The sequence below is a fragment of the Cavia porcellus genome, unplaced genomic scaffold (assembly GCF_034190915.1).
Source record: "Cavia porcellus strain 051 isolate PalLab524CR breed Dunkin Hartley unplaced genomic scaffold, mCavPor4.1 scaffold_3, whole genome shotgun sequence".
Classification (NCBI taxonomy): Eukaryota; Metazoa; Chordata; class Mammalia; order Rodentia; family Caviidae; genus Cavia; species Cavia porcellus.
In genome coordinates, this window is record NW_026947486.1 from 93,178,387 (window position 1) to 93,315,892 (window position 137,506).

General features: G+C 36.4%; 1 protein-coding gene across 8 annotated transcripts; it reads right to left on the reverse strand.

Annotated features, from left to right (window-relative positions):
• Positions 1 to 3,274: 3,274 nt before the first annotated feature.
• On the reverse strand, positions 3,275 to 79,287 carry Znf280c (zinc finger protein 280C). Of its 8 annotated transcripts, none has more exons than XM_063246410.1 (19): positions 79,085 to 79,287; positions 70,575 to 70,616; positions 65,473 to 65,634; positions 62,219 to 62,290; positions 61,979 to 62,115; positions 61,077 to 61,191; positions 58,405 to 58,572; positions 58,109 to 58,218; positions 52,841 to 53,061; positions 50,102 to 50,259; positions 49,362 to 49,462; positions 48,196 to 48,342; positions 40,084 to 40,215; positions 28,916 to 29,223; positions 28,350 to 28,490; positions 20,286 to 20,348; positions 17,220 to 17,338; positions 17,038 to 17,076; positions 3,275 to 16,411 (listed from the first exon to the last, which is right to left on the reverse strand). In XM_063246410.1, the coding sequence occupies exons 2-19, from the start codon at positions 70,600 to 70,602 to the stop codon at positions 16,305 to 16,307; spliced, it is 2,328 nt and encodes a 775-aa protein (XP_063102480.1). In that variant the 5' UTR covers positions 70,603 to 70,616; positions 79,085 to 79,287; the 3' UTR covers positions 3,275 to 16,304. The 8 variants fall into 8 exon arrangements, with proteins under 8 accessions (XP_063102480.1, XP_063102479.1, XP_063102483.1 ...); XM_063246409.1 differs by having other exon boundaries at positions 65,473 to 65,637; XM_063246413.1 differs by having other exon boundaries at positions 3,275 to 16,915; positions 65,473 to 65,637.
• Positions 79,288 to 137,506: the final 58,219 nt, after the last annotated feature.

The following is a 137,506-nucleotide window of genomic DNA, read 5'->3' on the forward strand; positions in this document are numbered from 1 at the left end:
CCTGGTACCAGTAAAAAGGAAAAAGACAAAAAAAAAAAAAAAAAAGAAAGAAATCTGCTTTTGGCTGGGAATATAGCTTAGCAGCACAGCCCCTGTCTCGCAAGTGCAAGGTCCTGAGTTTGATTCCCAGTACCAAATAAAGAAATGAATGAATAAAATAAGAAAGAAAAAAAAAAGAAAACATTTAATTAAGCCTTACCCACCAATCCCAGTGGATATTCTTGCTTCACATAGAAGGAAGCTACCCCTATGTGTTGCTGTCTTTCTAGGGAAACCAGTGAATGTCTAAGATGTTATCAGACTGCAGGGGAGAGATGTCTACCCTTCTTAGTTCTCACATGGGCTCTCTGGCTGGATCTAGGACTAGTTAAAATAAGAGCTGAATAACAAGAGAAAAGTGTAGGAGTTTGATTAATTTTACATGTACAGAAGCTATTCACAAGAGGCTAAAATCTGAAGAAATGACCAAAGCATAATGCTTTTATTTTTTTTAGGCAAATGACAATAAATATTGTGAAGGAATAGCAGGACAAATGGCTATCTAGTAGGGCAGTAAATTCTAGGAGTGTCACTAAGAGATATGAGGTATGGTATGAAAGCTTCTTGAAGAGTTACATCAAAGAGTTTGTTTATTCAGGTTTGCTGCAGCCCTAATGACCAGTTGGTGCCTGGCGACCAAGGCTAGGTGTTTTCCAACAATGGTATGTGAAGGATATCCCTTCCCAAATAATCTTTATGGCCTATTGCACATAAGAAAACACAGGCCAAATAGCCCTTTCTGAAGTTATAGTACCTCAAGTGATTTCAGCTTAAAATAATCAATAGTTTGGCACATTTTGAGATGGCACTTCTTCAGGATGACGCCTAGATTTTTTATGTCTCTAACTGAAATAATGACAAGTTATTAGTGGCAGCTAACATTCACTGTCTATTATGCACTAAGTACTCTCATGGGCTTAACATGGGCTGTCATACTTAAACTTCGGACTTCACAATAGCCTGAGGCATAAAATGATACAAGCATCTTGCCCAGTGCCACGTGGCTGCAAAGTGTTAGAGCAGGGTAGAAGCAGCTCTAACTGCACAGCCTGAACCACAATGCTAGTTTCTATTTCTCTCAATATTTTTTTCATCTTTTTCTTTTTTATCGGTACCGGGAATCGAACTCACAACCACATACTTGTAAGGCAGGCACTTATGCCTGCTGAGCTAAATCCCCAGCCCCTTCTCTCAATATTGAGAGGAGGATGTGTTTCTGGGCCCAATGCTAATGGCCTACCTCTGCTTTACTGAGGATAAACAGTGGAATAGATAACAGTTGTTGCTCCTGGCAGATGCCAGGACTTCCTCTGGTGTAATCACTGTCAGGTCAGGCTTAGGCCCACAATTTTGTGGGTGGGGAGCTGAGTAGACACCTGAGGTTCAAACTCTTTCAAGGAGAAGGGACAGAAAGGGGATGTGAAGTCTAGGAACTAGTTGTCTCTTAACAATTGAAACTTTTTTTGTCTTTTTGAGACAGGGTCTCCCTATGCAGTTCAGGCTGATCTTGAGCTCACTTTGTAGCTCAGGGTGGTCTCAAACTTGCAAGGATCCTCCTGAATACTGGGATTCCAGGCGTGTACCACCACACCCAGATGTAACAATTAAAACTTTTAAAAAGTGTTCTGCTTTGATTAAAATTAGGGCTGGAAAAATGATGCTTTTGTAACCTGAACAAGTCATTATTTCTTGATACCACTTATTTTCAGAATTACCAGGTACCTTATTGTTGTTGTCTGTAAAGTAAGATTGAAAATAATTTTATAGGATTTTTGGGGAAGACTTAAATAAGCGAAATGTAGTTTATGGGTAACATTTGTAGTTTTTATTAAATTCCCCTGATATAAAGGGTATTAGGAACACATAAAAATCGAAGGTCATTTAGGCTGTCCCCATTTATTTAGTTTTTAGAACAATGTGTTCCTCAATACATATTTCTGTTAAACTATTAAGAATTGGGATAAATTAACCATAGAGCCATTTGCAAGTTACTAAGAGAACAAAATAAACTTTTAAAGCTACTTCAACAACTGGGGATTTAGCTCAGTGGCATAAGCACCTGTCTATTAAGCGTGAGGCCATAAGTTTGATCCCCAGTTAAAAAAAAAAAAAACCTACTTCAAATTTTGACCTTTAAGACATTTGATATAATTAATAAGCTGCTTAACTGATTAGCTTAGTTTTCTGAGCTTGAGGTATCTAAAGATTTACCAAGAATTCTTGTATGTTCTGAGGCTCTAAAGATTTGCCAAGTAGACATATCTCATTCTTTTTATTTGTCTGTTTGAGACAAGATCGGACTATGTAGTTCAGTCTGGTTTTGAACTCACTATATAGCCCAGGTTGGCCTCAAGCTCACAGAGATCCTCCTGCCTTGGCCTCCCAAGTTCTGAGATTACAGGCATGTGCCACTATGCCTGGCTTATTATACCTATTTCCAACATTTTATCAGAAATAAAGGACTTTGCACAACTTAAAGTTTCATCTAGTCTTTAATACAATGTATCTATTTAGGTAGATATACTGGGGACAGAGAGACAATGAAAATTAAAGAGAAGAGAATAATTTAATTGACTGACAGGGAGCCAGGGACTTAGCACAGTGGTGTAAACACCTACCTGGCGAGGCCATGAGTTCAATCCCTAGTACCAAATAAATAAATAAAAATACTAAGTGACAATATTGCTAAACTGTGAGAAAGCAAAGTATTTTTAATAGTTTCAAAGTCTCACAAAAGGTCACTTTACTATTGTTATTATATGCTTTCATTAAATTAATAGTATTGGATAACTAGTCAAGATTTCTAGAAGTGAATTCCTGATAATAATGAACAAAAAAGTTTCTTTTAAAGAAGAAATTCTCTAAGCACAAAAGGAACATTTTCCTCCACAGAAGACAGGATCCTACACTGATGTTCAAGCCAGTGTCATTTCATAGTTATAAGACAAGAAAAGCAGAGCCATACTAATTTCCAACATTACAAAATCATACTGCATGTAATTGAAGCACTGTGACAAAATCTCTTTCACGTAGCAGTTTGAAGGGATATAGTCCAAGACCTTGGAACTATAATCCAAAATTATGAATAATGACAGTGCTGACAGACTGCCACTAAAACCATCAATGAGAAGATGCCAGTGATGTACAGTGTCGAGGGTCTCTTCTCAGTAGTAGTGATAGTAGTAACAGCAGCAATAGAAATAAAAATAGTAACACAGCTGGAGCAGCTCCAAGAGTAACAGTAACAGCGGCATCATTTATTGTCAACTTTTTGTCGTGCCAGTGTCAAATTTATATACACACACATACATTCCTTATCGCCAACTTGCAAGGGAATTACCAAGAATGATAACTTCACTGATGAGAAAGCTAATAGTAGACAAGTCCAGATAATTTTCAAGGTGGCACAGTTAGTTAGACACAGGACCAAGATTTAAACCTAGGACTTTCATTTGAAGACTATATTCTCTTTACAATACCATATATCACAGTGGTGTACATAAACCATTATCTTTCAGTGTGAATTAAAAACAGCAAGAGAGATACATAATAGCCTCTTCGAGTTTGTTGATGGCACGAAACTCTTCTAGGTGGTCAAAATGACAAGAACTTAAATATTCAAAGGAATCTTAAGATCAAAGATGTATGGGCTGGGGATTTAGTTCAGTGACATAAGCACTTTCCTGGAAAGTGCAAGGTCATGCGTTCAATCTCTGGCACACACACAAAAAGAAAGATCAAAGAAGTATGAATATGAGGTAAAACATGGGAATAGTTAAATATAACGCTATATAATTTAGGGAAATACCCAACACTATTTACAAAAGGTATGACTAAAATTTACATAGGTGCAATAGACATTCTCTAAAACTACAAGTCTAAGTTGGGTTTGATGATGCATATCTATATTCTCAGAACTCAAGAGGCTGAGGATAGAGGATTGTGAGTTTGAGGCCAATCTGGACTACATAGCAAGATTCTGTTTAAAAAATCAAAAATGACAGCAACCAAGTCTAGTGACCTTGAAACATCAAAAATCTAATGGCAATTGAACAGATACTTCTCTTATAAATAACCAATAAGTACACATATGAAAACATGGTCAACATCTTTAGCTGTTAGGGAAATGCAAATCAAAACTACATTGAAATTGCATCTCAGTCCAGTCACAATGGCTATCTTCAAGAATACACACACAAGAAAACAAATGAACAAACAAGAACAAGTCCTAGCACTTGGGAGGCTGAGGCAGGAGGATTACTGTGAATTCTAGGCCAGGCTGGCTACATAGCAAGACCTTGCCTTAAAAAAATGCTGTTGAAGATTTAAAGGAAAATGTACCCTTCTACATTGCTGGAGGGAATGTAAATTAGTATAGCCCACACAGAGATTTCTCAAAAAACTCAAAACAGAACTACCATTTCATCCAGCTATACTACTCCTTAGTATATACCCAAAGAAATTAAACTCAGCATAGTATACAGATACTCGCATACCCATGTTTATTGTGGTACAATTCACAACAATAAAGGAAACCAGTCTAAGACCTGTCAACAGACAAATGAAAAAATATATATAAACAACAAAGTATTAGTCATCTATTGAGAGAACAAAATTTGTTATTTGCAGGAAAATGGGCAGATCTGGAGATCACTATTGTTGAGCAAAATAAGCCAGACACAAAAAGACAAATATTGCATGCTCTAATGTGTGGAATCTAAAAAGATGCCAAGAAAGTAGAATGGAGACTATTAATAAACAATAGGAAGGGGAATAAAGGGCAAGTGGAAGAGGCATAAGGGTAGGTAAGAGGGGAGTGGAGATGACCAAGATATACTGACATGGACATCCAAAAAATATGAAACCAAGGGGAAAGGTAGGACAAAGGGGTAGTGAGGGTTGAACATGATCAAAGTATGCATAATTCTGGCAGATGAAATCCATTAATCTGGGGCTGGAGATTTAGTTCAGCGGCATAAGCGCCTGCCTTGCAAGCAGGCAGTTGTGAGTTTGATCCCTGGTACCGATAAAAAGGAAAAAGACAAAAAAAAAAAAAAAAAGAAATCCATTAATCTATAAAGCTAACGTGCCTTAATAAAAAAAGATGTGAAACAAAAAGCAATAGAAAAGACATTCAACAAAAAAGATACCTAAAACGAAAAAGGCATCTGATGGCATGCCTACATTTATTGCTATGTGCTTCAATGATGACCCATGCTAATCACTGTTCTACGTGGTATATACTTATAGTATCTTGCCTAATTCCCTAACATTGTGTGTAGATACTGTTACTTGCATTTCTCACGTAAACCCAGACTCACAAGCAAGTCACTCATAGGGGAGGAATTTCGACCTAACAACTTGTGTTCTTTGTTTTTTATGAGACAGGGTCTTGCTATGTTGTTCAGGCTGGTCTTGAGCTCACTACATAGTCTGAAGTGGCCTGAAAATTGTGGTGATCCTTCTGCCTTAGCCCTTGAGTATTATAACAGGTGTGTGCCACCACACATGGCTGAGCCTGAACTCTTAAACAATGTACTGCACTGTCCCTTTAAGGTGGGAATATGCACCTGCCTGGTAAGCGCAAGGTCCCAAGTTCAATTCCCGATACCAAGCGGGGGGGGGGGGGCACAGAAAGGTTCTACTCAATAGTCAGGTATTGCATCTTGGAATCCTAGTTCCAAAGGTATTTCAAAGCTGTTTGAATAGGAAGTAAAACTTTACAGAATAAAAAATTCTACAAAATATGTCAAAAAGTTAATAGTTCTGAGAAAATTACTTAAGTGGATACATTAATAGGCTAAGCTTAACGACTTATAGAAGCAGTGAGACCTAAGAGTCTGAAGCTCGGGGCTGGGGATTTAGCTCAGCAGTATAAGCACCTGCCTTGCAAGCAGGCAGTTGTGAGTTCGATCCCCGGTACCAGGAAAAAGACAAAAAAAAAAAAAAAAAGAGTCGGAAGCTCTTTTTTATACATGTGATACTGGGGAATGAATCCAAAGCTTTGCACATATTGCAAACACACACACTACCACTGAGCTATACTCCAGCCTAGTCTGAAGCTTCTTGAGTTTCAAATCATGTAAAGTGACTATGCCCTTTAGGACAAATGTTTTAGTTTCTCTCAGTCATGTATTTTTTAGATCTTTACAAACAATAATGGACATATTTTCCTGATAGAACTTGTAAAAATATGAAAATGCAGCCATGTGGGACAGGAAAAAGGAACAAGTCAATTCACCCTTCCTGTGAGCCAGGGGCAACCATGGGAGGGAAGAGGAAGAGAAAGCCAATTTATCCTTCACATGAGCCAGCAGCAGCCATGCAGGGATGGGAAGAGACACAAGATGCCAACTTGCCCTTCCCATGAGCCGGCCAGCACACAGGCTAGGAGACAAGAGCCCTCAACCCAAGCAATCGGCTGATTCGGAGTTATCATAGGTTGAGTTGATAGCAACTGAAGTACAAAACCATCTCAATTCTTGTATTGTTTAATTGACTTTGTAGGCCTAAAGCCAGTAGTCCCAGCATTTATTTAGAGGATAAGAGTATGCAGTATAGCGCCTGTGGGAGATTTCCTTCTGTCTTGTTTTTGAATCCAATATTGTTGTTTGTTTTCTTTAATGATCTGTTTTTTAAAAATTTTATTATGTCTGATGGTATAGTCAGCAATTTTGAAGATAACAAGAGACATTATGGTAACCACTGTTGATTTCCTACTATCCTGTTTTGAAGTTCTGTATCATTTTCACTGTTTTGTTTTGATGGGCTTTATTGTTTTGATTTGGTTTCATTCTCTTTACAAGAAAACATTTAAAAATATGACAATTTATATTGTTATCCTCCAGTTACATATTTCAGATTGATGAGTGTGAATGTAATATCTAGAAAGCCATCTTAACACACCACCTACTTACTTTCAAATTCAGAAAATATGATTAGAATGATTATTATAAATCAATATTCTCTATGGGTTAATGTTGCAATTGGAGAGGATCTTCCCTAAGTCTCTGAATTTCTCTTAAAGAATCATAGACTGAATATAGCATAAAAATACATTATACTAAATAATTACTTTACTTAGCTTCAGTTTAGCATTCCCTAAATTTATTTGACCATGGGGGCCTGTCTTTTCAGTCTTTTTTTTTGTACTGGGAATGGGAATTGAACACAAAGCCTTCTGAATACTAAGCACACACTACTGCTCTATGTTCCCTATTTACAAATTGTGGGTATTAGTTCAAGACCTAGATACTTCCTATTACAGAAACAAAATAGTATCATTATTATAAGACTGCATGCAGTCTTATAACTGTGTCTGGGAGCAATCGGGATATTCCATTTTCTCAGTGTTGAGTCTGTTTCTGCTACTGAAATCTTTTTTTTTTTTGGTCTGTTTTGTTTTTATCAGTACCAGGGATCAAACTCAGGACCGCATACTTGCAAGGAAGGCACTTATGCCGCTGAGCTAAATCCCCCGCCCCTGCTACTGAAATCTTAAATGGCACGGTTTTCTTCCAACTCTACTGAGGAATAATTAACAAATAAATATTATAAATTTAAAGTGTACAGTGCATTTTGACATATACATAAATGCACATATGTATACACTAGAAATCATTACCATTCTGAATTTTCTCCTAAGAAAATTTGTAAGTGATATTTAGGTATAGCCAAGAAAATCAGGAAATGTCAGAACTCTCGAACAAGTCAGCATCCACCTTTTTTTACAAATAGGGTACCTGAAGTTTCAAGGCCACAGCTACTCCCTTAGTCTTCCAGGAGACTGCCACTTCTCAGTCTCCACTGCTGAGTTCTTGTTTTATCAGCCTCTTACATCTGAATATCCCAGAACTCAAGTGTCTGAACGTCATCCTTTCTCTCTTAGTGATCTCATAGTCTTATGACATAAAAAATAAATTTTGACAGCTTGTAGCGCTTCCTTCAGTTCTTATGTATCTGAATGGTTATGATATTCCTATCTGGTTACTGAATGGACATCTCAAACATGTCCCAAATCCAAAGTCTTCATCTCCTCCCAAACTATTTTTTAGTCTTCTCCATCTCAGTATCAACACCACCTTTCCAGTTCTCAGACTAGTGACCATGCTATCATTTAACATTTTCTCACACTTTACATTGAAACAATCGTTCTATTGGCTCAACCTCCAATACACAGCCCAAATTGAGCCTCTTATCCTTTATACTCTCACTATCCTAAACTAACCCATCAACTCTTGTCTGAAATTACTTTTCTGATCAATGAGACAAAATACTCAACACCTAAAGTTAAAGGAAGAAAGGTTTATGTTGGCTCAGTTTGTAGAGGTTTCAGTCCATAATCGGGTGGCTGCAAGGCAGGGTGGCATGGCAGAGGGGCATCACAGGAGAAACAGTCCATAGCAAAGGAGGACAGGTAGAAGGCAGCCAGTAATGAAGCAGCAAGTGAAGGCAGCAGCCTTCTGTCCCTTATAGTCTATCCAGGCTATGTGCCTTTAGGGCGGGCAGCACCCACATCCAGGGTAGGCCTTCCCATTATCCATACTCAGAACTATGCCGAACCAATCAGTGAACTAATTTAGTAATGATACATCCTGCTTCTCCCCACTTCTGAAAAGCCTCATCTATGACTGCATGAGGCTTTGGGGAGTACACCGAGGCACAAACCATAACAATCTCCCATCTGCATTATTACAAAGCTTGTGATATCTTGATTTTGCTCTAGGTTGCTTGTTTCAAGACAGCAGGTGGAATAATCCTGAATTTATTAAATTATAAATTAACTCTATTCAAAATCTATTAATGCCAGGTGTGGTGGTGCATGTCTGTAATCCCAGCATTCACAAGCTGAGGCAAGAGGAACACCATGAGTTCAAAATCAGTCCTGGCTACGTAAGCAAGTTCAAAGTCAGCCTGTACTACATAGTGAAACTCTGTCTCAAACAAACAAACAAATCTATAATGACTTTTTATTCCAGAATAAAACCCAGGGGCTGGGGATTTAGCTCAACGGCATAAGTGCCTCCCTTGCAAGCGTGTGGTCATGAGTTCAATCCCTGTTACCGGTAAAAAAAACAAAACAAAACAGAATAAAACCCAAATCATTACCATTGTCCATAAGCCTGTACACTACAGTCCACATGACTTCCCAGACCCAATCTCCTGTCAGCTTCTACACCCCAACTCTACTACAAGCCCTATCAGTTTTGTTTCTTAAGCCATGAGCCTCTTTTTCTTACGTTAGCTGTAGATTTTCATTAGAATAAGGATGTTTCCTTCATATCACTAGTTTAAATTTTTAAAAAGTGATGAGATTCACATAAAATTAATCATCTTAAACAATTTAATGGTAGTACATTTACAATATTGTGCAACCATCTGTAACTAGTTCCAAAGCAGTTTTTTGCTTTAGAATAAAATCCCATACCCATTTGGAATGCATCCCATTCCCTCTCCTCACAGCTACTAGAAACAACTCATTTGCCTTTTCTCTGAGAATCAGCCTATTCTGGATCTTTCATATAAATGGGATCATATATCTTTTTGTGACTTTTACTTTCACTCAGCATGTTTAAGAACTCCACAAATGTTGTATGTAGTATTATCAGTATTCCATTCCTTTTTATGGCTAAGCAATATTCCACCAGGCATACCATAACTTACTCAAAGCTTTATCTGTGAATAACATTTGAGCTGTTGCTATCTTTTGGCAATTTTGAATAGTGCTTCTATAAGCATGTACAAGTATGGGTCTCTGCTTTGAACTCTTTTGGATACACGCCCAGGAGTGAATTATAATGTCACGTGGTAATTCTTTACATAACGTTTTGAATAACTGCCAAACTTTATGATGGTTGAAATATTTTACATTTACACCAGCAGTGTATGAGGGTTCAGATTTCCACTGTGGAGGCTTCTTATTTGTTGTCTTTTTCTGGAATGCCCCTGTGATAATGGATCACTTTCTTACCTCCTTCAGGTCTTTACTCAAGTGACGTCTTCTAAGGGAGGCCTACCTTTGACTAAGTGAGGTCAAAAAGGTGTTCTGTCAAGTACACAGGGCAAGAAAAATCTAAACCTCTGTAGTTTAGTGGTTGTTTTTCTAATAATGATGATGGACTGGAACTGAGTCAATCATACCTTCTTTCAGCTAAAGCAAAAGGCACAAGTATTTAGGAGTTGGCTATTTCTGAATCATATGAAAGAACTACTTACAAGAGCCTGAAGGTAGAGGGATCAGTGACAAGCTAAAACTACTCAAATAATTTGCCTATAATAACAAAGCCTAGAGGGTCTGAACATAGCGGCTTGATAGGTAGCAGGGTAGAGAGCCTCTCTGAGAAAAACAATTCAAGATGCTAGAATTTAACACCATGGAGAAGACCAGAAGAAAGGAGAGGGATTCTCATAATCCAGGAAGAAACTGAGGAAAAAGAAATAAAAAAAGGAAGGAAAACATGGATGAAAGGCTGGAACCAGACGCTCACTGGGGCTGGTCCCACGCTGTGCTGGGTGCACCTTGGAGTTGGATGATTCATGGTCATGCTGAAGTCACAGCCACTGAAATTGTGGGTTGGTGAGCCCAGGGCTCTTGGCGGGAGGATGCAGTGCAATGGAGAGCAGAACCAATGTGGAGAGTTGCATTAATCTGTGGTGCTAGGAATTTGGTCCCATGGAAGGGATGACCAGCTGGATGACATATTGGAGTTGGGCAGGATGGGCCTGAACCAGGAACCTCAGTGGACTCAAGAGGACTTGTGGGACCTGCTTGGACTGGGTCACACCTCTAGTTGGGCTGGGTCATGTCCCAGCCAGGGACGAAACTGTCCCGAACCTGTGACATCCACATGGCACAGACTAACATTCGCTGGTTGACTAGCTCATAGAGGGGCCAGCCCACATCGTCCCTGCATGCACCTCAGATAACAGTAAATTGGAGAGGGCAACAATCCTCTAGCCAGCATGCTTCAGAAAAACCTTGGAAATATGGAAAGGGCCTGAGACCTTCACCATACACCTGTCTAAAAGAAACCAGAAACATGGCAAGAGAAAGAAATAAGAAAAAGCCTCCAGCTGCTGACCCAGGGAAAATAAGTCCAGGGGAAGTAAATACAGAAGAGATCGAGGGCAGTAATCATGCAATATCAGCTATAGCATCAGCAGAATAAAGAAATATTTTCGTGACCTCATAGATGAACTTAAAACTGAACTTCTAATTCAAATGAGACAAGATTCCATTGAAAGCTGTCAAAATTCCTTGAAACTAGACTTTAAAAACTTGAAGATAGATTTGCAATGTGTGATTGTGAAACAAAAGATCTCTTAAAAACAGGGAACCAAGAAGTAACAATGCAAAGGCTAGAAGATGACAAGAGAATCTATAACTTAATAATAAAAAATGTGAGCAAAAAAGCAGGAGTAACCACAAATGAATTACAAAGGCTAAAAGGAAAACTTCCCAAGCATAAGATATCCAGATAAATGAGGCATACAGAATTCCAGACAGCTACAACCAAATCAGATCTACACCAGACATATAATAATCAAGATCCCAGAAATTCATCACTAGAATAGAATATTAAAAGTGGTCAGAGAAAAGAGACAGATCATCAATAAAGGAAAACTCATCAAAATCACGACAAACTTCTTGACACAAACTATCAATTCAAGAAGAGCTTGGAATGAAGTATTCCAAACCCCGAAAGAAAACAACTTCCAACCCAGATTGACGTACCCTGAAAAACTCTCAAAATTAATTGAGAAAAAAAGATGTTTCCAAGACAAGGAGGAACTGTGGGAGTTCATGGCCACCATCCCAACCCTAAAAAAAATACTGAAGGACATTCTAGAGAGAGAGAAAAAAATACCAGGATTCCAGCAACAGTGGCAGAGAGGCCTCAATGAATGGGGCAGACAGTGGAATGAAGGAGAAAAGTGGATAAATAATAGAAAAATAAAATAGCAGAGATGAGGCAGAGAAAGTTGGCTATAATTTCTAACATAGATGGCCTTGATACACTAACAAATAGAAACACAAGCAGAGCAGATCAGGAGATAGGGTCCATCGAAATGCTCTGAATAGGAAATATAATCAACCTGAAAAATGATTAATAAACCAAAAGTCAAAGATGAGAAAACGATGCTCTATGGAACCAGAGAGAAATAGGGACAGCTCGTCCAGCAGCTGCAGATAGGTTAGAAAGTCACGACACTTTTGTGCAATGGAGAACTACTCAGCTATAAAGAAGGAAAACTGAGGTTTTAGTAGGTAAAGGAATACAGCTCAAGATCACACTCAGGGGTAAAAAGGTTCAGTACCACTTAGGTAGATAGCGGGTTTCCCCCCAATCTAAAAACTAAAGGAGTTAGTGGGACCCCAAATGTACAAAGTACCTGAGAAAGGGAAAGTGGAGGAATTGTCTTAAAAAAAGAAGGCAGAGGACATTAGCAATAGTGTATCAGTATTTAAAAGCCACATTAGTCTTATCACTGTTTAGTTTGATTTTATTCTGTTCCAGTTTGTCTACTTGTATTAGATTTGAGGGCAGACAGCTCTCCCAAAAATAGCAGGATATAACTATCCTTAATTCCCTATTAACTTAAACTGAAGCCCTGTATTACTTACATTGTCTTACTATGAATGATCTAATTTGAATCTGGTTAGACTGCTATTTTGTCTTGACTGATTTTATTTGAATTTGGTATGCTTGATAGTATCAATTCTAAGAGTAGAGGCAACTACTACTCTGAAGATGACAAGATGCAATATGATACTCATTCTGGTTTGATTAACTGATTTTGAAGTCCTACAATGTCTCCAATGTTGTGTTTTTATTAATATTGCTATGTAGTGCTATGTTCAATTATATTATGCCTGATGATAGACAACTGTATTGAAAATAACGAGAAAGCATATCATCTAGTATTGTGGTTTTGTTTTTTCACTTCATGTTTTTCTAGGAATTTGTTTTGTTGTCTTGTTTTTATCTGCTTTTCTCCCTATAATACAGAAAGGATAGGTATACATGTAGAAATTCAAGCATGGGTAGAACTTCTAGACAGTTTATGGGTACAGATTATATAATGCATGATGTAAGGAACAGATACTTTGAAGAAAAAGACACACTAAGGTACCGAGTGCAATTCTGTAGCATCATGATATAAAACCTAGCAATACTATTATTCTGTTTAAAGTGCTATTAGTCTATTTTCTTTTAATTTCAACATATTTAAAGATATGGACAGCTATTTCAAAGAGAACGAGAGACACTATGGCAGCCATTGTTGACACCTGTATTGTCTGGTCTTGAAGACCTAAAATACCTTCATCATCCTGTTCTGATCAGTTGAGTACTATATTTTTCAGTATGTATTCACTGTGTGTGAAGATATGGACAACTATTTGGAAGAAAACAAGACACAATATGATAAGTGAAGAGCTCTGGTGGTCTTGCTTTGAAATTTGTGCTTCTTAAAAAAAAATTAAAAAAATAACACAGCCTAATACTGACTACCTGAAATGTTTTAAACACTGTAAAACAAAAATGACACCACAGTACAAAGAACAGTGACGGTAAACCTTCTGGAGCTTTCTATGATAAACAGCTGGTTGTGGCATGCATGCCACAGGCTCAGCATCACTGATAGAACTTTTAGTGTAGCATAGTCATAGAAAAATAATCCAATACATGCTGAGCATGGTGGCACATGCCTGTAATCCCAGCACTCTGGAGGGTAAGGCAGGAGGGATTACCATGAGATCGAGACCAGCCTGGGCTATGTAGTGAGTTCAAGGCTAGCCTGGGTTACATAGTAGATTTTGTCTAAAAAAAAAAAAAAAAACCCATCAAACAAACAAAACCCCGATACATACTGTAGAAATACAATCCTATGAAAGAACATAAAACTGCAGCCTTACCTAAAATACTAATATAACAAGAATGTGTTTTTCTCTTTTAATTTGTGATTGAACCCAGGGCTTTCACATTAAGCTATAATCCTAGCCCTTTTTTTGCGATATTGTCTCACTATGCAGTTCAAACTGGCCTAAAACTTGCCAAAATCTTTCTGTTTTAGCCTTCTGTGTGCTGGAGTTATATCCATGCATCACCATACCCAGTCTTTTGCTAAATTCTCCAGACTAGGCTTGAACTCACAATCCTCCTGCCTCAATTGCTGGAGTACTAGGATTATAGGTTTGTATGATCTTTCACTATATTGCCCAGGATAATCTCAAAGTCACAATCTTGCCTCAGCCTTGTGTGATATGTGCCACCACATTCAGCTCTTGTTTATCATTTCTGAACAACGAGAGAGGCAGTGAAAACATCATAAATAAAAATAAAATCTATGTTTAAAATGCAAAAAAGCAGCTGGGTATGGTGGCAGACTCCTATAATCGCAGCGCTTGCAAGGCTGAGGCAGGAAGATTGCTGTGAGTTGGAGCCCAGCCTGGGCTACATGGCTACTGTCTCAAAAAACAGAAATGTGAAGAATGCAAAGATACTATTTATGGGGAAAACAAATGAACAAACAAAATGAAGCCATTAATGTTAAGTTATACACTTGAAAATGGGTAAAATGGCAAATTTTATGTTATATTTTATAACAATAAAAGTTTAAATATTGAGTGGAAAGATGACAACAAAACATCTTAAGAGACAAATATGAGAATAAACATTAGAGTACCACCAACTCCATTACCATAAAACAAGCCACTTTTTAGGTATTCTGGAAAATCATTTATTGCAGAAATCAGTCTGGAAAATTCAAACTAGTGGATTTAACTGTTGATTCTAAAGTAAAGAAGTATATTATAGAACAAGTGAGCACTGAAGCTGGTTTTCAATGCTCAAAGTACATTTGTGAAGTTCTGATTTGATTAATTGATTTTGATTTTTTTTTGAGTCAGGGTCTCACTATATAGCTCAGGAAGAACTTAAACTCACTACGTAGGCCAGAATGGCCTCGAACTTACGGTGATCCTACTGCATTAGCTTCCCAAGAACTGAGATTACAAGCTGGCACCACTACATTCAGCTAAACTTTGAATTTAGAGTAAAAAGGAAAAAGTACAAGATACATTCAATAGATAAAAGTTCTCAGGGCGCAGGCCAATCAATCAGGCTTCCAAGTGAAAAGCAAAGTAATGCTTTGAGTTGTATGATAAAATTATAGCTTTTATGCGAAGTTATTTATTAGAAATAATTCACAAGGCCTTTAACAATACAAATTTTATTAAAAAAATAAGTAACATCAAAAACTGTTCGGTAAATCTATATTCAGTGTAACCAAAATAAACAAACGCCAAATTAAAAAAAATATACATCTATATATATGGGCAAGAAACAAGTGCATTTTTTGGTCCCAATATTTTTGAATATATTATCTTTATCCAAAGGAATTACATTAATGGCTAAGAAGATATTATTTACTAGGTGAACAAAAAGGTAACTTTAAGACTTATGTTAAGGTCTTTAAAAACATTTTTTTGCCAATTCTTTAATGTCAATCAAACCACAATCCCTAAGATGTTAATGAAGTTCCAATAGAGACAGAATAAGTAATGATTAATAATCTGAACAAGTACTAAATTAAGAAGCTACCTGTAGGTAGCTACATGAAGTTTGTGTAGAATTTTAAAGAAATTTCTTATAGTTCTCAACAAAAACAAAAGAAACAAAAGCTTTAAAGAGAACAGTACAAAAATAGACAACAAAATGGACATTTGTAAATCTGATGAAAAACAGCATAAGCTCAAGCCACCAGAATTTAATGACATTTTTTCAAAATTAAAAATTTTATTATTAGTATTACTGAAAACTCCTAGAATTAATACTGAATAAAACTTTAAATGACAGTACAAATAACTGTTACTTTGGAACTGTAATTTTATAAAGTTTGTTTTTCCAAGAACATGAAAGTAATCTTGGTATCCTACATACCCAGAATTTTTATACTTCTTAGACTGCATGCATACTAGAGGAAGATTAAAGGGCAGCAGCCAAAATGATTGGGCTTCAAAACTCAGGTGTTGAAGCACTGATCTATCTGATGGGCTTTTCTTGGTAAGAATCAACCCATAAGCTTAAGATCAAGAACCAAAAGACCCCAGAAAGAATTTGTGCTCAATTTAGTGGGCCTTGAGGTCATTTCTGGCCAAATCAGCATTAGCCTTAAGGGAGGCCAGTCAGATAGGAAGAGACTCTTCCCACGATCTGATTTCTTAAGGCCACAAACTATAAGAGGTTTCACAGTCAAATAATTCACATTCCTTGGAAAGAGAGAACAGGCATCAGTTGTGTCCATCGAAGGGGGACACTGTCCAGGAGTACACTGGACATTTTTTGAAATTTCTGTGTTGCTTCTGCATCTGAAAAATATGAAAAATAGAACAATGACAGACAAGGAATGAGGGGAAAAACAGATACCTGACCTAAAAATATAAGACTCATAAGAAATTAAGAAAACAGACAGTAACAGACGAACAGCCATGTCATTTGGAATGTAATATTCTGAAGGCAAGTACAGCAGAGAAAAATTATTTTAAGCAAAGCAAGAAAAGACCATAGCAACAAAAGGTAATTTTGGAGAGAGCTAACTGGAGAAAAAAAAACATGTTAAGATATGTTATCCTGACACAAAGATAAGGTGGAATAAGATTCTCGTGCCATCTGAAAGCTGAAAGAGCTGAGTAAGACCTAGTATCATGAACTTTGTTAACCGCCTTCATGTGAGAAAACACTCCAGAACTTTGAACTTAGGAAACTGCCTTTGTGTAAGAAAACACTTCAGAACTTTGAACTTAGGAAATTCCAACTTGTCTTGCACCAGGTTGCACGAGCTCCATAGAGCAGGAATCTATTTCAACAAGCAGCTTTAAAAACAAAAACAAAAACAAAATACTTTAATATTTTTCATTTCTATTAAAGATACAATAAAAATTGTAACAGTGCTAAAATCCACCAAAGTAAAATGCACTGAATGAAAAAAACTTACTCTGAGAAGTGGGTTCAGAAGTTGAGGTACTTTCAGAAACTGTAATAACAAGAAGGGTTTTTACATTTAAAACAGAATACGTGAAGAGTGAGACTACTGACTTAATGCATAATCCCCTATACTGTAGCTGATCAAAAATACTGGAATATCAAATTCAAAGTAGCATAAGTATATACACATACCATTCTCTATTACAACTTGGCAAGTATGAGTTTTACGTTGACTTAAATGTTTAGCCATGAGGTCTAAGCCAGAAGAATCAGTTAGGAAATCACAGTTAAGGCACACTAGAGTAATGCCCCTGTGAAGAAAAGAAGATAGTGAGAAGGACCTTATATTATGTGGCAATCCCTATACAAATTCAGTAATTATTATTTATGTAATAACTTGATTTTATGTGCCACAACTATCACTTTTGTTCTAGAAACCTGATGCATCTCAAATGATTCTCTAGAAAATGTCAGAGTCAAGTCTAGATCATGCTAACATTCAGTGCCTTTTAGTTCCTTTCAATTCGTTGCTAAAAGTTTGGCATTGAGAGACTTAAAGCACAGCCTTGGCTCAACTAACAACTTGAATAACTTGTTCAAATTCCAATATTTCCATTTCTTTGCCTATTTGTAATGCAAGGATCTATCATTCATTCAAATATAGAAATGTAATTTCACTGAGGATTTTCTTTACATACACTATACTACTATGTATTGTGGGTACAATAGCAAACAAAAAAGATACATGTAGGCTATAGTCTAAATCTTATTTAAGTCAGGACAAAATTAAGATCCTTCTGAAGTTCATGAGAGAAGGGTCTGAAACTGCAATACCTCACCTGTACAGGAATAAAGATCTGTAGTACACCTTTGATTGACTTCTCTTCTGTAGCTCTAGGCTTACAGCCTGTTTTATATTTATACCAAGCTGTTAGTCATCACATCAAAACACCTTTAGAAAACCAAAACTGGGTGTTTTCTTCTCAAAAAAATCATGCCTCCTGTCTGATCTCTTTCTCTCCTTTCTTTTTTGAGACATTCTCGCCATGTAGTTCAAGCTGGCCTTAAACTCACTATATAGCCTATGCTAGCCTCAAATTCGTGGTGATTCTTCAGTCTCCCGAGTGCTGGGATTGCAGGTGTGCACTATCATGCCTAACCAGCCTAAGGGTTTTAGACATGTATCATTTGATCTAAATCTAACATCCAAAGTAGGTACTATAATTATCACTTTTCTGTAGAGGATCAAATTTAGTAATCTACCAAGGACAGCAATGGGTTTGAAACTGAACCTCTGATTCCAAAGCCAAGTTCTGAAACATGATCTGATGTGACTTGACTACCTTAACCAAGGTCATTCTTAATTATTTTTATTTATTTTATTTTAAAGAGGAAAAAACAAGAGACAAGAGACAAGTAAATGATAAAAAACTTCCAAACAGTAACAATATAGGCTTTCAAAACAAGGTGGTAGGAACCTAACAAAGGTTTTAATTTTGCATAGTTATTTTCAAGAATTACTCAGATTCCCAGATAATCTGAGTTACTAATTACCAGTTAATTAGTCTTAATACTACAATAGTCTTGAACAGTCTGTGCCTCATGTAGCTTACTTTATATACTCCTCCAAATGGATTTTTTGTTTGAGATAGTCTCACATGTAGATCAGGCTTGCCTCAAACTCATGGTGATACTCCTGCCTCAGCCTCTTGAGTGCTGGGATTATATGTGTGTGCCACCATGCTTAGCTTTCATCTTTTTAATTTTTTGTTGGTCATATTGGTATTACAGATTGAACTCAAGGTATTTGTAGTGAGCTACATCCCTACCCCCTTTTTGAGAGTCTTGCTAACTTGCCCAGGTTGGGTTCCAAGTTTTGATCCTCTTCCCTCAGCCTCCCAGAGTACTGGGGTCACAGGTGTGCACCATCATACTTGGCTCCTAATCCCATCTATGGTATCCTTGATTCTATGCAAAACATCAGTAGTTTCCCCAAAGTCTTCCAAATTAAAAGTAAGTCTAAACTTCCTGGAATTGTTATAAATGACTCAAAAAATGTAAGCGAAGAACTATTATCCCAGATTTTGATCTTTTATCTTTTTTTTTAACTTTTTAAAATTTTTTATCAGTACTGGGGATTGAACTCACAACCACCTGCTTGCAAGGCAGGTGCTTATGCCATTGAGCTAAATCCCCAGCCCCAGATTTTGATCTTATATGGACTTTGTGTTGATCCTAAGTATATTAGTGGTTATTCACTATGACTCAGAAAAACCTGTTGCTTTTTCCTTTCTGTGCCTTCATGCATATTACTTTCAACTAGAATGCCTCTGTGTCTCTAACATCTAGAAACTTCTCTTCCCTTTGAAATTAGCAAATCTCATTTTACTTGTTACAAATCTCTATGTATACTGCAGTTACTAATGTTCACATTATTATCTTGCCAACAAACTGTATATTTCTTGAAGACTGGCACCAAGCTTTCCTCTGCATCACTGTGAGCTGTAAAAGACCTGACATGACAACTGTACAATAAATAGCTAAAGAATGGACATTTCATTTAAATAAAATAGCAATTACAAAAATACCATTCTACAGGAGTATAAATATGCTAGGTTCTACCTGTAAGAAATTCATCAATTTTCTTTTTAATTTGAGACTCACCCAAACTGAGGAACATCTGAAATCTTTAAAATCATATAATTAATTTAAAAAAGCAAAGACACAATTGAGCTTGACAAGTAAAAATCAAATAAAAATCTTAAGAATTTAAAATTTCTTCAGTAAACACTTAATATAGATTTGTTTCGAAATCTTAAAATTCAGTAATGTTTAAAAAATTCAGTAATGTTTTAAAAAATAGAATCAAACTTTCCTCCACTTATAAGCAGTTGGTCTAATATCATACTCATGTTGTTTTCAATATACATATTAACTTACTCAAATACTTACTGAGTGCCTCTTATGTATATGCCAGGCACTATTCAACGCCTGGGAAATGTTCATAATATAAGCAAAATAATTAAACCAAAGAAGACGCAATCAAAAGGAACCAGAAGAATGTAAAATAATCCATAATGTATAGCAGATTGTGAATTAGATGTGTGGTGTAATGAAAGTTAATTTTCAATGTCATTAGAAATATTAACAATTTTTGGGAACAGTAAGTTATATACTTCATTTCATACCCTAGTAGCAACGTTTTAAAAGTTACTATAATTTTTCAGTACAAAAAGTAGAACAAGATCAACTGGTTACCTGGAAGTTCCTGATTGCTTCTTAAAAATATAAAACTTTTTATTTGGGTGGGTGGTATGAGAGCTGGAGAAATAAAAGAAAAGATTTTAGTATACATAAAGTCAGACTGATTTCATGACTACACATCAACTCCATGTTTAACCTTAGTTTTGAATAAAAGATTGTGAATCTTTCTTAATAAACACAATGTCCCCCCACAAATTCATATGGTAAAATCCTAACCTCAAGGTGATGGCATTAGAAGGTACAACCTTTTGGGTTTTTGTGGAGTAATTATGTCATGAGGGTAAAACTTTCATGAATGGTGTTAGTGCCCTTATAAAAGAGACCCCATAGAGCTAGATTTCCCTTCCACCAGGTGGAGATACAGTGAAAAGGGGTTGGCTGTCAGGAATTGTCTCTCACCAGAGACCTGTATCTGCTGGCACCTTGACCTTGGCCTTCTCAGCTTCTAGAACTGTGAGAAATAAATTTCTGTTGTTTAACAGCCACTCAAGTTTATGATATTTTACTATAGCAGCTTACATGGACTAAGCCATTTCAGTTATATTTTACATTATTTTACATTCCATTTTACCTGCTGTAAAATGAGTATTTCCCTGAGAACACTGTTACATGTTCAGTAGTTCACCACTATAAGAGAATACTCAAAGAGTTAAAAATGCAAAGAGCAAATTAAACTTTCAATCATTAAAAGTAAAATGTAAGATATTTGCTAATGTGGTTTGCTATAACAGAAATTCCTATGAAGAATTATTAATTATTTTCTAATGTCAACAGACTTGGGAAGAGCAGATAAACAGTCATCCTGGAAGTAACTGTTTTTTGATCTATATACCATTGTTTAACATCAAATAAAGCAAAGCATTGAAAGAGTCTTTTGCAATTGCTAGAACTTTTAAAGAAAGTAAATTAAAAAGAGCAGAGTTCATGAGATCCAATAATACTTCTCCCATACAAAGAACCAAAAACAAACCAAACTTTCCAGTCAGTGGTGACAGTTTTCACACTCCCTTTTAAACTGACAAGGAAATCTCTCCTGTGTTAGAAAGCCAGACAGGATTAGCCCAGCATGATATCACTAACACTGTGGTTCATGGACCAGCAGCATTAGTGTTATCTTAGAATTTATTAGAAATATAGCTCTCAGGCTTCACTGCAAATTTACTGAATAAATCTCTGGCAGTAAAGTCTAAAAATCTGTTTCAGTAAACTTTTTTTAGCAACTCTTACACAAGATAAAGCTTGAGAAGTACAAGTCATTTTTTTTGATACAAAGTCTCACTGTGTAGTTCAGACTGACTTCAAATTTGTGGCAATCCTCCTGCTTTCAGCTTCTGCAGTACTGGGATTACGGGCATGTGCTACCACACCCAGCAAAAGTTGTCTTACCTTGTGCTAAAAGACCCAAACAGGCCAACACACAAACCAGGTCAATAGGTATTCTTGGACACAAGGTAATCATCACCAGCATATTATATGTTTTGGTTTATATCTAGATGTCTTGCCAAAGCCTCATGCAGTCATATGTGGGGCTTTTGGGAAGTGGCTGGATCATGGGTGTGTGATACTTGATCAGTTCACTGATGGGTTTACAGCTAGGTGTGAAGTTGGGAGGTTAAACCTGGTAGGAAGTGGAAGGTAACTGTGGGTGTGGCCTGGAAAAATATATGTATGTATATGTACGTGTACACACACACACACACACACACACACACACACACACACCCTTCCTTCCCTCCTCATAGTGCTTTCCTTCCTGCTTGCCATGGGGCATGCTGGTTATGAACCGAAACTTCTACAAACTGAACCAAAAATAAATCTCTCCTTTAAATTGTGGGTATTGAACATTGTGTCTCAGCAGTGAGAAAGCAATTAAGATAGATTTTGGTATCAGAGAAGTAGAATCACATGCTATAATTAATGTTACCAGATCATGTGGTTCAGAAGCTTTTGGAAGTGGTTTGTATAAAGAATTTGGAATGGTTTGGAAATGCAGGCTGAAGAAACAGCCCCAGAATGCTGTAAAGTGAGCTTGATGGGAGATTCTGGTCAGAGCTCAGAAGCCCAGAATTCTAAGAGTAGAGCCACCAGTAAAGACGAGGCTCGGGGGTTTCTGTTGGGAAGGACTCCATTGGCAAATGGACGTTGGGCCATGTGCATTTTGCTCCAGTTAAAAATTTGCGTGCATTTTGCCCATGCCCAGAGACATTTCTGGAGACGCTAAGATTAAAGGCAATAGCGTGTAGAAGAAATTTCAAGGCAGTCTAATATTCAGGCAGTGACATGGCTACTATTGGGAGCGTTTAGCCAGATCTACTTTGAGAAATAAGAACAAATGACTCAGCAGAATGATTTAAACAGTTTTGAGTTTGGCCAGAAAGGAAGCTCTAGTAATGATGTGACCTGCAAAGATGGAGCAAAAAACTGGGGTTCTGAAAAGATTAGCATTAAAAACCTAAGTACTTCAGAATAACACAATAGAAAAGAGGGTCAGAAGCCCTTTGCAGCCTCAAAATTGTAAAGACTATCTTTTGAGGAGAGCCTCGGGCACTATGATCCATAATGGTGGAGGCCTAGGGAATTTATTCCCCTGGATTGGGTTCACGTTCCATAGCACTCAGCAATCCAGGAACTTGACCCTATATCCCTACAACAAAGACAGAAGGAAGCCTGGTTAACGCTCCAGCTGGCAGTAAAACACAGCCACATCCACTTGGTGCTATTTTTAGGCAAATGCAGAATACAAGAGTTGTAAGGCAATGGAGGCTTCCATCCAGATTCCGCCAGAAAGCCCGGGAGGCCAGGCAGTGGTCCCCAGAGGGCAGTGTGTGAAGTTAGTGAATTTGAAAGTGGCTACCCCAGAAGGTTGGAAAAGCCAGAACATATGATCATCTGAGAAAAGCTGCAAGGAGTCAGCAAAGCTGGCCTAAGAAAAAGGCCATGAGGGCCACTAGCCATGTTACAGGGGTGGGCCACCCAAGTTCTTTGGTGTTCACATCTTGTCAAAGATTGTCCTGATGCTGGACCTGGAACTGTATGGGGATTTAATGGTTACCATTCTGGATTTTGACTTTGCTTTGGTACGTTTCCCCCCATTGACTCTTTTTCTTTGTGGGGGGGACCAGGAATCAAACTCACGATCTCACATTTCCCAGGCAGGTGCTTGTGCCACTGAGCTAAATCCCCAGCCCCCCCATTATATCTTTTGGAACTGGAATATTTATCTTGTGCCATTGTATGTTGGAAGTATTTAACTTTCTTTCCACTTTTACAGAGGTTCACAGCTAAGAGGCTGCTTTATATTTCAGAGGAGAATTTGAACTTGGACTTTTTGGCGATGCTGCAACTGTTAGGACTTTGGCAACTCTTACAGATGAATTAAATGCCCTTTGCTTTATGGAATGTGCATCCATCTTTTGGGAGCCAGGGGTGGAATGATATGGCTTATATCTAGATATCCCCAAAGGCTCAAGCCATCATAGGTGGGGTTTTGAGAGCTAATTGCATCATAGGTATGTGATACTGGATTAGTCCATTGATGAACTTACAGCTGAGTGTGATGTTGGGAGGTGAAGCCTAGTAGGAAGAGGTGGGTCACTGTGGGCATGGCTTGAGAGGGTATAGATATGAAGCCTTTCTTCTCCTTTGATGCTGCTCTGCTTCCTGCCTACCATGAACTATTTCTCCTCTGCCACCCCACTCCCTTTGGAACTAGTTGATTATGGACTGAAATGTCTACAAACTGAGTCAAAATAAACCTTTCGTCCTTTAAATTGTGGGTACTGGCTGTTATATTTCCACAACGAGAAAGCAACTAAAACAGTATATATACATAGTAAAAGGAAAGATTTTGGCTAGCTATAATCCCAAGAAAGTATCCTCAGAATAGGTGCCATGGTAAATGCAAAGAACTTTGCTCTAAAGGAGATAATACAGACTTACATAAGGCAGAATAACTGGGTGTTACATAACTCAAAGAGATAATCCCAAGAATTGCTGTGATGAGTAGATATTTCAAGGAAAGTCAACCTAGAATAAAGGAGGGGGCATTCTAGGGAGTAATCAAGAATAAGGAAGCTGGGCATGGTGATACTCACCAATAATCCCAGCATTTGTGAGGTACTTTTAGGAGGACTACAGTTAAGTTCCAAGCCAGCCTAGGCTACATAGTATACTCAAAGGCAGCCTAAACTACAAATAGAACAAGACCTTATCTCAAAAACAAATAACAACAAAAAAAAACAAAACAAAAAAAATACCCAACGACAAAACAACAACAAAAGAAAGCCACCTTAGATACTCAATACTGAGAAGCTATCATTTGAAAATTAATCATTTTGGGGGCATATATTCTAGCAACAGAGTCTATATAGGCTGAGAATAAAGGTTATCAACCTCACAGAAAATGAAGCTTTTATACATACCGAGTTCAAGTCTATGAGAAAAAGCTCCCACTGGGAGGAGAGGTAGGAGTGAAGTGAACCATTCAGTGGAGTTATTGCTTGAGTGAATAAGGGAAACATGGTACTACTGAAGTAGAGGAAAAACAAAGGGACCCAACAAAGCTTTTAGAGAGAAGTATGTGTTTTCAATTTTTTATGAGGTTCATAATGAGTAAGAGCTCAATGCACAGGATAAAACTGGAGGTTTGGAACTCATAAGAAAGCCTGGAGTATATTGAGAATGCCTAAGGACAGAATAGCATCAGAGGCTCTAACAAGACATTTGGGGAGTCTATGAAAAATGGGATAGTGAAGGACAGATAATGCATGGAGTTATGCTGTATGTGTAAGTGTGTAAGATAGATGACCGTATTACTAAATTTCTGTTAGATCACTGAACAGAATGGTTTGCACTATCAATGTTTGAGTGTGCAGCCACTTTTTATGCTTTGATTTTGTAACTTTAACAAGTATTTTTAAGATAATATGTAATATATCAACTAGTGATTTTATGATGTTATTATTTTTGAATTCTGTATTATTCTACCTTTTTTCTTTTTTTCTTCCTTTAAATTAAAAAAAGAGATGGTTTTATGGTTTGGATTTTAAATGTCTCCTAAAGTTCATGTGCTAAAGGCTTGGTTGCTATCTTGTGGTACAACTGGGAGGCGGTAGAACCTTTAAGAGGTAGGTTCTAGGGCAAGGAAGTTAGGTCACTGGGGAAATATCCTTTAATGGGATATTGGGAACTCAACTCCTTTCTCTCTTTGCATTCCAGCAGCCATGAGACAACCAGTTTTGTTTCACTACCATGCCACGTGCCATGATCTGCTGTCCTGCCACAGGCCCAAAATGCTATGGAGCCAGCCAATCATCGACTGAAATCTCTAAAAACAAATTTTTCTTCCTTGTAAATTGTTTACCTCAGGTGTTTCTTCACAGTGATGACAATCTGAGTAGCACAAATAAATTTAAAAAATGCCTAAAATATTTTCCAATTTAGTCCTCTATAAACTAGGGGTAGAATTAAGGCCCCATTAGGGTAGTCATGTGTTTAGCACAGAATAAGACATTGTTTCCAGAAGAATACTGAGGAAAAGGTTGGCTGAGGTATGGTTTAAAGCAAAATGAGTAGAATACTACAGAAGGTAGAATCCTAGGAAACCAGGATGTATGGTGGCATTTCAAGAGAACTCTGTGAGCTTTAGAAACGTAGGGCAGTGAATTATTTCATGCCAGTGCTCTACATTTATGTAAGTAATACTTTGAGATAGACTGAGCTTAATGAATATCAGGGTAAAAGTGTTCTGAATCCTAAACAATGTTTAACTTCTTTTATAGATGCAAAGTAGGTCAAAAGTGAAAATATCAAATAGTTAGAAATGAAGAAATGGATCTTAGGAAAAGTCAGCCTTGAAATTAGAGGATTTACAGTGAAAAAGTAAAAATATGAGGTTCTGAAAATAGATAAGGTACTAAGAAACTGAGTAAAAATCAATAAGAATGGTTAAAGAAAAAAAAAGTAATGATTTAGAGGAGCAGCAAAAAGGAAAGAAAATGGGCAGTAACAAGGTTAACATAAGTTGAAGAGAATATTTTCAAAAGTGAGTGAGCATAGCTCAGTGATAGGGTGCTTGCTTAGTATGCTCAAGGTAAGCATATTAGTGATTAGGACATTAATGAGTAACTTCACAGGAGCAGCTTTAGCAGTAGGTGGGGATGGTATTTGAATTATAATGGGTAAACAAAAGAATATTTTTTCTTATAAATATTGATGGTATAAAAGGAAGGCAAACAAAAAAAATATAAAGATAAATTTCTTTATCCTAAAAAATACCTGAAAATATTTGTAGGCAGAGGCAATGTGGTAGAGAGAGAAATGAAATTAAGGCCCATAATGCCTAAATAATGTTAAACAGGAAATGCAAAAGTAGAAGAATAGAATTAACTTTATAAAAATTGAACATATCTATTTTCTGATGTTAATGTCTTGATGAAGGAGAAAAAAAACTGTAGGTAGAAAAAACACTTAAGAAAAACAAAAACAATGGCCTCTAAGTGACACGTAGGCAACATTACCAATGACAGACTACCATAAAAACTTGAAGGTCATAAAAGACATGTTGAAAGGGATGTATTTTTTTAAAGGACCAAATTAAAGTTAAAGATTATGAATTCAGAGCTGACTGAATCAAGCAGTTTGCTACTCTAGAATTGACCAGAGAGAGATCAAAAATGATGAGATTCAAAGACATCAAGGTTAAGCATTATTGATGATGTAATGAATTCTAGGACAAAAACACAGCAGCATTCAAAACAGACGACACCGAGGCAGGATGAAGCTGAATGAACAGTGCTGCTGGAATGAAAAGAGGATCATGACTCTGAAAGACATACGAAATGTGAATTCAAAATAAGGATTGCATGTGATAGGTAAAATGGGATAGTGCTAAGATGGGGAATACCTTAACTAAGAGGTAGATGAAAAGTGCTAGCACCAAAAATGCCAAAGTACCATGAGGTCAGGCTGATCATTAAGGGGTAAACACCCTCTTAAGGGTCAGGTCCAGAAATCATCAAAAAGTATGGGCAAATCCTTCACAATGGTGACATACTATGACAAGAAAGTAACACAGAGGTCTTGTTATGATGTTCAAGAAAATTACTTTTACTCCTTATATCTTAATGCTAACTGAAAGTAAGTACATTTATCTTAAACAATCAACTCATTAAATTTACACTAAATACTTTTTGGCTATTTAAAAAAATCCAAATTGAAGGACTAAACCTCTTCTAATGAAGTCCCAATGAATGTTATACAGGTTTTATTTCTTTGGGTTTTTGAGACAGGGTCTTGCTATGTAGTTCAGGCTGACTCTGAACTATGTAGCCCAGGGTGGCCTCACAGAGATCCTCTTGCTTCAGCCTCTAGAGTGCTGGGATGACAGGCATGTGCCACTGAGCCTGGCTACAATACAGGTTCTGAAATCTTTTTTTAGCACAGAATAATATAAGCTGAATCAATGTATCAAAAAATTTCCAACAGCAGCATATGACTAGAATATCCCTATAGTCTCTCATTTTACATTTCATTGAATGAACAGAAAGATAGATGGATAGCTGAGAAAAGAATGTAGAGACGGGGAGAGAGAGGAAGAGGAAAAGAAGAAGGGGAGGAAAAATAATGTTCTTAGCATCATGACAATACCTGAAGCCTCTTAAAGTGATCATTTTGCAGAGAACTCATGGTCATATGTATTAATTTGGTAAATATATTGAAAACATTAAAAATTTCATATTTGAACTTTAAAAATAGAACACATTTCCTTAATAAGCCTATTCTAATTTCATTAGTCTAACAATTCTAATTTTTGCCCCCTTATTTACACTAAAAAACAGTACAAGGAATAACCTAGAAGATCCATTTTATTAGATTTTAGCTCTTTGATGAAGTAAAGTCACTTCTAATAAGATACATATGCTTTCAAAAATTTAACTTGCAGAATGATATTTGCGGGGAAGTGCTAGAGAGTAAACCTAAGATCTTGCACATGCCAAGCAGTACTCTATCACTGATTTGAATGGCAATTTTGACTGGCATTTCACATATTTAACTTACCTGACCATATGATTTACAAAGGCTTTGTTACAGTTAGTGTTGTATTTGCAAAAATTACAGTTGATAAATATAGCAAAGTGGTTTGCAAAATCTTTGATTTTGGTACGACACTCAATGCACTTGTAAATTCCCCGATGACATCTTATGGAGACAAAAAATTGATAAAATATACTGTTAGGACAAAAATATTAATGATTTATGAACCGAAGACAAGATATTTTAAATCAATAACCTTTAATAGACACTTATAATTTTGAAAATTGCTTTGAAACAATATGCTAGAACAAATGTAAAAAATTTAATACCAGTTAGTATTTCTTCGGAATAAAAATGACCAAATCAGCCAATTCAACTATCACAAGATAAAAGCACAAAATACAATATTCAGTGTATAAGGTTCAAGTTCTATTAAGCAGGTACAAAAGGTTACCTTTTAATCATTTGGCTTTTATGCCACATAAGTAATTATCATGTAAACGTACCAGTGGGTTCTATGGTATGGTATATTATATGAAAATAAAATCTTAAGATTAAGTTAGTATTGTATATCAGGAATAAAAACGTACCTTAAGTTCTTCAAAGCTATGCTGAGTTTATTTTTCCTGTTGCGCTGTCTCTTTTGCTTGTAAGAGAGTTTTTTGCATTTAGCTGCACCTCCACTCGGTTTACTTGTGTTGGGTTTATTAGCAGTGGACACAGTTGCCTGAAGCTTAGTTGTCTTAGCTTTGTTTGCGTAAGATTTTGTGAGATTTTTGGCAGTTGTATTTTCGGGTTCTGGAGGTAAGACTTGAAGAGAAGAAGAGCTTGCAGCAGAACTGGAAGGTGTACTTGGTGGTTTTGACTGAGGTGGTCCAATTGATGCTCGAATAGTAACCTATTAAAAAAAGCAACACATACATTTTAAAGATTGATTATCAGTGGTCAGACATGGTGGCACATGCCTGTAATCCCTGCATTCAGGAGGCTGAGGGCAGAGGATTGCCATGAGTTCAAGGCCAACCTGGGTACATACTGAGTTCATCATTCTGAAATGCATAGTGAAACCCTTTGTAAAAAAGACAGTAACAATAAAAGACAAAGAAAACTGATTATTTCATTCACATTAAAAATACCACCTGCAAGCCCTCACATCTATGATTAACTGTTTTTTGACAAGGATGCCAAAACAATTTGTTGGGGAAAAAGAATAGTATTATAAACAAATAATGTTAGAAAAACTGATATTCAGAACCAAAAGAATTAATTCAAACTTCTATATCATATGTACTTACTAATTTTTTTGAAACAGGGTTATATAGCCCAGGCTGCCCTTGAACTTGCAGTAATCCTCTTGCCTCAGCTTCCTGAGTGCTGGGATTACAGATGTGCACCACTGTGCCTGGCCCTACTTCATATTTAGCTATAAAAATTAACTCAAAATGTATAGAAGACCAAATTTTAGAAATTAAAACTGTAAAATTTAGAATATAAAAGTGATCTTCATGACCACAAGTTAGGCAATGCTTTCTTAAATAGGTTACTAAAAGCTCAAGTAAACAAAAAAAGGACATGCATTTCTTTAAATATAATATACATAATAAACATGATCCAGCAATTCTATTCCTAGGTATGTCCCAAGAAAAATGAAAACACAGGTCTACACAAAAACTTGTACATGAATTTTTAATAGAAGTATTATTCATAATAGTCAAAATTCAAATGTCCACTAGCTGATAAACGGATAAAATATGAAATATCCATATAATGAAATACTATTCAGCCATACAAGGACACAGAAACATGTTACAATGTGGATGAACCTAGAAAAATGTTGCGTGAAAGAAACTAGTCCCTAAAGATCATATATTATATCATTTTACTTACACAAAATTACCAGAATAGGAAATTCATAGTGACCAAAGTTTAATTAAAGTTTGCATAGAATGATGTAGGGGAAATAGAGAGTGGACTGCTAATGAGTATAAGGTTTTTCTTAGGGAAAAATGTTCTAAAATTTATTATGATGTTTGTACAACTCTGTGAGTAGGCTAAGATACAACTACTGAACCACACACTTCAAGCAGATGGTTATGAATTACATTTTCAAGCTGTTATAAAAAGTAATTACAAGCTGGGAAAGGCGGTGCACACTTGTAATACTAGCACTAGGGAGGCTGAGGCAGGAGGACTGTTGCCAATTTGAGATCAGCCTGGGCTGCAAATTGAGCCTGAACTGCCTAGGAAGACCCTGTCTCAAAAATTAGCATAGTTGAGCAGCTCTAAGAATTTCATGCTTCCAAATGTACTAGTTCAAAAGCAGTTTATAAAACACTAAAATAATCTATTGATTCAGCCTATAGTCAATCTAGCCATGTTCTCTACAAAGGAATATCACTTTGGCAAAGTACATGTCAACTCAAAAAGAAACAAAGGTTACAGTCAGGTATGGCGGTGCCTGCCAGTAATCCCCACACTCTGGGACGCTGAGGGAAAGAGAATCATGAGTCCAATATACACTGAAGTAAGACTATGTCTCAAACATAAAAAGGAAGAAGGCTGGGTGTGGTGATGTACACCTATAATCACAACACTGTTGTTCAGTTCGAGGCCAGCCAGGGCTACAAAGTGAGTTCAGGCCCAGCCCCAACAGTACAGTGAAACCCCAACTTTAAAAAGACATTAAATAAAAAAAGTAGGAGATTATGAGGAAGATTATGACCTGGAATATACTGAATATAGTAATTCTGAGCCAAAAGTGGATTTGGAAAATCAGTATTATAATTCAAAAGGGTTAAAAATGATGACCCAAAAGTAGCTTTAAGCAGCTTCCAAAAGGGTTTGGAACTTGAAGGCAAAAAAGGAGAATGGAGGGGGCGGGGGATTTAGCTCAATGGCATAAGCACCTGCCTGGCAAGTGTGAGGACATGAGTTTGAGTTCTGTTACCAAAAAAAAAAAAAATTTATAAGAAGAACGGAGATTTAAAGCTGAAACAAATGACTGAGACTAATTTCAAGATAATAGGCAAGAAATGCCTGTAATACCAGCACTCTGGAAGCTGAAGCAGTAGGATCACTGTGGTGAGTTCGAGACTAGCCCAGGCTACATACTGAGTTTAAAGCAAACCTGGACTGTTGAAAAATGCTAAGAATGATAGGTTTTGGTTTAAGACAAACAGAAGACTTGGAAAATTATATTCAGAATCACAGGAATAAAGAAAGCTTCAAAAATTTTACGTCAGTTATATTAGTACTATCAGACTGATGATGGAGAAAAAAAAAGGTAGAGTTATTAGAAAATATGCCTTGGAGGATGGTGCAGGAGTAAGCAGCAGAGAAAGCACTTTTCTGAGAGTTGCCATTCAGACACTGGAATACAGCAATGTGAGGAAGACAAATAGGAGGGAACTGGATGCCCTAGACCCAGGAAGGATCTGAAGAGGAATTAAAGCCTACAGGGAGAGTGAGTGAAGAGAAAAACTTCAACAGAGGAGAAGGAGGAAGCTGGTGAAGCCCTCTTCCTGAGTCAGGACTCACTGTATGGGAGGAGTGGTCTGGGTCTATGGACATACAGTAACTACTAGTGGTGCTGGAGGTCTCCACGGAGAGATGCAGCAGTCGAGGGGAGATAGCAAATAGAGGACTGTGCTGGCTCAGGGGGGTTGGTCATCCCATGGGAGAGTGTCAGTAGAAGGAACCATCTTGAAGAGGGCTGAGCTCAGGACTCAGAACAACTGCTGGATCCATTTAGTGGATCCATTTAGCTGAGTTCAGGCTCTCATAAGGGACACTGACTGCTCCAGGCTAAATGAGTCTGGTCTTGGCCCTCACAGCCAGAATACAGCCTGAACTCCAGGCGAAATAAAGGTGTAGGCTCACTGGGATTATCTAGTACTCTGCCACACAGCTACTGCTGGCTTGCTGGGATAAATCAACACAGATCTTGATTGTTTCCACATATTGTGTACCAGCAACAGCAGAGAGAGACCTGGAAGTAATTTTTTGTTTCTCCTTCAATGTTTTATCTTATGTTTATATGACTCTCAACATAGTCTCTTTGTGGTTATTGTTCTGTTTTTCTTTTATTTCTTTGTTCTCTCTTTCCGTTTGGTCTACTGCACTAGTTTTACAAAGTAAGTGTGATACTTAGTCCTCTAACCTTACATCTAATCTCTTCCTCCTCTTCTACTTCTCTATTTTTTCTTAATCTCTTTTAAATTTTAACCCTTGAGGGTAAAATTGATATTTTAAGGATTTGTACACTGTGTATAATTTTCTAGTTTGTTTTAGCTTTTGTTATATAACCACACAGCTGGTTCATGTGGTTAAAGGTGGTAAAATATTGGTTACCTCACTTTGACAATTTCTAGGCTGTGTTTGATGCTATTGTTGTTGGTGGTGGTGCTACTTTATAGCCAGGAATAGCATAATTGTTCTACCTGGCTGTTTTCCCTGGCGTTCTAAGACAAAGACTGCCAAAAGGTCTTGGAAGGGACTGTGGGCCAGTGTCAAAGAACCACGGGCTAAGTCAAGCAGGCAGCAACTTCTCATTTCCAACAGATTGAAGAGGTAGGATCTTGCAACAGACTCAAACTAGCTACTTCTGGACAACATCTCTGAGAAGTATTCATTTTCTAAGAGTTTTAAATACAAATCATAAAGCAACTCTCCATAGGCAATTTACGAGCATTGACCAAGGAATTAAGCCACCTACCTCACCTCTCTGAAGAGGAAACAACAAAGCAATTCAATGAAGCTTTAGAAAAAAGCAAATCAGAAATAATTCTTCTGATAAGTACAGAAATGGTATCTACAATGAAAACTATGCTCAGTGACTCTAGAGGAGATACAGATTAAAAAAATATAGGAGCTTAAGAAAATGATGAAAAGCCATGATTGCCCAAACAGGAAAGAAATGGAATCCATAAGACAGATTCAGGAAGATATGCAAGAGAAGAAGATTTCCATTGAAAGTATCTACAGCAGAATGAGCCAATGCGTGGACATAATCTCAGATTTTGAAGACAGGCTTGTGGTTAGTGACCATGAAAAGAAAGATTTAATGAAAATAGAAAGGGCCCATGAGAAATCAATCTAAGCTGCTATATTATCTAGCAACTGCTAGATAATATAAAGAAGAATAACCTAAGATTGACTAAAGTCAATGAAAAAGTAGGAGTCAGCACACATATAAAAACAAAAACTGTTCAAAGACATCATGACAGAAAACTTCCCTGGTAGAAAAAAAGCATTTGACATGCAGAAAATTGAGGCATATAAAACTCATGATAAAAAAAACCTACAGCCAGGCATATTATAATCCAGAAATTCAACACAAGAACAGAATATTAAAAGTTGTTAGGGAAAAGAAACAAATCACCTATAAAGGCAAGCCCATCAGAATCACAGATGATTTTTTCATCTCAAATTCTCAAGTCAAAGAGATTGGAGGGCAGTTTTTCAAGCTCTAAAAAAACACAACCTCCAACTGAGATTAATGTACCCCAGAAAACTATCCTTTAAAACTGATGGAGAAGTAAGATACTTCCATGACAAAGAACTACCGTGGAAATTTATGACCAGCAAACCAGAACCCCAAAAAGTTTTGAAGGACATTCTAGAAAGAGATAAGAGGATGCACAATTCTGTGAAACCCAATAGAAGAAATTTGCCAGGCAAGGCCAAAACAGGAAAATAACATGACAATAAGTCAATGCAAATCAGTTATAACAATCAATGTTAATGATCTCTTTTTTTTTTAACTTTTTTTTTTTTTTATCGGTACCAGGGATCGAACTCACGACTGCCTGCTTGCAAGGCAGGTGCTTATGCTGCTGAGCTAAGTCCCCAGCCCAATGCTAATGGTCTCAACCAATCAAAAGACACAGACTGGCACAGTGGATCCAGAAGCAAGATCCAACAATATGTTGCATACAAGAAGCACATTTAATTCAAAAAGAAATTCATAGACGGAAAGTCAAAGGATTGAAAATAATACTCCATATGACAGGAACACAGAAAAAAAGCAAGGGAAGCTATTCTGTTTGCAGACAAAGTGAATTTCAAGCCAAGATTAAGACAGACACAATAAGGTCGCTACATCCTTGTAAAGGGAAAAATCCAAGAGGAAGAGATAACAATTATAAATGTACATGCACCAAAAATCAGTACACTCGACTATGTAAAACAAGTATTAATGGATATGAAAAATAAAATAAGCATTAATACAATTGTATTGGTGTATCTCAATACTCCACTGTCATGAGAAAACAGACTGACTGGAAAAAAAAATCAACCATGAAATATTAGAACTGAACCAAACTTTTGAACAAATGGACTTACATATCTATAGAACACTCCACCCAACATTAGAATATGCATTCTTCTCAGCTGCACACAAGGCGGTCTCCAAAACAGACCATGTACTAGCTCATAGAACTTGCTTAAGTAAAATGTAGAACTGAAATTAGCCCATGCATATTATTAGACCATAGGGTAGTGAAATTAGAAATCAATAGTAAAAGAAACAAGAACTTCAGAAACACATGGAAATTAAATAATGCCATCCTGAACAACCAATGGGTTACAGATGAAATAAAAGAAGAAATTAGTTTCTATAATTAAGTGATAATGACAATACAATGTACCAGAACTTATGGGACACAATGAAGCAGTTTTAAGAGGAAAATTTACAGCAGTGAGCACTGGAGCAGTAAAGCAGACCAAATACAAATAAATAAACCTTAAAACTTTTAGAAAATGGACAGGCCAAGCCTAAAGCTAGTAGGAGGGAGGAAATTATAAAGATCAGAGTCGAAATTAATGCATTGGAGACTAAGAAAACAATACAAAGAATTAATGAATTGAAAAGTTGGTTCTTCCAAAATTTACATAAAATTGACAAATTCTTAGCCAACCTTACTACAAAAGGGAAAGACTCAAATTTATGCAATTAGGAATAAAAAGGGTAAAATCACAACAGACTTTGCAGAAATCCAGATCTCCTATATCTACTTTGAGAACTTCGATTCTAGTAAGACAGAAAATGCTAAAGAAATGGACAGATTCCTAGACATATGAATTACCAAAGCTGAATCAAGATGATATAAAAATCCTAAATAAATCAGTATCAATCAATGAAATAGAAGATGCAATTAAAATCTTACCAACAAAGAAAATCCCAGGCCCTAATGGATTCATTGCTAAATTCTACAAGAAATTTAGAGAAGATCTAATACCACTACTTTTTAAACTCTTCAATGAAATTGAAAGGGAAGCAATACTCCCAAATGCACTCTTAGAAGCAAGCATTACCATGATACCAAAACCAGAGGATTCAACTAAAAGAACTATAGACCAATCTCTCGAATGAATAATAGATGGAAAAATCCTCAATAAGACACTAGCAAACAGAATTCAGCAAATCATTAAGATCATACACCACGACCAAGATGGATTCATCCCAGAAATTCAGGAATGTTTCAACATATGTAAATCAATGAATATACCATTTTAATAGGATCAAGGACAAAAACCATATGATCAGGTCTATAAATGCAGGAAAAGCTTCTGACAGAGTCCAGCACCCATTCATGATGAAACCCCTACAGAAAATTGGAATAAACGATCTCTATCTAAATCTGATAAAGGCTACCTATGACAAACCAACAGCCAGTATTATACTAAATGGACAAAAACCTGAAAGCTATCACTTTAAATCAGGAACAAGACAAGGATGTTCACTGTCTTCACTTTTATTCAACATAATAAACCTTAGCTAGAGCAACTAGACAAGAGAAAGAAATACATGGAATAAAGACAGGAAAGAAAGAAGATAAATTATTATTTGCAGAAGACCTAATACTCTACATGGAAGACCCTCCAAAACTCCACTAAAAGACTGTTAGATTTGCCGGGGGTTTAGCTCAGCAGAGTAAGTGCCTACTTGGAAAACATCAGGTTGTGAGTTCAATCCCTGGTACCCACCCAAAAAAAGACTGCTAGATTTAATAAGCATATTCAGTAGTATAGCTGGATACAGAATAAACACTCAAAAATCAATAGCTTTCTTGTACATGAATAAAAAACAGAGAGAAATTAGGGAAACAACACCTTTCAAAATAGCACCCCAAAAATCAAATACCTAGGATTTAATCTAAAAAAAGGATGCAAAAGACCTCTACATTGAAAACTATAGTACTCTGAAAAAGGAGATTGAAGAAGATATCAGAAAATGGAAAGATATCCCTTGCTCTTGGGCAGGAAGAAAAATTCAGTAAAAATTGATGTACTTCCAAAACTATTATACAGATTCAATACAATTCTGATCAAAATTTTAACAGCATATTTCACAGAATTAGAGTCAATAATCCTTAAATTCATTTAAAATCAAAAGAGATCTAGAATAGCAGAGAAAATTCTGGGTAACAAAGGGAAGGCAGCGTGTATTACAATTCCAGACTTAAATTATACTATAAAGTTACTGTGATAAAAACAGCATGGTACTGGGGGAAAAAACAGACATGAGGATCAAAGGAACAGATTAAAAGATGCAGAAACAATCCAGACATACTCAGTTACCTTATCTTTGACAAAGGGGCCAAACATATTCACTGGAAGGATGATCTTTTTAATAAATGGTGCTGGAAAAAAATTGCTTTGCATTGCTGCAGATTAAAATTGGACCTATATCTTTCACTTTGCACTAAATTAAATTTGAAATGGATTACATATTTAAAGATTAAAACAGAAACATTAAATCTGCTGAAAGACAGAATTGGTAAAACTCTTGAAGACACTGGCATAGGCAGAGACTATAAATAAAATCCTGATCACACAGGAACCATCATAAAGAATCAACAACTAGGATTTCATCTTATTAAAAAGTTTTGCACAGCAAGAGAAACCACCAACATAGTCAGGAGACAAAGTACAACCTGGGAAAAAATACTTGCCAGTGTCCCACAGACAAAGGATTACTAACTAGTACATATAAGAACTTAATTCAGCCCTCCCAAATTTAGAGATCTAATGCAAAAATGGGCATCAGAGATGAATACACACTTCTCAAATGAAGAAATACAAACAGTAAACAAATACATGAAGCTATGTTCACTATCACTGGCCACTGAGAAATGCAAATTAAAACAACACTGAGATTCTACCTTATCCCAGAAAAATGGGTCTTATAAAGAAATCAACTAGCAACAAATGCTGGAGGGGCTGTGGGGAAAAAGGAACAGTTCTCCACTGCTGGTGGAAGTGTAGACTGATGCAACCACTGTGGAAATCAGTGTGGAGGTTTCTCAAAAACTTAGGATTAGCTGGGGATGTAGCTCAGTGGCATGGCACCTGCCTGGCAAGCACGAGGTCATGGAGTTTGATTCCCAGTACAAAAAAGAAAGAAAAAAGAAAAAGAAAAATTAGGATTAGAGGTCCAATTTACCCAGCTCCTCCTCTTTTGGGTATTTTCCTAGAAAAATTAAAAACATCATATCACAGTGATATATGTGCATTCATGTTTACAGCAGCACGATTTGTAACAGCAAAATTTTGGAAACACAAATGCCCATCAACCAAGGAATGGATTAAAAAAGCTGTTTTTTTAAATACAACGGAGTTCACCAACAAAAAAGGAAAAATTGAAGACTCTTATCAGTAAATGCATGGAAGTTTAGCCCATACTTATAAGTGAAATAAATCAGTTATATGTGCAAGCATTGCATTGTCTCTTTAGTGTGAGAAGCTGAAAGAGTACATATTAGAAATGTACATTAATTCTGGAAACATTTTAGCCTTCACAAGTTTTTCTTCCTTTTCCAAATTGTGTTAATGACTTAAAGTCTTTTGTATTTTCATAGAAAATTGTTATCTTGGGGGCTGGGGATTTAGCTCAGTGGCATAAGCACCTGCCTTGCAAGCGATCCCCGGTACCGATAAAAATGAAAAATACAAAAAAAAAAAAAAAAAGAGAATTGTTATCTTGAAGTGTTTCACCTTAAAATGTATCTTGAAATTTTGAATTTTTCTGTAATGTTTTCTAGTTTTCTGTATATAGGTCTTGTAAAGTTTGTCGTGAGACTTATCACTATTTTATATTTTAATTCTTTCGTTACAGATGTGTTTTGTTTCCGTTTGTTACCATTAAGTGGAAGAATAGTTGCTTTTCAATAATTATGTTAAAAAAGAGAAAAATACGCCTTGAAATTAAAATGTACTCAGCACAAAACAAACAGTAGAGCTCAGAAATTATAGTTTGGTTCTTGCTGTGTTTGTTTATATTTGAGGTTGTTTTGTTTTTTAGTATCTTAGCAATTTCAAATTATTTTATCTTCAGTTAATGATTAAAAGGCTTGTAATTAAATAATCTGTTTTCAAGATTTGTTTAAAGTAGTCTTTATTGATAAAGAAGAACTACTTTCTATCAAAACGCTTAAGACAGTGATGCTTTAAAGGAAAAAGAATTTTTAAGAATGATATTCTTTTTAAAAAGAATAATGTCACTATAAACAAATATGCTAGAATATAGACAGCCAAATGAGTGTTACCCTGCAAAGTGATCATGCTGGAAGGTTGTTTACTAATGCCAGCAAACTATCATCACCCAAAAACTCACGGGTTTCCTCTTCTGGAATTGCATTCAAAGTTAATTTAAGAATATATTGTTTTATAAAAAGCAGCAATGCCAATATTTGGCACCAAGAGAGAGTTCTCAAAAATTAAGTCTAATTTGAGCTAATACAGAAAGTACACACCTGGCTTTGAGGGCAATCCCAAAGGAAGTTGAAAGATGTTTTGTGCAGTGGCAGTGGCAGTGTAGCTAAGAGACTGAACTGTAGCCTTCCAAGTTGACTTACCTTCAGGAACTCAACTCACTTGAATGCACTGAGTTTTGGATGTATTTGTTTCATTTTTAAAAAGGGTCCACATTTTATACTGTCAAAGAAGATTAGCAAGATTTCTTTGGTTTTTCTATTGCTTGTTATACAAAAAGTGAGTGGCAGTTCAAAAGGAAGATTGCTGTACCTAAAGAGTAACAACCAGGTTTCTGATCATTAAATCAGATTTTATAAACTGTGGAAGGAGCATGGAATTAAAACGAAACATGCTTATTTGGTTTTGTCAAATTGTTATGAAAATATGTGATACATATTTATACTAAAACTATATAATCCTTAGATTTAGGAAAGTAATCAATTTAGGTGTTTAGTAGATTTAAGCAGTATTAAATACAGGTATAAGTTGGAAATTACAGAAAATGGAAAGACAATGAAAGACTAAATTAATGTCTATGGTAGGGTGAATTAGAATTTTTTTAAAAGAGGAAACAAAAGAGAGAAAAAGTAAAAAATAAAATTGAGGATATAGCTCAGTGTAAAGGCCCTGGGGTTAATCTTCAGCGTTATACAATAAACATAAACACATAAACAGACAAACACAACAATGGTTAAAAGTTTTTCTTTCTTTCTTTTTTTCAAATGGCACTCTTCCACTATAGTGGAGGAAGCTTTTTGTTTTCTTTTATTTTTTGGCGGTGCTGGAGATTGATTGGACTCTGGGCCTTGTGCATGCAAGGCAGAGTTCTACCATTGAGCCACACCCCCAGCCCCAGAAGTTTTTCTTTCCATGAATAAGAATAATAAAACCTAAAATTAAAATGTTAATCAAAAGTCACTTTTTCATATTACATTCATTAAATGAAATGAGGCAGTTTATTTGTATTATAAAAATATTAAAATAGAACATAGTTAATACTTACTTTTGTTCCAGAAGGCAATCCTTCTAGTTCTTTAGGCTTCACAAAGGTACGATGTTGTGTTTTGTGATCTGTTTTCTCTTTGCAGGTCAAAAATTGCAATCTGCATTTTGAACAACGATGAATTCCCTTTTTCTGTTTATAGAAAATATTAGAAGTAATAACTTTAACCACCATAAATCCTGGGACCTGAAATTCCTCTTAGTTCTAATATCTAAGTAATTTAAAAACTAGTATTTTAAGCATTTCTTATCATAAATAATGCTAAAATATACTTTTTATGCTGGGGATTGAACAAGAGCCTTATGCTACCAATAGGCTAAACCTCCAGTCATAATTTTATTTTTTGCTATACTGGGAATTGAACTCAGGACCTCTTGTATGCCAAGTAAGCACTCCACCACTGAACTACATCTCCAGCTCTCTCACCTCTCTTACTCTCCCTTTTTTAAACAACCTCAACTGAGGTAGGCTCTTGTTAAGTTGCCCAGGCTAGCCTAGAATTTGTGATCTTGCCTAAGCCTCCTGAGGAACTGAGATAACAGGTATGTGCCAATACACCCAGATATTATTTTACATTTTAAAAGCACTCGCTGCATTAGTATTTGTGTCTTAAAAGTATTTGTTACCCTTTAAGCATTCAACATAAAAATTATTATCAATTAGGACCTAGTGGGAAAAAGTCCTGTCTAGTTGTATAAAAGTTCTTTTAATTATAAATTTAAAGTAATAAACTACTGAAATACATTATACAGTGAAAATGAATTATATTAAGCTTTTAACCTTAGAAAAAGTAAATTATTTATAGCTTTTGCTATTTCAGTTTGACTCACAAGTTGGTAAAATAAATAGAAAAACTGTCATTATAGTAAGGCATTTCTATCAGATAGGATGTTCTACAGTGACAGTATTCTATAGCCACATTGTCTATTATGATGTTTACCAGCCATATGTAGTGACTGAGTACTTCAAATGTGAGGAGTACAATTAAAAGGGTGATTGTCCGATTTATTTAGTTTAAGGAGACACACATGGGTTAGAAGGGTACAATACTGTGTAGCATGAATAAGGAAGTATAAAGTTTCTGATCTACTGTTTGAGAATTCCTTGATTTAATTCATCCTCAAGTGTAGGCCTATTATATTTTACCAAGAAAAATTTATCACTACTCATAGCATACTTTTTACTTGTAATTAATTGGAATCTTTACATGTAAGCTTGCATTACTTAAAATATTTTAAAGAAAAACATGAAAAAATATTTTATATTTATATGTAAATTTAAAACATGTATTTTTTGAGACAGGGTCTCACTATGTAATTCAGGCTGGTCTTGAATTCAAGATAATCCTCCTGCCTCAGCCTTCTGAGTGCTGGGATTACAGACATGCACCACCATGCCCAGCTTAAAACATGTTTTCTCTAAAGCTGTGTCTCTATAAGAAAATCACTTATTTGTAAAATCAAAATAAGGTGACATGTAAGAAAGTACTGGGCGGAGTTACTAGAGCAGTTATCATGTGATGAATAAATTCTCTATAAAGTTTAAAACAATATGTAAATAAAATTTGTTTCACTGTTTTAGTTTCATTTTCAGACTACTTTAGAAGTGTGGTACATTGGATTGTATCACAGGTACAGGCAACATAACACATACTCGAAAGAGAAGGGAATAAAAAGAGAAAACTCAGGCAAGATCAGACTACATGGCATCAATACAGAAAAGTTCCTGGAGTATGGTTCCCAGAAATCTTTGCTCCACCTATCACTATGTTACCCAGTTTCATGGCTTTCAATAGTAGCCATATAAATGTCTACTTGACATCTCTACTTGTTCATTAGGCATTTCAAATTAACATGGACAAAACTGAATTCCAGAATTCCTCCCATACACAGTGTGTGTGTGTGTGTGTGTGTGTAAGGGTAAAAAATTCTGTTCCTTCTTCAGTTTTCTAGTATCTCAGTATACAGGAATCTTCATTCTTTTTTCTTTTTTATTTTTTATATCGGGGATCGAACTCACAATCTCGCACTTGCCAGGCACGTGCTTACATCACTGAGCTAAATCCCCAGCCCTGGAATCTTCAGTCTTATAGCTGCTTGGGACAAAAAAATCTTGGTTACTCTGAAATCTTGTCTTTCTCTCAATCAGCCATTAATAAAACTTTATCAGTGATACCTTTGCAACACACTTGTACCCACTTATCATCTCCAACCATTGCAACCATCCATTCTAGTCTAAGGCCACTCACGTGGATTCTTGAAACAGTCTGCTGTCTTCCCTCTTACTACCGTTTATTCCTACTACAGTCAATTATCGCCATGGCTGGTAGAATGATCTTAGAAATACTGAAGAGCTTTCTCATGCTTAAATTCTCCAGTGGCTTTTCATAACTTAACTCCAGAATCCTCACTGACTTACACGATCTAGTTTGCTTTCTATCACTACAACCTCATCTACTTGTTTTCCTGGTATACTGTCTTCCAAACACAATGACCTTGGTATTCTCTGAACACCCTGAGTATGAATATATGTTCATCTCACTCCCTATTCTTCCCTCTGCCTCTTTTTCTCCCCCACAGCCACATGACTTCCTTTCTTACCACGTTTAGAGAGGGCTTCTTGGATTTCCTTATATAAAAAAAAAGTCATCACCTCTTCAACTAAGTTTAGTTCTCTATCCACCTGTATTTTCTTCCAGCTGTATTTACTACCAGCAGCCACCCATATATATTCAGATATTAGTTGGTCTCTCCCCCTATTACCAAAACTCAAATTGCTTGTCTCACTTCTGTATCTCCAATACCTGTAAGTCTGGCATATATTAGGCTTAACAAGTATTTGTTAAATAAATAATAAGGCCGACAATAAGAAACTGATGGGCACAGCAGGCATAATTTAACCAATTCAAAATGTGTGCCATTCCATTCAAGGAGCATTTGTCCAATGCTCTGAGATAAAGAGACATTGATCTACCATTCCTTAAATTAGACTCAAATCTTATACATCTCTTTTATATATATGTGTTTGCAATGTGCTAAGAATGTTGATAATACAGTACACTGTTAAGATAACATATTTTTAACCAAAGAAACAGTGGATTTGTTACAAAGTTGAAGAAAAGTTTGTCTGTACTTTTTGATAAGCATACTGTATCATTTGGGTGATTTGAGGATTTTCACAGGTAATGCTGACCTACATGTGATTTCTCCCTTGAGACCTAGTGTAGAATGTGAATCTGTGGTAAAATCTTTGAGCCTAAATCAATTTTTGGCTGTACCATTTATTAAAGAATGTGATGGTATGAAAGTTACTCTCTGTAAAGCTTTGTTTTCACATCTATGAAATGGAAACAGTTACATTACCTACTTCACAGGTGGCTGTAAAGATTAAAAAATGTGTATAAAAGTACTAGGGTCTATCATATGGCAACTAAATATTATCACTCATGAAGATATTTAATACATCTGAAGTCTTCCATCTTTTCTTAAAAGAATAAAAGCTAGATTATTAGCTTTAAAATTATTCATATGAGAATATTTTTTCAGGAAAAAAGTCTTTAAAGAAAAGACAAAGATAAATTATGGTCTAAATAAAATTGCACTAATAAGGTCATTTCTGTTATAAGATTATGATCCTACTCAGCTGTGGTTTTGAGTCTGTTGTGAATAATTATGCAAATTGCAAAGACCGTGACAGATGATGTCTGATAACCCTTCCTTGTGTGTTACTTTTTTCTTTTTCTTTTCTTTTTTTGGTATGTGTGATACTACAGATTGAAGGCAGGACCTATATGCTAACCTCTTTTTTCAAGCCCATTTTATTTCAAAGAGAAAAAAAATAAAATTTCAAAACATGTCAATCAGGGGGCAACTACAGTACACACATTGCACATTGTCATCCACCCAGAGCACAACACATCTGCATTAAACAGAACAATACCAGCAAAAATCTTTCTCTCCAGTAAACTCAGAGAAATCAGTAGTATTACTATGTTAACCATTTTTAAATATACATATATAAATACACATACATGTTGTTTCTTCCAGTTTCTCACACTGAGACAATACTTACATGTCTTATTTATTTCACTTATGACTATGGCCTCAAATTGCATTTATTATCTATAAAAGTCTCCAGTTTATCCTCCTTTATGGCTAAGTAGCACTCCATTGTATAAAAATACTACATCTTTACATTTAGGTTGTTTCCATGATCTAGTTATTACAAATTTGCACTGACCTTTTAAAATGGGTCAAGTTGCATGTGATCCTCCTATCTCAGCTTCTCAGAGTGCCGATCACAGGAATGTGTCACCATACTTGGCAATTCTTATCAGTTTTTTTTCTTTATTGATGACTGCCTGCCTAGCTCTGAGTTACTCTAAATTTACCAAAAAATCTGAATGTCAACAAAATACTTAATGTTTATGTCTAATCCAGATTCATGTGTCATAATGTTAACCTTCGATAGTATTGGGAGGTGGGGTTACTGGAAGATAGTTAGGTCATAAAAATAGAGCCCTCATAAATGGGATCAGTATCCTTTTAAAGGAACTGAGCATTCCTGCCCCATCTTCCATGGGAGGACACAGTGGGAAGACAGATGTTTATGAATCAGGAGGCAGGCCCTCACTAAACACCAAATCTGCCAATGCCTTTATCCTGGACTTCCCAGCCTCCATAGAAACATAAATACATATTTGTGTTTCAACCACACTGTCTGTAGTGGTATGTTACAGTTGCCAAAACAGAGGAAGAGTACCATGGGTACTCAGACCAATGTACCATGGGTGCACCCCAAGACTACTCACTCCCAGGTTTGATGATTCAGTACAAGGATTGACAGGAATCAGCAGCTGATATCCTCACAGCTAGGTTTATAACACTGAAAGGATACAGAGCAGGAGGATTAAATAAAGACAGGGTACACTGGATAGATTTTGGACAATACCAGGCACCAGCTTCAGAGAACTCTCTCACACACAGGGCACAATCAATCCTATCATAACTAACTGCTACGACATATGTAAAGTGTTTTTTGATGGGAACATACTCTTGGGCCTTAAAGCCCAGGGTTTTTGTGGGTAAGTCTTCAGACTTCCCAGAAGAAAATCCAATGGTCACCATATTTTAATCTTTCCACTACTGGCAATAGAACCCAGAGCTACTACTTGCTGAGCAATATACTCAGCCCTTTAGATTTTTCTTGAAAAGGGTCTCAAGTAACCCAGCCTAGCATCAAACTTGAAATCCTACTGTCCGGGCTTCCCAAGTAGCTGGTATTATTGGTGCATGTCAACATGCCCAGCTACGTAAGTGTATTTTTACGTAAATTATCTAGGCAAACTGGTACAGTACGTCAAGTATCCAGGCATACAAAATGATTTTAATCTATTAAAATAGTTTAAGAACTCAATTTCCAAGAGCTATATAAGCAAGCTCTTTGGAAAATACACCAGATTTGAGCAACTCAGATCTGCTGCAATAATATACATGACAAGTTAAGACATACAAGTTAGGATATGAACAACGACTAGAGACACTGCCTGAATAGTGTAGCCACGTATCTCTTTTTACCTAAGTATGTATCATTCTGTCCATATCTAGGATCCATAACCCTGTGGAGCTTAATAATGCATAGAGGAGGGGGCTGGGGATTTAGCTCAGCAGCATAAGTGCCTGCCTTGCAAGCAGGCAGTCGTGAGTTCGATCCCTGGTACCGATAAAAATGAAAAAGACAAAAAAAAAATAATGCATAGAGGAAAGAATTATGCTAAAAGTCTCATAATGACACTTTATATTTCATTCTTTCATACTTTATATTTCATTCTTTTTTGTGGTAGTATAGATTGAACCTTGATAATGAGCTATATCTTCAGCCCCTTTTTAACTCTGAGACAGTCTCCCTGAGCCACTAATTTGCCTAGGCTGATCCTGAACTCCAGCTTCAGCCTCTTTTAGTGTAGGATTACAGGGATGTACTGCTGTGTCCTGTCTTATTTTATTCTTTTAAAAATCAAAGGCCAGAACTGGGGATATAGCTCAGCGGTACAGTACCTGCCTAGCAGGGTTGTTGCTATGATTCCTGGTATCAAAAACAAACAAACAAACAAATAACACAACAAAAAAATCAAAGACGAAAAGATGAAATAGCCTAAAGAACAGTGTTTCCAAAACTATATTTCTCAAGAAGTGTTTATAGATATTGTATAAATAAAAGGTTTGGTATGTCTTAAATAAGACTGAGGAACACAATATGCTGTATCTTCTGCTTAGAGATTGATAGCATTTATAAGATACTACAAGTCTAAAAGAGCTCTATTTTTTAAAATAAGGAAGAATGTCCCATAAAGTCTCTATATCCAAACATCAGATTTCTTTCATCAGGAACAATTTGAGGGAATGCCTATTAATATCTGGTGGAATGCCTAACATCTGTTGGGGAAACCTTGGAATACGAAGATTTTGCCAGTTTCTTAAGGTGAGGTAGTCCACCTTTAATAAAGAAAAATAAGTGTATTTTCTTATATATATAAAAAATAAAGAAAAATAAGTATATTTAATAAAGAAAAATAAGTATATGAGGTAGTCCACCTTTATTAAAGAAAATTAAGTATAAGTAATAAAGAAAAATAAGTATATTTAATAAAGAAAAATATGTAATAAAGTAAAAATAAGTAATATCCCAGTGGTAACACACACTTAATTCTGAATACATCTGGAGATTCTGCTTTTGTGATTCTTTCCAATTAACAACTACAGGTTGATTTCTTTTTTTCTTTTTTTTTGGTGCCGGGGATAGAACTCATGACCTCATGCTTGCCAGGCAGGCACTTATTCCACTGAGCTAAATCCCTGGCCCTAGGCTGATTTCCTTCTTTTTTTTTTTTTTTTTGGTCTTTTTCTTTTTATTGGTACCGGGGTCGAACTCACGACCACACACTAGCAAGGCAGGTGCTTATGCTGCTGAGCTAAATCCCCCAGCCCCCTAGGTTGATTTCTTAATGACTGGGAAGAACAGCTTAGCACCAGGATAAAATCACCATGACAATGCAATCAATAATAAGAAAATATAATGAGCTACTCATTGAAGAGGCAAAACTTGATTACATAATCAGATTCAGTAAATCCATTGACTTCTGATTTTGGCAAAGGTACTGCTGCTCTTTCAAACACTAATTAACATTTTCAGCCCAAAAGATCATCTAACTGTTTCAGAAAAAAAATCAGAAAACATAAAATCAGAATTCGAGGGAAAGGTACAAGCACTAATACTGATACCCTAGAAATTATATAGCAAAGCTGGCCAAAGTCATGCAAGAAACAAGTTGTGACCTAGACATAGTTCTTTGGGATAGATCACATATCTGGTAGTAAATGTCACTGCTATTTCTTTTGTTACCAGATGTTTCAAGAGACCTTCCTGGGTCACTGAAGACAACTTCCTCATAACAAAATGTGGGCTAGAAAGTAGGGATAAAGTCTGAAGAGAAAGGAAAACAAAAGGTTGTAAGTTATCAATTTTAGCTTCTTCAGTTGAAATGTCCTTTTCCTGGTGCTTAACAACTACCTTTAAAATCATTCCCATTCCTGCCATTCTTAAGAGTCCAAAATAGTCTACTCACTTGCTCCTTTTTGCTCTTCTCTTGGGCTCCTATTTTAGCTATCTTTCAGAACTTTTACTACTTATGGCCTTCAGCATCATTACAAAGCAAGTAAAGTAAAGAAAATAAGTGGAAGTTTTTTTTTTTTTTTCTTTTTTTTTTCTTTTTTTTTTTTTAATTTTTATTTAAGGAGAAAAGAAAAGAAAGAAAAAAAAAACAGTGAAGGGATACAAGTTATACAGATTTACAGAATAAAAAAATGCGCAGTAGGAAATCACTAGTTAATGGATTACATATTGCCATCTTAGAAATAATTGTTCAAGTCACAAAATTAAAGCTTGTAGAGTGGACATTCCAATAAGTGGAAGTTTTATAAGTAATTTTGTGTAAAGTGAAAATTTATTGTATTATTTGGAGTAATTTTGATTTCGGTTCAAGCAAATGTAACCAATCTGCTAAGTATGTGCATTTTTCATTAAGACATCATAAACAAGACTGCTAAATCTCACCTGATGCTTCATGTAATGATTCATGTAAGGGGTTGCCATTCTACTAACTTTGAGGCAAAATGGACACAGCAAGTTCTTAGTGTTTTCATGCGATGTTCTAAAATGAGTTTCCACATCAGAAAATGTTGATGATCTAAACTGGCAAACCTAAAAATATAGAGAAAGTTTAACCCAAAATTTTATAACACATAAAATTTCATCAAATTAAAAATGAGTAAATGAGTTGTTTTTTGTGTGGCAGAGTCTTGCAAAGTATCCTAGGCTGGTCTCAAACTCACTATGTAGGCCAGGCTGGCCCTGATATCAACACAATCCTCCTGCCTTGTAATCTCATGCTGAGATTACAGGCCGAAGGAGTCATTTGTTTAGAAAAAAAAAAAAACTCTGTACTGTTTTCTTCTGCTGTTTATCAATTACGAGTTCTATTACTACAAGTAATAAAGATAGTCTTTGAAACCAATATTAACTTTGAGAGCTTAAGGATATATTCCAAAACATAGATTTCCTTTGTTTCAGATCTATCGTCTCCATCTTCACTTGAATTTTCAAGCTCTACCATTTCTTGTTCTACACAGTTTTCCCTGCTATATAAAACACAGTGTTTTCTTCTTTAAATTTTAAAGATTAGTGCAATGTCAATTTATCTTTATCTTGTTTTCTTATTGCTAGGCATCATTTCAAGTTCTGGAGAAATACTAGTTACAAAGGATTTAATTGGGCCCTCTTTCTTTTTTCTTTTTTTTTTTTTTTTGTCTTTTTGTTTTTATCAGTACCAGGGATTGACTGCCTGCTTGCAAGGCAGGCGCTTATGCTGCTGAGCTAAATCCCCAGCCTCAATTGGGCCCTCTTTCACTGAGAACATTTTCCATTTCCCTGGCATGTCTATAGGTTTCCTTATATAATGAGCTCACTCTTTCTCCAGGAGGACATTTTTTTGTCTATTACAGAGGTCTTCAAACTATAGCCTATATGCCAAATCCAGCCCACCACTCCGGCATACAATGCATAAGTTAAACCAAGGTGCTTTTCACTAGTGAAGAGGCTCTTCAAATTTTAATATAGTAACTAATTTTATGTAAATGGATAAAACATCAAAACAACATTACTATTTCATTGCACATGAAAATCAAACAAATGTCTAAGTATAAAAAGAAACATTAATGTACCTGGCAAATATAGGGCATTTCACCAGGTTTATGAGTGTCCTTCATATGTTGTAAAAGAATATGCTCTGTTTCAAATGATAATTCACAGATTTTGCAAATAGCTGAAAGCAGAAAAAACACATTATATCATTTTAAAGATGTATATAAAAAAGATGAATTTTGTACTTCCACAACAAGTAATAACATCAGTGGCAGCAGTAGTACTGGTGAAGTTGGTTCCAATAAGTATATCACTGTTGACTCTAACACTGGTCTAAGAACATTATTTAGCTTTTTAATTCTCATAATATAACTCAGCAAGTTACTATTATTTTTATATCTGTTATTCAGAAGAACCTGAAACAATGAAAAAGTAAGCCACTTGTCTGAGATCTCTCAACTATATTAAAAGGTTAGACCTGAACCCAAGCTTCCCAGTTTGCAGATTGTGTTAACTATCACTGTAAATCAAGGTCACTGATTTCAAATATGAAAATGATAGATCTGGGTGTTCAAGTATAGTGCCTTACACACAAAGCACTGAGTTATGCCAAAAGTTGCCAGTAATGATTTTCAAGAACATTTCAATTTTACTAGCAAATTTTATTTAAGTCCATAAGAGTTATTTGGTTTTTGATTTTGCCCTCAAATTACCAAGTCTATTGCTTATTCTAATTTTTCAACAGAATGTTTAAAGTTTCCTCATAGTACAGATGATCAAAATCAGTAACATTCAAAACTTCAATGAAATTGCCACTTACTAGAAAACTCATGGGGAGTGTGTGTACTCTCAATATGGCACTGCAGCTGGAAGGGTGTGGGATACTGCCGGTAGCAGTGTTGACAGGTGGTGTGGCTTTCCCAGCTCTCACTATTCTGCTTTTCAAGTTCCAAGTGGTGTTTCATGTGGTTCATGAACCTATAAATGATTGTCAATGGATGCAAAAATTCAGATTTATAACCACAGAAAAACCTCACATTATCTGAACTTAAAATTTTATTTTATTTTTATTTTTTACTTGTCTTTTTGAGACAGGGTCTCGCTATGCAGTTCAGGCTGGCCTTGGGCTCACTTTGTAGCCCACGCTGGTCTCACACTTGTAGCGATCCTTAGTGCTTGGATTATAGAAGTGTGCCACCATGCCCGGCTTAAACTTAAAATTTTAAAAATTCAGTTATATGATTACAACTTAAAATAACATCCTTGTAAAAGTAAGTGTGCACTTCACGTGGCAGAGGCAAATTTATACCCACAGTCCTACTTATTCAGGCTGAAATATGAGGCAGGCGCATCATTTGAGCTCAGCAGTTTGTCAGTTTAGACAATATAGCAATACCTTGTCTCAAAAGTATGTACTTCAAATAATCCACTAATGTAGCTGTTATGAAATATCACTCATCTGCTACAATGCTTTAGCATTATTTTAAATTGAATACTTACTGTAGTAAAGAACAGTCTTCTTTCCTATATGTGAAGGTCTATTTGTATTTCAAAATAAAATAATCAAAGGAAAGTCTACCATCAAAAGTATCATGAGAGAGATACTTTGAAGGTCTTACACACACACACACACACACACACACACACACACACACAGGTATTGTACATATGTCGAATATTTGAAAATTCTTACAAAAAACTTTCCCTTATACAAATGTCAGGCTACATAAGCAGTGAAAAATACCCATCAATAGGTCTTACCTACAGCTGGGGGTTGTGGTGCACACCTGTAATTCCAGCATTCAGAGGTCGAGGCAAGAGGATCGCTGCAAATTTTGAGACCAGCCTAGGCTACATATGAGTTCAAGGACAGCCTAAACTACATAGTGAGACCTTATCTCAAAAAAATATACTATCTGCCTCTGTAGTGCAATGGATAGCACACTGAACTTCTAAAATACAAGAATCTTGTTATTTTCTTTTGTTACTATCTCACTTAAAATGACTTAAATTTTATAGTGTTTGCGGTGCACAGCATTTAATTTTCTAAAATTAAGTCTTTCCTAAATTTAAGCATTTAAAATTTCACTAGGAACATGCATTGCAAAATGTTTTAGGTGCCAGGTACAGTAGCACACATCTATGACCTCAGCACAAGGAGGCAGAGGCAACATGGTCAAAAAGTTCTAGTTGTGCCTGGGCAACTTACTAAGTCCTTGTCTTAAAAAATAAGGAGGGCTAGGAGCTTGGTGTGATAGCACACACAAGTAATCTTAGCACTCTTGGAGGCTGAGGCAGGAAAATTTTTAGATAGAGCCCAGCCTGGGCAACTCAAAGACTTAGTGAGAACTTCTATCAAAATTAAATTTAAAAAGCGCTCGGGATGTAGCTCGGTGTGAAAGCCCTGGGTTTGTTTAATCTCCAAGACAGCAAAAAATAAAAGTAAAACCCCTAAAAAACATGGTTGTAAGATCACAGCAGACGTATTTTACAGAACCTGAACTTCTCTCAGAAGGTCAGCAAAAGGTCACTTTTTATGCATGTTAAGTATGTTAAAATTATAAATATGAATTGAAGATGCTGAACATTAAGATAACGGAAGGTAAAACTAGATAAAGTAGTTCTTGTAATATAAAAAATATGATTCAAGAGCAACTAAAAAATAAAAACAAGTCACAAAAAATCCTAGCTCAACCTGCCTTGCAAGCAGGCGGTCGTGAGTTCGATCCCTGGTACCGGTAAAAATGAAAAAGACAAAAAAAAAAAAAATCCTAGCTCAATGATAAATACAGGGAAAAGAAGAAATTTTCTTCAAAGTATTTTTGTCTTCTTAAGCTATCTGAAAAAAGTACAATTAGGTAGATGCAAGACTCAAACTATTAAAATATAAAATGAAAAATGTTTTTCAGTGAAATAACCTGTTCTGTTCTTAGTAGAACATATTAAAATTGTTTGTCTGGGGATGGCAAAGGAATATTCAAAGACATAAATTGTAGTATCTTAAAAAATATAAGGGGCTGGGGATTTAGCTCAGTGGCATAAGCACCTGCCTGGCAAGCACGAGGTCATTGAGTTCGATTACTGGTACCAAAAACAAAATAAAACAAAACAGTAAACCATATTAAAAAAAAAGATAAAAGACAAATATCTCTTGTTTAATGACCTAAATGGTTAATGACTGGTCTTAAAACTGTGGTCTGCCTCTTAGACTTACAACCAATATTTTTTGGGGGGGGGGTACAGTTGTGTATATCTTGTTTATAGAGCCTCAATGTCTTTTTTGGTTTAGTACACCTTGTGTATAAAATACTGTAATTTTTGCTGTTTTATGTTTTGTTATACATAACATTTTATGTTCTGTTATACATTATAGTACTGCATGTAAGAGTTATGCAACTAAAAGCAAAGTCATCAAAATGGTCGGTTTCCTTTGACCATTTTTTTTTGTTCGAAATATTGTAATGTACACACTATATACAATTCCTCATTTAGTGGCCAATTCAATTAACAAGCTAGTCACAGGAATGGAACTCAGAAATGTCTGTAACTATTTACATACCTAATGTTATTTTTAAGAACTTTCAAGCAACTGAAGCATTTAAAAGTTGTATAAGTCTTCGGTTCTTCCTGCAAGGTTCCGCCATGCTTTCCATAATAAAAGTCACTAACTAACATGATCAATTTTTCTTTCTCCGAACCAGTATTAGTTGTATCTTCAGCAGATGAAAGTTCTGTTTTAATAGTTCCTGGAAAGTTATTTAACATGTCTGGACAACAACGCTGAAAGAGGAAAAATAAAGCTTTATGTATATCTCTTAAAAATTAAATGCCCAACCCACCCCCCCAAAAAAGAGCAAAAAAATTAAATAGCCAGGGATGGTGATGCATGCCTGTAACCCAGTACTTGGAAGGCTGAGACAGGAAAATTCTCATGAGGCCAGTCTGGGCCACAAAGTGAGTTCAAGGCCAGCCTAAACTTGTGAGACTCTTTCAAAAAAAAAAAAAAAAAAAGAAATTCTGTTTACAACTAACGTTGGATCATGTAAAACTATGCTTGGTGGTATACCTGGGAAGATTCACCAAAATGTTGGCCTCTTTCCTTATATATTCTAAAAACTTCCAACAGTAAATATTTATTATCTTAGTAACTTCAAAACAAAACTGAAACCCTTACAATCAGGTATATCTATATGTCTAATGTCTTTGTCACTGTAATTTTTGCTTTCCAGATGTATATATCTAATAATTTGTTTCTTGGATGAAAATCATATATTTCATATTTATTATAAGATATGGTTTAAAGGGAAATACAGTTTTCTACACCATTATGTTTAACTCTCAAACAACATACAGTAATAGGTTTTGCGAAGCCTGGTTGGAATTAGATGTTAAGCACAGCCAGTCTTAAAATCTCCAGGGTCAAGGTGCTAAAAGATAAGGGGCTTACGAAGAAAGAAATGTCATTTACCTTAATGCTTTGAAAAACATTAGTGTTTTCTCTTTGCTTACATATCTGACAGGAACATCAACCTTATGAATAAAATCAATACCTAATATAAATTCATACTAATGTAAAAGGCTTTCATAATATGAGCTCTTTTTCAACAAAAAATTCTTTGTACACACTTTTCAGTTCTAGAATTTCTAGAAAAGCTACGTGAAAAGGCATTCAAAAAGATATGGTGGTGTACACCTGTAATCCCAGTACTCTGAGGCCTAAAGAAAGAGGATTGTAAGTTCAAGTCCAGCCCGAACAATTTAGCAAGACTGTCTCAAAATTTTAAAAAATTAAGAAAATAAAATTTAAAAAGTGAAATGGCCCTGGACTCAATCCCCAGTGCAAAATAAGAAAAAAGAAAAAAAGAAATGATTTTTAAAAGGCATTCAACACCAATAATCTTCAGGGAAATAGAAATGAAAACCACAATCTGGCATCACCTCATACTTGTTACAACAGCCAAATCAAAAAGCCAAAGACAAATGTTGCTAAGATGTGGAGTAAAAAAACCCCCTGAACTCTGTTGATGGGATGTAAAATGATGCAGCTACTGTGGAAAATAAATGAGAGTTCCATAAAAAAATTAAAAATAGAACCACCATATGATCTAGCATGACACTTACATAGTCAAAAAAACTGAAATCGTGATCTGAAAGATAATTATATTCACTACACCATTATTCACCATACTCAAGCATGAAAGCAATTCTAAATGTCTATTTACATATACATGGATAGAAAAAGTGGTTTCATATATAATATGGGATACTATATACCCCTAAAGGAAGGAAAAATACTGTATTGTTATGGTTGCATCTGGATGCAACCCGAAAATACCATGTGGTCATGGGTGGGGCAGGCTTTTTGAAGGCAGCTGAATGTAGAGTTTTTGATTGGTTTATTGTCCAGTGCTAGGATTGGTGGTCTGATCGCTATATCTGCCCTAAAGCCCATAAGCCTACATACAATATAAGGGAAGGGAAAAAAATTTTCCTTCCCCCTTTTGCTCTTGTTGCTTTTGCTGTCTTCTGCCTACCATTAACAGCTGCCCCTCTGCCAAACTACCCTGTCTTGGAGCCAGCTGATTATGGACTGAAACCTCCATATACTGTGAGCTAAATAAACATTTCCTCCCTTAATTTTGGGCTTTGGGCATTTTGTCTTAGCAATAGGAGAAAAATAACTAAGACATATACAATGCATCTTATATGAGAAATCTAAAGTACTCAAACTAATAATGCTAATTAGAAAGGTGACTGCAATGGTGTGGAAGAAGGAGCAACATTAGTCAAAAGGTACAAAAGTTCCAGTTATTTAAGCTGAATAAGCACTAAATATCCACTGTGGAGCATAGCATGCAGTTAATACTGTGGAAGACAACTTGAGTGACTCCCCTTGAATGCAGAACAACTGCTATAACTTTAATTATACAGAGACTGATTTCCTTATACTGATATGTATAGAGCTTACTATGGTATTTTCTTCTCTTCAATTGGCTCTAAGCATTGCAAATAAGGATAGCCTGAGGTAGTGGTATGCAATCTCTAAAGCCATCATACAGTCTTCTGTTTTCCTGAATAGTGCTCTCCCTAAAATATACAAACACAGTGGGATGGTAGAGCCAGTCAGCTCCAGGAATGTCAATTGGGTATGAATGAGCCTCAAGGTAAAGAGGCTATGTATGACTCCCCAGGATACAAAAGTTTACATATCAGAAACCAAAGCAACAGCCTCCTAAAACAATTTAGTTGCTACCTTAATTAAATTATGCAAATTGATTCTTCTGCATATCCTTATCTCTGCATTTTGCAGAGATGCTTTTCTCCCTACTTGATTAGCCAGCTCAAGTTACTCATGTAAACTCCTGCCATCCTCACTGTCACTCATCCTCAAACCACCCACTTCTTCACAAGATAATAAATTCTGGGAGAGGCCTAGGATCCAGGCCTTTGTCCACACATCTTCATGGTGATTGGCCTTAGGACTCCTTGGCTGCCCTTAACTCTGAACATGTCTTGGTGTTCAGTCATGGGTTGCATTGGAGGTGGTAGATTAGAATTAACTTGCTGAGATTTCAATAAGGTCTCAATGGGATTAAAAATATAATTTTTTGGATTATGAGGAAAACTAGAAAAGGGATTATGATACTTGGATAACTATACCCAATATTTGGGATTACAATAAATACTATATTGGATACTTAAAAAGTTACTAATAAAGTAGAAATAATTGTTATTACACACATAATACATGGATGTGTAGAAACTTTTGAAGGTAATGGATATGTCTATGGCATAGATTTTAATGCTTTCACATGTGTGTACTTATCTCTGAATATACTGACTTGTACATATGAAGTACTAGTGCTTTCTGAGGTATGTCAATCATACCTCAATCAAATGGTTTTAAAAAGGGACAAGACAGGGGTTGGGGATTTAGCTCAGCGGCATAAGCGCCTGCTTGCAAGCAGGCAGTCGTGAGTTCTATCCCTGGCACCGATAAAAACGAAAAAAACAAAAAAAAAAAGAAATGAAAAAAAAAGGACAAGACCACATAATAAAACAAGTTGTGATGGAAAAAAACTTTCCTAAAAATCCAATCTACATATCCACAACAAGTGAAAGTCTTAAGAAAGCATAACAAAAAGTTGTGATAAAGCCAAAAACAATTAAATCTTTCCTCTCAAATCTCTACTATCCAAATATGTAAGTGTCTAACTCCACTCCTAGTAGAGTTTCATATATGAATACAAAAGCAAAAATAATTTTGGTGAAAGAAAGACTCAAAAAACTAAGTGATTTGGAAGGGATTTAGAAACGAAGGCATAAACAAAGAATGTAATAGGTAAATGGAAACAAGGGCTATGAGCCTGGTATTAAACAAAATGAAATTCAGGCTAAAAAGCATTAAACAATGAAACAAAAAAGAATGCATTCACAATGGTATTACAAGCTTAGGTACAGCTATACCCTAAAGACATACTACAAAATAGAATTGGACAATATCAAAGAAAATATTGATAATGTGAAACTTGGATTTCCCATTCTCAAACATACTCAGGGAAGTAGATACGGTGATAGAACAACACAGCTTTGCCCAGAATAGAGATTTATATTTGGAATTTTAGTACAACCTACACCTTTTTTTCTTTGGGAGACAGGGTTTCACTATGTATGTAGTCCAGACTAGCCTTGAACTCACAGTCCAATCCTCTTGCCTTGGCCTCTCAAGTGCTGGAATCACAAGCATGCACCACCATGGACACATCATAGAATGCTGAATTTCAATAAAATTTTGCTGATTGATGGAACAGCAAAGAATACCTTCTCCTAAGTTGTTCCTTTGTTTTGCTCACCTCTCAGTCTTTCTTTTCTATATCATCTACATTACCTGTTTTCTTGCTTCCTTCCCCACTTCGTGGTATTTACAGCAGGCATGCAAAGAGTAAGACTATGTTTACACAGACACCATAGGATACTGTAACATCTGAATTTTAAGAGAACTGTCTTGTAAGTCCCACCTTAGTTAGTACTTTGAGAGTTATTTAAAACCAAATTTCAAGAGCTTCCTACACTAATATAAAGCTAGAATTCATTTATAAATACATACATATTCTGGATTGAAACTATCACATTAAATGAAATGCTCCATTAGTTTATTTTGCATTGGAGGTGGAAAAATAAAAGGCAAAACTAAGATTTTCAACAAGTAATATGAAATGCAAACATCACCATGAACAAAAAAATAAAAGGAAGTTTTAGGTTATATGAAGGACCAAACACTTAATGAAATGCCTACATTACCAGAAGCTTGAAAAGACATGATTCAGTAGATAAAATATTCTGAATACACTATTTTTATTTAAAATTGAATGTGATAGGCATATACTGTACTGTGTATAGGAATATAATTTTTTTTTAAATTCATAATTGGGCTGGGTGTGTAGTCTATTGTAATTCCAGCTACATGGGAGGCCGAGGCAGGAGGATTCTAAGTTTGAGCTCAGCCTGAGCTACTTAATGAGATCTTGTCTAAAAATCAAAAATAGGCTGGAGATATAGCCTAATGCTAGAGCACTTACCTAGCTTGTGTGGGACCCTGGAGTCAACACCCATTACCACAATAACAAAACATAACAAAAAATCACAATGACAACAACAATTTGTCTGAAGACAATCATGAACATCAGTTTTTTACTATATGAAAGACAGTAATATAAGATTTATTATCTGATGATCTGGACAAGTCATTATTTTCTATATATCAATTTTTAGTCTTTTCAGGGATTTTTAAGTATTTTTAAAAATTGAATTTGAGAAAAGCTGTTACCTTCATGTGGTATTTCAAAGGATCCAAAAGACTAAATTGAATATTGCACTTTGGACAAGATCTTAGGTCAGGCTCTTCAGTTTTCTGTTCAATAGATGAGGTATTTGAACCTAAAATAAATAAAGGGCTTTTATGACTGAAATTCATATTAATATATGTGCTGCTGAAGCAAGCACCAAAATCCATCTTAAAAAACACCTCAAATAACAACTAGTAACAATTTTAAATTCTGTCACAATTTCAAAACTTTATACATAAGTAATATTTCTTTTTCATATGCTGGATTTCATACTTACCTGGTGATACCATAACCTGGGAAGATGCCACTGAAGAACTATTTAAAGACAATGAAGAGGAGAGATTTATTTCAGAAACACTTTCACTGGTCTTTGGCTTTTTTTGATTAACACTGTTTATTTTAGAAGTAGAAGGACGTTTTAATCCAAATGAAGTTTGATCCACACCTAAAAAAATTTAAATAGTGGAGAAGATATTTATAAATACTTTAGTCTACAGTATTATCTAGGTAAAATTGCTTACTAAAAATGATCTTATATTTAAAATTAACTAAAAATACCTTGGACAAATTAAATACATTTAAACTATCATACAAATATCAAAAAACAATCAATATTTATGTAAATACGTGGCAGAAATTTTATAAACAGCTTTTGTGGACTACATATATTTGACAAATTTATGGTATCAACTTTATGCAGGAAAATTATTCCTTTGTATATGGTACTGGGCCTTTTGTGTGTGGAATCTAGAGCCATGTGCAAGCTAGGCAAGCAATCTCCAAGTGAATCACAGCCCCATCTTTTTGAGACAGTTTCGCTATGCAGTTGAGACCAGACTTCAACTCAACACACTGTATAGCCAAAACTGGCCTCAAGCTCATGGTGATCTTTCTGCCTCAGTCTACCAAGTACTGGGACTACAGGCATGAGTCACCAAGGCCAGCTCCATTCTTTTTATTTTATTTTAATTTTCAAAACAGGATCACACTATAGGCAAAACAAAAACTTTTGATCCTTCTTGCTCAACTTGCATAACAAGATTATAGAAATGTGCCAAAGGAGTAGTGTCTATGCAAAAAAAAAATTCTAAAGAGTCTCTCAAATAAAGAAATACAAATCATGAAAGAAGACCAAAAACTCCAAGTCAAAAAAAAATTAAAACCCAGAGAATACTCTGGACTAAATTCCTTCAAATGAACTTATCTTTGGATGTTTAAATATATTTGAGCTTATATAATCATTCTAGATAGAAAATGATTATTCAGGCTTCCAAATATATATTATCATTCATAATTATTAACTTAACAACTATTAAGTCCTTTAATAATGCAATTTTCATTTTTCAGTTTTCTTATCTGGGCTTCCAAAAAACCTCAGATAAGTAACTTTATCTCCAAATGGTTCATTTTAGGTTTGGGGAATGCATGCATTATGCAGAAAAATATAAAAGTATCTATTTTAATAAGGTGAGAAAACTGAAGTAAAGAATTTAAGTGACTTGGTAAAGACCACAAAAATCTTTAGAATAGATGCTTTGGTCTGGGGCTGTGGCTCTGTGGCAGAGCAACTGCCTAGCATGCATGAGGCCCTGGGTTTGATGCTCAGCACCAGGGAGAGAAAAAGAAAACATAAAGAAAAAAACAAAGTTGAGTATGGTGGTGCCTGACTGTAATTACAGCACTCACAAAGGCTGAGGCAAAATCACTGCAAATTTGAGTCCAGCCATGCTAAATAATGAATTCAAGGTCAGCCTGAACTACACAGAAAGACCAATCTCAAAATAAACAAACAAACCTGTATCTTTCTAAATCAAGAACAGTGGTATTTGCCATTGAAGGCAAAGATTCACTTTGTACATTACGAAGACTTTAAAAGAGAAAAAGAGTCACTGTGTTTAACCTATGGATGGATCATGAATTCAGACATTTTCTATGTCTAAGATCATGTTTTATGAAATCAGACTGAAGACCACTATTTTATATTTCTTATTTTGGCTCTTGGTTATTTTATTAACTAGATAACTAGTTATGTAAATATCAACCTAAGTACAGTATTATCAAAATGGGAAAATATTTTTGACACTCATATTACTCTAGAAATTTTTGTTTGGGTTTGATAAATGCTGTATGCTAATTTGTTAGTGATTAAAAATCCAGAAAGTTCTAGTGAAATACATATTAATTAGCAAGCTTTTGACTGCAGTAAAATTTCTTAAGCAGATAAAATTCTTTTGGCATACTCATTTAATGAAGAACTTTTCTTGGAGACAGGGTCTCATTACATAGCTCAGGCTGGTCTTAATCACTATGTAGTACAGGCTGGCCTCAAATTCATGATGACCCTCCTGTGTCAGCCTCCTGAGTGCGGGGAGTACAGGTGTGCACCATCATGCTCAGCTAAGAACTTTTTTATGGCAGACAATCAAACCCTTCTTTAATTGGGAAATTTTACTACTCCTTTAATGGATATATATTGAGTATTTACTATTTCCAAAATACCACTTCTTTAGCTCTAGCATCTTATAATACAATTTACAATCACATTTAACTACATTTGAATCATTTATTTGGATAGAAAGACATCAGTTTATTAAAAAAATTAACTATAACTATGTATTTTTGTCATACAAATGGTCTTCCAAGTAATATTTTTCTCACAGAATATCTAATGTATCAGGGGAATTCCTCAACTCACAGAAATTACATTAAGATATTTTACCCCATAGCTCAAAGAATATATACTACTCAATTAATAAAAAAAATTCTATTATTGAATATGATTTTACATGAAGTAATCCAAGAAGGGCATTCAGGAATGATTAGCTTCATCCATTTTGTAACATATGAAAAAAATAACATGAAAATATGGGCTCTAAAGAGAAATTTAATTTTATATACATATTCATCAAGTCTTTTTAAAAATTTTTATGAAAAAATGCTAAATCAAACCTTCCAAAAATTTTTTTCCTATGCCTGTGGACAGTGGTATTGTATCCTGGGATGAACCAAACAGTGAGACTGAAGAATTATCCAATTCAACTTGTGATGAATTCTTCGAAAAATCCTGTAAAATGTTATGGTTATTTTGTTTAGTAAATTTTATATAAGGGCAAATTTAACTATATTCCTAAACTATAAAGATAAGCTTAAAGACTCAATCACTAAAAACTATGTGGCACAAAAGTAATTATTAATTTTCATTATTTTTGTAATTTTTCTAGAAATGCAAAATTAAGTTTAAAATAAAAAGCTAAAAAAATGATATCCTTTGATCTAACTATTCCACTTCTAAGAATTTACACTAAGGAAATAAAAATGCTTAATGGAGAATGATAGCAAAAAACCCCTCTTAATGTCTAACAATGGTGGTGTGGTAAATGAATGACTACTATTCAACATCATGATGGGGGGATATTCAGAGGTTGATACATAAATAAACAGCATGGATCAGTTCTGGTGTTGTAACACAGTAAAGTAACCATAGTTAACAATAATCTACGGTATATTTCAAAATAGCTAAAAGGCTTACAGTGTTCCAACACAAAATATATTAATTTTAAAGAATGAAAACATTAATATGAGAAAAAAGTTACCATTATTAATATTTATTATTAGTTATACTTACATATGTTTAAATTGGAGTTTTCAATACTATACCTATTTAAGCATATTACTCGATTTAATAATATGCTAGATAATTAGTTTTTGCAGTTAAGACTTTTGGTTATTGGTTGAACCATATCATAAGATAGTGACATATTCTCATGGTGATTATGCTTCTGCTGGAATGGCAATTAGCTATGAGAGGTCATAATTCCTAACTTAGTATTATAGTATTCAGAAATACTTACAGATTTAGATGTATCCTGAACAACAGCAGAACTTTGTGAAGATCTAGATTCAGGACGAAATCTAGATAAGGCAGCCACAGGATTTGATCTTGGGTCTTTGTAATGCTGACTTGTAGGTTTGAACATATCAGAAATTCCTATATTTAAAATTATACAAAATATTGAATATATTACCATATAATCAATACAATATAGTGAAAATATTTTACTTTAAATTAGTATAGTAATCAAATAGTGCACCTGGACCAAGAGACTCATTCTTTATTCCCTTTGAAGATGAAGATGAGCTGGTGTTACTTCTGTTCAAAATATCTGTGAAAATATTTATTTTAAAAATCATTATTTGAAATATATTATAATAAAAACTTCAAAAATACAGCCATAATAACTAAAAATAGAAATGTATTTCAATTAATGGTGAAAATATGTAGTTTCAAAATCAAGTCCTTGGGGCTGGGGATTTAGCTCAGCGGCATAAGTCCTCCACCAACACCCATGCCACATTCACTCTCCTAAATGCCTGAATTTGCATTACAGGTAGGCTGACTGATTTCTCTTAAATCAACTACTCATCACCAGTGCTCTTGAGTTCTGAATTATCAGAACTGCAGACTACATTAAACCTAGAATTTAGTATTTGATTATTAGCTTAACTGATTTCAAATGCAGTCAATTTGAAGCTGACAAGTCACTCTTGATCAGTTCAAAATTGCTCCCTCTTACCAGGCATGATAGTAATGCCTGTAATCCCAGCACTCCAGAGGCTGAGGCAAGAGGATGGCTGATAGTTTGAGGCCAGCCTGGGCTACACAGGGAGTTCAAGGCTACCCTAAACTACACAGCACAACCATGTCAAAAAAAAATCCCTGCTCCCTCTTGTATTCATGTGAACTCCGTAACTTCCAGTTAATTTAGGAATCAAACTGAAATTTAGCAAAGCAGAAATTTGCCTAAAATTGCTTATTAGGAAAAAGTACAAAGCATGAAAATATCCCACAAATTCTCAAACATCCCTTTTTATCTTTTACTACAAAAGAAGCAGATTCCACAATAATTCTATGCAGTAAAAGGTCATATAAAAATGTGATTATTTTTTGATCATGGAAATGAAATACTCTATGATTAAGTGCTACAGAAGTCTTGTATAAAAAACCCTATTTATTCAAACAGCTCAACATTGTTTGTAGTCAGAAACTCATGGTAAGTATTTACTCAAGCTATTAAAGAGTTACTCATATTTTTTGGTGGTTGTAATGTACCAAACACAAGTTTTTACATGCCCAATTGTTTTACATGTAAAACAATTGAGCTCATATTCAACATGCTAACATAGCTTACAGACTACATATAAAATATCAATAAAATAAAATTTTTAGAGGGTTTTTTTTCCGACAGGCTTTCACTATGTAGTTTAGGCTGATCTTGAACTCACTTTTTAGCCCAGGTTGGTCTCATATTCATGGCAATCCTCCTACATCAGCCTCCCAAGTGCTGGGTTTATATGCCACCATATCTGGCTAAAATAAAGTTCTGAGGCCCAGCATGGTAGCACAAACCTGTAAACTCAGCACTCAGGAGGCTGAGGCAGGAGGATTGTTTCAAGTTCAAGACCAGCCTGGGCTACAAAGTGAGCTCAAGGCCAGCCTTAACTGCATAGTGAGACTCTGTTTCAAAAAAGACAAAAAAGATAAACTAAAATAAAATTCGGAGTTAACAATTTAGAAAAGATATTTCACTGGGTTCAATCCCCTTTTTGATAGAATCACTTGAAACTAATAGAGATTATTATAGTTGAGTATTGTTAAATCATTTACAATTGATATAAATCCAACATGAATGTGAATTGTTTTCTTTCGGTAAGATGATTTGAGTAATGATTTTGAAAGATGGTAATATTTTCACATAAATTGTCAGTGATAAGAACAGTAACTTAAAATACAAATATATTATCCTGTTTCACTATTAGCAATAAATGTACCAAATAAACTTAGTTCATTTTATGATTTAAATGCCACTCTACTTAGCACTTCGTGAATTTGTCATGGAAGAGTACATTGAGAATTTAACTGGGTAAATTTTCCTACTTCTGATAAAAATGAATAGAAGTACAAGTCTAAGTTTGGAGTCAAGAGAAACAAGAGGCTAGGAAGAAGTTGCACACCTGGTAATACCAGCACTTTAGGAAGTGGAGGCAGGAAGATCTCCAGTTTGAACCTTGTGTGGACAATTTAGAACCCATTTCAAGATAAAAGGTCTGGAGGATACAGCCTAGTACTACTGGCTCAATCCCAATGGAGGGGGGCAGGCAGGAAGCAGCAGACAGAGACAGAGATATATGACAGACAGATGCGACAGAGACAGGCAGGCAAGCAAGCAAGCAGAGAAATGGAGATAAAACTACTAGGCTTTCAGAAAATTTAAAACTTGTCCCAAGCACACTGTTGTTCATTGCTTTGGTAAGTAAAAAAATTGGTATGCTGACTATACTCTCTGATAAATTTTCCAGTTTAGAAAAAAACTGGAAAGTTTTTGTTGCTTCTTTCCTGAAATTCAGTATTTTGCCCCATGTACTTTATACCTTCCGAGAGGACATTTTAACAAGTTATCACTGATTCCTTCACTTTGACACAATAATGTCAAGTCTAATAACCTGCAACAAGTCTAATATTTCATAAAGGCAATGGGCATCTTCTGTTGGAAATCTATGAGGAGGTAAGTGCACTGACTGTCTATATCACTCAAGTACAGTGACTAAAGAGTAGGCCCTTCCTCCATGAATACAAATAGTTGTCAACCAGGCATGGTGGTGCATGCTTGTAATCCCAGCATTAAGGAGGCTGAGGCAGGAGGAGCGCTATGAGCTTGAAGCCAGTCAACATAGTGTGTTTAAAGCCAGCGTGAGTTACAGTACATATTTAGAACCTATCTCAAACAAATAAACAAACAAGTATCCCCCAGTATTTACTGTAAAGTGAGTGTAGCCAGAAGCCACAGCACAGACCAGAGACTGCATAATCACTCGCACCTATGTATTTTAATAGCAGTGAGTCAAGTTGCCACTTTGATAAGATAGTTGCTTGGATCTGACAACTCCTACAAAACACTCACACAAACCTAATTAACATATTCTGACTACTTTAAACAAATTTCTTTTCATAAAGGGTTGCAAAGAGAAACAGAAAACAAAATTAAACAGATAAGCTGCAATGCTTCCTTAAAAAGTAGGATCTCAGAAGGCCAATGTAGTGAGACAATCTCACTGTTTAACTGTTTTCTCACACATGGTATTTTAACCTCTCACTTCCTTTTTCCTGTACCCAACAACATCCTCACTGTAATTATCCAAGTTTTTACTAACTTCGATCTCTACATCTCACTTCTGGCTCCTTTCAAAAAAGCAAATATATCAAGGGCATATATAATAGTCCATAGAGTCTTTTCACTCAAAACAAAGAACAACTATCTTACAAAACATCACTAAAGTAAATGCTTACTTGAAATGGCTGGTTTTGAACTCGATATTTCTCCAACAAAGATTAGCTCATCATCATCATCATCATCATTATCTTCCACCTGCATTTCTTCTACTTTTTTCTGCCATGGTTCCAGCTCTTCTTCTTCACATTCCATGAAGAGTTCTGCCATTTTTGAATTATCTGCTTTTCAAAAGAAGAGAAAAAAATCTTACCTTCAAAAATAAAAAAATCTTACTTTTCAAAAAGAAAAAAATCTTTTCAATATAGATTATTATTTGTAGTTGATACATGGTAACAAAAGAAATGAAGAATTTAATTCTAGATAGAAAATGGAGGACAGTAGATACTTACCATGACTGATAAATTTTAACGTGAAATCCATTTAAAGTGAATTTCAGTTATATTACTAGTATATGATTATATTTACAAAAAAAGCTGAAAAAACTCAGCTGTGTTAATGAAAGAGATATAAACTAAAAATGAGAAGCAAACTCCCCCCCCCCCCGAATTATGGTTGAGAGCCGCTAGGTACAAAGCAAAGCAAGGATGAAGTGCTAGACTGAAAATAGGGATATTAAATGAAGCTTATTGCATTCCACAGCAGATAACTTTTACCTGAAGAAAATAAGCAAAGAACATACTGTGAATATTACCAGCCTGTAAGCTCTGACCAAACACAGACACAGAATTAAAAAAAAATTAAAAGATTACAATTAACATCTTTGGAGAGATAAGAAAAAATTATTGTAAATACCATTCAGAAAAATAGTAAACGTAAGTCAAGTTTCAGTTTAAAAAAATGCCAAAGTTGAGCAACTATGGAACTAAAAGGCAAAAAATTATAACAAACAGAAAAGCCAAGAATGTTAGAAAAATCAATTTCAAACGTACAACAGTCATGTAATAAAATCTGACCACAGTGGCACATGCCTATAATCTCATCTGCTTGTGAAGCTAAAGTAGGAACACTGCAAGTTCAAGCCCAGCCTGTGCAAATTAGTGAAATCCTGTCTCAGATAATAAGTAGGGAGTGATGGCACACACCTGTAATCCCAGCACTCTGGGAGGCTTTCCAGTTCCAGTCCAGCCTAGGTAATTTAATGAGATTAGTTCAAGGGGGAAAAAGTTTGGGTATATAGCTCAGTGTAAAGGCCCTGGATTCAAACCCCAGTACTGAAAATAATTCAGAAACAGGACAGAAAAAAAGGACAGGAAGGTAATCAAATAAGAGAAAAGTTCCCAGTTCTAACAGCCATAAACGTCCATAATGAAAGAAGCCATCAGCACACAGCGAAATGACCAAGAACAGAATATAAAATTACACTAAAGGATATCATCTAAAAATTTCAGAAGACTGGAAATAAGGGAATATCCCACAGTTGGAATGAAGGTATAAGTTAAAATAATGCTTATATAAAAACCTTATTAAAATAATTTTTTACACTTAGCCAATCTATTCTTAGCATGAGGTGCCTTTGTTTTTATCAAGAGTTATGACCAAAAAATGTACAAACTGCTCTTTTTTCCTTTTTTCTTTTTTTGATACTAGGAATAGAACTCAGGACCTTGCATTTTGCCAGGCAAGTGTGTGCCACTGAGCTTTATCCCTGGCCTCTATACCACCTTTTCTTTTTTTTTTTCCCCCCCGGTACGGGGGATCGAACTCACAACCACCTGCTTGCAGGGCAAGTGCTTATGCCACTGAGCTAAATCCCCAGCCCACTACCTTTTCTTAAATCATCAGTTTTGTCATTATCTGATGATTTTCTATCAAGAAAGATGAGAATTTCAAGTTTGTCAAAATTTCACTTCCATTTACTTTTTCTTCCTCAAACAGAATCCACTGAATTATGGGACTTGAGGAGAAAAATACAGAATGCAGAAAACATGACATTCAACACAATAGAAAAACAAAGGAAAGTTTCAGGACAGTAACAGCTCAATAGGCCTACGCAGCAAATCAGCCAGAATATATTATGAGCATGTTACTTCAAGGAGACCTGATACTTTTCCAGCTGAAAATATCAAAAATTACATTTAGATTACCTGGCACATTTTACCATGCAGAAAACTGAGAGGCTATATAAAAGTATGATAATACTTAGCTATTGAGTTTAATAATCAGCAAATGTAAAGAATGAAAACTTTTAATTGTAGGATAAAGAAAATATAACCATAACACATTAAATCACAGTACTGTGCTCATCTATGAACAATACTATGATCACCATAATAACTAAGATGATTTAACCAAAAATTGAGATATACTGAGAAAAGCTTGGAAAGTTAATATGTTAAAAAAAAACCTGAAATTTCCATTTTTCTTGACAGATAAAATCAGCAGATAATGACAAAAATTGATGATTTAAGAGAGCAGTATGTACATGGATATTAGAAAACTGAAATTCAGAAAGAATTATTAGAAAAACAGCTGAACAATTGAGAGTAGATGCCTTGGGGTAGGGGAGAAGGTCATACGCATGTGTTCAGACACACTTGTCTACCTCACTCCATTAAAGAAATTGTGTAACCTAAACACTTTTCAGATCTGACTTAAACTGTGTGTTGTTTCTATTGAAAAGAAGTACTGAAGGAGATCTAAAGTAAAATAACAACAATGAGGACTGTACGAAAGTGGAAGAGAGGTGGATGGGGGACAATTAACACTTCAGAGTTCTGGCTTAGACAAAAAAATCTTGATTTTAAAATGCAGCCACTTCTAAAGGTAATTCTATTGTACTAAAATAATGCTATTTCTACTTTCAACCCAAAATGAAGACCATATTTTACCATGACCTTAAAAAGCACTATTTGAAGAAAATAATGGTATGAGGACAGTATACAAAAGAAGTATCTTAACAAGTCAGTGCTATTCTGCACTTTTATTTTCCCCCTCTACACAGGTACGCCACAAATCATTTCTTTTTTCTTTTTTTCCTTCTCAAGGCCTTGGGCAAGTTAGGCAAGGACTCTACCATTGACTTATGCCCCAGCCCAAAATTCATTTCATGTTTAGTAGTTAATTTCCCTTCCTAATAAACTCCAAAGCAAAAAATGTTCTTATCCTCCCAAATGTATTCAATATCATGAACTGGTTCCTTTTTCTAAGTACCTCAAAAAAGCATACAGATTATCCTCAAGTAATTAAAAGCAAATTCATATCACTTGTATTTTGCATACTTGAAATCACTATCTTCGTTGTGTTCCTTACAGCCCTCACCCGCACTGATTTTTCTATCCAGAGTATCCTTTCTCCTCACCTTGTACTGCCCACATTATGTAAATAGAGTGGAAAGAGCAAGGACTTGACATGGAATTGAATGCAGTAGTTCCTCTACCTATGATTTTACATTCCATGGTTTTAGTTACTTGTGGTAGTCTGAAAACATCAGTGGAAAGTTTCAGAAATAAACTATTCACAGGTCTTATTTTATTTTTCATTGCTTGTCATTGTTAGTACCATAATGAAACGTTACACTTTCCTGCTCTGTTCTTCCTGGAATATGAACTATCCCTGTTGTCCAGTGTATCTATACTTATATATGACCTGCCTGATGGTCACTTAGTAGTTATTCTAGTTACCAGTCCAACAGTGCTTTTGTTGAAGTGGTTTTTATTTTAGCTAATAAGGTTCCCATCACCAATGCCGCTGGCGATCCAGACATGACAAAAGTAAGTTGCACACTGCATTTGTTAAGTGAAAAACTAAAAGTTCCTGACTTAATAATGAAAGAAAAAAGCCTCATATGGCAAGGTTGCCAAGATTTATGGTAAAAACACATCCTCTAAGAAACTGCAAAGAAAGAAACTTATGCTAGTTTTTGCTGCTGTACTTTAAATAACAAAACTTATAGCCGCAGTGCATAACATAATAAATAGTATGCAAAAGGAATTAAATCATAGGTTTTGGTACAACCTGTGTTTTTAGCATTCATTGGAATTCTTAGACTATATCCTTAAAGTAAGAGGGAACTATCGCAGTTCAAATCTTCATTGCAACTTTTCCTTAATTATATGTCCCTGGAGACATTACTTGGCCTATTTCATCTTCTCTGATATGCTTAAAATATCTATCAAATAGAAGTGTTAACAGACATTGAAGATGCTATATACAGCATGTAATTTCAAGCAGATACTTTACGAAATATCAATGCTGTCTTTTCTCAACTCAACTCAGAACAATTGTAACTTCCTCAATAAACAACTAAACTTGTTTTTCTTTCACCTCTTACTGTACTGACAGTCTATGTCATATAATTTAACGTTTATTATATATGCTCTCAAATTGCTTACTATTTTTAAGCATCTTAATTATATACTTTCAACTTCAAAGTAAGATTCTTGAGAGTAAAGAACATTTTCTTCCTCTTTCGTGCTTCCTCCTACATATAGTAGTCTACTAGATATATTACATACACTTAACATATACTCTACAGGCTAAGAAACTTGGCAAAGTCAGATAATACCGAAGTTAAGTCAGGGAAGTTAATACATATTGATAATGATATCATAGTGATACCATGTGAACACATGGGCCTTCCTTATTCTTTTGAACTGGATACTCCCACTGTCAATACAGTTAAAACATACTGGTGAGGAAAACATCTAAATTACATAACAGCACATACAGCATAATAAGTTTTAGAAATAAAAGCTTTTGTCTATGCAGACAAAGTTTGTGTTTATGCTTTTCAACACTATAATATCTAGCTCTGTGGATAAGGAGGAAACATTTAATATCTAATTTGCTCACATTTTTATTGTATATTATTAATTTTTAACCATGAACATGTATTACTTTAATAAATCTAAGCCTTTTTCTTTTTGTGAGGTAGCACTAGGGATCAAACCCAAGGCCTTCATATGCTGTACTACATCCCGAACCCCAGCATTTTTTTTTTTTTGGAGACAGGGTCTTGCTAAGGCACTAAGTTGCCCAGTCTGTACTCAAACTTGGAATCTCCTTGCCTCACCCTTTCAGAGTGGCTGGGATTACACAGGCACGTGTCACCATGCCAGCTCTAAGCATCTTTACGTTTAAGAAAATGTGTCCTCTTCTATCACCTTTTCTCTTAAAGAAAGCTTATCAGTACAAATGCTACGCAGCAGTTAATACCTACTTGTTTGTTGAAAAGAGCTGTCATCCATCAAGTTGTAATCACCTAAGAACAAACATATGACATCAGTCAATTTTATTAATAACTTTAAGTAACATTAAATACTGAAACATGAAACTTGATTTAGAAATCCGGTTCTAATTTCAATCTTTTCATGTGATACTAGACAAGGTAGCAAGTTAGGTTTTAGTTTTCCACCCCATAAAATAAAGAGACCTACTTTTGGAGTAGATTTTTTAAGTTAAATGTACACATATCTAATACTTTTCTCCTACAAAAAAGCTCACAATCTGAGATTGATATGTGTAATATACACATGTAATTTACATAACTGATTTATAACCCAATGCAAATTTAGTACATAAAATGCTGAAAATGTTAACATTTTCTACTTGAGTAAATCTGATAAATTACTAAATGACAAGTTTTATGCCAGGCATGGTGGTACATGCCTGTAACTCAGTGACTCAGGAGACTGAGGCAGGAGCATCTCAAGTTGAGTCTTCCCTGGGCAATTCAGTGAGATACTGTTTCAAAATTTAAAAAATAATACAAAGGGCTGGGATGTAGCTCAGCTTGAAGAACTCAGGCTCAATTTCTAGTACCCCTCCACACACATATACAGACACACAAAGTTATTAAATGTTATCAAAAAATTTGAATTGCTTTAGAGTAAGAATTTGATTCTGAATTGCACTCTGAATTCTCATGTATATCCTATATATTCTATATACAAAATAAATACTACTCTTACACTATTTCAGTTACAAAATGAAATGATCAAAATCTAAAGGAAGTCTGATATACACAGCTAATTCAGGGTTTACATTTGTCTTTCTCAGATTGGCAAGAGCAAACTTTTCCTTACGTTGTATTATTTGTATTGATTAGTTCACAAAAAAATTAAACTCCAGAAAAATTTACTGTGTGTTACAAATGTTTGAATTTGAATTACAAGATTCTCTAATGAATTTGGTCCTTTAGCAAATTTCTCTAGTTCTTTTTGGTTTTTTTGAGGCAGGGTCTTGCTATGTAGTTCAGGCTCATCCTGAACTCACTATATAGCCCACGCTGGCCTTGAACATGCAGTAATCTTCTTGCTTTAGCCTCCCAACTGCTGAGATTACAGTGTGCCCCACATATCTGGCCAAATTTCTCTAGTTCTGAGATCTATTTACAAATCTCTTCAACTCAACTACTTTTTAATGCTTTGTCCCCTAAACTAGGGAAGTAAAGTAATACATATATCAAGTAAATAAACATGACAATTCCTGCTCAATATTAAGTATCTAAAGCATTAAGTTACCAAGTAATAGTATATCAAGTATTTGAGTAATATTAAGTTATCTAGAATACAAAATAAACTAGGCCCAATAGCACGTGTTTGTAATTGTCACACACTGGGAAGATGAAGTAGGATTTCAAATTTGGGTTCAGTTTGTGAAAATCCAGACTCAAGATCCTGTCTCAAAAAATAAAGGGCTGGGGATGTGGCCTAGTGTGAAGGCCGTGGGTTCAATCCCCAGTATCACCTCCACACACAAAAAATATTTTTTTAACAGTCACAACTGTATAGCCTATGAGATTAACATAACACTTTTATGTTTGACTACCATTTTTTAAAATCCATTTTATTCACAGACAAAAAGAAAGAAAAGAAGAAAAAAAACAACAAAATTTCTTTTTTTTTTTGTCTTTTTGAGATAGGGTCTCACTGTGCAGTTCAGGCTGACCTTGAACTCATGGTGAACCTCTTGCCTCAGTCTCTCAAGTTTTGGAATTACAGGCATGTGCCAACACACACAGCTTGCTTCAACTTTTTTATACATGTGAGATTTACCCATATTTTAAAAGAGTTTATTCTAAAAAAGCTTCATAAAATTATGAATTAATTCAAAATACTTTTTAAAGTTAAGGGATATCACTTAGTACACACTAGGATGGCTATATTCAAAAGGCAAAGAACAACAAGAGTTGACAAGCATACAATGAAACTGGAATGCTCGTGTACTTGTGGTGGGGATATAAAATTGTAGAGCTATTGTGGACAACACTTTAGCCCCTCACAAAGTTAAACATTAAAGTTATCAATCATTGCTAAAAAAGTTATCAATCATATGACCCATCAATTTCTTCCTAGAGAGACAATTAGAGACACACATAAGTAAAAGTTTGTATACAAATGTTTATAGCAGCATTATTAATAATTACAGAAAAGTGAAAAACATTCAAATACTTATGGAAGCATAACTGATGAAAGAATAACAAAATGTGATATATCCACATAATAATTTATCAGTAAAAGTTAATGAAACAGTGATACCTTTTATACATGTGGACCTTAAGGATATTATACAAAGAAACCAAATAGATCACATATTATATGATTTCATTTACATGAAATTTCCAGAAATGGCAAAACCATAGACAGAAAATAGAATGCTGCCAAGGGCTGAGTTGGGGGAAATGGGGAGTGATTGGACACAAAGCTTCTTTCTAGGGTGATGAAAATATTCAAAAATTGATTGGTTGTGATGGTTATGCAACTCTAAATATGCTCAAACAACTGAATTATATACTTTAAAAGAAGTATTGAGCTTTGTGCTATGTGGCACATGCCTATGATCTCAGCTACTTGAAAGGCTGAACGAGGATCCAAGTTCAAATCCATTCTGGGCAATTTAGCAAGGCCCGGTAACAAATAAGGGGTTGCAAGGTAGCTCAGTGTTACAGTACTTGCTTAAGCATGTGAGAGCCCAGGTTCAACCCCTAAATAAAAAGTGTGAATTTTGGGGGCTATAACTCAGCAGCAAGCACAAGGTCATGAGTTTGATCTCCAATACCAAAAAAAGTGTGAATTTTATCTCAAGCCAGTAGCATAATAAGCCTGTTGGTAAGGAAGTCACCCTGTGGAAAAAAAGCACCTATGAAAAGCAAAAAGAGAATAGCAATGTTGTAAGATTCTGGGGATAGAAAAAGAGGTAGTTTAAGAAGATAATTAAAGTCCTAATGATACCATTTAAACAACTGAAGCTAATTATCCTTGAAGCAAATTATACACTAAAAGTTTCACAGAGGAAATAATTGCTCATTTTTTATTTAATCTACTCCAAACTAGATTTCTGGCACTTCATTAAAAAATAGTTACCAATGAATTATCCCAACATTTTTTGAACCATGGTTAACAGACCTCTGGGGAAATAGAGATAATCCAGATAGTGCAATTTTTGGGTTTTTTTTTTTTTTTTTTGTCTTTTTCATTTTTATCGGTACCAGGGATCGAACTCACGACTGCCTGCTTGCAAGGCAGGCGCTTATGCCACTGAGCTAAATCCCCAGCCCCGATTTTTTTGGTCTTTTTGAGACAGGACTTCACCATGCAATTCAGGCTGGCCTCAAACTCACAGTGATTCACCTGTCTCAGCCTCCAGAATGCTAGGATTACAGACATGTGTAACCAAGTCTGGCTTGTTTTGCTATCTTTCAAGAAATCTAATACAAGCATACTCTGGGATTACCATCTCACAACTAAATTAGGCTGACCACATAATTTCAATAGTAACTATGATTTACAGATATGAAAAACTCTAGAAGTCAGTAGTGACTTTGTTTTAGCAAAATATATTATTCATTCAAAATATTAAAGTTGACTCAAATGCTATTGCTTTTGTAGTTTCACTTATTGTTTTATAGTTCAGAACACTGAGAATATTTTAAACATTTTAAGTATCGGTTATGAAAATGCTGTAACAGGAATTACTGGCAAAGTACTCAAATCCAAGACATAATGGTTTATACACAATGGCAACCTTATGGCGTATATGTTATTTGTTTTTAAGGCAAAATATTTTAATGTATGAATTGTTTTTTCTAAACTAAAACCTCAGAATTCAGGTTTAATTGCAGTGTTGGCACTTGGTGATAAACAAGAGGGTATTAGGTCACAGTTTGGGCATTCATCTCTAAGGTTGGCCATCATTGGTTTTCATCTTGGATCCTTCAGACAATTTCACTGTCAATTAAGTAATTTAAACTCTCAAACCAGGTTTTGGGGAACAAATCACATATAATTCAAGAAGAAAATACATGGTCACTATTTTTTTTGTCCAAAAATTTCTGCATTCTGCAAATTATTTCCGAAAGCCTAAACAAATGTACAGATGCATTTTGAGAAGATAGTTCTTTAGTGGCTTTACTATTTTCCTTATTTATATTTTCAACTTTTATCTGTTTTTATACTTCACCTATTTGAAGAAAATAGGTAGTTTACAATAGGATTCAAAATTTATTAGTGTAATACATTGTGAAGTTTCCTACATTTTAAAACATTTTGTGTTCATTTTTGGGATGTGGCACTATAATGCAATATAATTTGTGAAAAATAATTTTATATTATATTCTGGCTAAAAAACTGACTCCAGAAATATACTTGTTTCCTTTTGGTGGTACTGGAGACCAAAGCAAGTGGTATTCTACCATTAACTATGGCCCTGGCACATTTTATTTTTTCAAGACAGGGTTTCATGAAATTACAGACTGGCCTTGAACTTGTTATCCTCCTGCTTTAGTCTGTGGAGTCACTGGGATTACAGGCATATGCTGCTACTGCACCCAATGGAAACATACTTTTATCATTATTTATATGTAAAAGTAACACAGTTTGGGGAAAAGACTAATAGCATAATTGCTGGACTTTCAAAGCTAGTCTATATAGCAAGTATCTTATATAATCTTCATATGATATTCTATAATTCTTAATTGCTAAAGTAACTGCAAGAAATATGTATTTATTATTAATTCATATTTTTTAGAGGTAAAAACTAACAGAGAAAATGTCAAGTAATTGTCATGGTGGGAATACTAAAAACAGATGCAGAATATATGGGAATTCTAGGTCTACCACTTTTGGTTGCCAAACCTACAGAAGCTTAATCAACCTTTTGAGTATTAGTTTATCTGTAAAGTGAAAACAGTAATAACCTTGCTTGTGGCACTATTAAAAAGTGTCAGAAAATTCTTCTACAGTATATTGGAGTATTTTGCTTAACTTCTTCACCTGAAATCATATCACAAACCATGAATGCAAGCAGTAAAAAGAGAATAAAATTCTAAAATAAAAGTATATTAGATGTTAAATGCATACGTTTAGTGAAAATAATTCTAAAACAAAATCTAGTAAGTGTTGCACTAGTTTACATTTCTGCATGTTTTTAGTATCTGTCTTAATAAAAGATTAAACTAGATTCTCTTAGCTTCTAAAATCGTTTTCATTTTTCTAAGCATGAAGTATGCTGTATCTAAATTCTTGTAAATATCTAATATTTTATACTATTCCTTCATTATTATGCAAATTATTTGTAAAAAAGACTTTAATAGGAATAAAATGGTATATTCAACTCAGATGATACCTGGTGATGAGGTTTTTCCTGATATGATGCAGGTAAACAGAAATATTCAAAGAAAACCACTGTGCAAAGAATAAATTTTAAAAGTCTAGGTATACATTTTTATTTAAATTACTGAGCAAATCAAGTTTTCCTGAATCATTATTTACCCTGAGATTCTGGATCAGGTGTTACCCTTACAACATGTAAGGGTCTGTATCTCAGATAAGCCACAACCTCTAAAGGGTTAAAACAACCAATTTTCTTAAAGTCATTCTCTGATTATTCTGAGTTATATATCTAATTAGTGCATATAGGTGATAAATATTTCTGGTCTTTGAAAAGTTATTGTTAAATAATAAAATATTTTCAGTATAAAATTCTAATATTTATCATTTTTAAAAACTATAGAGTCGGGGATTTAGCTCAGCTGCATGAGCGCCAGCCTGGCAAGCGGTAGGTGGTGAGTTCGATCCCTGTGGGTTCATGGGATCCCAGTGACTTCCATCCCCGGTACCAAAACAAACAAAACTATAAACCAGGCATGGTGGAACAAGCCTGTAATCCCAGCACGCTGGGAGGCTGAGGTAGGAATATCTCAAGTTTGAGTCCAGTCCGGGGAATTTAGAAACTGCCTCAAAATATAATACAAAAAAGGCTGAAGTTAGGCATGGTGGTGCACACCTGTAATTCAAGCTCTTTGGAGGCTAAGGCAGGAGGATTGCCTGGAGTTCAAGGCCAGTTTAGGCTGTATAATGAGTTTGCGATTAGTTTAGGCTACACAGTAATGCCCTATCTCAATGAACAAGTAAACAATGAAAGGGGCTGAGGTTGTAGCTCAATATGAAGGTTTTGGGTTTGATCTCCACAATTATCGAAAAAAAAGATGTAGTTCGGTGGGAAGGACCTGGATTCAACGGAGGGACAGAGGGACTACAAATTACTTTTTTTTTTCAAGTTGTAAATATGCTAGATTATTTTCTATTCCCCAAAATCCCTATGCCATTTACAACTTCCTCTACCCAGAGTGTAGCACAGTACTTGCCTACCATGTGCCCACACCTGTTCCATTGTCAACACTAGGAAAAAAGAAAAAATGGTTTTAAATGTCCTCCTGAAAAAGGAAAACAAGTGGGGGAAAAAGGGTATAGAGCTATATAAGATTTTTCCTTTCCCTTTGCTCTCCTCTCTCCCTATTGAAAAAGACAATGCTAGGGGCCAGGGATTTGGCTCAGATGCATAAGCGCCTGCCTTGCAAGCATGCAGTCCTGAGTTCGATCCTTAGTACTAAAAAAAAAAAAAAAAAAAAAAAAAGACAATGCTGAGTAGTAAAACGCTGGATTGAAAAAACCAGACTGCAATAAAAAATCGAACTGGAGAAAATAAATCGGACAGGGAAAACTGAGATTTGAACTTAGACATTAGAATTTTTTCAACAGAAAGTTTTAGAAAGTTTTTCAACTTTTCAACTTAGAAATATTTAAATATTAAAAACTTGAAACAATAAGTCAAAAATATAAAGAAGAGGAAATGAGTATCTCTTAAAAAATTTAGGTCAATCTTTTTGCTTACTCTCCTCCACCACAACACTCATAAAATATAGGGCACAAACTGGGTATACGGTGACACCTATCTGTAATCGCAGCACTCTGGGAAGCTAAGGCAAGAGGAATTCAAGCCTGAGCCTAGACCCTGTCTCAAAAGTGAGGAGCGGGGTATAAGGTTCTAGTACTGCAAAAACAAAATAAAATAAAACAAACCCCAGTCCAACCACTTGAGTTAGTGAAGTCCTCTCTGTGAAGCGGTTTCTCACCTGCAAAACAATTCTATCAACACTCTACTGGCCACCTCGAAAGGGGTAATATCAACATAATGAACAAATGCAAGGCATAATTATAATGGAATGTGTACTGATATTAAAGCACTAAAAGTACACAGATTCAATCTAATTTTATAGATAAGCTAGTGGCTTCATAGGCTTAGCAAGGATTTTGCTTAAAGTTTGAGTTTGCATTGAAACCGGTAAAGAAGGACATCTCACAAATGCTAAGAGGACTTTCATAGTTTAAAACTCAACTTCTAGGTTTGAAATTTATGTTTAATGGCACCAAAAGACATTAAACCTCATACTCCTAAACAGAAAACAATAAAGCGAAAAACTTATGTTCGTGGGTCTTTAAAAACAAAAACAAAACCAATTTCTTTCAAACAAAGAGAATTCCTTAGATGAAGGTCTCCCATGCTTGTAGAAACTCGTTCACTTGATATTGTCCTCAGATTTCTCCTTAAAAAGCATTAAAACTTGAGATAAGTTGAGAGTACTCCTTCCATCTTCAGAGCAGGTTTCCTTAAGAAAACCTCGGAATGAGATAATTTTTTCAGTCTCATTAAGAAAAACCGACACAGCTACTTAGAAAATCGCGCATCTAACTCCACGTTTCTCCCCAGGGCTCTCATCCTCGTAGAGACAATAACGGAATGGAGCACGATGTCTCTGACACAGAAGAGCAATCCCCTTGGCAAGATAAAAGGATGTGGACACGGAATTACTGGGAACCCAGGTTGGGGGAGGGGGGCCTGGCTAGAAAGAACCGAGGGGCCGCGGGAGCCCAGACATCTCAAACTTCCGAGCCCCCACCATCACTCCTCAGACTAAGGGGACTTGGGGGTGGGCGGGTCTCCGCCAAACGCCGGCACCATACGGACAAAAGACCAAAGGGAGCTGTCTTCAGAAAGAAAAGCCCAAACCACGCTGGGGACCGAGTCACAGGCCTCGGGAGACGAGGAGGACGAGGCGGTAACGGCAGCCGTGGCCCGCGTGGCCCAGGCCTGAGAGGTAGCTGCCCACGCGATCGTGCTCTGCCCAGCGCGGCCAAACCTCGCGGCCAAGCAGCTACCTTCCCGAGCTCCCTCCCCCTCCGGGGCCGACGCAAGATGGTGCCCACCCGCCGCTTTGCCGCCAAGCCCATTCCCCTCCCCCGCGCCCAGTGGAGCCCGGCGACCCGCGCCGGCATCAAGACCCTCTGCCGGCTTTCCTCTGAGTCGGGCGGCCACAGTCGCCCTCACAGCAGCGGGAGAGAGCAGCTGCCTGTATCAGCGCAACACAGGCGGGGAGCGGGGATCGCTTACCGACAGGGCAGAGCAGTTCCCGTCCTGACTGCAGCTCAGAGCGGGAGAAGGAGAAAAGGGAAAAAGCAGGAGCGCGAAAATACTAGGTGACCGCCGGAGCAATACCGGCGGCCACGAAGATTTTCAGCGCGCAATGAGCTCGGCTAGCAGGGCAGAGTATTTATGCCACGCGCTGCCTCCTGGGTAGACGCTGGCTCCACCCCTGCACATCCGGGTAGCTCTTCTAACGGACCCGGGTAACAGTTGCAAACATGTGCGCTGCCGTACTCTCGCTCGAGGGCAACAGCGCTGCGCTCTTGGGCTGTAGGCTAGAGCTGTGGCGCAGGGGGGAGGGATAAACTGGGATGCTAGTCCCGCCAGGGAACCTGTCTTCCATACTGTATCTGGGCGCGTGCAAATGCGAATTTTGAATCCGTGTGTAAGGGCAAACTGCACCAGTATTTTTTTTTTCTCATTCTGTTTGATGAACCCTCTTATTTTTTACCAGGTATATATGGCTATAAATCAAGTTATTTAAATAACTGATTCATTTAATCAGATTTTAAATATATGGTTTTGCTTGAAGTTATTAGACTGTATTCTGTCATTCGAGTGCCAGTAACTGTTACAAGCTTCAGAAAAATACATTAAGAACCGGGATTGGTGGCACATACCTGTAATCTAGGAGGCTGAGGCAGGAAGATCGAAAACTGTAGCCCAACCTGGGCAGTTTGGTGATTCAGCAAGGGGAGTCAGGCTCTGGATGTAGTTCCAGATGATCATCCTGGACTCACATCTGGACCATGTTTGGTTGAATACAATATAAGTAGTTAAGTGTGTTTGTAATGGTACAAAATGGCCTGAAGAAAACAGAAGGGTATTTACGTTCATTGATTAATTCCTGCACTGATGGCGTTTTCAAGAGTTGAGCATTCTCCACAGAAGACATTACTATTACCTACACCCCCTCCCCTAATGAAAAGAAGATCTTTACACCAAGCTACATCCCCGGCCCTTATTTGTTCATTCATTCATTCAATCTGTGCAAGATTACTTCTTTTAAGGCAGGACATGGTGGTACACACCTGTAGTCCCAGTGCTTGGGAGGCTGAGTCAGGAGGATCACTTTTGAGTTCAAAGCCAGCCTAGGCTGCAAAGTGAGTTCAAGGCCAGCCTGAATTATGTAGTGAAATATTGTCTCAAAAAGACAAAAAAATTCTTCTGCCTGTGGATATCCACTTTTTCTAGTACCTATTATTGAAGAGACTATCTTTTCTTCATTTTATACTACTGGGCACTTTGTCAAAAATCAGATAACGGGGCTGGGGATTTAGCTCAGCAGCATAAGTGCCTGCCTTGCAAGCAGGCAGTCGTGAGTTTGATCCCTGGTACCGATGAAAAGGAAAAAGACCAAAAAAAAAAAAAAAAAATCAGATAGCTTCTGCACTCTCTATCTAGTCCATTGGTCAATATATCTGTTTGTTAGAGCAAAAGGACTACCCAAAGAGTGGGAAAAAAATTATAGCCAGTTGGCCCTCAGACAGAAGTCTTATATATAAAACATACAAAGAATTGAAAAAAATCAGACCCCAAATTTAAAGGCCCAATCCAAAAGTGGATATCTTAAGTGAATACACACTTCTCAGATGAAGAAATACAAATGGCAAATAAACATGAAAAAAATGTTCAAATGATGCTCAACATCATTTGAGAGATGCAAATTAAAACAAAACTGAGATTCTATCTTACTCTAGAAAGAATGGCTATCTTCAAGAAATCAACCAATAATGGCCAGGAATTTAGCTCAGCAGCATAAGCGCCTGCCTGGCAAGCATGAGGTCATGAGTTCGATCCCTGTACCAAAAGAAAGGGGAGGGCAATGGCTCATAAGCATTAAAAAGTATGTTCAACGTCATTCTCTGTGCAACATTCTTCCCAAAATTACTGGGCTGGGAGTTTAGCTCAGCAGCATAAGCACCTGCCTGGCAAGCGTTGGGGTCCTGAGTTTTATCCCCGGTACAAAAAAAAAAAAAAATCAACCAATAAGAAATGCCAGTGGGACTGTGGGGAAGAAGAAACATTTTTCCATTATTGGCAGGAGTGTAGAATGGTACGACTGCTGTGGAAATCAGTATGGAAATTCCTTAAGAAACTAGGATTAGAGGTCCCATTCAACCCAGCTATTCCTCTTCTATGTATCTTCCCAGAAGAATTAAAAACATCATATCACAGCAATATATGTGCACCCATGTTTATAGTAGCAGAATTTGTAAAAGCAAAATCTTGGAAACAATCCAAGTGCCCATCAATTGAGGAATGGATAAAAAAGATGTGTGTGGGTTTTTCTTATATAATGGAGTACTATTCAGCCACAAAGAAGGATAAATTTGAGATTTTTACAGATAAATAGCATTCGAACTAAAACCAAGTTATCTACCAATTTATTTAGTTTACATAGAGGATTTTTAGTGTATATTAACAAGGAATATTTCTTTGTGATTTTATTTTTCCTTTTTAATTAACAAGTGTAATATATTTATACAGGTATACATTATGGAATGTTTAAGTTAAATATAGTAACATATTCATCACTTCATATACTTATATTTTGTTTTGTGGTGGGGCTATGGTTGTACCTGACACATACAAATTAAAAGAGGATAGGGTTTTTTAGCTCATGATTGTAGTCTATGATCAGTTAGCTTCAAGGCAGAAATAGGATGGCAGAGGGGCATGGTAGAGGTAAAGATGCTCAACGCCTGGCAACCATGAAGCATAGAGGGAATGGAGGAATTGGAGGCCAGAGTAAACCCTTCCAGGTCATGTCCGCAATGCTCTATCTCCTACTAGGCCCCACTCCCTAAGAGCAAGTTAGCTATAACACCACCATGATCAAAACACCCTCCAAACACATGAGGATTTGGGTGGACACTTTAGATCTAAACCATGACAATGGTTTTACTGTGATGTTTTTGTCTGTTCTTGGCCCCAGAATGAATTAGAAAATATTCCATTATTTTCTATGATTTGGAAGAGTTTGTGTAGTGTTGGTGTTAGTTCTTTAAATATCTGGTAGAATTCAACAGCTTACCTGGGACTTTTCTGTGTGGGAAATTTTGGATTACTAAATCAAGCTCTTTAGGTATCATAGATTTATTCAGATTTTGTATTTCTTCTTGAATTAGCAACTGTAGTTTTTGTCTTTCTAAGAATTTTTTCATTTCATCCAAATTATCTGATTTTTTGGTAAACCACCATTCATAATATTTTCTTATGCTTCCATATGGTGAGCAACTGAAATTGGAACCATTGTGTTGGAGATTTGTGCTATTGAATTATACTCTGGTAAATGAAATGTATACATATCAGAATCATGCAAGACAAGAACTATTTTTGTATGACCTATCTGTCCAGGGCTAGGGGACAAAATTTAAAAATGCCAAAGTTTTCTCCCTTTGATATCTACTCCGTTTCCCCACATTTATATTCATGATGCCACCAGAGAGTGATGATGGGAATGTGCAATGCAGCCTAAATCAGGCAGTTTGGGATTAACAGTTTTAGTTAAATATACTGGAAAAATGGTAAAATGGTGAGATTATAATTAGCCATTTATTTTCCATCTTGTTCTTGTATGATAAATTAGGATGTGCTGAATTACCATGGTTTTAATAATGTTCTACCATAAGAATATTTATTATATTAAATTATGTGTTATTTAGTATCCTATCAACCACAGTCACCTGTTGGTTCATTAACTCAATAAATATGGGCTGGTATTAGGTGCTTGGAATGTATGTACTGTATCAGTGAATAAAACTTTCAATTACTCTTCTGTGGCTTGTTTGTTTGTTTGTTTTTGTCTTTTTCCTTTTTTATCGGTACCAGGGACCGAACTCACGACTGCCTGCTTGCAAGGCAGGTGCTTATGCCGCTGAGCTAAATCCCCAGCCCCCTCTTCTGTGGTTTTTAAAATTTAAGGGCCTATTAGGCATCTGGGGCATGAGTCAATAATAATGAAAGTGAAAATAATTAAATGAAAAATAATAAAGCCCTTATCATACTGAAGATAATATTGTCAAGCTGTAAACAGAAACTTAGACATTGAAGTGCACACCTTAAAAATAGTTAGATGATTAAAATAATTATCATTGAGGCCCAGATAAATATTATAAACCTACATGTTTGATACTCTGGGAGTGACACAAAAACATAGCATTACTTATATAGGGTAGCTAGATGCATATATCTTGAGTCTAATCAGGTCAAACAAACCTCCAAATGCTTAATAATCTGCAAACAAGGATTGCATAATTCAAAAATATTGTCAACATATGGTGATAAAGACCTGTAATCTCAGTTGCTTGATAGACTGAAACAGGAGGATTGTTCAGTATAGACAAGTTAGCAAGACTTAAAAAAATAAAACAGACTGGAGATATAAATCAGTGGTAGTGTATGGTCTATTTTGGTGAATGTCCCATGTGCAACTGCGAAGAATATGTATTCTGATGTGACTGGGTGGAACACTCTGTAAACATCTATTCAGTCCATTTGTTCACACGTTTGCTTTAGTTCTGATTTCTTTTTTTGCTGATTTTTTTGTCTAGTTGGTCTATCTATTTGTAACAGTGGGGTATTAATTTTCCACATTACAGTTGCATTGTTACTCATTTGAGTTTTCATGTCTATTAATATTTGTCTTATATGTTTTGATGGTACTATATTTGGTGCATACATATTTGTGATTGTTATCTTATCCTCTCGAAGTTTTCCCCCAACAAGTATGTAGTGACTTTCGTTATCTCTTTTGATCACTTTTGATTTGAGGTTCACATTGTCTATAAACACAATAGCTACCCCTACTTTTTTTTTTCTGATTTCTTGTTGCATGGAGTATTGTTTTACATTTTTTGATTAGTCTACAAATTTCTTTTTTAGTTAAGCATGTTTCTTGTATACAGCATGTTGTTGGATCCTGTTTCTTGATCCATTCTACCAGTCTGTTTCTTTTGATTGGTGAATTGAGGCCATTTACATTGATGGTTATAACTGATATATATTGGCTTGTCTTTGTCATATTATATTCCTGTTGTTGGTGCTCTACTTTTCTCCTCTGATTGCTTGTCATCCTTGGTGATTTCTTTCTGTCATTGTTCTTGGAATTGTGATCACTTTATATCTGTCTAGAATATCTTTCAGTACCCATTATAGTGTTGGTTTGGTGGTCATGCATTTCTTTAACTGTTCTTTGTTATAAAAGTATCTTATTTCCATTAATTTTGAAAAATGATTTTCTAGAGTACATCAATCTGGGTTGCAAGTTGTTTTCCTTCAGGAATTCAAATACTTCACTCCAAGCTCTTCTTGACTTGAGGATTTGTGTTGAGAAGTCTGCCATGATTCTGAAGGGTTTTCCTTTATAGGTTATCTGTTTATTTTCTCTGACAGCTTTTAATATTCTGTTCTTGTGCTGAATTACTGCAATATTGATTATTACATGTATGGCTACAAGTTTATTTTGGTTATGGCTAATGGAGTTCTATATGCCTCAGTTTTCTGCATGTCAGATTCTTTTCTCCATGCTTAGGAATTTGTTTGCTATTACTTCTACAAATAGTTTTTTTATGTGATTTGTGTAGACTCCCGCTTTTTCACTGATATTAGTTATTCTTTTTTAAAAGAGTAGGACATACCTATTGAGAGAGAGAAATATAGCTCCTGTGAGTCAGGAAAGGGCCCAAATCGGTAGCCAGGGACCTTACTCTATAGGGATATTTTATAAAGCAATACCCATGTGGGTACACCATGGGTTACAGCTATGATTAACCAATAAGGGTACAAGTATAGTTGCTTAGTAATAGTTATCCCGTGGGGAAACAAATCATGTAACAAGGACACCAATTATTCTTATATTATTTTTCTTTGCATCATCTTGCAGATGTTGAATTGTTCTTTCCTGATCTTTCGTTTTTTCAGGAGATCTTTACTTTCATGATCATTAGCAAAAATCCTATCTTTAAGGTCTGAAAGTTTGTCTTCATCTTTGTTCAAGTGATTTTTCCAGCTTTCAATGGAATTTTTAATTTCATGCCTATCTATTTGAACCCATTTCATGCATTCTATTTCTTTCTTATCTTGATCATTCACAGTCTCTATACTGTTACTATCTGTTATGGTTTGAGTCTAGATGTCCCCCACAAAGCTTCATGCAGTCATGGAAGTGGGTTTTTGAGTTTGTGAATCACTCGTGGTTCAATGCTGGGATTATGGGTATGATACACCCAAGAGAGTATTGCAAAAATACAATATAAGGGACAGAAGAGTCTTTTCTCCATGCTCTTCCCATTTTGCTCTTGTTGCTTATGCTGTTTTCCACCACCATGAACTATTGCCCTTTGCCATGTGACACTCTGCATAGGAGCTAGCTGATTATGGACTGAAAACTCCACAATCTGTGAGCTAAAGAAACCTTTCTTTTCTTGGATGTCAGATATTTTGTCTCAGCAATGAGAGAAAAGTAACCAACACATTATAATTATTTTTAAGTCTATCTATGCTCTAGATTTGCTGAGCAATTCTTTTGTGACTGTTAACATTTCTTTTTTTACCTGAGCAATTATTTCTGATCTGATTTCCTCTATAGCCTCATGGATTTCTTTCTTTATTTGGGATGCTATCACTTCAGAAATATCAGGTGTGTGTCTTCCATTTTTCTCTATCTCATTGACTCCTAGACTTGCTCTGGGTTGGCTGGAGGTCTAAGGTGGCATTTTGCTTCTGCATCTTGTCATTTTATATTTCAAAAGTTTTTATTTTGTTTTTTTGTGTTGATCCTTGTAAGTTTTTGTAGTAGGTTGCTTTATCTCTAGTATCAAGGCCTGTGTAGGCAAGGTTTGTTCTTCAGGGATATCTTCTGTGGGTAGGAGGTTCTTGGTTTTTGTCTGTCTCAAGAGCCTACCTTACCAATTAATTAAGAATGAGATGTTGTATCTGTTTGGCTCAGTCCCACTCCTTTGGTACGTCGGTGTGGTGAGGTTATTATCCCAGAACTTCCCAGTATTGTTACAGAAATGAGAGTAACTGATTAAAACACATATTTCCTACTAGGTCAAGTATTATAATTAGCACTAACCATAACATCAAGCACAATTTACAAACTGACAAACTGTGGTAACTATTAATTTTGTACCTTTAACCATAGACACAAGCCTACAGTTATATAAAAGAACCAATTGTAAATTATAAGCTTGTATGCAAATGGTTTCCCCTTGGTAGAGTAGTTTTACCCTTGGTAGGGAAATTTAAGAAGGATGGTGGATAGAACAGAGAAACTGAAAAGAAATAGAAGGCAGACTGGAAGATGAAGGATGATCCCAAAAGCTTTGGGAAACCAGAGAAGAAGACAGAAGAGAAACAATGATAGAGTAAGCAAGGAATTACTGAAGTTGAAAAAAAAGACTGGAGTTGTATCTTGCTTAACTGTCTTCTTTTTTTTTTTTTTTTTTTTGGCTTTATTTTTTAATAAAGGATTTTATTTAAAGAGAAAAAAAGCAAAACAGAAAAAAGGGTAGAAGTAATACAGAATTTCAAAAAACAGATAGTAAGAGATCACTAGTTGTTAGATTACATATTGTCATCATAGAAGTCTCTGTTCAAGTTACATAATTAAAGCATACAAAGTGGACATTTAAACAGTGAGACTGCAAACAGTTCTGTTCAATGATCCAACAAAAACTTAGTAATACGGTTACCTGTTTTACACACTTAAACATACATGTGGTTATATCCTTTAGAGCACTTTCTTTTCCTCTTTTTTATAATAACAATTACACATTTAAGGTTTTATTACTCCTGCAGTTCTTATTACTTTGTTTGAAGAGAATAAAACCAAAGGTGACAAAGCAAAATGGAGTCAGTTAAAACAAGAATAGACATAGTATATGATGTAAAAACAAAATACAAGGTGATCAACAATGGCTACTACAATGCCTCTTGCTATCTTCAAAAGTATTTCCCATATCTTAAAGAGGGTAAGATTAAACATACCAAAACAGAACAAAATAGATCATAAGGAAACAATTTTAAGAAAATACTGATTTCAAAGCGAGTCCACTGGAGATCTTCACTGTCTGTCTTATTGTCTCTAGTTTCTTCCAATTAGTTGTCCCCATCTTCACACACTGTGAATACATAGTGAACATTATAGAACTAATCTGATCATAACAGGGTGATGAAGACTTTTTTTTTCATTTTTAAAATGTCTTTTTCATTTTTATCGGTACCGGGGATTGAACTCACGACCGCCTGCTTGCAAGGCAGGTGCTTATGCCGCTGAGCTAAATCCCCAGCCCCGATGAAGACTTTTTAGGTCTTCAAGACCTGACATTGGGGAGGTCAATAATGACTACCATACTGTCTCTCATTCTCTTCGTAGTAGCTGTCCTTATCTTTAGGTATGCTGAAATTGAACTTAGACTAGACTAATATCACTCTGAACAGTGAATAATAGTTTTGTTAGATTTTATATCATAATGTTATAGAATTAGCACTAGGTTTCTTACTGTCTCTTCTTTAGAGTATCTGTTCATTACATCGTGTATTATATAATCTGTTCCTGTAAACTGTTTAAAAATTCTCCCCATGTATGAATCTCTACATGTGTATCTATCCTTTCTGTATTATTGGGAAAAACAGATCATAACAAGACAAAAAACCAAGTTCTTAGAAAAACATAAAATGAAAAAGACATATAAAACCACATTATTAGGTGATCTACAGTAGTTACTATGCTTACTCTTCTTATTTTCAATAGAGTTGTCCACATCATCAGACCTATAATAACTGAACACAGCATTACATAGCTATTTTAATAAAAACACAAATTTGGAGACATTGTAGGACTTCAAATGCAGTTAATAATCAAACTGGAATGGGTATGTTATTACATCTTGTCATCTTCAGAGTGGTTGCCTCTACTCTTAGGCTTAATATTATCAAGCATACCAAATTCAAATTAGATCAGTCAAGGCAAAACAGCAGTTTAACAAACCAGCTTAAAATAAGATCAGTCATAGTAAGACAATGTAAGTAATACAGGGCTTCAGTTTAAGTTAATAGGAAATTAAGGACAGTTACTATGGTATAGCTTGCTATTTTGGGGATAGCCATCTATGCCCTCAAATCTAGTATGAGTAGACTGACCTGAACAAAATAAAATCAAACTAAGCAGAGCAATAAGATTACTGTGGCTTAACTGTCTTCTTACTTGCTATTATTTTTCCTTTAATTTCCAGGTTGATACTTGCAAATTGCTTATGCAAAATGCTTATCAATAAAGTAGCTTTATTGATAGTATTTAGAACACTTGGGAAATGATTGCTTTTCAGAGATGTCTTCCAGGTAGCTGAATTTTGGGTTTTAAGTGTCTTGTAAGATACTCTTTGATTGGGGGGGGGGATAAAAAATTGCTGCTTGAAAAAGAGAGCAAAGATGGCAGATAGGTAACAACTGGCTATAGAGACCCCCTGAGATAGTCAACTTAGAATTCAACATAATACAGAGTGGGGAGCCCCAAACAGAGGGAGATGAATTCTCTCATTCCAAGAAGAAAGTAAGGTGAGAAGAACCAACCAAATATACAGTCCCATGCTATTATTGAAACAGTTAAAGGTTCAGTGTTCCCGCTGTAGCGGGCAACTTGCCGACTATCTGAGGTCCCTCCATGACTTGCTGAGGTCCTGCCATAAGTAGCCGAGGTCCCGCCATGACTTGCCGAGCCATCTGAAGTCCCGCTGCTTTGACTCACTGGAGGCGTAGTTACATTGAGTTTGGGAGTCAGTGAGCCCAATGGAGAGCTGAGTTGGCAGGGTGCCTACATTGATCTGTGGTGAGTGACAGGAGTGGAGCCATTCCATAGAAAGGGTGGCTCCACTGGACAACATTCTGGAACTGGGCAGTACTGGCAAATACAAGGGGCAGCGGTGACTTCAGCCAGTTGTTCCTTTCCTGAATGGGATTGGTGGAGTGAGTTAGGCCTGGGTCACGTGACCTGGCTGAGACCCAATAGGTTATTCGAAATCAAGTCCCTACAGCGGTGGTGCACACTAACCACACAAACCCAGTGAAGCCTCAAAAGTTTGACTGACCCAGAGGGGAGGCAGTGCAAAGTAATACACTGTAGGCCACAGCAGCTTGACTGACCCAGAGGGGAGGGAGTGCATAGTAATACAGTGCAGGCCACAGCAGCTTCACTGATCTGGAGGGGAGGGGCCAGCATACTCTGTCTCTGTCTGCAACTCACTAGCACATGGCAGTGGGAAGTGTCATCTAGCCAGCGTGCTTCAGAAGAATTGTAACCAACAAAGAAAGAAATCGGGGCCTCCTGGAAGAAACAAAAAAGATGGGAAGAGGAAGCAACAACAAAAAGTCCCTGGGTCCCAACCCTGAGAACATTGACCCAGGACAGGTAAATACAAAGGAGAATGAGAACAGTAAACACGCAACATCAGACACAGCACCAGTGGACATAAAGAGATATATTCGGGACCTCATAGACCAGTTCAAAAGTGAAATATTTGGCCAAGTAAAGCAAGATATAAGAAGATTAATAAAAGAGATACACTAAGCACCCTTCAAGCAGACACAGACGGAAGAAGGGAGGAACTCGAACAAAGGAGAGAACCATTTGGTAAAGAATATAAAACAAATATAGAATACATGAAGCAGATTCAGAGAGATCACCAGGAAATTAAGAACTCTATGGAAAGATGACAAATCAGCTTGAAAGAAACTAAGGATAGATAATCCAAGCTGGAGGACAATTTTGCAATGTGGGAGCATGAAAGGGAAAACTTTTTAAAAATAACAAGGAAACAAGCAGCAACAATACAAAGGCTAGAAGATGACAAGAGGATCTATAACTTGAGAATGTGAATGAAGAAGCTGGGGTAAAAACAAAGGAACTATAAAGGGTATTCACAGAAATAATTAAGGAAAACTTCCCAAACATAGGAAAAGGAATTGATATTCTGATATATGAGGCATACAGAACTCCAGCCACCTACAACCAAAACAGAGCTACACCCAGGTATATAATAATCAAGATCCCAGAAATTCAATATACCAACAGATTATTAAAAGCTGTTAGAGACAAGAAACAGATAATCTATAAAGGAAGGCCCATCAGAATAATGGCAGACTTCTCAACACAAACCATCAAGTCAAGAAGAGCCTAGAGCGAAATATTACAAGCCCTGAAAGAAAATAACCTCCAATCCAGATTGATATACCCTGCCAATCTGTCTCTAGAAATTAATGGAGAAACAAGATGCTTCCAAGACAAGAACTTGGGAAATTCACAACCACCAATCCAATTCTACAGAGAATACTGCAGGGCCTTCTAGAGAGAGAAAAGTACTAGGATTCCAGGAACAGTGGCAGAGAGGCCTCAATGAATGGAGCAGAAAACAGAATGAAGAAGATAAGCAGCAACTGATGGCAAAATGAGCATAACCGAAATGAAGCAGAGAAGATTTTATTCAAAACTGATATGATTGATAGTATCAAGTCTGAGAGTATAGGCAACTACACTGAAGATGACAAGACTCTAGAACACATTCTGGTTTGATTACTGCATGTTTTTGAAGTTCTATACTATATGCAAAGTTGTGTTTTTATTAATATTGTTATGTACTGACATATTCAATTATACTATTCTATTATACTCAATTCTATTGGAGATAACAAGAGACAACACAGAAACTATAGTAGAATGATTTGTACAATGGTCTTATATGTTTTTTTTCATTTCATGTGTTTATAGGAATATGTTTTGTTTTGTCTTGCTTTGTTTTGTGTCTCCCTCTAATATAGAAAGGATAGAAATACATGTTAAGACTCATGCATGTGTAGAATCTAAAAACAGTTTATGAGAACTGATCTTATGACACATGATGAAATAAACAGATACGCTGAAGAAAAAGAGACACTGATGTACCCAGTGCTGATCCTGGAGTGTCATAATGTGAAACCCAGCAATAGTTCTATTATTTGTTCAGAGTGTTATTAGCCTGCTTGGTTTTGTTCAATCTCAAAATAATTGAAGGTATGGATAACAGCATGTATGTTTAAGTGTATAGGATTGATAACCATATTTCTAAGTTTTGTTGGATATGAACAGAACTGGTTGCAATCTCACTGTTTGAATCCCTACTTTATATGCTCCACTTTAGTATCTTGAATAACTATTTGTAAGAAGACAATCTGTAATCATCAACCAGTGATTTCTTACTGTTCATTTTTTCTTTGAAATTATGTATTATTTCTACCCATTTTCTGTTTTGTTTAGTCTTTCTTTAAATTAAATTTTAAAAAAAGACACTACAGTACCCAGTGCTGAACATGGAGTGTCATGATGTGAAATCCAGCAATGTTATTATTCTTTGTTCAGAATGATTTTAACCTGCTTTAGTTTGTTTAATCTAAACATAAATGAAGATATGGATGACTGCATGTATGTTTAAGTGTATAGGATTGACAACCATTTTATTTTTTGTTGGACAGTTGAACAGAACTGTTTGCAGTCTCGCTGTTTGAATTCCCACTTTACATGTTCCATTTTTGTATCTTGAACAACTATTTGTTTTTTTTTTTGTTTTTTTTTTTTTTGTCTTTTTCTTTTTTATTGGTACCAGGGATCGAACTCACGACTGCCTGCTTGCAAGGCAGGCGCTTATGCCGCTGAGCTAAATCCCCAGCCCATTGAACAACTATTTGTAAAACAACAATATGTAAACATCAACTAGTGATTTCTTACTGTTTATTTTTTTCTCTGAATGTATGTATTATTTCTACCTATTTTCTGTTTTGTTTAGTGTTTCTTTAAATAAAATTAAAAAAATTGCTGCTTATTTGGCCTAGCACCTGGTTCTTTGGTACAGTCCTCTAGTATTTCTGTAACTCTTAAGCAATTATCTCTCTTGGCATACCAAGAAGAAGAACTGATTATAACAATCATGTCACCTTGGCTAAAGTAGCACAATCAGCACTGTATTTCCTGTGTTCACTGCTCCATTCCACTGGTGTGTTTCTCTGTGAATGGCTCTGGGATCAGGATTAGTCACTATGTCTGCAAGTTTTGTCTGCCCCTCCCACACAGTGAGTCAGGTAGAAAGCAATGCTTGCCACCTCGTTCTGCTTTGAGATCTGTCTTTTTGCTCTCCCTGTGGAGTTCAGTTCTTTAGATCCTTACTAGGTCCCAGGAACCACCTTCCCTCCTCCTTTTTCTTTCTCATATTGCTGTATTCCAGCATCTGAACACCAAATCTAGGAGAGGTTGTTTCTCTGCTGATCACCATTCTGCCATCTTCAAGGACTAACCTTTCTAGAAAATATTTTAATCAATTTCTTACATATGTTCATATATGTGTGTGTCAAGGTGCTTAACAGAGGGATGTGGGAGATGAATATGCATTTCAAATGCCTAGTTTTATTTTATTTATTTATTTTTGGTACCAGGGATCAAACTCAAAGACCTTGTGACTGACAAGCACGCACTGTGCAACTGAGCTATATCCCTGACCCTTCAATGCCCAGTTTTAGATTGGGTCTTTAAATTTGGGTGAGGGGGTCTGATTTTTTTTTTTTTTTACTTCTCTAGTCCTTTGTCTGAGGAATAGCTCATAAAAAAACTCTCTCCCATTTGTGTTGTCTCTTCAGTTTGTTGGTGGTTTTTTGCTGTGCAGAATACAATGCATTTGGACCATATTCATATCCCCTATTTACTCCCTTACAGGTCCTCCCTGTCCCTCTTCTTTCCTTTGTCTTGTCTAATAATAGTTTTGCTTCTGCTTTCTTGCTATCTTTTTTAGATTTCACATATTAGAGAGAGCATGCTATATTTTTTTCTATGTCTGGCATACTTAATACAATGATCTCTAGACTCCTCTATTTTTCTGCAAGTGACAAAATTTCATTCTTTTTAGTGGCTCAATAATAATCCATTGTGTATTATATATTATATTTTCTTTATTCATCTTTATATGGGCACATATGGTGGTTTCATATCTTGGTTAGTGTATATTATGCCACAAGAAACATGGATATGCAAGTATGCTAACTTTAATTCCCTTGTGTACATGCTAAAGAGTTGTAAAGCCAGATCAAGTGATAGTTCTATTTTTATATTTTTTGAGCAACTTCCAAGGAAATAGGTTTCCTTTTTCACCTGCACCCTTCCTTACCAGTGCTAATTGTTTTCTCTATTCTTTTCATTTTTATTATTTTTGGAGACAGGGTCTCACTACACAGTTCAGGCTGGCCTGGGCACTATGTAGCCCAGGCGGGCCTTGAACTTGTGGGAGTCCTCCTGCTTTAGCCTCCTGAGTGCTGGGATTTTCTATTCTTGATGATAGCCATTCAGACTCAGGTAACAGAATTTTATTGTACTCTGATTTACATTTCCTTAATGGCTAAAGATGATGAACATTTTTTTGTGAATGCTTTTATTGGCTATTTGTATTTTTTCTTTTGAGAAGTGTCTGTTCAGTTCAGTTACCCATTTGGTAATTGGAGTATTTGATTTTGGGTATTGTGTTCTGAATTTTTTATATACTTTAGATATTAATCCTCAGTCAGAAGCAAAGATTTATTTTTCCATTCTGTAGACTGCCTTTCACTCTGTTGGCTAATTCCCTTGCTATACAGACACATTACTATTATTATTGTTGTTGTTGTTTAATCAAAGTCTTGTTATGTAGTCCAGGCTAGCCTCAAACTTCTGGCAACCCTCTTGCCTTAGCCTCCTGGGTGCTAGGATTAGAGGCATACACCGCCATTCATGGCATCAGAAACTTTTTAGTTTGCTATAGTACCATATGTTGATATTTACTATCAGTTCTGTGCTATTGGAGTTCTATTCAAGAAGTTACTGCCTGAGCCTTAACAGTTTCAATGTTTTAGGTCTTATACCTAGGTCTTTGATCCATTTTAACTTGATTTTTGTACAGGGTGAGAGCTAGGGATCCAGTTTTTCCAGAGCCAGTTGTTAAAAGAGGTTGTCTTTTCTTCAACATGTTTTCGGCTCTTTTGTCCAGAATTAGAAGGCTGTATCTGCTTAGGTGTGTTTCTGTATCCTCTGTTCAATTTCATTGACCTAAATATTTACTTTTGTGCCAATGCCATGCTGTTCTTGTTGTCATGACTTTATAGTATGATTTGAAATCAGATATTGTGATGCCTCTAGCCATGCTCTTATTGCTTAGGATTGCTTTGGTTATTCTGAGTCTTTTGCATTTCCTTATGAATTAAAATTAAAAACCCCTAAAGGGTTTTTCTAGTTATTTGAAGAATATAGTTAGTGTTTTGGTGCAAAAATCAGCAAATTGTTTTTGGTAATATGATATTTTTTAAAACTTTAAAAATCTCAGGTCATTCTACAGTATATAATATTTATGTAAATTCAGGTTATTAGGTTCCTGTACATGACATATCTTTATTCTACTTATTTACCCTTGCTCTCTTCCTCACTCCTAACACTTTCCCCCCTTGAATCTCTTCTCTATTGCAAGAAGTCCATCCCCCTATCCCTTCTACCATCTTTTACTATTCTTTTTGTGCTTTGCCTCATTCAAATGAGAGATGCCATATTTAAGCTTATGTGTCTGGTTTATTTATTCAACATTATATTTTCTACATGCATCCATTTTCCTACAAATATCTCAAATTTGTCCTTCTTCATAGCTAAGTAGAATTACACTGTGTGTGTGTGTGAGTGTGTGTGTGTGTGTGTGTGACATTTTCTTTGTTCAGTCACCTGTTGATGGGTATACTGGCAGCTGACAGGACTTAGCTATTATGAATTGTGCTGCTCTAAGCATTGGTTTGCATGTGTCACTATAGTATGGTGTGGTAAGCTCTTTGGGAAAGATACCTACCATGGGGATAGTTGTGTCATAGAGAATTTCTAATTTTAGCTCGTTGAAAAATTTCTATACTGGTTTGCATAATGATTGTATTAGTTTATATTCCCACTAACAATGTAGGAGGGTTCCTTTTTCACCACAGCCATACCAGCATTTGTTATTACTTGATTCTGTAATGATTACCATTCTTTCTGGATTAAGATGAAATTTTAGCACTGTTTTAATTTGCATTTCTCTAATGACCAGAGATATTGAACATTTTTTCATAGGACCATACTTAAATTTAATAAAAGCTATTTATGACAAACCAGGAGCCAACATCATAAATGGGAAAAACTAAAAGCATTCCCCTAAAATCAGCAACAAGACAAGGATTTCCACTATAATAATTTCTTACCAACACAGCACTTGAAACATTAGCCAGAGCAATCAGGCAAGAGACAGAAAAGGGATGTATATGAGAAAGAAAAAACTCAAATTATAATTTTCAGATAACGTAATACTTTACATACAAGAACCAAAAAACTTCACCAAAGAATTCTTAGAATTAAAAACAAACTTCAATGTATCTAGATACAAGAATCATTATCAGTTGTGTATACCAATAATGAACTTGGTAAGAAAGAAATTATGAGAACTATGGCATTCATAGTAGCTTCAAGAAAAATGAAATACTCAGGAATTAATCTAAACAAGGAAGTGAAAAACTTTACAAAAAAACTACAGTACTGTTTTAAAAAAGAGATTTAAGGAGATATCAACAAATGGAAAGATGTCCTTTGCTCTTAGATAGGCAGAACCAATACTTTCAAAATGGCCATAGTCTCAAAATTGTTATACAGACTTAATACAACCAAAATAAAACCTAATCAAAATACCTGTAGCATACTTTATTGAACTAGAAAAAAAAATCCAAAAATTTATGAGGATTCTGCTGGGCATGGTGGCACAAGCCTATAATCCCAATATTTGGGAGGCTGAGGCAGAATGATTTTTGTGAGTTCTAGGCTAGCCTGAATTACATAGTGAGACCCGGTCTCAAAAAAATTTTGTATAAATCTAGAAGAGACCCAGAATAGCAAAATCAATTTTGGGTAAGAAGAGCAAAGCAGGAGGCCTAACAATACCTAACTTCAAGCTATATTATAAAACAATAGTGATCAAAATGTCACGGTACTGGAACAAAAACATGTACATGGATCAATGGAGCAGAATAGATGATATGGAAACATCCCCACACACGTTTATCTAATTGATCCTTGACAAGGGGACTAAAAGCATACGTTGAAGCAAAGATAGTGTATTCCATATGTGGTTCTTGGAAAACTGGTTTGCAGAAGTTTGAAACCTGTATGTCTCATGGTACACTAAATTAAAATAAAAAGGGATCAAAGATCTAAAATTAAGACAAAAACATTAAACCTTCTGGAAAGTAAACTAGGCAAAACACTGGAAGACATAGGAATAGGGAAAGATTTTCTAAAGGAAACTCCATTGTACAGAAATAACAGCAAGAATTAACAAATGGAATTATAGCAGGCTAAAAAGCTTCTGTACAGCAAAATAGTCAGTTAGTAAACAGACAACCTACAGAATGGGAAAGAATTTTTCTAGGTACTCCTCATACAGAAGAAAATTGTGTAGAAATATAAAGGATTACAAGTCATGCGCATCTGTAATCCCAGAACTCAGGGGATTGAAGCATGAGGAGCACCATGAGTTCAAGCTCAGGCTGCCCTACATAGAAAGTTTGAGGCCAGCCTGGACAACGTAGTAAGACCTTGTCTAAACAAACAAACAAAAATCCCGAAAACAAAACCTCAAACAAATTAAAACACCTAAAATTAAGACTCAGTCAAGAAATAGGCAAGAAAAATGGACAGATACTTCACAGAGGAAGAAGTACAAATGGTCAACAACTATGACCTTTTAACAATATTGATTCTGCAAATCCATGAACATGGAAGATCTTTCCATCTGTTATTATCTACTTCTATTTGTTAGTGTCTACTTCAGTTTCTTTTCTCAGTGTTATGAAATTTTCATTTTAGATGTCTTTTACTTCTTTTGTTAAACAGATCCCTAGGTATTTTGTCATTTTGAAGTTACAGCCATTGGATTGTTTTTCAGCTTTTTTCTTAACCTATCCATTTTTAGTGTATAGAAACCTGTTGATTTTTTAAGATACTGATTTTTAAATGATTTTTTAATTTTCTGCTACTTTGCTGTGTTTTTAATCAGCTCTGAAATTCTTCTGGTGAAATATTTAAGGTCATATCACATGTAAACAACAATAATTTGACTTCTTCCTTTCCTATTTGTATCCCTTTATTGCATCTTCTTGCCTAATTGCATTAGCTAAAATTTCAAGCAAAATATTAAATAGGAGTAAGAGAGGGTATGCTCAGTCTGGGAACCAGCACCATGCATGGGCCACTGCTGGCCTGGGAACAGCCAGACCCAAGCCTCTCCCTGTGAGTCAGCGCCATTCATGGAGTGGGGAGGAATGAGAGAGAACAAGGCCACACCAGCAAATAAGCCCAGTCTGGGAACCAGTGCCATATGCAGGTCCCCACCAGACTAGGAGTAGCCAGACCCCAGCCCCTTCTGGCACGTGGGCTGAAAAACAAGAAGTACTACTCATCTACCACTACCCTCACCCCCCCCCCCGCCACTGCGTAAGCAGCTGGCTTATCCAGAGATGATAGCTACTGTAATGATAGCTATGGAGGTGAAATGCAGTTGGATGCCTTTGGTGATTTGGCGCTCCACACACACTGCAGGTCTAGGGCCAGCGGTTTGATCATAGGTTCAGAGGATAGTGGTATGCATTATGGTATCTAGGGGAGATAGTATCTAGGGGAGATCTCCTTCTAAGAGTTGTAGTGATTGTTGATTTTTTATCGTCTTGTTTTTTTTTTTTTTTTTTTTTTTTTTTGTCTTTTTCCTTTTTATTGTTACTGGAGATCGAACTCATGAATGCCTGCTTGCAAGGCAGGCGCTTATGCTGCTGAGCTAAATCCCCAGCCCCTATCGTCTTGTTTTGAAACTCTATATTGTTTCCATTGTTTTGTTGGGTTGGGTTTTATTCTCTTTTGCTTTGTTTGATTACATTAATCTGATGACAGGAGCGGCTGTTTCAAAGATAGCAAGATATATTATGGTAGCAATTTTGGATTTATTATTGGCTTGTTTGAAATACTTTTATTGCATTCTTTTTTTATTGTTTCTATTCTACTCTGTTCTGTTTGATTTTTACTATGTCTGAAGTTATCTGCAGCTATTTTGAAGACATCAAAGGGCATTGTGGTGACTATTGTTGACTTTGTGATGTTTTGAAGTCCTGTATCTTTTACACTGGTTATTTTATTGGTTTTATTCTGTTTTATCCTCTTTAAAATAAAAAAAAAGAAGAAAAAATGAAAGAGAAAGAGAGAGAGTATCCTTGGCTCATTCCTAATTTTAGGGAAAATGCTTTTAGTTTTTCTACTTTCAGAATTATATTGCTGTGGGTTTTTCATGTATGGCCTTTACCATATTGAGGAATGATCCTTCAATACCGAGGGTTTTTTTTTTTCCTTTTTGAGACAGAGTCAGCCTCCCAAATGCTAAAATTACAGGTGTGTGCCACCACAACTGGCTCGATACCTAGTTTCTTCATAGCTTTTATCATAGAGAGATATTGAATTTGTCAAAGGCCTTTTCTGTGTCAATTTAGAAGGTCATGTGATATTTTTCTTGGTTCATTTTGAGACAGGATTTCACTATGTAGTAGAGGCTCACCTTGAACTCACTTATGTAGCCTAGGCTGATCTTGAATTTACAGTGATTCTCCTGGCCCAGACTCCCGAATGCTGGGATTACAGGCATGTGCCACCATGCCAGGCTACACTTTCTTTCTGTACGCAGGATTCCTTCAAGTGTTCTCTGCAGTGCTGACTAAGTGATCATTAAGGTTTTTAGTTTATCCTTATCTTGGAATATTTTTATTTCTCTTTTGATTTTTTACAGGTGAGATTTTATAAACAACCTTAGTTGGATTAAAATGTAGCCTCAACACAAATTTCTTTATTTTGTCCAAAACAGCACAGTCAAAATATCTCCAGCAATGCATAAACATATATAAAAATATAGACTATCTCCAATATTTTTCCTTTATATGGTAGCACACACCAGTATATACAAGAGAAAGTACTGTTGATGGGCCAAAAGGAGAAGTAATTTCGGCAATGACCAAGTTAACCAGACATTTGCCTTGAAAGATCAGGTAATTGTCAATTTTAGTCAGAAAGGCAGTAGTAGAAGAGTTTCTATGAGGCCAGTATTTGTGTATTTTATTCTGTACTCTTGGTCATTTTATCCACAGCCCAACTTCCTGAAAGGGTTTTGGCCCAGACAGGACACTGTAGCCAGTAAAGCCTTAGAGGTAGAACCAAGGAGCTCTGTCTTCCCCGCCCCTAGGAATTTACCTGTGGCTCTATCTTCCCCACCCCTAGGAATTTGCCTCTGGGGCAAAATGATTACCAGTGAGATACCTATACATCCCTAATGCCCCTCAGGCTCCACCCCAAACCTAAGCTATGTGTATGTCCCCACTCCACGTGTCTGAAGGGGAGATTCCCAGATCCCGGGGTGATGCCAGACCCCAGAGGGTGGGAGGGGGTCTCTCCCCACGTTCTTAAAATAAAGGTCATTTATATTTCATACTTCTTATCTTTTCAGCTGCACCACAATTCTATCACTTCCCAGTCATATTTTTCTGCCTTTGGAGTGGTACTAAAATATGCAGGACATGCTGAACCAATACCAAATTTTCACTCCCAAAAAATCATAGTAGAACAGTCTCTCTGTTTGAATGTCCACTTTGTATTCTTTGATACTGTGATTTGAGCAACTATTTCTAAGATGATAATATGTAATCTATTAACAGGTGATTTCTTACTGTTTTTTTTTTTTTTTGTAGTTCTGTATTATATGTACCCTTACACCGCTTTGTTTTGTTTTGTGTTTTTCTCTTTTTCCTCTTAAATAAAATTTAAAAAAATCATAGTAGAAATGACCACACTGTTGATCATGGTGACACTCACCTGCAATTCCAGCACTTGGAGGCTGAGGCAGGCGGATCATGGTCACGTTCATGCCAGCATAGGCTACATAGTGAGTTCAAGACCAGACTCTACTGGAGAGCAATACTAAATCCCTGGGCAATATTTAGTAATTTTAAAGACAGTTTATCATAAACATTTTTAAAAGCAACAGGCTTTACAATGTCCTGAATAAAATAATAAATATTTACTCAGACTATTGATCAAATTCTCAGTAATTTGTCATATACACCTTCATCTCAAGATAGCCAAAAATCATCTGCTTCTTTTCTTTACCTAATTATTTGCTGTTAGCCTACTTTTAATAGTGAAAGGAAAAAAAAACTGGCATATGTTTCAAGTCAACTGATTCTCCTGTGATTTTTGTAGTTTCAATATCATGTTATTGTGATTGCTTTACAAAAGCAATCTCTCAGTTAAGAAAAAGAAAACATCATTTGCAGAGCTTACTGAAAAGGCAGATTCTTTCCCAAACCCTCACTTTAAAAAGTTAAATTTAAATGTATAAGACCAAGCACATTCACTTTCTAAAAATCTGAAGCCAAACCACAAAATTACTTGGTAGTTATAGAAAACAGCTCTGCTTTGGGGAGCTAATCTTTGGTAGCTTCAGGACAAGTGCTGGTCTTTGGCTGCTCTGGCATGTCTTCCTTTTCTTTCAGCCCACTAAGAGGTCCCAAAGGGAAAGTGCTTTCACAATTCTGGGTTGAGGAGACCTGTGAAAGTACAGCATTTAAACTTTCTTTTAAAATCAAGTTCTCCAAGATCATACTGAACAAGGTTCTTGCTCTTGTTTTAAGTGGCTCAGTACTAGGAAATCACTTCATGCTTTAAGCAATGCATTCTTAGAAAGTAAGCTCTGGTGAACTTTTTCCTGCAGCAATCACACTGGAATGATTGAATTCTTGTTTGGATGGTTGTGTCCTGTTTTAGGTTTTGAATGTGGGTGGATTACATCCCACAGTTTGGACACTGAAAAGTTCTGGACCATTGTAACAGCAAGAAGCCACATATAATTAGTGATTTGGATCCACATCAACAGAGGAGAGCCACACCATGACTTTATATAGATGAAATTAAATTTATTATAAAAGTACAGCAGATATGAACATAGTCCAATAATACATTACCATACAACAAGGCAAGGGACAGTACCGAAAATGGAGAATTCTGTAGGGAAGGATCTTGTGTGCGACAGAGCCTTTGGCAAGGGAGAAAGAAAATGCCAACTCCTGTACCCAGTTGTTAGTTTTTAAAGTACTGTCTTCAGAAAAAAGTGGCTGGGTCCTAACAGGCTCTCATGTCTTAGAGCAAAGAGTCTATAGGCCATCTATACGTCACTTTCTTTCCCAGGGAAATAGGTTTCTCTGCAGAATGGTAGAAGCCAAAGTCATTTCAGTAAACACTTGAGGACACATGTCTTCAGAGCAAGTGATAGTCAAAATCCAAGAATCATCTGTGTGTTGGGAAGGGAGCAAGTGGGCAATGGGTGCCTGGCGGGGAAGTCTGCTGTTGCTCCTCCTCCTCACCGCCAGCTGAAGCTGAGGGACTGGCTGCGACTGCTTGCTTTTCCAGCACAGAGCCACGGTGGCGCGCAGGGACCTTATCTCTGGCCACATCTAAGCAGCGAGTATCCTGTGGCTGGAGGAGGTGGGAAAGCTGGCGGCAGCTGCTGCAAAGAGCGGTCTGGGAGGGAGCTGAGGGGAGGCGCGGGGGGAGGGGCAGGAGCCGCAAATTGTGTCCCTTGGGGGCCTTTGGAAAGGGCAGGCCGTGATTTGTCTCTTTGGATTTTGAAGGATGGTTTTTCTGGCTATAATATTCTGGGTTTGCAGTTATTTATTTTCTTCCAGGGATTGAAATATATCATGCCAACCTCCCATCTTTAGAGTTTTTGCAGAGAAATCTGGAGTTACTCTGATCAGTTTGTCTTTATAAATTATTTGTTGCTTTCAATGTTCTTTCTTCCTTTCGCACTCTTACAGTCTTACCTATAATATCATATGAGGAAGTTTTCTTCTGATCATGCCTGTTTGGAGTTCTCAATGCTTCCTGTACCTGGATTAGCTACATAGTCCCCAAATTTGGAAAGTTTTCTATTGTTATTACATTAAATATATTTTATATACCATTAGTCTGAAACTTGGTGCCCTCTCCTGCAGCAAGAATTCACAAGTTTGGTCATTCAAACATGTAGCGAGTTCTTGGATGTTTGTTCACAATTTCTGGTGTGCCTTTGTATTTGTGTAATAGTTGTTCAGATTTATCTTCAAGCTCTGAATTTTTTTTCTGATTGGCCCAATCAATCGGTGAGGATTTCCACTAAGTTTTTGGTTTGACTTTTTGAGCTTTTTAGCCTCAGACTTTCTCATTGCTTCTTCAGAATCTTTGTCTCTTTGTGGAATTGCTCTTCACATCCTGTATTTTCCACTTCATTTCTTTTAGCTATTTATTTCTGTCTTCTTTAAAGTCATTGATTATTTTATAAATCAGCCTTTTAACTTTTTTGCCTGGTATTTCATCCACTTTGAATATAATGACTGTAGTAGTCAGTTTATTATACAGATTAAACATTCTTGAATGTACAAACTCCAGAGGAGCAACTGGGCCTTTAAAAATACACAAATATTTCCATCAAATGAATTTTCACCCTTACATCCAAATAGACCTCAGCAGTTAAAAAATGTAAGAAAAATAAAAGCTATTCATTGTGTATTAACTGAAAAACCACATACAAACCAAAGAATATGGAGAGAAAGGGGCTGAAAATACAAAAGTTGAAAGGGCAGAGAAATGTAAGAGTTGGGAAGAAAGCCCATCACACTTTATGTACTAATATCTCCAATCCATTTAAATGTTGACCAGTTAAACTTAGATCTTAAAATACAGGACGTGGGTAGAACTTAATCTGGTTGGTCATAACTGTCACCTAAATTGTAGGTCCTTTGGAATAAAATGAATACAGAAACAGCTTCATGTTCTTCTTCTTGCTTTTCATAACTGTTTTGAGTTTGAAACAGTCCCACTTAAAAACATTTCCTACTGGTCAGTGGAGCTTTTCCTCATCTAAGCACATATATATATCCACTACCCCTCACACCTTGCTGTTACCCAAGTTTAAGTCACTAAGGAATGATTTTTAGTCTCACACCTAGTTTATGTCTGAAGAACTGGCTTGACACACATACAGTAACGATCTACTAAAAGCAACAACTATACCACCATTAATAATATAAAACACATTATCAATAATAGCATATACTAATAGTTAAAATTAATAAGGGCTAATAGTAATAATAACCATTTGGACATGGTGGTGCATATCTGTATTTGGGAGGCTGAGGTAAGAGTATCACCATGAGTTCAAGGCCAGCCTGAACTACATAGTGAGTTCTAAGATACCCTGAAATACATACTGAGACCTTGTCGCAAAAAATAGTAATAATAGTTAAAAATTAAGGGGATGTGGAAAGGGAAAAATACAATTAAAATTTGAAAAACAAAGATATAGGAGATAAGAAGGAGAGAAAAGTGAGATAAAAATACAATTAAAGAATAAAAATACTCAGTGTGATTAGGTAAAATTAGCAGAAAATACATATAAGGAAAAGAGAAGAAAAGGCAATAAACAAAGAGCAGAGAGAGAGAGAGAGAGAGAGAGAGAGAGAGAGAGAGAGAGAGAGAGAAACACAACAACAACACCCCCCCCAAACAAATAAAAAGAAATGAGTCCAAAGTTTTTTCTACATTGAGGGGCTTCATGGGTCAATTCTTTCCATGTAGTGTTATAATCCACCAGATATGGGAGAGAGATAATGATTCACAGCTGAGGCCTGTCTTGTATCCGTACCCACTTTTTATTGTGTGAATGTTGAGTCCTGGCCCTGCTGTCTTGATTACTTTTCACTGGGACAAAATACCTGACACCCACAATTTAAAGGAGGAAGTTTATTTTGGTTTACAGTTTGTAGAGGTTTCAGTTCATAGTTGGCTGGCTCCAAGGCAGAGTAGCATGGCAAAGGAGAGCTGCTCATGGCACCACAGACAGGAAGTGGTGAGAACATCAAGGGGATAAAATCCTTCTTGGCTACACACCCCACTGACCCACCTCTTCCAACCAGGCTGTTATGGTTTATGTCGGTGGCCCCCAGGCCTCATGCATTTACATTATGCATCTGTGACTGGTTCATTGTACAGTGCTTGGATTGATGGTGTCAGTGCTACACCCACATGGGGTGGAGCCAGGATGTGATGTAATGGCAGGAAGAAGGCATGTCTTGCTCTCTTGCTGGTTTCCGCCTTGCTGTTTGCAGTTGCCATGAACTGCAGTCCTGCCATGCCACCCCGCCTTGGAGCCAACTGAGTATGGACTGAAACCTCCAAAAACAGTAAGAAATAAACCTTTCCTTTCCCAACTTTGGGCTTCAGGTGTTTTGTTTCAGAACTAAGAAACAGGCCATACCTCTTAACAGCAAGTCAGCTATAAGTCCCCCAAATCCAATCACTTTCCAACTACCCTGCCTATGGGCAGATAAGACTTTTAGGGGACATCTAGTTATAAACCATAACGCTTGCTTTTCTGGATGGGCAGGGTCAGTCTGCTTCAGGGCCGTAGTCACTCCAGAGGCTTTAGTTGTTTTTGCGTTTCTGTGTGCCTCAAGTCACTGCTATCTTCCCACTTCTCCCCAGAGACCCATTTGTCCAAACACCCCAGGATGTGGTTACAGGTGTCATAGAGATGTTAAGTACCTTGTTAAGTGTCATACAACTACATAATGGTAAAACCAAGATTTGAACCTAGGCATTCTGATTTTAGCTCTAACATTTTAGCCATTATACAATTCTATCTCTTTAGATGCTCAATAATATATGTTTAATAAGTGAATGAATAAATGCACAGATAGTATAAGAGATCTGGATTGGTGATTTGGGGAATACAGCACATAATACAGGGAATATCAAATCATGTTTTCTTGTAGAACCAAATACAGAGAAAATAGCTAGTATAATGAATCTCCTAGCATAAAAAAGTCACTCATATCATAAATTTTGGCAAAAGAACTATGCTTATACAGTGCCTGCCTGGCAAGAGTAAGGCCCTGAGTTCAAGTCTCCATGTTTAAAGGGGGGGGGGCAGAAATATAGCTCAGTGGCACAAGAGCCTCTCTGGAAATTATAAGGTCCTGAGTTCTATTCCAAGTACAGAAGAAGATGAAGAAGAAGAAGAAGAAGAAGAAGAAGAAGAAGAAGAAGAAGAAGAACTATGCTTAATCACCTAGATCTCTAAGATTCCAACTAAGGCCTTTCTATGTTTGTTATTGGGGCCCTGGCCTAGAACCACCTGCTCAGAGATATGAGAACAGAATAAAATTCAAAGTATATACATTTCAGTTAGAAGGGGCACCAGGATGGTCAAAGCCCAGTGATGGGCTAGGACCATGAGGCATGGTGTCTTTGGCTTTTATCAGGTATACAGCTTGATTGGGGAGGTATGTGGTGGGCTGCAGGAAGTAGTGGAGGTCAACTGCTGACTTGGTCAAGGTTCAAGAATTGAGGGACAATGAACTTTTGGAAAAACACACAGGAGCAGATCAGGGTTAACTAGTAACTTGATGGTCTGGTAACTGTGACTACTGAGCTAGATGAAATTTGCTTGAGTCAAGTCCTCAGCTGCCATATTATCTTGTTTTGAGGTAGCAGAACTTCACAGACTGTTTCCTAGGCTTGGCTCTAGCCCTTGTGTTAAAAATTAGTCTCTCCTAGGGGATGTAGCTCAGCGGCATAAGCGCCTGCCTTACAAGCGCATGGTCATGAGTTCGATCCCCAGTACTGGTAAAAAAAAATTAATCTCTTCTTAACCAGCGAGGGGTCTCACCACAAGTCACATTGGCCTTGGACATACTCAGTGTATTTTTGTGCCAGTTTATTACCATTAATTATTGTTTGCTCTGTCCTCGCCACCTTTTACATTTATGATTAAGGGGCTGGGGATTTGGCTCAGCGGCATAAACACCTGTTTGGCAAGTGCTAGGTGGTGAGTTTGATCCCTGGTAGCAAAAAAAAAAAAAAAAAACCAAAAACCAAAAACCAATTCTGATTAAACTGCTTAGCAGTAGAGGATTCTTGAATAAGTTCCAAGAATGATCAGCTTACATAGATAATTGGCAGGGAAAGAGTTTTTGTGCTCCTCTGATACTCTAGGCAGGAATTGAGTTACCTCTTCAAAGTAAAAGGTTTAAAGTTAAAGGTTTACAGAAGGGCATGAAGAAGTATACAACATAGAGCCTTTTCTTATGGCATTAACATTTAATTGGCAAGCTAGGCTCAACACCCCAAGAACGATTAGTGAGTCAATCAAGAGCATGTAATCAAGTACTATCTTTACGTGGTTTAGATTGTCAAGTGAATTCAGAGAAATGGGAAATTAGAGCAGATGGAAGTAGGAAAAACCTGGCCATAAATTGATTTTCAACTGAGCAGGGTTTTGAAGGAAAAATCCAGCTTGACAAGGCAAGAAAGAGGCATTTCAGGTAACAGCAAGGACATGAAGGAAGATAATGAGAAAAATGAAAAGTGTGAGATGGGTGTGGTAGTGCATACCTGCCATCGCAGCACTATGGGAGACTGAGGCAGGAGGATCAAAAATTCCATCCCAGCCTGGGGAACTTAGTGACTTAGCAAGACCCTATCTCAAAGTAAAAAAATAACAATGCCTGCGGTGGAGCTTAGTGTGAAGGCCCTGGGTTCCATCCCCAGTACCAAGAAAAAATGTATGCTTCTGTGAGACAGCAAAGGGACCAAGCTGATTAGGAAAGATGTTGTATATTAGTGGTAAGAGAAAGGAATTTGAATAGTATTCATTTAATTATCATTTATATATTAATTAATCAGTTCAGAAAATGCTCATTGAGCATTATCAAGTGTTAGAAAGCCTGAGATAAGTGGCAGTCTCTTCCCTCAAGTTGCTTATATTCAACTGGTGAAAATGGGCTCACAAATATATACATATATATGTACACATATATATACATGTACATATACATATATAAATACATATATATGCTTATATACACACATACATACATATATATATATCACATATAGATACATACATATATTTTAATGTATATATATTATTGATATAGGGGAAAGAAACTGCCAACCTGATGAAAGTTTGGTATGAGTTCATGTTCTCTAAAATCAAAGAATGAAGTTTAGGAACAGCAAAAGTAAAGAGCAGAAGATATTTATTGTGAGAAAAAAAGCTTCCGTATGAAAGAGACAGAGGTGTTCTCCAGTGGGTTGCCAAGGACCATGCCTTTTTTTAGGGTTTTTTATAGAACAAAACCTCAAGGTTAGGTGGGCCCAAGATGGGGAAAACTGGGAAATCACAAGGTGAGCATGAGATGGGAGAGAACTATGGTCAACAAGTAAGATTACAAGTATAATTGCTCAGGTGAATTTGATGAAATCAGGATCAAACGGGGAAGTGAGTCACATAGCCAGTAGCCATGAAACAGAACAGAGCCTTTTTCTGTAGAGGGTTGGATTAGTGGCTCCTCCAGATTTCCTTGAGATGATCAGGATACTTATTTAGAATATCAATCCCTGATGCTTATCTTCAGGAAGAATGTGGTTGCATTTGTTTTATCTTTTGTCTTGAGGGCTAGCCCACAGTGGGAGGTGTCTGTCTCCTCTACAGTTGCAAAGTATCTGGTATTCTGCACTGACTCCTTCAAGGGCCTACCCCTATTTGGTCTATAATATTTTCTCTACTTTAGCTGCTTATCACATAATGACAGAAGCATGTTCCTGGACTCAATCATATTTTACTTAAATGCCTTCATTGTCAGTTCTACTGTATCTAACTCCTCAGACTTGTATTTCAGGGCCTGCAGTCTGAGTTGTTTTATTCAGCTACAAATACACTCAGAATAAACTCAATACTAGGGTATACAACAACATCTGAATCAGAATTGTGATTAGTAGAAAGTGTAAAAACAGTGTTGTAGTTCCATATAGTATAACATTCTTTGAGAATCTCTTTTTTCCTAAGGGAGAAAAAAAGAGAATGATAAACTGGAGTGAATTTTGAAATGCAAACAGAACAAAACCAGAACCAAAACCAAACCCAAACCAAACCAAACAAAGAGGAAATAAAGCCATGTACACTGGCACAGGCCTGTAATCCCAGTGAATTGGGAGGGTGAATCAGGAGGATCGCAGTTCCAGCCCAGCCTGGGCAACTTATTGACTTAGTGAGACCCAGTCTCAAAAAATAAAAAGAGCTAGAGACATATAGTTCTCAAGGGTACAGTACTTGCCTACCATATACCAGGACTTGGGTTCAATCCCCAGCATTGCCAAAACAAACAAACAAAAAGTAGAAGAAATAAGAGAAGAGAAAAAAATTACGTTTTGCTATACATCCCTAAGAAAATATAGACAAAGGAGGGGAGGAATAGTATATGTTTTATCTTCTGATAGTACAGCTAACAAAGCATGCTGCCAAATAATCTGACAGGTTACAGGTGTGAGCAGAGAAAGAGTAATGACACTGATGATACATAAACTCAGATCACATACCCCAGCCATATTGTAATCATCAATTGACAAGTCATGTTTCTAATAAAGCACACTGTACTGCCCTACACTGTATTTATCTTGTTGGGGACTGTAATTGTCTGAAAATAATGGACTCAGTGAAAATTGTGACATGCTATGAAGTATATAAATATCAAAATAATTTAAACTAATAGTAGCTATTGTTTGTTTGTAAAGGTTTAAAACATTGAGTTATAATATGCAGAGCTAATAACTCAGTTTGACTGTTGAGTTTGTTTCCATTCTGGTCCCCATAAGAGAGCCATGTATTTCAAGAAATGCTTTATAGGAGAGACAAAGTTCCCTCATCCGAACAGAAGCACCCTAAAGCCAGGGAGTCCTGGCTGGTCTGCCAAGGTTTCCCTAACACAGAGTTCTTTGAACAGAGTTCAGTATTTATTGGTGAATAAATAAATCAATGGGCATATAGGAGAGAAATGGAATAAACCAAGGCAGGTTTAAGCCAAGACATTCTCAAGAGTTTCTTTAGGAAATTAGAGTGGAACCCAATTTCTGGGGATGGAGACTGGTGGGAGCACTGGAAGGGAATCGAAGCTATCTCTAGCCAAGTGTCTGAGGATACCACATGACACTTGTACATCCTAAAGTGGGAAAAAGCATCCTTATGTACAAAATACAAGCAGGCAGCAGTACATGTTCTTGGTACTTGCCTCCTTATCCCACTCCTGCTTCAACTAACAGGGTTTGAAAGTTCTTGCCTTTTAAAATCTGTATTTTCTTGAAAGAAAAAGGTTGTAGATCTCCTTTGCTTCTCACTATTATAGCTTATATTTAGATGTGCCCCCAAGCCTCATGCAGTCAACGACAGGGCTCTCAGAGGTGGTTGGATCTAGAGTGAGTGATATTGGGATTAAGGGTGTATGAATACTTAATTACTCCACTGATTGTTTTGGAAAATTTCTAGGCATGGATCTTCCCTCCAAGTACTAACCAGGCCCCATCCTGCTTAGCTTCCCAGATTGGATGAAATTGGGCACATTCAGGATGACATGTGATAGGTCCCCTGCCTGAGACTTGCCCCGTCATCATGGTGATGGCCCAATGCTAAGTCATAACAGTGCGGAGCTCCTTCTTCCTGAAAATCCCTTTGGTTTCTTCTTCCCAACCACCTTTGCCAAAGTTCATGCATGCCAAAAATGACCCTATTCCCTTTACCCACATCATACATATGTCACCTGCCCAATACCTTCCCCCGTCAGAGTACATTTAAGCTCAAACCACACCGTTTGTCCTCAGAAAGCCAGCACAGCCTTTGTTGTGATGACTCTCTCTATGCCTGCATTAAACTTTTTCTTATTTTGCTGTCTCGATCTCTTTAATGTTCTGTGCCATTTTAGATTGAGTACCTAGTCACAATTCAATCAGTATGGCCATAGACTTCTGGGTGTGGATAGTGAGAAGGCCCACCCTCAGTGTGAGTGCTACTCACCCTAATGGTAGGTAGGCTGAATAGAATATAAGGGACAGAGAGAGGGATGTTGTTGCTTGCTGGTGCTTTGCCTTTTCCCTGATTTGCTGCCTTCTGTCTGCCATGAACTGTTTTCCTCTGCCATGCCACCTTGCCTTGGAGCCAGCAGTTTGTGGACTGAAACCTCTACAAATTGTGAGCTAAATAAACCTTTCCTCCTTTAACTTTGGGTGTTCAGTATTTTGTCTTAGCAACAAGAAAAGTAATTAAGACACTCACTAATGGAATGTCAGGTGGAATAGGCCACAGGCATGGTTCAAGGGCCACTGTGAGGAACTAGGACAAAAGCAAGGATGTAGCAGGGAAACAGATGGGGCCCAGGTCCTAAAGTAAAGGAAGGATCCTTACTACTGCCCTTAAGATAATCAGGAATCTGGGTGAAGACAGACAATTTATAGGCGAGGAAGAAAGGTACAAAAACATTTTGCCGTAGAAGATAGTATTACAGACTTTTGAGGAAAGCGAGAGAGAAAGTGAAGGAATTGTTGGAGCCTAAACCACAGCAGCTTCTTCTTAGTTTTTTTTCGGGCAAAATTTGGTGTTGTTCAGAACCTTCCCTGGTGTATCCTTTGGGAAAATGATTTCTTTCCCTAGAATGAGGGGTGGAGTGCAATTTGCTTCATACTTCTTACAAGGAATTAGTTGAGAATCAATGTGTGACAATTTTGCCCAATGGGATCAAAGGAAAATTCTGTGGAAGTTCTTCAGAAGAAAGCATGCTCCTTCCTAGGGAGGGTGGACAAGGAGTGATAGAGAGAGAGAAGGAGAGAGAGGGAGAGAGAGGGAAAGAGAGGAAGAGACGGAAAGGGAGGGAGAGAATGAATCACAGATATGGAAGGCAGCATCCCTTTTCTTTGCTAGATATACCTATTTGCATCTGATACTAACAAACACTGAAGCCATGTTACAGCCATGAGGTAATGACAGCAGTTATAAGACATGATCGTGCCCATGACAACATCTTTGAGCTACTCATAACCAAACACTGTTTCCTACATTTATTTGATAAAATAATAAATCCTTATTTTCATTTATTTATTTTTTGGGGGTACCAGGGATTGAACTCATGACCTCACGTTTGCCAAGCAGGCACTTGTGCCACTGAGCTAATCCCCAGCCCCCTAAATCCTTATTTTTAAAAAGCTACATATTCTTTCCCAGGATACTCAGTCACTGGAGTAAACGGACATTTGGAGTGTTGTCCTGCCAGATATATTTGAATTCCAAACCACGGCTAAAGTGGGAAATGTTAAAAACACACTATTTTTGTGTGTGTCTAGCAATGCTCTAATACCTTTGAGCATAGAGAGATGGAAAATGGCCCAGATTCAGAGTTAGAAACTGGTATAGGCATGAGAGAAGGTCAGAGAATGCTGGAGTTAGCATGGCATCAACAGACTTTTACTCCCATGAAGGTTAATAGCACACAGCATGGAATGTGTATGGATAACCAGTGCTCAAAAGATGCGTACTGAATGTAATTAAATGATTGGTCTCCAAATAGAAGATCAAATGGCTTCCTTTTACTAAATCATCTATTTGAAGAGTGCCTTTTATCTGCCACTTCCTTCTCCCAAAACAAAATCTTCAATATTTTTACCTCAAAAAAAAAATATTTTTACTTCAGGCTTTAAGGAGTACTGGGCCTTTGAACTGAGCTACATCCCCAGACTTTTTGCTTTTTGTTTGTTTTTGTTTTTTTGAGACAGGGTCTCAGTAAGTCACTAAGTTGCCCAAGATGGGCTGGAAATTGTGATCCTCTTGCCTCAGCCTCTTAGAGTGCTGAGATTTACATGCATGTGCCAGCACGTACAGTTTCACCTCAGTTATTTAAGTTTATTTTTATGGTATGTTTGTGAAATGGGAATGGTTGTATTCCAACCAACAGATTTTGTTTTCAGTTTCTCAGGAAGAAAGACACAAAAGCATGGTCTGACTTGACCAAGATTCCAGAGGGTGTGTGTGGTAAGCAGGATGGCCATTGTTCTGAGGAGTGTGTGCGTGCGTGTGTGTTCATGGCACTGGGGACTGAATCAGAGTCCTTATTCATCTCTATCTCTTTTTTACTTTTTATATTAAAGTTTTGAGATAGGATCTCTTTAAGTTGCTAACAACTTGCCATCCTCCCAGAGTGCTAGACTTAAGGAGCATAATATCAAGTCTCTGCTGTTCTTGTTGTGGTTTTTTTTAGCACTTCTTTCCTTCTTACTAATAGCCTGTTAATTACTCGTGTTAATCATATTGAGGAATACTATAGGCCTAAGGTCAGCCACAGTTTCAGGAGAATGTAATTCAGGTGAGAAAATAAGGCACATTTTATTTCTCTTTCAAAAAAATATATATATACACACACACATATGTGTCATGAGTCATATTCTGTATATATGTCATATTTTGTATGTACACATATATATATTAGTCATAGGTCTGAAAATGTATGCAGGAGAGTGTGGTTTTTTTTCCTCCAGATATGAAAAGAAAAATACAAGTGATTTGAATGGATCCTATCAGGATATCAGGTGAGAAAATCACTTGTTTAGTCCTCTTCCTAGAGATGATTCAAGAATGTTGAGAGCCAAGAGTGGTTGTGCATGCCTGCACAACTGTAATTCCAGCATTCAGGAGACTAAGGCAGGGGAAATCACTGAAGAGTCTACAGAAGGCATCGCTTTTCTTGGAATTTTAAGAAAGCCTTATGAGAGTGTAGGGTTTAGCATAAACCTTGACAGAAATGCTAGTTGCTATTGGTCAAACCAACACTTTGACTTTTCTCTCATGTATTTCCAATTTATAAAGCACAATGAAGGGGACCTAAAGTGGAGGATGTCCGAGCTTTTCTAGAGGCTCTTCTACAAAAGTGGGATCTCCGCTAGGCCAGGCTAAACTACTGCTGCTCTTTCCTGCAGACAAAAGAGAACACATGGAAGGATAAAAACCTGCTTATGGAGTCTGGGAAGATGGTGGGACAGTAAGCAGCAAAGTAAAAAGCCTCTCTGAGAGAAACATCCCAGACGCTGGAATATAGCATTCTGGAGAATGAAAAGCAGGAAAGACGTAGATCCCCTTAACCAAGGAAGACACTAAAGTGAAAAGTGAAGCTCACAGAAAGAATTTTAAAAAAAGAAAAACTTGAACAGAAGAAGGTGGTAGCTGGCAGCACTCTGACCAGAGCTGGTCCCACTGTGCCAGAAGCACTGTTGGAACCCGGAGATGCACGGGCACAGTGAAGCTGGTGGCTGGTAGCCTGAGGGCCTCTGTGGGGAGATGTAAGGGCAGAAGGGAGCAGCGAACCAGAAAACTGCATTGGCTGGTGTGTCCGAACTCGCACGGCTATGGCTCAGCGAACTGCCCAGGTTCCCGTGGCTTCGACTCGCTGGAGTTGTGGTCACACTGGGGTGCAGGCACACTAAGGTTGGGGATCAGTGAGACCAACAGAAAGCAGAGCTGTTAGGGGACCTGCATTGACCTGTGGTGAGTGTCGGGAATAAAACCTTTTCAACGGGGAAAGGGGGCGACATCTTGGAACTGGGCAGGACTGGCAGAAACAAGGCACTGCAGAGACTTCAGTCAGTTGTTCACTTCCCAGATGGGATTGGTCAAATGTGCCTGGCCTCAGTCATGCCTCTGGCTGGGAACCAGTAGGGTGTCCCAGACCAATTCCCTATGGGCTACACACACTAAATCACGGTGAAGGCCTCCATGGGCTGGCTGACCCAGAGGGGAGGACCCAGCATACACCATCCCTATTTGCACTTCAATAGCACACTGGAGTAGGCAGGGTCACAGAGCCAATGCACCTTAGAAGAACCAGAATTTTAAAAAAAGGAACTGGGGCCTTCTTTATATGCCTGTATGGAAGAAACAAAAAAATATGAGAAGAGGAAGCAATAAGAAAAAGTCTCTAAGACCCCAGCACTGAGAACATTGATCTAAGAAAGTTAAATAGAAAAGAGATTGAGGGCAGCAAACAAGCAATATCAGACATGCCACCAGTGGACATAAAGAGATATCTTCAGGACCTCATAGATGAGCTCAAAAGTGAAATATTTAACCACATAAAGCAAGATATAAGAAGATTAATAAAAGAAATGCTAAGCACCTCTCAAGAAGACACAGACAGAAGAATAGAGGAACACAAAGGAGAGAACCGTTTGATGAAGAATATAAAGAAAATTATAGAATACATGAAGCAGATTCAAAGAGATTACCAGGAAATTAAAAGCTCCTTTGCAAGCTTGCAAAACTGCTTAAAAAGGGCTGGGGATTTAGCTCAGTGGCATAAGCACCTGCCTTGCAAGCAGGCAGTCGTGAGTTCAATCCCTGGTACCGATAAAAACGAAAAAGACAAAAGAAAAGAAAACTGCTTGAAAGAAACTAAGGATAGATTATCCAAACTGGAGGACAGTTTTGCAATGTGGGATTATGAAAGGAAAAATTTTTAAAAAAATAACAAAGAAACAAACAATAACAATTCAAAGGCTAGAAGATGACAAGAGGATCTACAACTTGAGAATAAAGAATGAGAATGAAGAAGCAGGGGTACAAACAAAGGAACTACAAAGGCTATTCACAGAAATAATTAAGGAAAACTTCCCAAACATAGGAAAAAGAAATGATATTCTGATGTATGAGGCATACAGAACTCCAGCCACCTACAACCAAAACAGAGCTACACCCAGGAATATAATAATCAAGATCCCAGAAATTCAATATAAGAACAGAATTTTAAAAGCTGTTGGAGACAAGAAACAGATAACCTATAAAGGAAGGCCCATCAGAATAATAGCAGACTTCTCGACACAAATCATCAAGTCAAGAAGAGCCTAGAGTGAAATATTCCAAGACCTGAAAGAAAATAACCTCCAACCCAGATTGATATACCCTGCTAAACTGTCTCTAGAAATTAATGGAGAAACAAGATGCTTCCAAGGCGAAGAGGAACTTGGGAAATTCTCAACCACCAATCCAATTCTACAGAGAATACTGCAGGGCCTTCTCGAGAGAGAGAGAAAACTAGGATTCCAGGAACAGTGGCAGAGAGGCCTCAATGAATGGAGCAGAAAACAGGACGAAGAAGATAAGCAGACAACTGATGGCAAAAAAAGAACATAACAGAAATGAAGCAGAGAAGGTTGGTTATAATCTCTAATATAGATGGCCTTAATATACTAAATTAAAAGAAAAGAACCACACGTGGGGAGTAGATCAGGAGGCAGGGTCCACTGAGATGCTATTTATAGGAAATATAATTCACATGCAAAAGAGTACATGAGGGGCTGGGGATTTAGCTCAGTGGCATAAGCACCTGCCTTGAAAGCAGGCAGTCGTGAGTTCGATCCCTGGTACCGGTAAAAAAATGAAAAATGAAAAAGCCAAAAAAAAAAAAAAAAAAAAAAAAAAAGAAAAAGAGTACATGGACTAAAAATCAAATATGAGAGAACAATGTTCTATGTGACAGAGAACCAGAGAGTAATAGGGGCAACTAGACCAGTATTTGTGGTTAGGTTGGAAAGACAGGCTTTAATAGGTAAAGGAATACTATTAGAGATCAAGTCCAGGAGAGAGAAGGTTTGGAACCACTTAGGTAAATAGTAGGTCCTCCTCTCAATTTCAAACAAAGGGTCTGACCAAGACAAAATGCACAGTGTACCCTGGGGAAGTGAAAGGGGAGGGAGAGTGTTAAAAAAGATAACAGAAAATATTGTTAATGTGTACCAGGATTTAAAACCCACATTACTCGCACCACTCTGCTTAGATAGATTTTATTCTGTCCCAGTTTGTCTACTTGCATTAGATTTGAGGGCACAGACAGCTATCCCAAAATCATCAGGATATAGCACAGAAATCATCTTTTAATTTCCTATTATGTTAATCTAGAGCCCTGTATGCCTTATACTGTTTTATCATGACTGATCTTAGTTAAATCTGGTTTGTTTGACTGCTATTTGGTATCGACAGATTTTATTTAAAACTGATATGATTTATAGTATCAAGTCTGAGAATATAGGCAACTACACTGAAGATGACAAGACTCTATGATACACCTCTGGTTTGATAACTGCCTGCTTTTGAGTTTTTCTACTATATACAAATTTGTGTTTTTTTAATACTCTTATGTACTGATACAATCAATTATACTATGTCTGATGATATAGCCAATTCTATTGAATATGACAAGAGACAACACAGGAACTGTGGTTGAACTCCTTGTACAATGGTCTTATATGTCTTTCTCATGTGTTTATAGGAATATGTTTTGTCTTGCTTTGTTTTGTTTCTCCCTCTAATACAGAAAGGATAGAAATACATGTTAAGACTCATGCATCATAGAAACTATAAACAGTTTATGAGAACTGATCTTATGACACACGATGAAATATACAAATACTTTGAAGAAAAAGAGCATCTACAGTACCCAGTGCTGACCCTGGAGTGTCATGATGTAAAACCCAGCAATACTACTATTCTTTGTTCAGAGTGATTTTAACCTAGTTGGGTTTATTCAATCTCAACATAAATGAAGATATGGGTAACTGCATGTATGTTTAAGTGTGTAGGATTAATAACCATATTTCTATGTTTTTGTTGGATAGTTGAACAGAACTAGTTGCAATCTCACTGTTTGAATCCCTACTTTATATGCTCTACTTTTGTATCTTGAACAACTATTTGTAAGAGGACAATATGTAAATATCAACTAGTGATTTCTTACTGTTTATTTTTTCTTTGAAAGTATTATTTCTACCTATTTTCTGTTTTGTTTAATCTTTCTTTAAATGAAATTTTTAAAAAATCTGAAAAAAATACCTCCTTATGTGGTTTCTAGAGTTACCTACTGGCATAGGGAAGCCATTGGGCTGGACACTGCTCCTCTCCTGAGTGGGTTTTGATCTGTTGGGAAAAACACTCTCGCACCATTTAAAGTATTCTGTGCTTTCTTTGTTGAGCATTTTTAAGTATCCTGTGCTTTCTTCGTTCAGCATGACATTAACTAAGTTTTTGTAGTTGTTCTTTATCAAATTGTGGAAGTTTCCCTCTATTCCTAGCTTACTGAGAGCTTTATTTATGAATGGGGATTGGATTTTGCCACATATTTTTTGGTGTCAATTGATATAACTCCTGGGATTTTATTTTTTAGCTTTTTAAATATAATTTGTTATGTACAATAATTTTAAAATGTTGAACTAACCTTTCCTTACACTTGTCTGTATTGTGTAATTCTTTTTATACATTGTTGGGTTTGGTTTGCTAGTATTTTGCTGAGGATCTTGAGTCAAAGTTCACTGGAGATCTTGGTCTGTGGTTCCCTTGTTTTGTACAGTTTGATTTCCTTAACAAAATACTGACCTTATAAAACAGGTCGGGAAGTGTCATCTCCTATTCTGTTTCTTGCAGGAGACTGTAAGGATTGGTGTTATTTCTGTTTAAATATTTGATAAAAGTATTCAGTGAAATAATCTGAGCTTATCAGTGTCTTTTGAGAAGGCTTTAAATGATACATTCACATTATGTCATAGTTGTAGGAGTATTCAGATGATGTTTTTTTCTTCAGTGCATTGGTAATTTGTCTTCTTTTCTTTGTCAGGCTTGCTGGAGGTTTGTCAATGTTACTGAACTTTTCATGGACAGCTCTCCATGTCATTGATTTTCTTCATTGTTTTTTTTTCATTTTGTTTTCAATTTCATTGATTTTTGCTCTTAGACAAAGGCCTTTTGGGAATGTCTAGCAGTAAAATTTTGTATAACAAATAATTATAATTGTCTGATCTTGTTTATTTGAAACAGCCAGAAAAGAAAATTTATAGACTTAGAAAGTAGATTAGTTGTTACCTGGACCTAAGGATAGATATGAGGATTAATTATGAATGAGTTTGAGGGACCTTAATGAGGATAAAAATATTCTAAAACTGGATTGTGATGATAGTTGTGCAATTTAGTAATTTTACTAAAAGTTGTTGGATTGTATACTTGAAATGGATAATATCAAGCACAGTAGATTGTAATCCAGGCTACTTGGGAGGCTGAGTTAGGAGGATAACAGATTGGAGGCTAGCCTGGGGCAATTCAGTGAGACCCTCATCTCAAAATAAAATAAAGAAGGCCAAGGATGTAGTTCAGTGGTAGAATGTCCCTGAGTTTCACTGATGGACTTTTCTATATGTAGTTTGTACCTCAATAAAGTTGTAGAAAACAGATAATTATAATATGATGTGAATACATGCAATGATATAGTTATGGAATCTTACTCTCCTTTAATGGTGAAGGAATTGGAGGCAAAGTGCTTTGCCAGAGTCACAAAACTTGTTTTGATTGTGTTATATAAATATAATGATATTTTGCCAAGACCAGTCACCAGCAGAGATAATAATAAAAGAAGACATATAAAAGCATATTTCAGGAAATAGATGACTTTCTGAAAGTGGAAATTGCCCCTCTCTCAGAATGGCCTTTTGAGGCAGGAGGCTTTTGCTATTTAGTCTAGGCTCACCTTGAACTCTCTGTGTAACCCAAGCTGACTTCAAGCTTGAATCTTCCTGCCTCAGCTACCTGAGTGCTGAGATCATAGACTTGCACCACTGCACACTGCTGGTCCTCTCCTCTTAAAGTAGAAATTGTCCTAAAGCCTGCTGCACATTCAGTCCCAAAGAACATTGACTTAACAGATACTACTGAGTCTTTGAGCTCTGCCCCCTCTCCACACTGCCACCACTGCCCCACAAATTTGATTTGTCCAGAACTGTGGCTGCTGCTAGTGAGAGAACTCACTGCTATCCCAGTTTGTGTGTGTGTGTGTGTGTGTGTGTGTGTGTGTGTGTGTTACTCGATACTGACTCAAATTCCTGTGTAGCGATTCTGATTGGTGGAGTGCAGATCATGCACCTAAATCAAGGCTGCAAGGAAGGCTGCTAAAGTGGTATTTGGTGCCTCTCTTTGTTTCCATAATGAGAACCTGGATCAACTTTTTGCCAAGACTCATATGCTGATGAAATCCCTAAATACAGACCATGAGTTCAGATGCTGGGCAGTGTGCACAAGTGTGTACACACAAACTCTCTCAAATATGTTTTTACTCAAGTCTTCTCCAACTGTGGTCCATAGACCAGCATCACCGGCATCAATTGGAAGCTTGTTAGGAAAGCAGAAGTTTATGAGCAGGGCGAGATGGCACATGAATGTAATTCCAGCACTAGGAGAGACTGAGCCGGGAAACAGTGACTTAGTGAGATCTTGTCTCAAAACTTTTTTTTTTTTTTGGTCTTTTTTCCTTTTTATCGGTATCAGGGATCGAACTCACGACTGCCTGCTTGCAAGGCAGGTGCTTATGCCGCTGAGCTAAATCTCCAGGCCCTCAAAACTTTTTTTTAATAAAAAGCTGGGAATGTAATTCAGGGTGAAAGTCCTGGATTCAGCCCAAGATACTATTCCTGTTCTACATCTTCAAAATCAGCACCTGCTATTTAACAAAACTTCAGCTGATTTTTATGTACTTGAAAGTTTAGAAGTATTGTTCTACATTATAAAAAAGTCTGTTTTAATTTATAAAAATAAAAAAAATCAGTCACCAGTGCTTTCTATTCATCTATAGGGTTGTCTGAGTTAGCATCAGAGAAACAAAAACAAAAACAAAACAAAACACTCAAAAGACTCCCAGGTAGTTGCTTGAGTTGTTTTTTCTAAACTATAACCTCAGAATTCAAGTTTAATTGCATTGTTGACATTTTACAAAAAAATAGGTGGGTTTGGGTTGCAGTTTGGGCACTCATATCTAAAAGGTTTGCCATCGCTATTCCAAAAGAACATTAAGGAATCAACTCACGATTTTGGAAATGAAAATAAAAGCAAATCATTTGCAAATTTTGGGTCAAGGCAATTGCATAGTTAAAAAGGAGATGCTTCTCCTTTACAGAAATTTCCCAGCTAATAAATGAAGAAATTATTGTCATCATTTTATCATCCCTAATGAAACAGTGCAGCTAGGAAAGAATCCTTAACGAAAACAGACAAGCAGATATTTGCCTGGTGAATGTATGTATACAACATCACAGATTGTTGGGAGTTGTTGAAACTGTAAACTGACCACAAGTGCATGATGGGGCATGGCCATCCCAAGTACAAAGAGAGCCGGGGGCAAGGCACCTTCGTGAAGAAGCTGCTCTAGCCTAGAGAACATCTAGCCCCAAGACAATCCGAACAGTGGGTTTCTAGGACAACAGGGTGTCACGAGACATTAAGTTGCTAAAATGTATAAATAAATGCTCCTGCTGTGAGGGAGCTGTTCCTTTCCTCCTATCCAGAAAGTAAGGGCTTCCCCTGACCTCAGCTTTGTCTCTTTATTTTCTCACCCCCTCACAGTCCTTTACCCAAGGAAACTCAAGGGCCTTGTGAGTTGCGATAACAGATGAACTATTTTTGCAAAACTCAAACTAGCCAGGACAGATGGCATGCACTTGTAATCCTAGCAGTTGGGAGGCTGAGGTAGGAGGATTGCTGTGAGTTTCAGGCAAGCTTGAACTACATCATGAGAACTTATCTCAAAAAACAAAAGAAAACAAAACAAAATTAAAATATGCAGGAATTTAAAGAAATATTGAGGATTTTCAATAACAATCAGAACACATTAAGTAACAATAAGAAAGCTAAGATTACGGTAAACTCACTTAATTGATAGTATTCATAGGAAAGACAGCCCAATATTGTCTCAATAAATAAATTTAAGGTGGAGAGAGGCACTCTAGATTAAAAAGTATCAATAAAGTGTAGTGTATGTAACATATTTGGATCTCAGTTTGAGCAAATCAATAGTAACAAAAACATTTATGATATAATTGGGAAATTTGAACACTGCTTATTAAAATTTATTATAAAAATTAAAGTATGAAAATGATATTATTTATATATTTTAGAAGTGTCCTTGTCTTTTAGCTATAAATGTTGAATACTTATGGTAAAATGAATTGATAGCTAGGATTATGTTAAGTGATTAGCCAGACATAGAAAGACAAGTATAGCACAATCTTATTCAGATGCACAATATAAGAATGCTGATATTGTAGGAGCTGAGAATAGTGGTTACCAGAGGCTGGGGAGACTGAAAGGGAAGATTGGTAGAAGAATAGGGTAAGGTCGATCAATGGGTACTCAGTTACAGTTAGGTAAGTACAAGAAGTTCTGGTGTGCTATTGCACCGTACAGTGACTACAGATAAATATAATGCACTGTACATGTCATAAAACTAGAGGAAAGCATTTCAAAAGTTTTCACCATAAATAAATAATATTTTTTTTTTGTCTTTTTGAGACAGGGTCTCGCTATGGAGTTCAGGCTGGCCTTGAGCTCTTTGTAGCCAAGGCTAGTCTGGAATTCTCAACAATGCTCCTGCTTCAGCCTACTGAGTGCTGAGATTACAGGCATTCACCATGTGTGAATGTATAGAGCCAATGTTATACCATGCGTACATGTATAGAGCCATAACACGGTACCACATTAATCTGTACAATTTTTATGGTTTATGTATAAGTTAAGAAATAAATTCTAGAAAGTTAACTGATAATTTTGTGAGGAAATGGTCATGTGCTTTCCACATCATACCTATAATTTTAAACTTCAGCCAAGAAATAGTTGTATGATGACTCTAGTTTCTCCACAGCCTCTCTACACTTATTTTCCTTTTTTTAAAAAAAGTGCTATTCTGGTGAATGGGAAGCGCTAAATCTTTGTGGTTTGGATTTGTATTTTCCTAATGACTGATAATGTTGAGCATGTTCTTGCATTTAGTATATCTTTGTAGCGGTATCTGTTCAATTCTTTTGCTATTGGGCTTTTTTATTTTACTGTTAGATTGAGAAATGTTTTTATATATTCAGGATACTAATTCCTTGTGAGACCTGTGATTTAAACATATTTCTTCCCATTCTATATCTCCTTATTTAATTGATAGTATCCTTTTAAGCACTGAAGTCTTTACAATTGATAAAATGTCCCATCTATTTGATATTTTTGCATTTATAGTACTCTCAAGATTGATTTGTAGAGTACTGATAATTTAGCAATATTAGGCCTTCTAAAACCAGAAATATTACCCATCCATCCATCCATCCATCCATCGATTTACCCATCTTTATCATCTGTCAACATACATGTACTCCTAATGACTAATTTCTTCTTGTAATATTTTCTAGTTTTTAGTATGCAAACTTAATACTTCCTTGTTATATTTATTCGTTAAACACTTTAACTTTTATGAGGACACTTTCAATGCAATTATTTTCCATTTGATGCTATTTTATATGCAATTGCTTTCTTTATTTTTGTTTCAATTTGTACAATGCTCGTATATAGAAATACGAGTAGTATATTAAAATATTTGCAGTACATGGTAGTGTACACCTAAAATCATAACCCTTTGGGAGCTGAGGCATGAGGATTGCAAGATGAGCCCAGCCTGGGCAATTTAGCAACTTCTAAGACACTGTCTCAAAAAGTATAAAAAAAGTGTTGGGGATGTAGCTTAGGGCAAAGGTCTTGGATTCAGTGCCCAGTAATACACACACACACACACACACACACACACACACACACACACACATACACATAAACATACTGCTTTTCAAATATATAATACATAGAAACACAATCACACATTTAAAGTATAACACTTAATGGTATTTTCTTTTTTGTGATAGTGTTTAATGTTATTGAGGCTTGTCTCTAACTCTACAGTTTAACTGAACCTCCTGCCTCAGCCTCTGGAATGCTGGGACTACAGATGTGTGCTACATCTTCTGGCTCTAGTGGTACTAAAGTCACAGTTATGTGCAACTGTCACCAGAGATGGTGAGTACAACAAAATTTCAGCACCTCAGAAAGAACTCCCTTACATTTTGGCAATTATCCATTTGCCTTTCCCATTGATATGTCTTAATGAATATGAATATTTGTATTTTTTAGTTTTGCCTAATCTTGACATTTCATCAAATACAACTTTACAATATGTATATTTTGTCTTTTTTTCAGTTAACACGAAGGATTTAAGTCTTTTTTCCATGTGGTAGCATATAAAATGCTTTATTCCTTTTTATGGCTATTTAATATTCCAAAACATAGATGTATTTCTGTTGATACTGAGCAGCTAAAGAACATTTGGGTTGATTGCACTTTGGGCTATTATTAATAATGCTACAGTAAACATTGGTGTACAAGTCATATGTGAATACATCTTTTAAATTTTTTGTATGCATCCCTAAGAATAGAATGGCTAGATTAAAAGTTTACTATGGTTTAACTTTATGAGTGATTGCTAAATTTATTTTCATGATGGCCATAAATTTTTTTCTTCCTTCTAACTTCGATAAATGTTGAATTTCTCCATATCCTACCAAACATTTAAAAAATTATAACTAACCTACTGAGTGTGATATGCTACTTCATCATGGTTTTGATGTGTATTGCCTGTATTAATCCGTTTTCTGTTACTATAATGAAATACCTGAGCCTAAGTACCTCCTAAAGAAAAAAAAGTTCATTTCTCTCAAAATTTTAGAAGTTTAAGAGAATGCATCAGGATCAGCTTGCTCTGGTGAAAGCCTTGTGATGGATGGCATCATGTTGGGAGCATGAACAAGAGAGATCTTATGGCAAGACTGGAAGCCTGAGTGGCAAGAGAGAGTACACACTTGTATGAGAACTCTCGTGAGAACACAGTGTGGAAAAAGAAAGGGGCAATCTGCCCTTTCCCCCCACCTCCTGGCCCTGGCTCACAAGAAAAGAAGAATCAATCTACAGAAGCACAGTGAAAACAGCGAACTCTGGAGACCTTCAGGAACAAAGCAGCAGTGGAGCGGTTTGGTGGATGCTCTCTGCTGTAACAGCTGGTGAGTGACTCCAAGCCAAGCATCTGCCATATCCCCTGGAGAAATGGTCAGACACCATTCCAGACAGAGGCTGAGTGAACCTGAGACTCAGCAACCACAGATTGGCTTCAATTCCGGGCTCACAGTGTTATGCTCCCAGAGCGACTGTGTGAGAGACAGCTACTGGAGACAGCTATGGCCAGGGAGCTGTGGTCAGGCCCACAAGAAGCCACCTGAAGGGTTTAAGCTAAAGGACACAGGGTCTGCATGCATGGCCAGAGGCCATGCTCAGCCTGAATTGTGGTGAATTTGAAAGTCAGAGAATTGGCACCCTGGATCCCACTGCCTGCTGCTGAATCTGGGACCTGACATCCTTTTTTATTTAAAGGGAGAACATGTGTTTGATTGGACACTGCCCCAAACATGTAGATACTGGAAGAAACCCACATATTTGAAATTCCAGAGAAATTTCTTTTTTTCTTTCTGTTAAGTTTTGAAAATTTATTTGAGTGGGTGCATTCTTTTTAATTTTTTTATTTTTACTTTGTTCCTTTTCTTCTTTCTTTCCCCTTTTTCTTATTGATCAATTTCCTAAGATTTGAGAAATCTTATTTTTTTGTTTTCCCTTAATTTCATCTGTTTTTCTTCTCCCTTTTAATTTTTCTCCCAAACTTTACTTTTTTCTTATTTTTATTCTGTATATAATTTCTTTCTTTTTCTCCCTCTTTTCATTTTATCTTCTATTTATTGCCTGTTTTTATCTCTGACCTTTCTTAATTCTATAGACATTCTTCTACTCTCCAATAAGATCCTTTGTATCACCTCTCCTTCTTCTTTCTCATATCATAGAGTGTAAGGTTTCAAAGTTTTCTCTTGCATTTCCTCATTACCAAAACTATACCTTTAATAGTCTAATCATAAAATTTTATTAATCTTTAAATACTTAGTTAACTCTGTAAAATTACTGTTGAATTATTTTCTACTATCAGGAAATATAGCTGTCGAATTCAGTATATATTAGCTGTAAGTCAATATCTGTATTATCTTAATGTTTATACCATAATTGTGAACTTTTTTCTAGGATTAAAAGTGGTGCATAATTAGTTCTTACAGTACATTAATATCTAGTTTGATTTGGAAGATACTACTTAGCTGATTTGCTTCGTATGAAGTAGGTCACATAATTGTCACTATTTTTCTGTAAGCTAACCCTGTGACATTAACAATACTCAAGTAAGGCTGTGAATTTAGTACAGTGGCACAGCACCTGCCTGGCAAGCATGTGGTCTGAGTTCAATCTCTGTTATGAAAAAAGTACTCAAGTATATACTAGAGAACTTACTGGGCCAAGTAAACTGTATTATCCTTCCCCAATTAACCAAGAGGGTCTTATCTTCGGCCTGTAGCAAAGGATTACAGTTAGCTACAACCAGAGTACATCACTTAAAAGCAACTAGAAAGGTTTCTGTACTAGCAACCGAGTCTTCAACTATAAGCATCTACAAATCTCAGCACAAAACAAACAAACAAAGAAACAAAAACAATAGAAACATGAGAAGACAAAGCAGCAAACATACCTCCCAAAACTCCAAGCTCCCTAGAAGCCAATTTAGGGGGCACTGAGGAGCAGAATAGCATAAACCACACATCTGAGTTAGTCAAAAAGATAGCAGAGGAGATTAGGAAACAGCTTGAAGAGATACTCAGTGGGATTAGAGAAGATGTAAACAGATAATGGAAGTAATACCCAAAGAGATGCAGGTTCTTTCAGGAGATACTAATAAAAAGCTGGATAAGCTAAACAAAACAACACAAAACATGAATCATCATTTTACCTGAGAATTAGAGTCCATTAAAAGGTTTCAATCAGAAATCCAGGAGATTAAAAATCATGTTGAAAGTATGGGCAGCAACATCAATGAATTCAAGGACAAAATTTCAGAACTGGAAGACAATGATGCCTTCAAAGACCAGCTCCTCAAAGACATCTCAGAAACAACAAGATAGCATGAAAAATGTATCCTAGAGCTGCTAGATGATCAAAGAAGAGTGATATAAGAATAATTGGAATAGAGGCTGGGGATTTAGGTCAGCGGCATAAGAACCTGCCTTGCAAGCAGGCGGTCATGAGTTCAATCCCCGGTACCAATAAAAAGAAAAAAGAATAATTGGAATAAGTGGAAAATGAGAAGACAACACAAATAGCATAAAACACAGAAATAATGACAGAAAAGTCCCCAAATATAAAAAAAAACAATAAATGAAGTATATAGAACCACAAATAACCATGACCAAAAGAGAATCTCTCTGGGCCACATTATACTCAAAGTACCTGAAAGTTCATCAAATATACAAAATCTTAAACCCTGTTAGAGAAAGGAAATGAATCACATATTACTTTAGAATTACAGCAAAATTCTCTACACAAACCCTAAAAGCTATGAGGGGTTGGAGTGATGTGTTAAGTCATAAGGGATGATAACTTCCAACACCAGCTTATGTATTTTGCAAAACTTTCCTTTAAAACTTACGTAGAAATAAAGTGTTTTTCCTTAAGAAAAAGAGTACCTCAAGAAATTCATGACCACCAAACCAGCATTACAAAATAATTTCTTTTTTTATTTAAAGAGAAAGAACCAAAAATAAAAAAATGTAGAAAAAATACAGAATTACACAAAAATAAACAGTAAAAAATCACCAGTTGATAAGTTACATATTGTCATCTTAGAAATAGTTGCTCAGGTTACAAAATTAAAGTACGTTAAGTGACATTCAAATAATGACACTGCCAACAGTTCTGCTCAGTGATCCAACAAAAACTTAGTAATATGGTTATCAGTCCTACACACTTGTTTTTTATCTTAAAGAGGGTAAGATTAAACATATCAAAACAGAACAAAACAGTTCAAAATAAACAATTATAAAGAAATACAGATTTCAAAGCAAGTCCACTGGAGATCTTCACTGTCTATCTTATTGTCTCTAGTTTTCTTCCAAATAGTTGTCCCTATCTTTACACACATTTAATATATACTGCACATTATAGAACTAATCAAGTCATTACAGGATGATGAAGGATTTTTAGGTCTTCAAGATCTGATATTGGGGAAGACAATAATGACTACCATAGTGTCTCATTCTCTTCGTAGTAGCTGTCCTTATCTTTACATATGCTGAAATTGAACTTAAGAGACTAGACTAATATCACTCTGCACACTGAAAATAATTTCAAAGATATCCTAGAAAGAGACAATGAAGCAAGTAATTCCAGTAGGTCAAAAGAATGGATACATGTGGCAGGATGAGTAGCTAAGTAAAAGGGAATAAATGAGGAAATCATCAACAGGAAAATAAAGCAATGATGGAATAAGTCAATATCTCTCAGTAATAACTCTCAATGTGAATGATCTCAATTCTCCAAATGAAAGACATAGATTGGCAGACTGGATCAGGAAAGAACACCCAACAATATGCAATATATATGTGTCACTGGGGAGGCTAAGGCAGGAGGATTACTAAAAATTCAAGACCAGCCTAGGCTACATAGTGAGTTCAAGTCCAGCCTGATGGGAAACAATAGTCTATGCAAAGGGAACCTGCAAAAAGCAGGAGTTGCTATTCTATTCTTAGACAAACTTGATTTCAAGCCAAAACTGGTAAGAAGAGACAAAGAAGGTCAACTTCATATTGGTTAAGTATCTGGTCTTGGCCTAGATCCCCGATCTCCCAAACGAGTGTATGGCGGAAGTTTAAATAAAAAGAGAAAAATTGTATGGTTTTAGGGCTCCAGGAGGGTCACAAAACTCTTTAGTTGAGCTCCAGACTCTGAGGCATAAAACAAAGAGTTTTCTGGACTTCCCACTTTATTTATTAGGTCTAACAACAAGCGGCAGGGAACTGAGGAAAGTGCAGGCAATGAGCACTTGAAGTGACTTGGGAGTCACTTCAAGGATGTCTCCAAGTAATGAATCAAGTCAATTTAGTAGAACTGTCTTATCATGAAGACATGGTAGGAGTGAGACTGTGGGAGTAATTCCTGCAGCTGCAGTCTCTATCTACTTAATTGATGTTTGAGCCAAGTGTCTGCAGCTGTGGTCTTATCGTGCCCTTTGAGGTATCCCTGGCCTCACAGACCACTACAGGCCTCAGCCAGGACCAATGATTCATAAAGGTTCACTTACTACAAATCAGCTCCTGTCGCCAGGCCAGGGGCTGAGGCCTAGGACAGACTCATAGATAAACATACAAAGCCAATTAGTAAAATTAAAATCCTGCTCAGAGCCATTTTGTAGTGGTCTCCAGCAGTTAAGGAAACAATTCAACAGGAAGAGCTATCAATTATAGTATATATTATAAATTAATATAATTATATCAATATATTATTATATATTAATATTTATATATATAGTAAGACAGAGAAATAGAGATCTACATCTCTACCCCTATCTCTCTATATATGTGACACACCCAAATTTATTAAACAATCACTGCTGGACATGAAAAATCAGATGAACACCAATACAATAATAATGGAGGCTTTCAATACCCTACTGTTGTTACAAAGGGACAGATCAACTAGATAGAAAGTAAGAAAACAACATGATCAGATCAGAGTGCAATGAAACTAGAAATCAGTGATGAAAAACATCACAGAAACTGCAAACATAGAGAAGTTAAATAATACCCTCTTAATAATCAATGAGTCACAGATGAAATTAAAGAAGAAATTAAAGAGTTTCTACAAAATATGATAATGCCAATACAATGCCATGGGACCTATGGGACACAATGAAAGCATTTCTAAGAGGGACGTTTATGCAGTGAATTTCCACATCAGAAAGACAGAACAACATTAAATAAACAACCTAATGATGCACTTCAAGGTCCTAGAAAAACAAGAACAATCTAAACCTAAAACTTGTACAGAGAAGGAAATCACAAAAATCAGAGCAGAAATTAATTAAATTTAGACTAAAATAACAATACAAAGAATTAATGAATTGGAGAATTGGTTCTTTGAACACTTAAAATAGATAAACCATTAGCCAATCTTACCAAAATAAGGAAAGAATCAGTAGTAAATGCTCAAAAACTGAAAGCTTTCACTCTAAAATCAGGAACAATACAAGGATATCCACTATCATCACTCCTATCATTATAGTTCAGAAAATACTCACCAGAGCAATTAGACAAGAGAGGAAAATAAAAGAAATAAGGATAAAAAGGAAGAAGTTAAATTATCAGTATTTGCAGATTACGTGATCCTCTACACGTAAGACCTCAACCCAAATATCAATAGCATCCCTTACAGAAATAGGGGTAGCAAACCTAAAATGTATATGGGACCAGAAACATAGAATAGCAAAAGCAATTCTGGGCAACAAGGGCAAGGTGGGTGTGATCATAATCCTGGACATCAAGTTATACTACAAAGCTATAGTGGAAAAAAAACATTGTATTGTTATCAAGTAGCTTCTATAAAGTGGCTCACCAACCAAACATTGTAGACTTTGAGGTTGTTTGCCTCTTGTTCTAGATTTGGATTCTAGAATGCTCATCTAGAACAGAGAATTGAACAAAATGAGCAAAAAGCAGTGGCAAGGTTTATTAGAGAAAGTAAAAGTGAAGACTGGGAGAGAAACTAGCTCTGTAGAGTGAGTTTGGGTGGAGTAAACAGGCAAAGAGGGTAGGAGCAAAGATAAAAGTGCATGCTACTTCTGGGAAACGTGGATTACCGTGGAAAGCTATGATAGTTCTGTCTCCTCATGGCTGTTTTTCTTTATATGGAAACCTGTGAGAACTACTACATCTGGGTCCTGAGAGGCGATGCTGTAATCCCATACCTCAGCCTGACGTGTGGAGGCATTCTATTGAAAACCTGCTCCAGTTTTTTAAGAAGTCCTCATGCAGTGGTTTTGGAACTGTTCTGTGCAGTGTCCAGAATCTTGTAATTAACAGGTCATGCTTACTTCTCCAGACACTTTTTGCCATGCCCTTATCCCCTATCTTAATATTAGAAGAAAAAACCCAGACTTTTGGATCAATAGAATAGAATAGAATAGGGGATGTAGAAACAACTCCAGGAACACTCAGCTACAATATCTTTGACAAAGGGGCCAAATCTTTTCATTGGAAGAAAGAGCTTCTTAAATGGTGCTGGGAAAACTGGTATCGACATGCCAAAGATTTAACATAGATCCATATCTCTCATCACCACTAATCTAAAATCTAAATATAACAAAGATCTAAAGATTAGAACAGAAATTATCTGTTGGAAGACAAAATGGATAAAATTCTTGAAGACATAGAGGTAGGCAAAGACTTTTTGAAAAGAACCCTGGTTGCATAAGAATGAACAAATGTGATCACATCAAATTAAAAAGTTTCTGCACAAATTATACTTGTAATCTTATTGGTTGACCATAGTTCCATCCCACCTCATGCCCATCTTGTGATTTTCCAGTTTTCCCCACCTTAGACCTGCCTCAACTTGTGGTTTTGCACTATAAAAATCCTTAGAAAAGGCAGGGTCTTTGGCGACCCACTTGGGACCCTTCTGTTTCTCTCTTGGACAGAAGATTTTTTCCTCTCAATATTCTGCTCCTAAAAAAACACTTCTACACAGCAAAGGAAACAACCTACAGATTGTAGAGATAACACACAGAATTGGAAAATTTTCTTGCCAGCTAACCCTTAAAGGATTAATCCTAACTCTGTCAAAAAAAGTAGACACCTTAAATTTAAAGCCCCAATCAAAAATAGATATCTGAAATGAATAGACATTTCTCAGACAAAGAAGTAGTAAATACATGAGATAAATGTTTAACATTACTAGGCATTTCAGAAATGCAAGTGAAAACTACAATGAGATTCTATCACACTCCAGCACTGATATTCCATCTTGTTCTAGAAAGAATGGCTATCATCAAGAAATGAAACAATATCAAATGCTGGTAGGGCCACAGGGGGAGAAGGAAAGGAACCCTCTTCATTGTTGGTGGAAGTGTAAACTGGTAAAAGCACTACAGAAATCACTATGAAGTTTCCTCAAAAATCTAAAAATAGAAATTCTACCTGGTCCAGCTATTTCCCTTCTAGTTATCTTCAAAGAATTAAAGATATCATACCACAGTGATGTATGCATACCTACACTTATAACAGCATAATTCATAATAGCCAGATCTTTCAAGCAGCTTATACATCCATTGACAGATCAAAGGATAAAGAAAATGTGATATTTATAAACAGTGGAATACACACTACTCTGCCATAAAGAAAGATAAACTTGAGTCATTTGCAGAAAAATGTTACGTGAAGTAAATCAGACATACAAACTGAAACATCTGATAGTTTCTGTTATATGGGAAACTTAATGCATGATAGAGTGCAAAATGAATAAGAGAGAAAGAAAATGTTATTGCACTGTGGCATGGACAATATATCTGAAAGTGTATCTTGATTTAGTATAATTGTCTTATGTGCTTTAAACATTTTCTGGCTCATTAGTTTGGTTGTTATTCTGTATGCATGATAATTAAGTTTATAAGAACATAAATTAATATGATGCTTGCAAAAAATAACTTAGATGTTTTATGTACATGTAGCAATTCCTTACAATGAATGATATCATTATGTACTGCAAATGTTTATTAATATGAATTAAAATTTTAAAATTGAGAACTCTCTTATAAAAATTACTGGGATCTATTCCGTGTTCATGCCCACTTGCTACATGACTCGTTTCCCCACGTGAACCTGATTTAATCAATTTTACTTAAGCAATTACACTTGTAATCTCATTGGTTGACCATAGTTCTGTCCCACCTCATGCCTACCTTGTGATATCCCCCCACACTTAGACCAGCCTCACCTTGTGGTTTTACTCTGTAAAAATCCTTAGAAAAGGCAGGATCTTTGGCAACCCACTCAGGACTCCTTTTGTCTCTTTCTCAGAAACTCTCTCGATAAATATATTCTGCTCTTAACAAAAGAAAGAAAGAAAGAAAGAAAGAAAGAAAGAAAAGAAAGAACCAGGGCCCCATGAAAACTATATGAATTTCTTCTGAGGATAGTGCTCCCAGTTACCTGAGGACTACCTACTAATCTCCACTTCTTGAAGGTCCCAGTATCTCTTAACAGTGAAACACTGGGAAATAAGACTCCAACACATAAACTCTTGCGGGGGGGGGGGGGAACGAACTCACCATATGCAGATCATAGCATTCCATTAAGATAAATATTGTCAAAGGGCCAGGGATTTAGCTCAGCCGCATGAGTGCCTGCCTGGCAAGCGCAAGATCATGAGTTCTATCTTCAGTAAAAAAAAAGATTAGGGGCTGGGGATTTAGTTTAGTGGTATAAGCGTCTGCATGGCGAGTGTGAGATCTTAGTTTGATCGCCGGTACCCCCAAAAAAAAAAAAATGTTGTCAAGCATCTTTATGTATGTACTGTCATTGGTTTATTATCCTTGAAGAAATATCTGTTAAATCCTTTATTCTTTTTTGGGGGGGGGGCGGGTACCGGGGATCTAACTCACAACCTTGCGCTTGCCAGGCAGGCGCTTACACTGCTAAGCTAAATCTCAACCCCTTTATTCATTTTTTAAACTAAATTGTTTATTGTTTTTGAGTTGTGAGAATTATTTTACTACTATATTTTGCATAGTATGCCCTTCAGAAATTATGATTTTCAAATACTTTCTCTCAACCTATGGGCTGTTGTTTAACTTTCTTGAGGGTGTCTTTTGAGACACAGACTTTTTTATTTTCATGAAATAAAATTTATTTGTATACTTCAATTTATTTACTTTTTCCTTTCTTGCTTTTGGTATCACATTTAAGAAAACACAGCCTTATCCAAGATCATAACAATTTACATCTATATTTCCTCTTTAGATAGTTTTGATTCTTCTATTTAGGTCTTGGATCCCTCTTGAGTCAATCTTTTGTTTACAGTATGTGGTAGGGTATAATATCTTTTGCACATGAATAAATTTTCTCAGGGCTGTATGTTGAAAAAAGTATTTTTTCCTAATTGAATGGTCTTAGCATGTGGTAGCATATAAATATAGTATTATTTAGCAATAAAATGGAATGAAATAATGACACATGCTACAGCATGGACGAAAGCATGATGTTCAGTGAAAGAAGCCAAACAGAGAAATCATAAATTGTCTGATTTTTAAAAATATGATATATGTAATATAGTCAAATCCATAGAGTCGGACAGCAGATTGATTGCCAGGGCATAAGTGAAGGGATGAGTGGGAAGTTATTACTCACTGGAAATGAAGTGATTTGAAACTGTAGAGCGGTAGTGTTTGCACAGCATTGTTAAAGTAGTAGATGCCACGGAATTAAACACTTTAAACCATAAATTGTATGTTGGGCGAATTTCACCTTAAGAAAAAAAAAAGAAAAAACAACAATGGTAGAAAGTTTTAGAGATATCTTTGTATCTAACACTCTGCAGAGAATAAATGTAATTTTTTTTTTTACCCAGGAAATCCCAGAAGATATTCTTGCTGACTGAAAGAGAAAACAAAATGGTGTGCCATGAATTGAAGGATGCAATTGTGATTAACTAATTTTTATGTCATATTGTTCCCTCTAGTTCCAAGTGGATAGAGTTGTTCTAGGAAATATTCTGGTGGGCATGATATTCCCCATCTAAGTGATACACACAAGGCTGCATTAGAGCATGAAAATATTTTGTGCCAAATGATTGATAGATTTCATTCTGGCACTTACTTGTTTTCTGAGTACCTAATTTGTTCACTGAATGGTGCAGAAAGATGCCCAGTAGCCCCAACCTTCAAGGGATTCAAAGTTTAATAAGAAAAAAAGGATGTATAAAATCAACCCACTGTGGGCAGTAATAGAAAAGAAGAATTTTTCTAAGCAGCCTCCTACAGGAGCTCTCATTATAAGGGATTGAGCAGATAACTATTTCTTCCTCCGAATCAGTTCTATGGGAAAGATGAAAAGTTGGCTTTCCATTACTCTTGAAAAGAGATACTAATCCATCACATAACATGCCTCCACTTTGCCCAGGATTTCCTTCAACCTCTATCAGTGAGCTATGGAATCCTACCACTCAGAAGAAGCCTTAGCAGTTATCAAATCTATCTGCCTTTTTCATGCATGAGTCTTTGTTATGATAAATGGCCATTGTGCGTGTATCAAAAGTACTAGATTGCAAGAAAAAGAAAATGTAAATTCTGCTGAGCTAATCAATTAAAAATGGAGCTGGATTCTGAAGTTGTTTGACTTACAGGCTCAAAAATGGCACTAACCTCAGATTTTTTTCGGCCTATGCTTTGTGGAGGTTTTCTTAATTTTAACTTGCCTCCTTTGTGGCTAGAATATAGCTGCTTACAGCTCCACAGTTCCATGCTTCTCTGAGCAAATGCAGAAGTGAGCAAATGCACTGAAACTTCTATAGAATATAAAGAAAAACTTTTCCCAAATTCCCAAGGAACTAACTATTCCCATTGCCCTCCACAGGGGTATGGCCATAGCCAACCAATAGTGGGGAATGGGACTATGCAGGTTTATTTAGATACAAATTGTGCTAATTTGCTTGTTAGAATAATATGCTCCTGGAGAGGGCAGGACCACCAAGAAAAGGGAGAGAATACTGGGGTGACTGCCAAGGAGCTGGCATGAGTACTGATTTAGTCTTTGACAGCGTCAAGGCAATCTTTGTCCTCTAGCTGCAATTGCCTTCCCCACTGCACAGCTCCACTTGTAAGGAAGCATTGCCATAGCTTCCTCTGAATCTACTTTCCTGTTCTCTCCAACTCACTCACAATGCTCCTGCTTTTTTGTTAGTATAAGTTTGTGATACAAAACAGTTACATTCATCTTAGAGAACTGGTACATACACACCCTTCATCTTGATCATTTTTACTCCCCTACCCCCAATGCTCCCCTTTTTTTTCTTCTTCTGATCTGCTTTCTGTTTTCTCAAAATTTACTCCCCTGTTTCCTATGATTTCTCTTTAAATTGTACTACCCCCCCTAGGATTAGAGGTCAAATTAAATCAGCTATTACCCTTCTGGGTATTTACCAGAAGAATTAAAAACACCATACCACAGTGATGTATGTGCAGCCATGTTTATAGCAGCACAATTTGTAATAACCAGATCTTGGAAACAACTCAAATGCCTATCAACCAAGGAATGGATAAAAAAGATGTGGTATTTTTATACAATGGAGTACTACCTAGCCATAAAGAAGGATAAACTCAAGGCTTTTTTTTTAGGTAAATGGATGCAACTTGAGACCATACTCATAAGCGAGGTAAATCAGACTCACATGTGCAAACACCATATTGTCTCCCTACTGTAAGAAACTGAAAGAGTAAAAAGATCCAAAATGTACAATAGATACTGTTAAAGGGAAAGAAACTACTCAAAGCAAAAGAACAACTGGGATGGGGGAAAAGAACAAAAAGAAAAGGAAAAAGATATAAACGTATATATACTATAGTTCAGACAACTGTACTACTAATTCTATTAGTTCAAGGAAAGGAATAGTTAGTGTTCATATTGTTTGATAATTTTGCATGCCAATATCTGGTAATCTGAGCAACTCTTTTGAAGATAACTATATACAACATAACAACCATTGTTAAATTCCTATCGTCTTGGGCCAGGGATTTAGCTCAGTGGCATAAGTGCCAGCTTTGCAAGCTTGCGGTTATGAGTGCAATCCTCAGTACAAAAAAAATTCCTATCATCTTGTCTTGAAATCATACGTTGCTGTTGTTTGGAATTTTTGATGTCATTGTTGTTTGTTTCTTTTGTTTGTTGTTTGTTCTGTGTTTTTTTCTCTTTAAAATAAAAACATGTTTATATTTTGGGCCTCTCATATTAGAGAAACCATGCAATATTTAGTCTTCTGTGTCTCATTTGTTTCACTTAGTATTATGATCTCAAGATCCATCTGGTTTCCTACAATTGACACAAATTTATCTTCTTTATGACTAAGTAGTACTCCTTTGTTTATATTGCATGTACCACATTTACTTTATCTGTCGATGGGCGTATAGCTGGCTTCCATAATTTAACTGTTGTGAATTTTGATGCAATAAACATGTAGGTGCTTGTAGCACCATAATATGATGTTGTTGATTCAGCAAAGTGTCCAGGAAAGATAATACCTAGGACAAATGAGATTCCTATTTTTACTTTTTTGAGGAATATCTATACAGATTTCTATACTGTTTATATTAGTTTACATTTTACCAAACAGTGTAGAAGAGTTCCTTTTTTTCCCACAACTTAGCCAGCATTTGTTATTTTTCTAGTCCTTAAAGATAGCCTTTTTCTGGGGTGACATAGAATCTGAGTGTTGTTTTGATTGCATTTCTCTAATGGGCAAAGAAGCTGAGCACTTTTTCATGTGCTCACAGGCCAGTGGCTCCTTCTTGCCATGGTGCTGCTCTCAGAACCTGGCTGTTTCTTCCAGTTTATTATTCTGGATGTGCCTTCTTCCTTAGCAGCAGCTCTTCTGCCTGGACCTTCCAGGCCTTTACTGACTTCACTAACTCAAAAGCTGATTGGCTGTCCTGGAGAGGTTTTTCTATTATTTAATTCATAGTATTGAGGTTTGTCTTCTTTCTACCCTGTTTGAGGTTTCTTCCTCAGATCAAGTGCTGCATTTGTATTAGATAGTGGCTGTGTGACAGAACCTGTCTGGTCTTCCTCTGTAAAATGAAAATGACTGTCTTAATCCATTTCTCAAGGACTTGTCTTGCTGTGCAATTCCGTGATCTCTAATCAGAAGATTGGAAGTGACCTTAGATGTGTGTGTGTGGAGGTGGGGGGTGAGTGAACAAGTGAAAACTTGAAGTTTATCCAGCTTTGTAGCATTTGAGAGTAGTTTTGCATTTTTTCTTGCCTTGGACTTACACCGATTTGATCAACTAGCTCATCTGTGGCCAAAAATGAATCCCTATTCCTACTCTTCCCTTCCCTGATGCACAGCATCTATATACTTGGCTGGCTCAGGGACTGCAAGCCATCATTAAGCTGGGTAGCTGATCCAGTTGTGTCTGCAGATGTCTTCTTCTAGTTCCTCTTCAGGGGCCCAGGAGGCCCTGAGAAGAACTAGAAGGAGGGGGTGCCAAGGTGCCCACTGGCCAGATGGGCCTGGTCACTATTACCTTGGGGGAACACTGGCATCTTTCCTCACCCCCTTACTGAGAGGTTTGTCCTCCAGGATGCCTCTGGCTTTCTAGTGTGCTCCTTGGCCTCCCACCTGCTCCAAGCAGTGGCGGAAGCAAACTGGAGATTAAGGGGTTAACTGGAGGCTCTCCACCCTAGTTGTTGTGGGCAAGGGATGGGAACCACTCCTGGGAAAAGAGTCCATCTGAGAAGCCCCACTCTTATCCCAGAGTCCCTGTGGCGCAGAGTAAACAGAGGTGGCTCCTGTTGAAGGGGGAGGCCTGATACTGCTCTTTTAGTTC

What these genes read in the sequence shown, in the direction of transcription:
- Znf280c (XM_063246409.1), bottom strand. Translation starts at nt 70,602, where the DNA reads ATGGATGACAGCTCTTTTCAACAAACAA. An exon ending in TTCAGGATACATCTAAATCT is followed by an intron (nt 61,192 to 61,978) that starts GTAAGTATTTCT and finishes AACATTTTACAG; the next exon opens with GATTTTTCGAAGAATTCATC. An exon ending in ATCATTACATGAAGCATCAG is followed by an intron (nt 40,216 to 48,195) that starts GTGAGATTTAGC and finishes TTCTATAAACAG; the next exon opens with AAAAAGGGAATTCATCGTTG.